Source organism: Porites lutea, chromosome 9 (assembly GCF_958299795.1).
Source record: "Porites lutea chromosome 9, jaPorLute2.1, whole genome shotgun sequence".
Taxonomy (NCBI): Eukaryota; Metazoa; Cnidaria; class Anthozoa; order Scleractinia; family Poritidae; genus Porites; species Porites lutea.
Window position 1 is genome coordinate 30347315 of NC_133209.1, and position 141846 is coordinate 30489160.

A 141846-nucleotide genomic window follows, 5' to 3' on the forward strand; every position below is an offset into this window, starting at 1 on the left:
AAGGATTTTTCTTGCTAGCTAAAAACACCCATGACAAATATCGCAAAAATCGCAGAAATAACAAATGTAACAAAATTGCTGACTTAGAAAGCAAAGAAGCCAAGAGGGGCCCCGAAATGTCCGCAAATATCGCAAAACTCGCAAATATAACAAGGATTTTTCTTGCTAGCTACAAACGCCCATGACCGAATATCGCAAAAATCGCAAAAATAACAAATCTAACAAGAATCAAGACTTAGAAAAAGAAGAAGCCAAGGAGGGCCCCGAAATGTCCGCAAATATCGCAAAAATCGCAAATATAACAAGGATTTTTCTTGCTAGCTAAAAACACCCATGACAAATATCGCAAAAATCGCAAAAGTAACAAATCTAACAAGATTCTAGACTTAGAAAAAGAAGAAGCCAAGAAGGGCCCCGAAATGTCCGCAAATATCGCAAAAATCGCAAATATAACAAGGATTTTTCTTGCTAGCTAAAAACACCCATGACAAATATCGCAAAAATCGCAGAAATAACAAATGTAACAAAATTGCTGACTTAGAAAGCAAAGAAGCCAAGAGGGGCCCCGAAATGTCCGCAAATATCGCAAAACTCGCAAATATAACAAGGATTTTTCTTGCTAGCTACAAACGCCCATGACCGAATATCGCAAAAATCGCAAAAATAACAAATCTAACAAGAATCAAGACTTAGAAAAAGAAGAAGCCAAGGAGGGCCCCGAAATGTCCGCAAATATCGCAAAAATCGCAAATATAACAAGGATTTTTCTTGCTAGCTAAAAACACCCATGACAAATATCGCAAAAATCGCAGAAATAACAAATGTAACAAAATTGCTGACTTAGAAAGCAAAGAAGCCAAGAGGGGCCCCGAAATGTCCGCAAATATCGCAAAACTCGCAAATATAACAAGGATTTTTCTTGCTAGCTACAAACGCCCATGACCGAATATCGCAAAAATCGCAAAAATAACAAATCTAACAAGAATCAAGACTTAGAAAAAGAAGAAGCCAAGGAGGGCCCCGAAATGTCCGCAAATATCGCAAAAATCGCAAATATAACAAGGATTTTTCTTGCTAGCTAAAAACACCCATAACAAATATCGCAGAAATCGCAAAAGTAACAAATCTAACAAGATTCTAAACTTAGAAAAAGAAGAAGCCAAGGAAGGCCCCGAAATGTCCGCAAATATCGCAAAAATCGCAAATATAACAAGGATTTTTCTTGCTAGGTAAAAACACCCATGACAAATATCGCAAAAATCGCAGAAATAACAAATGTAACAAAATTGCTGACTTAGAAAGCAAACAAGCCAAGAGGGGCCCCGAAATCTCCGCAAATATCGCAAAAATCGCAAATATAACAAGGATTTTTCTTGCTAGCTACAAACGCCCATGACCGAATATCGCAAAAATCGCAAAAATAACAAATCTAACAAGAATCAAGACTTAGAAAAAGAAGAAGCCAAGGAGGGCCCCGAAATGTCCGCAAATATCGCAAAAATCGCAAATATAACAAGGATTTTTCTTGCTAGCTAAAAACACCCATAACAAATATCGCAGAAATCGCAAAAGTAACAAATCTAACAAGATTCTAAACTTAGAAAAAGAAGAAGCCAAGGAAGGCCCCGAAATGTCCGCAAATATCGCAAAAATCGCAAATATAACAAGGATTTTTCTTGCTAGGTAAAAACACCCATGACAAATATCGCAAAAATCGCAGAAATAACAAATGTAACAAAATTGCTGACTTAGAAAGCAAACAAGCCAAGAGGGGCCCCGAAATCTCCGCAAATATCGCAAAAATCGCAAATATAACAAGGATTTTTCTTGCTAGCTACAAACGCCCATGACCGAATATCGCAAAAATCGCAAAAATAACAAATCTAACAAGAATCAAGACTTAGAAAAAGAAGAAGCCAAGGAGGGCCCCGAAATGTCCGCAAATATCGCAAAAATCGCAAATATAACAAGGATTTTTCTTGCTAGCTAAAAACACCCATAACAAATATCGCAGAAATCGCAAAAGTAACAAATCTAACAAGATTCTAAACTTAGAAAAAGAAGAAGCCAAGGAAGGCCCCGAAATGTCCGCAAATATCGCAAAAATCGCAAATATAACAAGGATTTTTCTTGCTAGGTAAAAACACCCATGACAAATATCGCAAAAATCGCAGAAATAACAAATGTAACAAAATTGCTGACTTAGAAAGCAAACAAGCCAAGAGGGGCCCCGAAATGTCCGCAAATATCGCAAAACTCGCAAATATAACAAGGATTTTTCTTGCTAGCTACAAACGCCCATGACCGAATATCGCAAAAATCGCAAAAATAACAAATCTAACAAGAATCAAGACTTAGAAAAAGAAGAAGCCAAGGAGGGCCCCGAAATGTCCGCAAATATCGCAAAAATCGCAAATATAACAAGGATTTTTCTTGCTAGCTAAAAACACCCATGACAAATATCGCAAAAATCGCAAAAGTAACAAATCTAACAAGATTCTAGACTTAGAAAAAGAAGAAGCCAAGAAGGGCCCCGAAATGTCCGCAAATATCGCAAAAATCGCAAATATAACAAGGATTTTTCTTGCTAGCTAAAAACACCCATGACAAATATCGCAAATATCGCAAAAGTAACAAATCTAACAAGATTCTAGAGTTAGAAAAAGAAGAAGCCAAGGAAGGCCCCGAAATGTCCGCAAATATCGCAAAAATCGCAAATATAACAAGGATTTTTCTTGCTAGGTAAAAACACCCATGACAAATATCGCAAAAATCGCAGAAATAACAAATGTAACAAAATTGCTGACTTAGAAAGCAAAGAAGCCAAGAGGGGCCCCGAAATCTCCGCAAAAATCGCAAATATAACAAGGATTTTTCTTGCTAGCTACAAACGCCCATGACCGAATATCGCAAAAATAACAAATCTAACAAGAATCAAGACTTAGAAAAAGAAGAAGCCAAGAAGGGCCCCGAAATGTCCGCAAATATCGCAAAAATCGCAAATATAACAAGGATTTTTCTTGCTAGCTAAAAACACCCATGACAAATATCGCAAAAATCGCAAAAGTAACAAATCTAACAAGAATCAAGACTTAGAAAAAGAAGAAGCCAAGGAAGGCCCCGAAATGTCCGCAAATATCGCAAAAATCGCAAATATAACAAGGATTTTTCTTGCTAGCTAAAAACACCCATGACAAATATCGCAAAAATAACAAATCTAACAAGAATCAAGACTTAGAAAAAGAAGAAGCCAAGAAGGGCCCCGAAATGTCCGCAAATATCGCAAAACTCGCAAATATAACAAGGATTTTTCTTGCTAGCTAAAAACACCCATGACAAATATCGCAAAAATCGCAAAAGTAACAAATCTAACAAGAATCAAGACTTAGAAAAAGAAGAAGCCAAGGAAGGCCCCGAAATGTCCGCAAATATCGCAAATATAACAAGGATTTTTCTTGCTAGCTAAAAACACCCATGACAAATATCGCAAAAATCGCAGAAATAACAAATGTAACAAAATTCCTGACTTAGAAAGCAACGAAGTCAAGAGGGGCCCCGAAATGTCCGCAGATATCGCAAAAATCGCAAATATAACAAGGATTTTTCTTGCTAGCTAAACACACCCATGACAAATATCGCAAAAATCGCAGAAATAACAAATGTAACAAAATTGCTGACTTAGAAAGCAAAGAAGCCAAGAGGGGCCCCGAAATGTCCGCAAATATCGCAAAAATCGCAAATATAACAAGGATTTTTCTTGCTAGCTAAACACACCCATGACAAATATCGCAAAAATCGCAAAAATAACAAATGTAACAAAATTCCTGACTTAGAAAGAAAAGAAGCCACCCCCTTTTATTGCTTAAAATTTGCCCCCTTCTGTGCGCGGCACTCCTTTTTATGCGTTATAGCTGTATGTTGATGGAAGAACGAAGCATACACAGATTGATATGACAGTATTTTGCTACTGTCAGTAATTTCGGGGTCCTTCTTGCCTTCCTTTTTTTTCTAAGTCTGGAATTTTATTACATTTGTTATTTTTGCGATATTTGTCACGGGTGTGTTAAGCTAGCGGGAAAAATCCTTGTTACTTTTGCGATTTTTGCGATATTTGCGGACATTTCAGGGCCCTTCTTGGCTTCTTCTGTTTCCAAGTCTTGATTCTTGTTAGATTTGTTATTTTTGCGATATTTGTCACGGGTGTTTTTACCTAGCAAAAAAAAAAAATCCTTGTTACTTTTGCGATTTTTGCGATATTTGCGGACATTTCGGGGCCCTTCATGGGTGTTTTTAGGGAACATGAAAAATCCTTGTTACTTTTGCGATTTTTGCGATATTTGCGGACATTTCGGGGTCCTTCTTGGCTTCTTCTGTTTCCAAGTCTTGATTCTTGTTAGATTTGTTATTTTTGCGATATTTGTCACGGGTGTTTTTGGCACATTTCGGGGCCCTTCTTGGGTGTTTTTAGGTAACATGAAAAATCCTTGTTACTTTTGCGATTTTTGCGATATTTGCGGACATTACAGGGCCCTTCTTGGCTTCTTCTGTTTCCAAGTCTTGATTTCTTGTTAGATTTGTTATTTTTGCGACTTTTGCGATGTTTGTCACCGGTGTTTTCACCTAGCAAGAAAGATCCTTGTTACTTTTGTTTGTCACCGGTGTTTTCACCTAGCAAGAAAGATCCTTGTTACTTTTGCGATATTTGCGGACATTTCGGGGCCCTTCTTGGGTGTTTTTAGGTAACATGAAAAATCCTTGTTACTTTTGCGATTTTTGCGATATTTGCGGACATTACAGGGCCCTTCTTGGCTTCTTCTGTTTCCAAGTCTTGATTTCTTGTTAGATTTGTTATTTTTGCGACTTTTGCGATGTTTGTCACCGGTGTTTTCACCTAGCAAGAAAGATCCTTGTTACTTTTGCGATATTTGCGGACATTTCGGGGTCCTTCTTGGCTTCTTTTTTTTCTTAGTCTTGATTTTTGTTAGATTTGTTATTTTTGCGATTTTTGCGATATTTGTAAGTCATTTTCTGACATAATATTTTCTCAATTATTTCTTTTGCGACAATTGCGAAAGCAATTTGCTAGCAAATTTTTGCTAACAAGATCGATCCTGGACATAAGTGAATTCAACACCGAAAACTCAGCCTCCCTCTACGCCCGTGGGAAATTGTCACCCGAGCAGGGCTACGGCCAACAGTGTAGTGTGTCTTGCTACTTGAAAAGCTGTGGTCGCGCGTTGTTTGATGTTGACAGTTCGGTGTCTCGATTCAAATGAGTGGCGGCTCGCCCAGGGCAAAGGTCCTTTTATACGCAGGGGGCGCGATTCGGGATATGTATGGAATGCGGGATGTCGAAAATATCTATCGGGATCAGTACGGGACTGCCCCAAAATTTGGGTCGGGATGCGGGATTGAAGAACCCTATTGGGAATCCGCGAAACAAGCACTAATCTAGTCATTAATTTTCTTAACAAAACAGACGACAGACCTAAATTCAAGAAAGGTTTATTAGTGAAAGAGATCAATGGCACTATTTGAACGTACCGGCCAGAAGGGAGATTTCATTTGTTATATTTATTTGAACGGTGCGAATAATATTAGGGTGTATTCTCTTCGCGAAGTGAATTTAATTTCTGCTGCGAGCATACACTGGTCAAGCGAGTCATACTGACTTATAGTCAAAACAGACTTGAGGAAACCAGAAAAAAAATCCAGGTTATAAAGATTAAACCTGATTACAAATTTCTGAACGTTTGGGTTTTGAAAATGCGTGGGCCCAAACGAACCGCTAACCGAACAATGGTTTGCATTAATTCAGTCCTTTTAATTTGGTATCCGTTATTGTCTCTAATCGTTTAGGAAAAGTGAACATTTTCGCGAACATCGCATCGTTTTCTCCACCAAACCTGAAAGTGAAGTACAGTTCAGTGTTATGAATCTGATAAATTACTGACTAGCGTAATCAATGAAATCGATACTCTTAAAACTGACCTTGCCGAATCATTTCTCAATTCTCTCATCATAATGAGCTTTCAGCACATGATCGAAGTGTAACTTCAATTAAACCCGGTACTTAATCCTGCAATTGTCCTCGTGAACGGGCCAATATACAGTGGAAATTACATCCACATGTAGAAGTTCCAAATCTCCAAACGCACCCTTCGCTTAACTTATCGCTCGAGACTCGTAAGCAACATTATCTGCAATATTTCCAAAACATAACGGGCAAAATTCCACCCAGGATAATTATACCACTTACACATTTTTGTCAGCCTTAAACTTGTCCGTGAAACGTTTTAATTTAATAGAATTGATTTGAAGAAAAGCCTCTCCTGTTATGATGAGCATTATTTTAGTCGGAGGCGACCGTGCATTTTAGTGGGAAAAATGGAGAATTTAGGAGGAGCATTTTGTGGGGAAACAAAAGCATAATAATTAAGTCGGTCTACCACTAGAAGTTGTCTGCAAATTAAAGAAATTATAATTAGTTCATTTGATGAAGCAATAATCCACTTATTATAGTTTCTTACCAAACCAGCCAATAGCGACGTTCTTACCAGAAAAATAACAGTGAACTAAAAGGATTTTAGCATTCTTATACATAAAAGAGCCAAATACATACGCGCGTATCTTCTGAAAGATGTTTATTTGCAAGTAGGCGCTGGCCGTGAGTCTGATCTGATTTGCAGCTGAAGAGATTTTCCTGTCTTACTCAATTCGTAAGTTTTCTGTTTGTTTATTCACTTAATTGTCAGTAGTCTTTATCCCGGTCGCTCAATCTTTTAATCCATTTGGAATGTTGCTACCAACAGAAATTCACGGATGTACTTTCCGATCAAGATCTAGGGCAGATACAATAACACGATTTTCTCAAAAGATGAATTATTCGCTTAACTCAGAAAGGGGCACTTTCATTGGAAATTTATCACTAAATCAGTTGTTAAAGGGGTACTTTCGCAGCAATTCTGTTAACATTATCAGAGAATACTTTTTTCACCTGCCGCAAGTCAAAATAACAATCGACTACAGACACACAGATTGTGTGGCCTTAGTTTGCCACCAAAATGTCAAAATCAAAGAGCTAAAAGTTTTTTGCAAACTGAGGGAAGGAAAGTACATATCTCTAGGTCATTTACGTGCATGGTAGAACCCAGCCGAAACAATAAGATCAGTGAAGCACTCAGTAGATTACGCTCTGAATAAATTTAGCCGACATTTCACAGCTACTCTTTTCATGAACTCCAGTTTACTGACAGAAGTTTCTAATAACAATATTTGAAACGGAAAATGAGCTAAACAAACCAAATAATAACCGAATAATAACTCGTGTATAAAATACAAATACAAGAAAGGTAGGTGAAGGTAAAGCGTGAAGAAGTCAAAATTACACATTATATTAGCCCGTTCACGAGGACAATTGCGGGATTAAGTACGGGGATTAATTGAAGTTATTAAACTTCAATTAATCCCAGTACTTAATCTTGCAATTGTCCTCGTGAGCAGGCTAATATACTGTGGCAAGTACATCCACATCTAGAAGTTCCAAATCTCCGAACGCACAGTTTGCTTAACTTATCGAGATTAAGCAACATTATCTGAGTGCATTATTTCCAAAACATAACGGGCAAAATTCCACCCAGGATAATTATACCACTTACAAATTTTTGTCAGCCTTAAACTTGTCTCTAAAACGTTTAAATTTAATAGAATTGATTTGAAGAAAAGCCTCTCCCGTTATGATGAACATTATTTTAGTCAGAGGCCACCGTGCATTTTAGTGGGAAAAATGGAGAATTTAGGAGGAGCATTTTGTGGGGAAACAAAAGCATTTTATATAATGAAGTCGGTCTATCACTAGAAGTTGTTTGCAAAGAAGTTATAATGTTTGTAAAGAAGTTTTAATTAGTTCATTTGATGAAGCAATAATCCACTTATTATAGTTTCTTATCAAACAGCCAATAGCGACGAACGGTGAACTATAAAGGATTAGCATTCTTATACATAAAAAAGCCAAATACATACGCGCGTATCTTCTGAAAGATGTTTATTTGCAAGTAGGCGCTGGCCGTGAGTCTGATCTGACTTGCAGCTGAAGAAGTTTTCCTGTCTTACTCAGTTCGTAAGTTTCCTGTTTGTTTATTCAGAAAGGGGCACTTTCATTGGAAATTTATCACTAAATCAGTTGTTAAAGGGGCACTATCGCGGAGATTCTGTTAACATCATCAGAGAATACTTTTTTCACTTGACGCAACTAACACCTGCGATATCCCTGAATGGGGGCCGATATCAGGCCTAGTATTCAAGCCGAAATCAATGGATGAATCTGCTTTTAGCTATTTGTTCGAGACAAAACGTGAAAAAAATCCTCGTCCTCTTTGAGGGCCGGAAACACGAGCGTAAATAGTTTCATCATAATTGCATTTTTTACTTCTGCATTTTTACTCCCTGATTTCTGAGTGATATTTTGCGGCTTGTTGTGTACTAAATACATCAGTGAAGCGTCTTAGTGCACATCTCTTCACAAAGCTCGAAAATCAAAGTTTGAGAGGCTTTTCATTGGCTAATTTACTATGATTTTATTGACTAAACAATCGGCTAAGAACCATTTCTGTTCTTTACAACTCACTGAATACCAATTTTAGTATGCAAGGGATAACTTCATGAACTTCAACTGTGTCACTATCTCATGATTAATCCCTTTAATCCTGACGTTGATTATGCAAGCATGTTTTATTCAGAGTTTCTTTGGAGCTCCAGCAAATAAAAAGCACTGCTTCCAGTTTTTAACTCTTGCAAGTCTACAAACAACTAGTGATCATGAATCGTCAGGATTGTGCAAACCAACTCATTTTTGAACTACTTAAAAGTCAGTAAAAGTTTATCGATAAAAGCCGATCGGAGAATTAGCATCATTTAAAAATACCGGCCAAAAACTTTTATTCGCTAAATAAGTGCGTGCATGTTGCTAGGATACCTTTTCGAAGCCAGGCCTGATAGCCGTGCACATGGTACAGCGGGGTCATGTATCAGATGTTCGCACTCGAAAAACCGGTTTGACGAGAGCAAACAAGATTGCCTAGTCCAGATTTTCGGCTACGGTAACCGTCTAAGGTTTGACGCGATTCAGGCAAAGACTCATTTTCTCCTCCTTGATCAAGAAGAAGACAAAAAGAGGCTCTTTCATGTTCGCATGGTGCTCGCCTGTTGCGTGCTTAACGATTCACTGCTGTCAAACGAGAATAATTTGCAAAAGCTTAGCAAAGTAATTCAAAGCTAAGGTTTTTACTTTCACAGTTGAGGTTTAATTTATTGCCAACAAGCTTATCAACAATAAACAAGTTTACCTTTGCAGTTTGGAGTGACTTTAGAATGACACTCTGATTAATTCATGTTTGAAAACCAAGAGAGAATGAATTCAGTGTGAAAACATAGCTCACCGCGAGGTTGTTTTTCCCCAGGGTTCCCACTACACTCAGTGAAATAATGGCTCAGAGTGGATTGATTCTTGCTCCTCTTCTGCTGTTGTCTTTTGTGACTGTTGGTAAGATTTTGTTATTAATTTTATAAATCTAGGCTAACCAAACGGAGAAGCTCCGTTCACTTTCTTGAACCAATGAACTTGATATACTACAAATTTATCAACAGTTAAGTGCAGAATGAAATTCTTCATAGAAGCACTCTGAAAAACGGTTTGAATTTATTCTTGATTAATTATATTGTATAATATATAAATTAATATTATTAGCCCTCGGACGTACAAGGGGGGTGGATGCCACCGTTCCCCCCACCCCTTAAGGTTTTTCTGAGTTTTTTTTTTCTAGAGGATAAAACATCAGTACCTGACGTTTTCAGTAGCAGTTCGTTCATCCCTTGCGCACATTTTGAGACAAGTTTACTGATGGTCAGTTGCTATGGTTACGAGATATGATGTCATAAGTAGCAGGTGGTTAGGCCAATTTTGGGTGAAAATACAATGTTTTTCAACTTCTTTCAACAATAAAAGTAAACCTTGTAGCTAAAATCATGCAAAGTGCTTATTTAGGGACTGGTCAAAAAGTATAGGGAGGGGGGGGGTGGGCCGGAGCTTTTTGGAAATGTGGTTGATAAAAAACACATGACCCACCCCCTCCCTTCGGCACAAAAATGTTTGACCCACCCCTAAAGCAAGGTTGGAAATTGCATGACCCACCCCCTAGTTAAAACATGGATGTTTGGTTTCCTCTTAATAATCCAATAAAACCTTGTTCTTAGCCTGAAATTCATCCGATTGCTTCGAGTCGTTTTCTCCTCTCAACAACGTCTGAATCGACGGGCCGTTAATGCCGTCCAGTGACGTCACTCACTACCCGAAAACCGGGTAGTGATTTTGATTGGTTGATTGTCTAAACATTCGCATAATTATGTATAATTATGAAAAATTTTAGCGGGATTGTCGCTTGATTTTCAGCGGATCTCATCCCTGGCATTCTTTCGTGTAGTTCAAACATTTCGATAAGCTTAATCTTTATCTTAAACAGCAAAATTGCCCTTGCCTACGAAACTGAAAAGCTAAATTGAACTGCGAATGAAGAATCATTGAGGAGAGTCGGTAGGTTTTTCATTTAGAGCCGCTTTGTCGTTTCGGCGGCCGGTGATTTTGTTTACGCGAAGTTTTCTGAGATCAATGTTATAATCTTCTTGCTATTTTCACCGTCAAGTGCAATGATTCTGTTAGCTTTTCTCTCTTGTTTCCTTGTTTTTTTTCTTCGCTAAGGACCAGATAGCTTCTTTTCAATTATAAAGCAAATCATTGTGTTTTTGAACTAAGTGTTTCGTGTTTGTGTTTATTTCATTGCGTGATTGCGACCGAGTTTGATTATAGAATTCAGTACAACCGGTTCAGAGTTGTACTGCATGCAGTTGGTAGTTTGAACGTTAAACATGAATTACGATCGAAAAAAATAAAGCAATTCTGTATCATGCAGACATTTCCAAACGATATTTCTCTGGTTGCCACTTGAAAATCGAGTTTTACTTTTTGCATGAATTAAAGCAAAGGTCAAGGCGTAGTGACGTCACTGGACGGCATTAACGGCCGGTCGATTCAGACGTTACTGAGGGAGTAATAACGACTCGAAGTAATCGGATGAAATACAGGCTACCTTGTTCTGTGCTTGACAAAATTTGTTAATATACTGCTACAACCAATATCAAAATCACAGAAATCATACATTTCACTGAAAAGACAAATGTGAAAAACCCAACATTCCTTGTTTCGATGGACGTTATGAGTCTTGACACAAATATACAGCAAAACGAGGGTATATTGAAATTGTCTGTCACAAAGCATATGAAAATTTCTACAAAGACAACCCATTCCTACACATTACTTGCTGGAAATGCTTAGATAAATCGATCCTCAAAGAAAATTTCTTCCACTTCAATGGAAAGGACTATCTACAAATCCATGGAACTGCAATGGGCACAAAGACAGCAGATTTGATTCCTTTACCAATATTTTCATGACATACATTGAAACAACAACTCTAAGCAAAACTGTCTTTAGAACAACAGTTTGGAAATGCTACATACACGATATCTTTGCCCTATGGGACATGAGTAAACCAGACATCGAAGCCTTCATTGAACAAGCAAACTGACATCACCCAACTATTGAATTCACGGCCGAAACATTTGACACTGAGACTGCGTTTTTAGACACGGTTGTATACAAAGGCACAAGATTCAAGGAAAAATCTATCCTTGATGCAAAGACACATTTTTAAAAAAGGCAAACCTTCTTGCACACACATTTCACCTCGTGTCACCCTCCAGATGTTAAAAAAGGATTTGTCAAAGGAGAAGCCTTGAGAATCCTACGAAAAAACTCCTCAGAAACAACCTTTGAGAAAAATAATTCAAATTTAAAAAATAACACTTGATGGAGGGGGGCTATCTACAATCTTTGATAGAAAACATACTATCAGAAATAAAATTCACAAAAGGGACTCTAAACTCCTAAAACAAAACAACAACGAGGAAAAAGAAATATTGCCATTCGTGACACAATATTAGCCCTCAGTGTCTACTATAAAGGAAGCTTGAATGAAAAAATGGAATCTTATACAAAACCAACTGTAACCTCAATAAATTTTTAAAGAACCACCAATCATTTCCTTACAAAAAAGGAAAATCATTAAAGGACATGCTCGTAAGAGCCAATAAAAAAAGGTTAAGGGTTCCACGCCAGTATAGATGTACGGCCTGTCACCCTTTTGTACTTTCTCGCACTACAGGTTTGTGAGTATTTTAGCCATAATTCCAGCTGGCTGTGTTTTATATAACAAGTGTAGTCAACTGTCTCGTTAGTAGTTAATGCCCATCTATGTAATAAAATAGGGTGACCCACCCCCTAAGGGTAGCTGAAAATTGCACGACCCGCCCCTTGCACAAGGCTCAAAACCTCATGACCCCCCCCCCCCCCCCCTCTCTGCTCCGGCCCACCCCCCTCTATACTTTTTGACCAGTCCCTTATGTGTTATTTTTCATGAAAAAGCACAAAAAATTACCATTTCTCGCGGTTTTAACCTGGTTTCTAATTCTTGGTAACTGATCCAAGATGGCGGCCATTGTTGATGACGTCACAGGCTTCCAGCAGCGCCACCACCCCTTAAATATACCTTATCCTGTTAAGAAGATCAAAGGCTTTCCACTAAAGGTAAAATGGTTTCAAAATACTGCAACATATAAAAAATTCCGAAGGTAATTTTCAAATTTTCTTTTGATCATAACAGAAACAGAAACTGTCCCTGGCAACTAAAAAAAAAACCGACCAATTTAATAATATAATAATAAGATGGTTTTACCTTTTATCTAAACTAAACCTTAACCTTTTCAGGGCTGAGCAGATCATCGACGCAGTGTCAGCCTGATACAAAGAAGGAAAATATTGTACACATTGACTCCAACGTGAGACCTTCTGGGCACGATTTCTACAGTCTTGAGAGCACGACAACCGATTTTTATACCTCAAAAAGGAAGCGCAACTGTAGATTACGATGCCAAGGAAAATGTTTGAGTGTCAGATGGTCTGGTTGCGTTTCTTTCTCATCTACGATTCCAAACGAGTACGGTAATGAATGCAATTGCTATGGATGGAAAAGTTTTCCCGATTTCGGGCCTGCCGCAGAATCAACTGCGAAAGCTACCCACCTATCCGGATATTGCGTCACTGAGTTTTTCGAAAGCGGAATGATTTCTTAGCTCTCCTGTATTCCCCAGCTTTTGGTGCCGAGTAATCCTGGCAAATATACGGACTACTCTTTTGATGCAGTAACGGCATTGAAACGTGTGTTGCCTTGCAATGTGTGTGTTTTAAGGATTCCAAAGCAGTTTTTAAGTTTTTTTTTCTTTTAAATGGATTCTATTTCTTTTATTTGAGAGACGAACTGGTGATCTCATTTTGCAGAATAGTCTTTAGACTGAACGAACAATGTTTTGTTTAGAACACTCCCTTTTTTAGCGTTTTTATAGTGTTTTATCAGTACAATCTTAGTCAAGTAGTTTATTGTTGCGCTGGAAAAGTGTGATAATTGCGTTTTACTAGCTGCTGGTTAGAGACCCAGATTGTAACTAGTACACTTTAACGCCCAGCACTGTCTTTTCTTGTTGTCAATGACAGATTGCAAAATAATAAAGTTTAATTTAAAGCTATCCTATTTTGCTGGACTTATTGAGTAGATTGAGTGTCAAAACAGAAATGCCAACTTATGAACTGATGTGCAACGGAATTAAGATAACTGAAAACAACTGAAAAATAACGATAAATTTTGAGGTGAGTAGTAAATTCCTATATGTAATAACTTTTTGCCCTAAATGCAATAAACTCTTAAGAGTAATAACATAAGGCCTTCAATATTTTGACATCATTCTACATTGATGTCCCATGAGTCTCGAGGAAACTTGGCTGCAATATTTCTAAACTCTTCATTCAAACGAACTTCTTAACCTAGCCCAGACAAAGAATTTGCAGTGAGATGCAAGAAAATGAACGTCATGGCCAACACTCTGGTCCCTTACATTTCTCGATTACTGAAAACGAAATACATATAAAGCTGGAAATAAGTTAAAAATGATAGATCACCATTTTCGGATAGAATTAGAAATAAAATGATAAAAGCTAGAATTGATACTTTGATACCTGTATATAACAAATTATTTAATTCAATTCTTACTCTAGGTACCATGCCTGACAGACTTGGTGTAAAGAAGTGTTCGATATTAATTTTGTGTCCCTCTCTACTGACAAAACGCCCACCACTGTTCCGGACCCCTTAAAATTCTTAAAGGCGTATGTTTCGAAAACAAAGACTTCTGTAACTTATATTGCTCATCGAAGTGTATTTCCAAATTGTCAGGTCAGTTGCAGTACTTACTCGTCCATGTTGGGAACAGACGGCCGATGAAGTTGCTACCCTAGATACAAATGTGGATACTGCGTGCCTCGTGCATGACAAGACTGGCCAGTAACCAATGGTGTTTGAGAGGGCTAATACCTAGGTGATCCCCTCCCAAAGCTGACGTAATGTCTACGTGTTTTCATTTTTACTCGTAAATGGCGCGTTCGTATCTAGTATGCAACTTTGCTGATAATCAACAGTAGAAAGAAGATATATGGCGTGGTGAAATAAACATATGCCTATTATCCTAAAGGATGGCACTCTTGTAGGCACTCTTAAAATAACGTCGCCTTTGTCACTTCTGAACCAAATCTTAATTTAACCTCTGATAGTGGCGTTCCAAAGAATGACTGAATAATTAATGCCACTTTTGATTTTTTGTACCTTTAGGTTCTCTGTCCAATTCGAGTCACCATTGGGGTTAGCAATTTTTAACACTGAGAACAACATTGCACCTTCAAATTTGTTCAAGATCACGTCGAGTTAAGATCATTCTTTGATGTTTGGTCACACGAAAAAACTAGTGAAAAACTCGCTTTTGCGGTTAAAAAAGTACAGGAAGACAAACGAGGAAACAGAAAGCGCATCAAAAAACCTTTTTATTGAGTTCACCAAAACCCAGATCTTTAGAAAACAAGTACCCCACTATACAACTTTAAAAAATAGAACTTTTTGTAAAGTGACTATATCAGTTGTTTAGAAAATTAACTCGTGACAATGGCAAGGATATACAAGAAAAATGTAGGATCAAAAAACAGTTACTTTTAAGTACGAAGTACAATTGAGGCATGTAAACCTCTGACAACTTTAACCCTTTGATATGATATTTTTTAGCCTGCTAACTAGTTTGTTTCGACATCATATAAAGCTACATCATCAGTTAACTGTGAAGAGCAACATTGACAAAATTCTTTTGAAAACATATTTATTGAAAAATGAAGCAATGTATCCAGAAAAAAAAAAAACTTAAAACCAGCTTAACAGATCGGTTGCTACATTTTTTTATGGTTTGACTAACAAAGTAACGTCAGGGATTCGATTTAAATAAAAGTCAGAATAAATTAATCATTCATATTTCAGTATTAACCATGAACCAATGAAAAGGGTAAGTGAATGTCGTGGTTTGAATTTTATTTTTCTTTGTTCCAAACTCATCATCATACATAACCACGCCCAAAAACATTTGGAAAAAATCTAAACCAAGGATAGAATTTCTCCACAACGTAACATTTAAAGTCCGTGTAAGCCCCAAAATATAATTTATCATTAACATATAATTATCATAATCAATTTGATAGATAGACTATTCCCTCGAAACAGGAACTTGTCATATAAATAGCTCATAGAAAGATAATTTAAAAAAAATTTAATGTTTTAATTTTAACAATAGCTAATTTTGTTTGTACTATGATAAAGAAACAATGTCAATATGATGAGGCCTTATATTATTTTGTATCTGGTTTCCCAAGTATCTTGCACCTTGTTCAGCCAGAACCACTTGTGTAACCATACGACTGATTTGCATCATGTTTGGTCCATTAGCGTCTGTAGCCGGTTACGTGAATCGTTACTCCGACGATAGATATGACAGATACTATGTTGATATTATGGTCACGTGAGGGGGAGGCAGATATGATTGCAGTATTATACTTCTGTAGACTTCAGATAAGGCAGTCGGTCAAATTCGATATCTTCTGTACAGTCATCTTTACTTGTAACTGAAATTTTAAAAAAATGTACACAATAATTGTTACAGTTTGAATGAGGAATCTGTTATATAACGAACGTCATTTCATACATACAAAGACGATAAACCTTTTAAAGCTTCATTGCCATAAAGAAAGGCTGAAATGTGAAATGCTAGGTACTGCATAAACACAAATGGCCCGGGCAATGCACCAGAAGATAAACACGAATTGCATTCAAAGTAAACGTAACAGACTACGGTATTCGAATTTAACTCATTTTGATGGAAATTGTAATGTATGATGGTCGGTTAACATGGGCCATTGTTTTTTTTTTTAACTCGATAAATAAGATATTTGTTTTGCAATTTGTTGCTTACAGCTAGTAATCAACGAAACTATCCAAACTTATTAAAAATAACATAATCAACAACTCAAACAGTTAATTTCACGCAAAAAAAAGTGAACTTCAAAAACATGATTGATAGCCTCGTACCTGTCATTCGTCGTTTAGCATTTTTATTCGAAGCAGGGCGATATAACACCGCAACAACCAAAAATGCAAGTAAAGCCTCGACACCAGGAAAAACGGAGAATGCACCCCTTAGGTACTGGGCACAAGGTTCGCCACATGGTCTGAAACATTAAAAGAGGAATATCATTTCAAGCCCCTCAATGGCAAACAGTGAGCTTTTTGCGTCACAAATACCTTTATCGGTACTTACTTTTTGCGTTTTTCGCGATTGTGAAAAAATTGCGAAATTAAAGACCCGCGAGTAAAAACCCCCGCGAAATTTAAACACGCAAATTTAGAAAATTCAAATTACAGAAAAAAAAACACATGAAATTAAAAACACCATGGTATGTATGGACAAATTCACAAATTATTAAGTGATTTTCCTGGTAAGTTTCATTATGTATCTTCAGTTGTGAAATTATTAAATACCGTTAATTTGTAAACATTTCACATGGAATAGAGAATCTAGCTATAATCTTCATCAATCTGATTCGTTTTGTTTGTTCCGGTTTATCTAGAAAACTTTAAAAGTTCAGACGTTTTGAAAAATAAAGTGAAGTTGAGAACGCCTGAATCGCGAAATTATATGCCTTTTTCATATTTGCCTATTGAAATAGCGAAAGTAAAACCTCGCGAAATATTGCCTCGCCAAAATCGCGAAATTAAGTACTAATAAGGTAGTTAATTTTGTTAACAATGCCAATTACGCGTCCTTATTCGCTATTGACCAGAAGCAGGCAACGTCTAAGATCACACAAAAAACAGCAAGCTTCTTGCACAACCATTTCATTGCGTTATTTCTGTACACCTGGAAGACACGTTTTACTTACCCTGTTGTTGTGTCCTGCTGCGGGTAATTTTCTTGTAACCCTAAAACGATGAAGCCAAGCGACAATTTGTCCATCAAAGAACAAACACCGTAGACAAAACCACTAGATTTCTGCAAAAAGAAATTTAAAAAAATGTTATACCGATAAGAAAAAAAAGTGAGGTGATGATGGTGGTGCTGTTGGCTTTGTAACGACAAGTCGGTTTTCAATTCCAGTGATCAATAAACAGACGGAAGAAACGGAGTCTACTATCTCTCCTTTATAACTGCCGGATTGAAAACATTTCTCATTAGCTGATTCACTACTTGTAAATAATACTTGTTTTTTGCTGCTTTTTGCTCGTTTAATGTGTTTTGTTTTGCTTGCTTTTTATTCCGTCTAAATATATTTCAGCAAGATTTCGCCGCTTAATTATTTATTGTATTCATAATCTTAGGTTAGGGAGAGAACTCATGGTAATAAGCCCCTACAGTTTCAATTTGAGCTTCTTCACCCGAAATAACCTCTAATTCCTCCAATTAAGTAATTTACGTCAATTTTAATCTTAATTATCATTTTTGTAATATTATATTAAATGACTGTTTATTTTTTTCTAGCAATAAATAAACTAAAACTGAAACAGACTGTTCAGAGTCCACTATTTTACTGTAAGATGTCCGGATCTAACGCTTTCTCTTACGGACGGCTATCGTGGTTTCAAGTATACCGTTTGTGCCCAGTCTGGAGATGATTGCGGTTGGGAGAAGGAGCCTCTCTCCCCCGTCCGCACTTAAACCCGACGCCCGCCCCCTTGTTAAATTTGACAAACAAAATGGTCCCCCGTAACGGAAAGCGCGTGCTTCATCTGGACCGTCTTAAGGAAAAATAGGTGACTGTGACCAATCTAAAAGGAAAGCAATAGCTCTATCCATTACGTGTGCTATCTACACTATGGGATACACCTAAGCCTTACAATGCAGTCTAATCATCGCTTGATGCTTGCCTCGGAATTTTTCTGCACTCACTCACTGCTCACTGAAGGTTATTAACCTCACATGCAACCTACCTTGTCATCACCAATCAGGTCTGCTACCATAGCCAATGACGTCACTATCATCATAGAGTTACCACAGCCCATGATGATCGTGGGCGCGTATATGACATCCCTATGGGATTGGGGCGTGAAGTAAAACCACGTTGAACAACCAATAACGATCACATTACCTACACAAAACAATACCTACAAAGAAAACGGCACAAGCGTAAATGCAGGTATTAGCGACCCTCAGTTAAGAGTACTTGTACGAGATTGAGTACGAGTAAGACTTTAGAATTTGAAGCCAGCCGCGTCTCCAGCACTCTTACTCCTTATAAGAGCTTTTAAGCTTTTTAGTTTTCAACCTCTTATCAGTCTATCAGCTGATAAATTTCCCAAATTCGCTGTATATTTTCTACTGCGTTGTAGATGTTGGTTTTGAGTGAAATGAGAATTTTACTTTTGCTGACTTCCCTTAGATTTTCCGAAGTTGTGAATTTCACATTTTTCTCGACAGACTTTGCTAAAATTGTCAGTACCCGTAAAATGCTTGGTTTCAAAAAGTAGTAAAGGAAAAACGGTATCAAACTGAATCTCGCGTTTTCGTAAACCGTTAAAAGAAAAAGGCTATAGTTAGCCTAGGCCTAAGGTGGCTACCCTGAACTCAGAGTGATTATTTTTTTCTTTATCTAAGAAATGGAAAATCAGACGAAGCCTAAAACAGGTTTTTAAAGAATTCGGGAGAATGCAGTGGTTAATTGTCCCTGCCTGATACATACCCTGTTTGAAAAGAATCTGTTAAGTCGTTTTATTCCTGCGCTCATAAGAATTCCACTGATGAGAATCATTAAAGGAAAATATGCAATAGCTTCCTGTAAGAAGAAAAAATGCAAGGTAAACAAATTTGAAAGCAAGGGAAAATACTAGCCTGCAAGTAGACGTCCCCTTGTACAGTCGACTCCCGATAACTCGAACCCTCGCTAACTCGAACCTCGCGCTAACTCGAACCAAAATCGATTTCCCCTGGATTTCCCACGTCATACATTCACTATAATTTTACCCTCGGTAACTCGAACCCTCGATAACTCGAATTCCCGATAACTCGAGCCTCTTTACGATTTCCCTTGAAGGTTCGAGTTATCGGAAGTCGACTGTATTTTTAAATTGTCCCTTTTCTCTGTGCAACAAAAGGAATAAAGGAAATGTCTGCACGCAGGCTAGGGACATATTTTCTCTGCTTGCGTCCAAAGCAATCAGTGCGACGTGATTCAAACGTTTCTTCCTGGATTGTTCAGACAAGCTATAAGTACCGACACTCACGTAAAAGATAGAGTCAGAAATAGTCCGAGCGATGAGACACCAAAGGTGCTTTTCAAAGTAGTAATTATATTTGCTTAAAGTAGTTGTAATTGAGCTGAGCTGCACTTTTGTTGTACCATTTATACACAAGCTACCTCAAATACTATTGTGCATCTCTCCTCCATATGTAATGTTGTTTACTTTGCTTAATGTTTTTTTCGTTTCTCTTTCAGTATAGAAGGTAACTTACAGTGCTCGGTCTTCCGGGGACGCAATTCTAACCCCCACTTGATAGCACTTAACCCTTTAAGCCCCAGTATCCACAAACAAATTCTCCAAACTGATCTCCATACATTTCCTTAAGGAATTAGTTGAAAGAATTTGATGACAGATCAGGGCATTTTCTCTCAGGTGATCATTTTATTAATTCTCATAACTTATCTCTTAACAGTGCACGGATAGTGTTAGGAGAACATTGATCTTGGTCACTATTGGGACTTGAAGGGTTAAAACTTCACCCGATCTTCTTTTGCTTTCCCAATCCAAGAGGACAGTGCAAAGTACAAAAAAAAAAACCGCCTGCTCGCTCGCTGGACACAAAAAAACCCTGACCTTAAGGCTACTAAAATTGAGATATATGTATTTCAAATAATGATATACCTTGTTGAAGTGAAGTGTCTCCGTCAAGTACATTGGAAAATACGACTGGTTTAGGTTTACTACATTTTGCGTCGCCATATAGACAAACACAACCTGAAATTAAAAACAAACATAGGTTTATTTAAAGAGGTTTTTTTTGTCATACCAAATGCGAAAGCATACATTCGGACATGTACTTCAAAATTGAATAAACTCATTTCTTGCTCCAATAAATGACCAAGTTAACGGAGGGCAAAAAGTAATCTTGGGTGCTTACCAGGAAATTCGATGGTTTTCGCCCAAATTCCATTCGGGGCGCTTCAGAAAATGATAGAGGGGCGTTCATAGACAGGAGACGTATAAAAGACAGAGGTGCTTATCCTCATATTCTTAAACTGTAATAAACTCCACTACAAAACTGATCTGCTTTCGGAGAAATAGGCCGTTTAGAGATCCAGATCGTTTTTTTAAAGCTCAACTTCAGTGCCAGAATCCTTAGTTTGAACTAGACATTGAACAAGCTGAAATGGGCAAAGTAGTGTTTTATCAGACAGGAAACTAAATATATTCAATGGTTTTGCTCTATTTCACTATTTCCTAGACAAGTGTTTTGAAGCAACCGCAATGTGGGGTGTCTCTTAGTCAGGGAGGCGTTTATTAGAGATCCGGGGGCGTCTAATACAAACTTAAAATCGTCAGGGGGCGTTTATTTAAGAGAGGATGACTATAAGATCATTTACGATATTTACAAATTGCAACTCGATTAGGGATGGTAGATTAACCGAAACACTTTGTGGATGTGAGAACTCTGAATCATTATTTTACCTTGTAAAAGTCTGGAGTTTTAAACCACTCTTTCCACGTTCTCTTTCGTTCGTCTTGCTGTCGGTGTTTTTCTTGCCTCTGAAGTTCAAGTTCAAGCGCTTGTTTTTCAAGGTCTTTACATTCTGGTCCATTGGGCGACGCTTTCGGCTTCAAATCTTTTTGTTTCTCTAGCTCTGAAGTGAAACAATAAGATACTACGCCAATCAGAGAATTAACGCAATTACGATTTTGACGATGTTTAGATTCGGTTATGTCTTTGTGCAATCAACAGGTTGAAGCAGTTTTGCACGCCGTCAGTGCACTCGGTATAGCTGACGGTCTCACTTACTTGCGACATGAGTTTGACAGAAGTTGCAAGATTAATCAGAGTCGCATCAACAACTCTAAGGTCCGAAATAATTTTACCAGAAACGCAGGCTTCGTAATAAAAGAAGGAAACAGAAACAGAGACCGTATTTTTACAAGTATCAATATCACTGAATCAAATTGAGACAAAAGTTAGGTAGCTCTTTTCCCAAATACCTTTTGAATATACGGAACAAATACGATTCCGTGACCAATCACATAAAACTTCTTCAGAAGCACTTAGTCATAATGGTTGTTTATTTTTCTTATCTGACCAAAGGAAATTTGAGGAATTTTCTAAAATACTGTTTTTATGCTAAGCCAAGAGTAAAAAGCAATGCACGTGATGCGAAGAAGGACAAGATGCATGCGCCCGACACGTGGACTAGATTTTTGCTGAAGGCGGGTAGGGATGGGGTTCTTGGACGAATTTGAACATGATGATAAGATGATTGCATAAAGACGGAAATACCTCACTGCAAAGAGCTACGTGTATAAACACCAATGAAATGCATACCTGAAGAGTCATCTTTGTCCTCAACTCCCAGGTGAAATATGATGGAGAAAAAACTTCCCGTAAGCATCACGATTATTGATTGATACTGCATAAAGGCAATACATAATTATTGGTTAACACTACAATCACAATCCCTTCCTTTTTCTCGCGGTGGGCTTCATTTGCCGGTTTCTTTGACTGACATCAACTGAACATTTTAAATTGAGAACAAAAGAGAATGGGGTCACACCTATTTTTTTCTCATTTAATGGTAATAGGACTGAGTGGAGTCCAACTCGGTCTTTAATCATGCGACAGATTAACAAAATCGGATGACCACATAGCGGGACGTCCGATTTGTTTAATTTTTTAAAATTAGAACTCAACGTTTTTTGAGGTACTGTCCTATAAAAATGATGAAATTAGGGCCGCTGATAGCCGATCAGATTTGATAATTTTTTCACAGTTATAATTTTAATTACAAAAATTAAAATTTTGAAACCGCCGAGGGACGGATCATTAAAAATAACCAGAAAAGCGTAAAAATTTTTCGGTACATGATTTTTTTATATATACCGTATTATTAGTGTACGAGAGTAGTAAAACAAAACAAAACAAAAACAAAAACAACATTACGGTCCTTCCAGTACTTTAATATTGGAGTTTAAGGGGGAAGGCAGTTGTATATCAATACAGTGGAACCTCGATTTAACGAAGGACTAGCCTGTTGCAGGCGTTCAGATAGTGGAGCGCGGCGTTCGAATGACGGGGAGCGAGCTAAATCGTACGCCGGCCTGGAACAGGCTAACGAAGGACCAAGGCATTGGCCAGGTTTCGTTATATCGATGTTCCTTTCCATATATTTTACTCAAACTAGGGCAGAGAATATTGTTCGTTGTGTAGACGTTCGTTATATGAAGGTTTCACTTTAGAATCAACCGACTGGAATTCTCTCGAGTCTCCTACCGTGAATTGTTTCTTGGCGGACTCGTCCACATTTTCTTCGCTATTTTGTCCTAAAAGAATCCATGTCACCACGTACACAAAAACTCCGCTCCCCAACTTCAATGCAGATCTAAGGAAACAAAGAAAAGAAAATTAAGCATAAGTTCAGTTTAACAATACTCGTTTACAAAGTTCGTGTTTTCGACCCGCGCTCAATATTGATTCGTGTCCTCTGCTTTTGGGTGAACTGCTCGAGAAAATATAGTTAACTTATCAGAACTTAACTCGAAGTACTGAGAACGCATTCTTCTTGCCTTCCTACTAAAATTGGAAATAAGTTATGGTATTGGCATAAAGATGGCGATAAACTGTAAGGTAGTCCATGACTTTTCTAGAGGTGAGAACAATTTCCCAACGCGTTAACGACCTGCTATCTGAGCGCTATTTCCAGTTTTTTGTCTAATTATACTTTTCAAGATTCGGTCCACCAATGAATCACATCGCTTCTAAGTATTGGATCCAACATTCGGGTGAGGAAAAAAAGAGAGAAACAAAAAAGAAAAAAGGCCGTCGTTTTAGAAAAAATAGTTCAAAGAAACAGAGTCAACTTAACTGAGACAATTTTTTTATTGTTGGCTTTTTTCATTTTATTTATTTTGTTATTTTTTTCAACTCTCGACCTTTCCAGGTACGCACGTGCAGACACGTGCCGCGCGTGCATGTAGCTACTCCCATGTACTCCCCTGGCTTAGTCAAGAACTAGTAACACAAATAGAAAATGAATTAAACATCCTTTTCCTCTCATAAGGGGCCTAGAACTAAATTTCCACTTAGCAAACCTGAACTATATTTCGAAGGCTACAGTTGAAAACGACGAAAACAAATTTGTTAGGGTAACTGTCCGCAAGACTTCTTACTTTACCTAGGATCTAAGATCAGGTAAGCTTTATTATTACGCATCTGTAAAATAAATTTCCGGGCAGGAAAAGTGTCAGTGTCTTTCATGTTCCATTCCTACATGTTCAGTGATACTGCTGAGCCGGAAATGAACTTCAACTTTGAAAACCTAGAAACCTTCTCGGTATAGTGTTACGTTGCTCTGTTATTTTTTAACACGTATCTAACCAAGCCCCTTAAAAATAATGCCGGGCGATTTGAAGGCATGTGACAAGGATTACAGACAAACCCTACAGCACAAGAAACTTAAAAAGCTTCCCTTTTGCACAATAATAAAAAAACCCGGACTTGTTTTATCCAATTTCGAGTACGGCAAACGTTTCCACCATGGTTTCCGGCAAACTTTTTCTGGGTGCACGTCAAAACACAGTCCAATAATCTTGCTCTCCAACTTGGCCTGGATTAACCTTTGATATGAAAACGATCTCATGCTATCTACCAACACCTTGTGTGGTATTTAATCGATGAAAAGTTTGTCTGATTTCTTTCCGTTTATGTCCCCCCACTAATCTTCGACGGATGTCCGATGATATCTTCCAAGAAAGATGATGTCCTGTAGTTTAGCGGAGCCGAACACGTATCGACTCCCTCCAAATCCAAATTTATTTTTTTGACTACGTAATCAGGTGACAGTGCGCGCAAAATGAACGTGAGAGCAACCCAACCGTGCCAAAGGGTCACCGCAACAACTATCGGTTGGCATTTCCACGGTTCGACAACACCCGGTAAAACTTCCAAATAAAAAGGAAATGTAAACGCCATCTTAACTTTACTGAAAACGTTTAAGTCATGAAGACAACCGAATCAGAATTGGATCCTCGGTTTTTACGTTTCCGATTACTCGCGCTTAGATAGATATGCACCCAAACCTGGTAGGTGAGGGAGCCACAACATACTTAAAACTGCAAACCTTCTTTCTGCCTTAGCCAGTAGAGTACCCTAGCTCCAGAGGTCCGTTCTCAAAATAAACACCCACCCAAACCTTATCACCAAGATCAAACCGAGGTTCCATGGCGTTACGATTATGGTAAGATTTCATTCATTTTTTTTCTCTTCTTTAATTTACCTCTCGAGGTCGAGCTTACTCGAAGAGGTGGAGTATATGTGACGATACATGTTTTAGTCTCCTTTAATTACAGTTTAGTCTAGCGGGAAATCAATAAGAAATACTGAAGATCTCGGGTTGTTTACTATCTCTTTCACTTTTGCTTTACGCGCGAAACACTTCACCTGCTTTCACCTGCTCTTTTAGTCGCCTTCTAGATTAACGGCTAGTAACGCTGGTTGACGCGGCTTCACCGCGAACCACACAGGCTATTCTGCCTTTGATTTGCACCGGTCCGCTTCCGTAGCATATGGTAAGGTAGGGAGGACAGTGATTTAGTATAGCACGCAATATTCCTACAAATTTTCGGGAGGAAACGCCACCCAAAATGAACATGGTTTGGAACGTTTTCGTTGCAGCAATCATTGCGAGAAGTAGAATCAAGTCAAGATCATAGTGTTTGGAGCAACAATATTATTTCAAGAGTCTCAAGTTATTTTTAATACCACAACAGAGCCACAAGATTGGGTGACAAGGTGCAAGCAAAATGGAAAACTGTAAAAAAAAAAAAAACGTTCAGGTGAAAGTTTAGAGGCAGTTCTCACGCGAGGTTTTTCTTCTTTCCTTTATAACTGCCTTTACAGCAAAAGATGTTTACACACAGTCTGGATATTTATTATTGTTAGAAATGTTTCGTGTCTAAACTTACATGTTGCTTCAATTTGTCTGCAATTTATAGTAGCTATATGGTTACCAGATAAGAGCATTGCATGTTTTTAAAACAGTTGGAAGTGCAAGGTTTCACTCTATCATCATCACCGTGGGAAATGACGACTATATTTCAAAATTTCCGGATATCCTGTGGAAAACCGAAAGCGTATGCAAACTACTTACAGTTGGCTTTCTTCACGAATATCTCTCGAAACAAAAATCCATCTTGCTCAAAAATCTCACAGGAAAAAAAGCGGCGACAACTTGGACTGAGACAGCGTTGTCTTGCGAATGCGCCCCAGGGGTAAAGAACTCCGCAAGTTTTTAAGTCCGCGCAAAGCGGACTGCAAGTTATCAAAGAGCAGGATTTTCTCTTACGCTTACAAAAAAATGTGTAAATATTTCCAATATGCTTAACTTGCTGTCGAAAAGGAAATGTTTTATAGAATCACTCACATCAGGCACACGGGAAGAACGAGCAGCAGGGTTACATAACAATATAATAATCCTTCCGTCAAAAAAACAAGGCGGGCACTATTTTTGTAATTTAAAAAAAAATTACACGTAATTACAATAGAAGTGAAATTGAAAAGGCAAGTTCTCCACAAAAGGTTAATTAAGAATTAAGTGTTAAATCATTATAAGTTTTAGACAAAGTCTGCATAAATTTAAAGTCAAACACATTCAGGTACTGGTAGAAACGGGAGGACGAATCGAAGAACTGATTTCCGATTAGGTTACTTCTTGTAAAAAAAAGGTATTTGCCTTAACAAATTGTTGACAACGATGCGATAATCGCCATAATCCTTTCCCAAAGCACCCTTTTTACATCGTAAAAAACAAAAGCTTTCTGACAGAAGAAAAAAAAATTGTTCGCCGTTCATCTTTGGGCCCTAGAAGGGAGGAAAATGTCATAATTGCCCGCAGGGCAGGCTCTCGTCGGGTAAAGGCGACAGGTAACAACATCTTGCTCTTTTAAGTAAGCTCACACCTTTACGAAAACCACATTTTCATTCCAGTAAGATAAATTTCAACTGGCTTTAAACCCAACCAAAGAGACAGCAGATGTCGCAAAGGCTGATCAAAAATCGCAGGTGAAAACTTCCTTTGAACTATAAAAGATGTTAAAGTGCAAGCGAGGAATATTTTTAAGGACTGGAATTTTCAATGATGACATCGTAAAATTTTCCGTAACCTTGATAGCATATTGATGAAGTTTCACTGTAAACAACCACATTTCTCACACTTCGGGTTCACGCGTATCGCTGATCTTCACAATCCTAAGTGTGGTGTTTGCATAATTTTCTCAACTTTCGTAGAAAGATTTCAGAATTTTCTCTCCAAAACTTTTATTTTTGCTAGCCGAAAGCGGAACTGCATGTTTATTAGCTACGTAGTTAAATCAAGCGATGTTTTGTTTTGCTGAATTATCATAAATACTGGCTTCGAGTCCAAGGTTCGTCGCCATTTGCACTTAAACAATTGATCAATTTCTTTGTCAAAGAATTTCAGCGAAGCGTGTCCTTACAATAACGGACTAGATAATTCCATCAATCTATTTTTTTCATATTACAGATCATAAGACATCTGTGCATGTCATATGACTGCATTGTTTCGCTTTCCGGCCTTGTGTCTGACGCCATACGTACAGGGAAACCCAGCTTGTCAAATAAATGATGCAATATGAATTTGACAAAAGCATTTTTTTCTCCCCAAATTTTAACCGGTTAAATTTCAAAGCAGAACTCATAGCGTATTAACTCGACCTTACACAGTACTATTTTGTTGAAATTTTTATTTCGACTTAAAATAGCATGGCTTTCCTTCGAGCGATTAACAATGACATAAGCTCATAAAAAAAAAAAATTATTTTGCGGCGGCAACAAGTAGCACCGCACGAGTAGCGCCCAAAGTTTGCATCGCAAGCTTGGAAATATGCCAACCAAACGCCTTACGATAAATTTTCAAAACAATCTGGTTGTTTTTGCAAGTTCCCTAACATTCTAGTTAGGTTTTCCTACCTTATTGCACTCAACTCCACCGCATCTTTCGGTCTTTTAGCGACATGAGGGATCAATGACAAATGGCTGATTTCCACCATTGGCCAAAAAACACTGAATAGAGCGGCAAGTACACCATAGTATGCTACCGGAACCCACTCCGGACTATCTTCATTGCAAATGAGACACGGGCTAAATACGAACGGCCAAACCAACAAGATACCAACGGTTCCGATGAAATGCCATATCTTTCTATTTCCAAATTTCTTTGTTATTGTCTTTGAGATTGATTTGTCGCATCCATAGCCGATGAACGGGGTGGAAATGGCATCAGCAACTTGTGAAGAGAGAAAAATATATCCAGTACCGGTCGCGGAAATTTTGACGATTTTGTTGAAAAAGATTATAAGATATGTAAACCAAGCTTGAATGCAGAGATCGTTGAATACATGTCCCACACCGTGGCAAACCTTTTGCTTCACTGAAGTTTTTTCTTCTTTATGAACAAGCGGTTTGTTCGATTTTCCGCGACCACAAATCCAGACCATTTTGAACTACGCTGGCGTCCTTCTTAACAAAAAAATTTTGAAGCGAAGCCTAAGCGAGCTCAGCTGGAAAAGAGATCGGATGTTAGTGGAAAGGCCGGCTTGGTAGAAATGTCAAGGAAAGCCCTGCATGTGAACAGGCTATATTTGGAAGCAAACGTCATTAAAGGCATTGTTCTCTTGGCACAAGAGTGACAGGTATGAGACGCCTGCTCTATCTTAGCCAATCAAAAGCTTGGAAGGCCTTGAATACAACAAGGTTCCCCAGATCTGCGAACCGGAGATGAAAGCAATATCCCATGTTCGTCTCACGATCAGTATCAAAAGGTAAAATGAAGAAAAGATTTCTCCTCTTTCTTTATTGGATTCTAAGTATTACACGAAAGTATTCTTTGAACTCTGTTCCGTTTCCCTTGGATTCTTGTTTACGTCGTCAAAAATAACAAAAAATGGAAATATTGTATTTGTTTAGTTCAATAGTAAAGTTCAATGGGTCATGGCGGTGACGAACCTACGATTTGCATATGAGAGGCAAGTGAAGATCAGTTGTCGAGGTCTTCGATCGTTGCATGAAGCAAGCCGAGAAAGCGTTTAACTCGTCAAGTGCAAGAAAGTTAAAAATATGCTTTCCATTAATTTGAATTCAAATAAATGATGAATTTTCGTATTGAAATGAAAAACAAGCGGGAATGACGCTTCTTAGTCACGTGAAGGATTTTTTAGAGATTGTTCGGGTCTTGTGAACATGAGGAAGTGGCATGATGAAGCCACAAAAATAGTACATTGCATGCAGTATTTTTACTCCGCAAACTCTCTTCAAATTGAGTTTCGCACGGCAGAAAAGCGAAATTTGAACTCAAGTCGTCATATTACCTGCGATCAGGTATGTATGCTACCTTTTTTCTCTTTGCCCGTTCGGCGACTTTCGCGCTACATACTGCTCGAGAAAAAAGTATAGCAAGAACCCCTGATCGCCTTTCACTTACGTAATAGAATGAGAGGTCCGTTTGAAACTTCCTCTCCTGCTAATCAGTCTTCGATCACCAGGTAGCATGGTGATCGAAGACTGATTAGCAGGACAGGAAGTTTCAAACGGACCTCACATTCTAGTACGTAAGTGAAACCCGGTATGAGGGTACTCCCTATAGGAGGCGCCGCCCGAAAGGGATTAGGGACCCGGGGTAGGGATTCCACTAGTTAAAAGGAGGCGTGCGTGGCCGAGCGGTTAACTACTTCTGGAGGAAATGTTGCCGGGGGGGGGGGGGGGCGGAGGGGGATAATTAAACGCGATGGGCTAGCATCTCGTCCAGGGGGGAGTAGCAATACTCCTAGGCATACTTGATGTTAAAGGGACACAGTCAGCTAATGCACATGCGCATAGATACCATTTCCGGGATAAGCTCCGGCCGGTTGGGCCTTTGGCTCGTGTACGCCTTTACCTTACCCCTAAAGTATATAAAAGGGTAGGGAAATCTGTTATTTCGGTCTTAAGACCAAAAGGGCCGGCTGCCCGACTTCCAGAGGGATTTTATGGTGGTGAAAAAGTCGAAAAAATTTTCTGGTGTCGCGATTTATTATTATTGTAAAGACAGCGCATTTACAGCTTTTAAAAGTGATTCAAAGCTCTAAAACTAGAAAAAGCTAACTACCCGCCTTGTAAACTGAGCCTAAAACGCTCGGCTAGGGATAACTCGCCTACCCGGGTCAACTTTCCGCCGTTATGCGTGACCAGTAATCGTGCCAATTTGAACAGTATTATCCAATTTCTGAACTTAATTATAAACATCTGAAAAATAAAAAGTTATTTTCTGTCTACGACGATAATATTTTCCCTTTTTTCGTGAATTTAATGTGTTTTCCATAGAGAATTTCAAGATTATTTCAAATTTTGGAATGATCGATGATTTTAGTGGCATTTTTTTTTTAGGAAAATAAACTCTAAATCGCATGCCACCCAGGGACGGGTTGTTCCAAGCTGTGGGTTATTAAGATAACCCAGGGTTAGTACCAAATTTGTTTTCAGATATGAAAGCTTAAAAAGCAAATTCAGTTTAATTCTTCTTGTCTCCAATCTGATGATTAGATGCTCTATAAAGAATAGAATCGTTCGAGAAAGTGCTTTAAAAAAAATAAAAGATAGAAAGAAACACGGAATAAAATTAATTTAACCCCACTGAGCGCTAATCGGTCTAAGAGGCCGTCGCGCAAACAACTGGCCGCAGGAGTCCATATGGGGTACTGTGCCACCATAATACGGGCGTTTAGATGTTAACTTGTACGCGATATTGTTATGCCATCTATACTACTTACTCGTTTTCTCAAGGCATTATCCAAGCATTTTTGTAGCCATTTCTGTTTGTGGGGGTGGGGGGGGGGGGGGGGGTGGGCGAGCTGATGAAGGTGGTGGAGCACAAGGTGGAGCATTTTAGTGGGGAAACGAGCAGGGTGCATTAGAAAAGTGATGCGGGGAGGGGTGGGGGAGTTTTTACTTTGCCTGTGCAGTTTAACCTCTCCACAACGGCCTCCTTGGGGACAGAAGAAAGTGGCCGTTGTAGAGAGGTGGCTGTGAGTCAACCTTCGACTGAAATTTTTTTTTGTGCCTTTTTTTCTTAGCTTGTACGTACTTTTTCCTCCATCCACGTCCCGGCTTTATACATTTTCTCCGCCCACCAGAATTCTTGAATTGAGTTCTTTGTTGTTGTATGTTTTTCCACCAGGACAACTCCCCCGCTGCTACACTTTTCTGACAGTCTGTCCCAAATATTTTTTCGTAGAATTTCAGGACTGAGCAGAAACCCTTTAGGGTGTTACCCTAAGTTTTTCAGTGTCTGCAAAGTAATGTGTTTCGGCTGTCCCAGATAACTGTCCGAACTACTGAAGTTTAATATCCACTCAGAAGGATCACATGAAAAAAATCCGTTCACTGTGAAATTTCTCGCATAGACACAATCGGGAGAAGAAAACGTTTGTTGGCGCACAGGAGAAACTTGAATGGGCTCGTGGTGACACGGGTGTACTAAAGTTAGTAATATTCTTACACCGTCATGGGCTCCTGACACCGTACAAAATCTACATAATGTTTTGCGATAGATTTATATAATCACATGTTAACTCTGTGAAAATCAATAGTAAATGCAGCTTCAGTTTATTTTCATTCTGAGTGAGTTTTTAAAGTTTGGACAATCTAATCGATCCCCAAGGGGTACCTTAGGCAACTACATTCTTTTGTAGAAAAGAAAGTAGTGTACTTGTCACCCCCTGCGTGTACATTTCATAGAATAGTCAAGTCATAGACACTGACTGCAATCACGTAACGCCGTGGAGCAAACATTTGTAAACAGTTATGGAAAACGTTAGGCCGAAAACTGCAGGTCACGTGCATAGCGCGAAAGCGGGAGTTCCTGGAATCCTGACGAACAGGGAAAAGTCCGACAAGACAGTGAATATAGTGCTTTCACCGATTTAGTTTAGTTATACTGAAGGAAATCATTGATAATGGTCGCCATTAGCAGCACAATAATACACTTATAGCAACATGTCTTGGCAAGAAAAAAGCTTTAAGTTCCTAATCACGTGCGCATCATCACGTGCAGCTTCTTTTAGTTCTTTCTCAGATCGAGCACGCAGTCTCACGCAGATCTGTTAGCCGCGGAAAAACGTGCATCTTAACATCTTTTTATCAGGTAGCATCGTCCCTCGAAAATCCTAGAGTTAAAGGAGAGCAGACCTTGAAGGGGAAAAGATTTTGTTAAACACAAGGACAGGTGTACTTTCTTGTGAAAAGATCCGAACAACTAACTTACGATTTGCACTCTTATTAGTATCAGTTAAAACACTAGAGAGCGATTTATCGGGTTGCAGGACGGGTAAACAAAGCTACCCAGCTTTTGAACCACCGGAATTGGGTCAAAAGTTGAAATCTCTCGGGGTCAGGGTTGTCCTGGTGGTTAGCGGGGAATCGGTAGCAACTGGACCACGTAATCGAAATAAACTTTCTGGCAAAACTAACTTAATTCGATATAACATTCAATTGACATTGTGTCCCATCTTCGGTCACCTCTCAGCCCACCAGCAGGCAAAATTTTTGTTTTAGTCTGAAAAGAAAGCCAGGCATCCAAAACCGTCCTGTAACCAAGTAACCCGTCCCGGCCGACCAAGCTGAGGTGGCATGCGGGGGGAACTGGGAAGAATGGTTGTAAGCACACAGTGTCGGTGTCGTAAATCCTAGCATTTAATGACTCAAAACAACATATTCCCTTAACTCTTGCACTAAACACATAAGCAGTTTTAATCTTGACTATTGTATGCTTTTAAACAATTATTTAGTAGCTTTTTAACGAAGTCTGTAGCTTCACAAAATGTAATGAAGTATGCCTTTCGCATCAACATGTGCTTTCCGCACAATATAAATACGCAACTTATTAAAACGCAAACCCATGATAACCAAGCTAAATTTGTGATAATCTCACTTAAATATCCCACAGATAAATAAAGGAATTTAAGGAGATATCAGAGCCAGTGGATTAGTATAAGAATGGATGGGTCCAAGTACACCCGGCTCTGTGGAAATGATCTATCACAAATGCGGCCACCATGAACAGTCCCAGTGCTAGACGCAATTTTAATTCCAGGATAATCATATTCAAAAATTAACTAATGTTTTTCAGCAATTGCGATTACGCCGTGGAGGTCTTGATGGCATCTCAGGAGTTCGTTTTCTAGTCTTGCCAGGTAAATCTTATTTTTTGTTTCACCAAGCCTCTTCTCTGTCTCAAGCTACAAAATAAATAAATAAATAAAACTACATATTTCACCATTTCTTGTCGCTCGTTTGTGTTCAGTCAGTCGCGTGCTAAGGTTCTACCGGTTTTCGCCAATGTAAGTGGCCTTGCAGTCGCAGCATTTGATCTTGTATACTGCTCCTAGTCTGGCCACTTACATTAGTGAAACCAGCAGAGACCTTAGACAGTCAACAACAGTCCTATTCAGGACACCAGAACGACCATGCTCAACCCATTTATATAAACACATTGCTACGATTCTCAAAGAAGAAGCGTGGTTGACATTTAGAGTCATTACAAACCTCTTTCTTTAGTTGCTGATCAAAAGCAGCTTCGAGTTTCTCTCTCTCATATAGAATCTCTTGTTCAGCTTTTCTGTAGAAAGAGGAAACAAAACGGTATAGCCCATTTAACTAATTTATGTTTGTCTTTGTGATTAGTTTTCGAACCGTAAAACGTTACTACAGTAAAAACGTTGGATTAAAACAGCTACTCGTATGAAGGTAGACTAAGGGTGCTTTCCAAAAGTCAGAGCTGGCCGGCCGGACCATAGCCGGACCGGTCATTTTGACACTAAAATAGGCTTTTACCAAGAGTTTTTGGTTAAAAAACCCCTGTCCTTCGTGCATTCTATGAAGGATTTGACTAATCTGGCTAGATAGCTTTGATTACAAGTGAAATTCTCATTACAACGGGAATGATCTGGCCGGTCAGTTCTGACAAATGGAAAGCACCCTAAGAGTCATGGAAAACGGGACAACAGGAGTTGCCTTCTTTACACTTGCTGCTGGGTTTATAATTTGTAATTTTTACAAACGACTTATCAAAAACGAGTTTATTTCTTCGACCTCTTGACAAGTTCTCTTTTTCTTACTATCTAATTCAAATTCCGCTAAAAAGATTGGACATTAATAACAACTTGGCTCTTATGAACTTTACGGAATAAGTGCACAACTGAAAGAGGAACAATATTTAGGCTTGACATTGGGCGATTTCTACAGTATGTTAGAGTAGAAGACAAAACGAAACAAAACATCAATGGACAGTTTAAAAAGTGTCTATCACACCTAGCAATGATAATTTCTTTCTCCCTCTGAAGCTGCACTTCTTTATTGTGAATCTCGGCCCTCAAGGAGTCCCTGGAAAACACAGACAAAAACAAACTTAGCATGCACACACATGTAACAATTACCGACAGATGTAAAGGTGATGTGGCACGGGACGATTCGCAACGACGATTTTTAGTGTAACACAGCGTTGCAATGTTGGAACAATGTCGCAACAATGCTGCAGATTTTTGCTGAGCTAAAAACCGTTGTTGCGAATCGTCTCTGTAACATTACCTTTAGTTATCAGTGATGAAGTAAGGTGAGTTCTGACTTCTTTTTATCAACTCAGAGGTTTCACTTTCGGGCTGACTGAGTCTAACGCCAAGGATTGCGAATGTTTAAGCTATCATCCACAAATTCTTAACTCAAATACTGGTTGTTGCAAAAAAGACTTAACAAAAGCTCAGACTTTTAGACATAGAGTCCAATCTTTAACATACTAGTTTTAGCTAGAAAACAAGAAGTTTATCTCAAACAGCTCCTTGCATGTAACAATAAAAGCAGGCGTGAAAACAATATAGTGATTCAAGAGGTAATTCGAGTTTACCCAACCACGACGACGATGGCAACAAGAACGTCAAAAAACAATTTATATAAAACGTGAAAAAATAAATAAATTTGGGTGCTTACGCAACGACGACGGCGACACAAAACGCGAAGTAAGGCACCTTCACGCCGTAGTCGTGCAACGACGGCTAAGAAACGTCCAAAAAAGCGCGATGCAAGTGCAAGAGTTGTTGTTCTGCCAATCATGATCTAAACCTATTGCATTTTTGCTGTTGTCGTTGCTGTCGCCGTCGTCGTTGCTTAAGGTTCCTATAAACAAAAGGAAGGGGGCAATCACCTTTTCTCTTTAGCAATATCAGAGGAAATCCCTCCTGAGTTATTCCAGTCTATACATTGCCTCAGCCTTTCATTTTCTTTGCCAATTCGTTTCAATTCTGCTTTTTCCTCCTTGAGATGTATCTCACTCTGGGTCATCTTTGAAGGCGACGTGTTAGTCCCCGGACTCTCCAAATCTCCAGCAACTTTGGGTAAAATGGAGCCTGGAGGTGAGTTGGCAGTATCTGACATTGGAGAAATTGCTTTAAATTTTTCGGCACTTTGACTTTTTTCTTGATATTGTCTTGGAGCCACCAGTGTTTGTCCTGCTGACTCCATATGGGCTTTGGTATTGTATGGTGTGGTTGGCTGCTTTTCTTGTCTACCACTGTCTTTTGGTGAATCACTTGCCGCATTTTGCTCCTTCTTACAGCCGTCTACGTCAAATTCACTTTTGACTTCAATCAAATTAGGGTCTACGCTTGCAAGTTTGGACATCTCAGAAACGCTCTTCTCTGGTTCCGCAGCAGCCTTAACATTGGCTGTAACAGGATTTCGAAACCTTGGAGCAAAGTTTGATCCTCTGCCAACAGGAACCTGATGTCTTTGCCCTTGTCGTGACACTGGATTCCTTACTCCAAAGCCAAACCTGGGCCTTACTTGACGCTCTTCTCCTTGGAAGGGTGATCCAAATGGCATCCTTGAAGCTGCAAACTGTTGCTGCAAAAAAGGATTCGGATTCCACCCTTGCAAGTTCCCTGGGTTAAATGTACCAGGAGTGAAAAATGGCTGCCTTGGAAACCCAGGCTGATGCCATCCAGATGCCATCAAGTTTGCCAACTGCATGACCTGAAGTTGTTGGCTCTGCCCTAGCAATTTAGCCAGAGGTGGAAAACCAAATAGTGAATGCTGGGCAAAGGGTTGGTTGACGTGTTGTTTAGGAACGTAGCTCTGTTGTGGCTCAGGTTTGTCAGGGGAATACTGTTCGTGTCTTGTTTGCCCTTTGTTACGTACGTCGTCGTTTTTAGCAGAAGGTTTACCTGATAATGATAGGCAAACAAAGGGTTTCTTTTTTTCATTAACAACTTGCGCTTTCTCTTGATTTGGACGATGACTAGGCACAGGAGCTTGCTGAGGCTGAGGAACCACTGCTACATTGGTACTCATTGGACCAACTGGGCATCTCATGTGTCCCTGCTGGGCAGAGGGTTTATTTACGTCGTTAACAACTCGTACTTGCTCCTGACTTGGATGATGACTAGGCAAAGAAGCATGTTGTGACTGAGTGACAGCTGAGGAATATTGCATCCTTCTCTGAATCTCTTTGGAAACACTAGTGTTTTCATGACCCTGGACAACTCTCAGTTGTTCCTGTTGGGCAAACGGTGTATTTCCATTATTAACAACTTGCGCTTTATTCTGAGTTAGGAGATGACTAGGCACACCTGCTTGCTGTTGCTCAGTCATTGCTGAGAAAACGTATGTCCTTCTGGAACCTTCCCTGTCAACACCAGTGTTCCCAGTCGGTGGACCCTTTTGAGTAATGGGTTTAATTGCTTCACTAACAACTTGCACTTTTTCCTGATTTAGGTGATGCCTAGGCACAGAGGCTTGTTGTGGCTGGATGACTGCTGAGGAATACTGTGTCCTCCTTTGACCTTCCTTACGAGCAGAAGCATTCTCAGGGCAAAAAGGGGCACGTGGTAAACCATGTTGGACAACGGGTGGCCCTCTTATCTGCTCTGGACTGGGGTGTTGAGTTGGTACCAATGGCGGTTTAGGGTCAACGATTTCTGATGAATTTGGTGCTAGTTCTTGGTTTACTACGTCTAAATTAGTGACCACAGAATAAGGAGGGCCGGTCAGTATTCCCTGGTGAACAGGAGATGAATTAGCGTGTCTGCCTTTAGTCACTGGATCCTCAAGACTGCCTTGTTGTGATTGCCTCTCCTGAGAGGTTACTGGTGAAAATTGTGCTTGTTTCTGTCCTATAAAAAAACCGCTATTCACAGCAGCTTTAGGTTGCTGGTGTGCATGGTGATTGCCAAGTTGACTAGTTATACCGCTTGGCTTGGTACTACAATCTCTAGCGGAGTCAAAGGAACACAAGCCCATGTCACTGTAATGATTTCTGCTGGGTGGACCATGGCATCTGCTATCAGGGTTATTTGTATATCCAGCACAAGTTTCCAGCCCATACTGACTATTATCCGTGCCTTGTTCAGCCAGTGAGGGACAGTCATCTCGTTTTTTGGAGATTTCCTCTTCTTCACGATAAATTGTACCAGGGGATAATGACAATTGCCGAGAGGGTGAAGAACTTGTGCTTTCTGACTGACTTGACTCGGAGGCATGTCCATGAGAGAGGCTCCCACTGTGACGAAACTGACAGTGCTGCCCGATAGGTCTTTCTGGTGAAGTTGAACCAACACTGACAGAGTCGCTCAGTGAGCTGTTACATGCATCCTTTGGTGGAGAACCCGGGGAACCAGAGGTTAAGGAATCATTATCTGGGCCCAATCCAATGCTTCTGGCAAGGTCAGGAGGAGAAAAAGGCTTAGAACTTGCTTCTGGAGAGCGTTCATGTCTTTGTGGAGTTTCTAAAAGCTCTTTCTTGTTAACTACATCTATTGCATCTGAGCCAGTCACTTGAGGTTGAATCCTGCCAACCCCTCTGTACTGCTCTTGGCAATTGTCTGTGAGATTGGATTGTGCTTTTTGTTCAGGCCCAGAATTTCTAGAAAAGTAAACAAGAACAGTCGTCTTACTGACATTAGATTCGTTTACTTTCCTTCATTGGCAGAGCTGTAATTAAGGGCCATAACCCGTTATACCTGTTACGGCTGAGCTCACCTGATATTAAGGGTGATCACAGTGGAAAGCAAAAGGTGGCACTATAAATTCTTGTGAGATGTTACGGGTGAATCTTCTTTTGCTACGGCTCCTTCAAAACTTAATGACAGCCCTGATCGGCACATCCTTTTGCAAGCTTGTTAGCCTGTCACCCTGTCCGCAGCAAATCAACCTAGCTGTCTGCTTGTCATCATGTCAGTCTATCAAAAAGTCAGTATGTCAGCCTGACATTAATTTGTCTTCTGCATGCACATGGCGTTATTAGGCCAAATTCGATTTTGCATTTTTATGGACTTGAACAGAGTTGCCGAGTTCATTTTGTGGCCAAGAAAAAACCTTTTTCTTGCCTTTCTAGACCTTGAGCCGGAAATCCTTAGCAAGCCCGTCTTTCCCACTCAGGGAACCAATCAGAACACATAGGATTCCTTCTTTCTTACCCACTTGGAGCGACAACCATTTAATAAGCACAGGGTGTTACCAGTCGAGGGAGGGGGGAACAAATCAAGAAAACTTTAAAAGACAACCAACATTACTTATCATTACAGCGGTAGCTCTCCTAGCAGACACTCTCGAAAGCGGACAGCTCTACTTACGTTCGCCTTCACAAAACCGAGTTTTTCTCAACTCCCACAAAAACTCTATATTTTTACATCCCCGGAAGCGGCCAGCGTTAGTAACAGACACCTTTTTCGTGTTCTGAGGATGTCCGCTCATGACAGCTTCCACTGTAATAAAATGATGAAGAGATGTACAAAACGAAACTCCTGGAAAATGTAATACCAAATGTTTAATAGACAGTACTAGAAAAGCAAGAAGAAACTAGAATAAACATCTCATTACCCATTTAACTCTCTGAGAATCCAAGGTGAGCATGGAGATCCCTCTGAACCAGATGGCAGTGTCTGTGTGTCTGCAGAAAGACTGGCTACTTTCCTGACTACTTCCTGAATTTTATTCATAAACTCTTCTTTGTTTTCTAGGAAAAAAACTTGAGAATTAGATAAAATACAATGAAAAAAAAAACCTTCACAAAGAAGTTACGGATGACACTTACTGAGGCAAACTCGTTCTTAGCTAAAGTTTAAAAGGCAAAGAAACAGTCTTAGGGAAGGGACTGCAACGAAACTTTTTCCCATCATACAATACTGATCACAATCTAAGGGTCACAATACAATACAACATATGATACATTCCAGTGCGTGACAAGACTAGTTACCAACATGATTCGTTAGGAAGCTGTGCTGACAAATTAAGTGTTTTTGCATGTGATGGGTGCAGCTGACAAGGTGCAAATACATGCATGGATTTGTGCACCATGAAAAACATGCAAAGCAGGGCTGGTTACTACAAAAGCTAAAATGCAGGGCATGAGCAAGGAATAATTTAAGGCACTGATTTCACAATTTTTTCAATGTAGCATATTTCCCTTGCATCATACAGGGCTGTCATTAAGAGCCCAAGGCCAGGGATTTCCCCTGCCTAAACTATGAACATGGTCCCCTGCTACTTTCATGGGAAAATAAAAAAAGAGAAAAATAAAACTAAAAGAAATCCCTAGCTCTTTGATTCCCCGCCTACTTGTTGTACTTTAACCCACCAACTTGAAATCTTAGTGACATCCTTCATCATAACATGGGTGTGATAACTTGCTGAAATATCCATATTTGTATCTCAGGAAAAATGTGGCAGGTCATGGATACATTGGTGTACTGTTGCAGCTCTACTTATGGAGTTCTTGAGGAATATAAATTTAAATTATTAAAGCGCTCTAGTTTCTGTTGATAACTTTTAGAAGAAAACAATTACACAACATCAAACCATAACTTAGGCTACTCGGCTCTATCAGGAGGAGTACTTGCCAAAGTTGACCAATACAACAGTAAAAAGATTACTGGAAAAGTTTAAACTAAAGATGCATGCACTGTTTGAATTTCCTTGTACCTTGTCCACTTATAGTTGTAAAGGATTTCAGTCTTGTTGCAGAGCAACGTAGCTTCCAAAGGATCATTTTCTCCTGGGACTCCTCAGTAGACATGGGCCGATATAAATGCTCAACCCTTGGATAATCATTCCTCAAAAGTTTGTCCTTCTCTGTAGAAAGAGCAACACATGCAGTCAGGTCAACAACAGAGTTAAGTGACTATTGCTTGGTAAAATTCATAGCTCATCCTCAAACAAGTTAGCAATTTCATGTTACAGCTGTAAAAATCAATAGAAACAATGAAACTCAGATGCCTCAAATTGAGACATTATTTTTTTTGTGCCATGTCAACCATTTAACAGAACGTGGTTATATGCATATCTTAAGAATGAACAAATTAATTTGTTGTTGTTTTTCTATGAAACATCAAATTCAAAGCTACAGCTAGTTAGTTAAAATTTAATTATAGTGTGCGCTTAAGGCTCAAAGCAGTAAGTATCATCTTCAAGGAAAGAGTTATTTTCACCCTTTTCAAAGGTCTTAATTTCGATACCATGAGAGATTTTTAAAAAGTCTTTAAAGATGAGATAAAAACGGGTTTATAACTTATATTGAGACGAAAACTTCAAAGGTGAAAATATTTTGAACAGAACTAGTGAAGACTTTGCAAAGAATGAATTGCACAGGAGCAGTAGAATAGGAGACAACACTCACGTTATTCACTTACAGTCTAGCCAATCATAAAAAGTAAATTTTTTTACTTGACTCAGCTTTGTAAACAAGAGATCTGGGTACGAGATTATCAAAGCATGTCAATTGGTTGCTATGTTATGCCAACAGGTCACTCAAAAACAGAGAAAAGAATACTACCTACATTTTTTTCAGAACTATGGTTTTTATGCTTACAAACCAACATATTACATTATTTCACAAACATTCAGAACACTTATGAGAAAAATTCAGGGAGGCCAAAAGCTACAAGAACTCATGGAATACAGGGTACCCAGCATTTAAGAGTCTGAGCTAGTGAGTGGAACAACTACGAATGGTTGGCCACACTCAGAAAATTGCCAATTCTGATTACCAGGAAAAACCCTATTAGGTAACTATGTTTGAAAAAAATATTTTAACTTTCTAAAAATTTACAGTTCTCAAGATAACAAGGAAAAAGAAAAAAGCGGTCTTTACCTATTTGAATGTGCAAAAATCACAGCAAAACAACATGAAATAAAAAAAAAAACTAGGTAGTCCTTATTTGCATTTACTAAGTAAATAGTTTCATGCTCTGGTCAAGCTATTAAAATAACATCTCTGCATAGAGAGGATAAGCATCGTGTTTACGTCAAATGACAAACACGCATTTGTACCACGTGACCAAGTTTCCCTTTTGCCTGTCGCCCATTGTTCATTATTTCTACACATAAATTAGCTCCATAACAATTTTCTGGGCTGTTTATAACTTTGAGAAATTCTCGACTTGAAACTGACGTTTGCTGTTTGCCATATATGTGAAGCTTAAACTCTTTAATATTAAAGGAGCATAGCCACACTGGCTCAAAATTTGGACAAATTCTCTTTCAAGACCTAAAAAATTTTACTCACAATGTATGGCTCATTAAGGTTTTGCCATCCAGCAATTTTGCAGATTTTTATGGTTTATACAGGAAGGAAAGGAAAGGGTAGCCTGTGTACAAATGTCCCCCCTCCCTCAGGAAAAATCAGGAGAGGAGACGTCTGTGAATAGCTGACGATAATCATGTTCCAGTTTCCCCGGAACTTTGGGGACAGCCTCTGATTGGTTGTAATGTTAATGCCATGACGCAAATAATTTACGGTGTTGTGATTGGTGAATGAATCTCAGAATAGATTCCCCAGGGAAAAGCTCAGCCTTTAAGGACTTTCATATTTGTTTACCGGTATTTGTATTTCGGCTGTCTGGAATAGGCATGAGAAGTTACCGATGTTTGCTGCACCACTTGCGGGTGCATCTGTCTGTACCGGTCAGTATTGTAAATAAAAGAGAAGGACATACAAAATCCAACGTTTACAGCCAAGGCAGGTAAATTTTATCCCAAAAGATTCTATTAATGAATTGATTATTTGAAAAAATAAATCCGTTAGTCGTTCCCGTAACTGGTGTCAAATTTGAATTGGCATTCCTTCATGCGTAATGAGCAGTGAATATTTTACGAGAACTTCTCTGCATTTGGTCAGATTTAAAATCTTTGAATAGATTAAATGACTTGGAAGACATTTACATCAAATTCAGGGAAACTGAGCAGGTAGAAATTTCGTAACTGAATTGCATGTGAATTCACGGCTCATTACGCATGCAAGAACGCACATTGAGACAAATCTGAAATCTACAACTACCAATGTATTCAACTTTCAAATAATAAATACATTAATGGGATCCTGGGAGGTACGCTTGACCTGGCTTGACTCTAATCTGAGATCTTATATCTGGAGTTTTGGGTGGACATTTCGTGATGATGTTCGGCTAGCCTGTGTACAGAGCTATTTTTCGACCTACATGTGCCAGTCATGATTCATAGAATTAGCCAAAAGTAAGGCTATTGTAATTTCTTGTTGAAGAGATGTGAACGATCCTTTACGTGAAACCTACTTGAAATCATTGAATGGATCAACTACTGCAAAAAACGTTTGACTTCAAATGTAAACGGTGCTTCCGAGATCAAAATTCTGTCAAACCAAAAACTACAGGAAATCGATGCACAGTAACAGACCGACTTCAAGTGCTAAAAAAGACCGAAGAATGTGTAAGAATCTTCCAAAGCATAAAATACTCATTGTGAATGACATTTTAGTTAGATATTCTAGTTAGAGCCTAGCTTAGCTACAAAGGTTGAGAAAAGCCGTGAGAATAACTGCGTACGTGCTCTAAAAGAGTCAGTGTCATGTTGGTCTGTCAACACCTTTTCAACTGTCAGAGAAAAAAAAAAAAAATTTGCACAAATGTATACCGGAACACAATTAACGGCAGCGATTCACAGACATCTCCTCTCCCGATTTTTCCTGAGGGAAGTTGGGTGTCTGTACACAGGTTAGGAAAGAGCTGCAAATTACAAAAATTGCTCAAGTCAACCAGTTCTTTCAATTTCTTAGCTTTATCTGTTTAGATGGTGATGCCCTCTACGTGTAAACTTGTAAGTCAATGAGTGAAAATGAAACAACAATGTCAGCAAAGTTTTGCTTTTTTAAATCACCAATATCCACCTGGCACTGGAACATGGATTGGTATATTTTTCCCAGACGAATACAGCCAAAACATCAGAGTTTCCTTTATAGATTTAACCTCTGAAGATCTAAGACCAGCGGACTCTCACTTCTACTTTAACCCCCTCCTTGCAAGATATCAACAACCAACCCCTCCCCCCTGATAAACACAAATCGACCAAATCCTTAAATTGTAACACGGGTGAGGGTAATTAAGTCTTACATCAGGTACAGACCATCAAAAGTCACTTTAAAGAAAATATTATAACTATTTTAACAATAACAAATACATGCAAAAAATTTAATGCCCCAGAAACTGAACTATGAATCTGAAAATGATTTGAATTTTTGGGGGGAATGGGTTAAATTCCAAACTAAAGCACAGAAAAGCCCAAAAGTAGATCTTATCCAGGAGATTTGGTGACCCATAAGAGAGACCAGGAGATTGGTTCCGTATCCAGGAGCCGGGTAAACTAGGAGGGTTGGCATTGAAGATCTCAGTGCAAGAATGACACCTTGATTTTTTGGTCATTTTTGAAAGTGCGTCAAAATTACTGATTTTTTGCATGTCACTTTAGTTTTACTAGACAAACGTGTCTCTGAACTTCTATTTTTTACTTATGTTTTAAGAAATAACATATCATTTATTCATAAGCTGAGAGGGCACAGCCCTGATAGTTGGTGGTTCATGTGTAATTACACATAATTAATGTCCTACAGGTGTACTCACTGTCTTGAGGCAAATCACTTGGATCTTCTCCTTGTAATCTGTCTTTGGTCTCACAGGCATATTCCACAGTTATAGTCCGGTTACCAAGGAGACGGCCATGGAGCAAGGAAACTGCATCATGGCATTCTTCAAGGGTACAAAATCTTATAAATCTGAAGGAAATAATATACAACTTTTATAATCATTTCTCATCAAAGTGGAGTGGAATTGGTGTAAGCAGTCTAGTTATACTAGGTTGTACCATTGCACAAACTGACCAAATGCACAGTCACACTAAAGCAAAGCTACAAAATTAATAAAATTACAAAAACATTTTTTGTTTTTTACTTATGGCGATTCTAAAGACTAGACTAAAAACTCCAAAAGCTAACACAAAGTGCCTTTAGCTAGGACATGAACGGTTGCAAAAGTGGATTAACTTTTTAAGTACTTCATAATATATTAGGAACGTTCCATTTTTTATCCAAACCCCCCACCCCCCACCCCTAAAGATAACTGGAATGCAAGGTCTCAAATTTTTGTCAGTGTACTTTCAAAAGTAAAATCTGAAGGGTTCGTTCCTTTCTCAGCACCTTTGAAAAATTTGTCCTAAGGGACAAAATTTTGTCAGCTTCTTTGAAAAAAATCCAATTAATTTTTTACCTCGGTGAAATTTGAAATTTTGTTTTTTTAGTATGGTAATGTATGCTAATGAATTTAAAAAAAAAGAAAACCACAAATTATTTAAATAAAAAAAAATAATGGCAACATATATATCAATGATGAATTTTGCCAAAGTTGCAACACTTGTGGAAAGTCTACCAGCTTTTGTTAATAAAAATTTAAGACCACTGTAAACAACCATCTACAGTCAATCTTGCTTTGACAATAATTTGCAATACCATACTTTTTAAACTTTGGTTATGTCACCTTATTTCAGAAATTTAAAAGCTTAATGGTATCATATTAATGAGCCTCTAGTACAATAAAGGAAAATAATCAGATCAGCAAACACTTTAAAGAGCTGGGAAATTCTCTCTTCAAATCAATTAACAAGCTGTTTCACGTGACACCCAAGTATTTTCCACCCTCGTTTGTGCGCGTACCACGTGGTCGCGCGGTACCTCAGCATGGTCACGCGGGTTTACTCGCGATTAACTTTTACGTGGACGCCGTCTCACTCGCGTTCCGGAGAAGACACCCGGTTTTAAATATCTTAAAGGAACGCAAATAGTCCTTTAAACCTTTTAAACACAATACAGCTATTGAACCTCCAACTTCAGCAAGCAACAAAGCGTAAAGCATGGCTATGGATCCAAACGACTCCCTGAATCCAGACCGCTTCTCCGCCATATTGGAAAACCAACGCGCCATCATGGTGAATCAAGCGACCATTCTTCATAACCAAAACAAGATCATGCGAGGCATGGAGCAGCTATTCTCATTCTTCCCTACACTGCAAGGCTCTTTTCTAAGCCAAGGCACGACACCTACCTCAGTTAGCGTTACTCCGGTCGTTTCCATTCTTAACAGCAGTGAAAACTCGCGAGGCGAGCAGCCACCCTCCACCGCCACACAACTTCCAGCTGATCCACCTTCTTGCGTTCCGCCTTCCCCGCGCGTGGAAACCACTACTCCCATCAATACTCCGACAAGGCCTCAAGCTCCTTTGAATACCAACACGCCATCGATGGTCACTAATTCGGTGAAAACTCTTGGTTCGAGCGAAGATTCTGACAATGAGAACGAAGGGCCGACTCCACCGCTCGTTACAAGGAAAGTCCTTCCCGAGTACATCACCCCGGAGGAACTAGCTCAAATTAAATGCAAGAGCTGCTCCATCGGAAATTTTGCAGTGCAGCTGCTGCGACATATTTTTGACCAAAGTGAACTGGAAAATAAGAATTGCACCGGTACAAGAGGGAAAGAAGCAGTTGACCCAGATCGACTTCGCTTCGTGAAGGACACGGTGTACGATGTCTACGCGATCTCTTCCGACGAAAAAATTAATACCTGGAAGCACTGCATCAGAGCAATTGATGAATTTCTGAGGCGACCAAAACGAATGTCTAAGGGAACTCCGAAAAAGGCAGCGCTGTTTTAGAGTGAATGAACAGTGGCCCTGGATTTAACATTCTTTGGGTTTGTACTCGTCTTAGATCCTATTGTAGGCCAATCCACAAATTGAAGGGAGGGGTGCGAGCGGAACGTTGTTGGCACCGCATCTCAAATGCTGGATTCCTTCATTAATTTTTGTGTGCGTTTATATCCTCTTTATATAACAGTTAACAGATTAAGTGTGCCCGGAATTTTGAAAAGTGTTTTTATGATGTTTGGAATAGTTATTGGTTTAATCCCCCACAATAAATTTTCATATTTTAAAAAGTTGTCCTAAAATAAGATAAGTTAATTAACGGTACTATTATTGCAGGCCACCTATAATTTTTACTTGAAGAATGATTGGACCTACAGTATTTATCCTTCATCAGTGTCAGATCTAGGTGAAGGGTTGTACCCCAAGGCGAGAAAATTTTTGAGTCCCCCCTTCCCCTATAACTGTAACTGGGCATGAAGCGGACTGCGGTCTTTATTCATGTTTTTTATTATTTCTAATGTCATGATTTTTGCATGTATGTGTGAAATGTACTGTAGTTTTCACATTATTACTGATTTTGCAGAAGTGCAGGGTACCCTATGGTTTACCTGGAATTCAACCATTTGTTTTGAAAATTTGAAAGGCTTGTTTATCTTCGTCTCATGATGGTCACTTTGTTATTGATCATGATGTTGAGACTGCATACTGCTGGTCTGTTCTTCAGGAGATGGTATCAGTTATTTATGGGGGGGAGTTAATAGCTTTACTGTTGTTGACACCAGTGCCTTACAAAGGCCAGTAACCCACGGTTGAAATGATGCAATTAATAACACCGCGACTGTCATGTGAAAAGCAATCAATGGTCCTGTCATTGACATAACATGATGAATAATATTGTTTCTTGTATTGGAATTTTTTGACATAAATTAATGAAATTAGAATAAATTATTGCAGTTGATACATTCTATAATCTGATTGGCTATCAGCAGCCCTGATTTCAGCATTGTTAAGGCACCACGTTGAGTGTATGACGCCAATTATTATTATTAGTATTTTGAAAATATGTGCCATCAAGCACATGCCCTTCAATGTTTTTTTTAATGTTTTGCAAAAACTCATGGAAGATCTTAATAATTTTATTGATTAATATTTTTATTAGTAACTGAACTTGATCCAATTCAGTTTGTTATCATACTCATGATTAAATAAACACCAAGTAACTTGATCCCAGTAAGTGTTTCCAATTTTCCTTTGAGCCTCAAGGAAAGACTTTGCTAAGAGGCTAAACATCAACAAATAATTATTAGTAGGATACTGTCTTTTCTGATATTGCCTTGGTAAGGATTTTCTGTTTGGCTCTGTGCCAAGAATATTGTAATTTTGAATAAATTTTCTATTATTGTTATGATTTGATTAATGATAAAGTAAAAAATGTGAGTAGTGTAAAATGTTGTACTTCGCTTCACCCTTTGAATAATCTGGCCCCTGTAACAGTGAGAGTTCATCACATCATATGTCAACAGAGAAAAGAAAAATCTAATGGAGATTGTCTTTCAACACACTATCTTATCTAGGCAATTTTACAAAACTAGTTTTGGTGTATGACCTCTTCAGTTGTATGCCACACAATATTTGAAATAACAGGCATGTCACATATCAATGCAGGAAGAATAACAAAAGATAACAAAAACATAAACAATCCTCCCTAATCACGTTATAGGGTTACAACAAAAATTTGGCAGAATTGTTCATAATATCAGGATCAGATCAACATTGTCCTAGCATGCTGTATAGGTGTCATGAGGGGGTGATGGAGATCAGTCCTCCCCTCCCACGGTTCTTAATAACAGCCGGCTATCTCTCATGAACTTGCCGCCTACTTTTCTTTGGAAATGACCCCCAAAAAAGCCAAAATTTAATGATGTCTGTGTTCCGTTCAAACACTCTAAGTTTTGCTCCAGAGTGTCAGAAATACATTCTTAGAGGCCCAGATTTCAAAACTTTTGCCAGGGGGCATGCCCCCAGACCCCCTAGAAACTTGCACTTTCGACACTTGCAAGTTGCACCCGTGGTGCAAGTTTTTTTTTTCATTCTTTGCCTACTCCAAAGCTTTTGCCACCTACTTAAAACCTTATTGACGACCAAGATTTCAAAACTTTTGCCAGAGGGCATGCCCCCAGACCCCCCTAGTAACTTGCACTTTGGGCGCTTGCAAGTTGCGCGAACGGTGCAAGTTTATTTTCCTTCTCTGCCTACTCCAAAGGTTTTGCCACCTACTTAAGACCTTATTGACAACCCCAGATTTCAAAACTTTTGCCAGAGGGCATGCCCCCAGACCCCCCTAGTAACTTGCACTTTGGGCGCTTGCAAGTTGCCCGAACGGTGCAAGTTTATTTTCCTTCTCTGCCTACTCCAAAGGTTTTGCCACCTACTTAAGACCTTATTGACAACCCAGATTTCAAAACTTTTGCCAGAGGGCATGCCCCCAGATCCCCCTTGTAACTTGCACTTTAGGCGCTTGCAAGTTGCGCGAATGGTGCAAGTTTTTTTTCCTTCTCTGCCGACTCCAAAGCTTTTGCCACCTACTTAAAACCTTATTGACAACCCTGCCCGTCCTTTTTAATACATCATTTCTTTGCCTTATGCCTGTCCTACTTACTGCAGTTTGTACATTCCCCACCTTCTTCTGCTTTCAAAATCAAAGATGAATACTTAAAAGGTTTTCAAGAAGCTTAAGCAGCTAGAAGCATTATCCGTCTTTCGAACAACTGGGCCCAGGTGTGTTACACTTGCAAGCTTAGAAACAAAGGAAGGGCACAAACGTTCTTGATTTCTCTCAGATAATGACAAATTGGACTACTTTTGGGCTTAAGGCTTGTTCTAACTAGTTTCTTTACGCTTTTGTTTGATAACCAAACAAGCATATGATAAAAACAACAATAAAGGAAAGTTGGTTAAGTAAACAGTACACCATCCTCCTGTTTAAAATTCTCTCCTAGATAGTCACTCAAAATTCAATGAAATAAGTTCAAATTTCAGGACCCCTTCAATACCTAACCCTACAATGCTCAAAATATAATTTACTGCATGTAAGGTGTTATGTACCTTTCGAGCTTATAATTTGCTCCTTCCTCTTTAAACACTGTCGAAAACTCTGAACTGAGTGAGGTCAAAACCCTATTAGAGGAGGATAACAAATCCGATGTACAGTATTTGTTTCTAAAAACACTTAGTTGGATCAACGCCAACATAAGACTTATGCAACAAAATAAAGCAAATGCCGGTATACAAGGGTGCTGTCATCTGGGTTAAACTTCCTTGCCTGGTCACTCAAGATGAACTGGATGCACTTTTCAGGGACCCCAAATTAACAATAAAATAATTTTGTCAGGGTCAACCCCAGACAGCTAAAATGGAGAGGGAGCGATCATCCCCTTCCAAACCTAAACCCAATGCATGAACACTTTTCCAGCTGTATCTACTGCCACCTACTTGACTTGGAAAAAAATGTCCCAGTTAACAATAATACCAATCTTTTCTCATTTCAATAGGGTAACTTGCTTACAGGTATTTATATTTTTATTTATATTGATGCACTTGATGACACCTTCACCACTAACCTGTCAGTTTGTAAATTTTGTTCCAACTTCTAACACCGAACTGTCAAAAATTGCTAACAATATCATCATGAAATCCTGTATTTTGGATCCCCTTCCCCCCACCCTACTGAAGCAGCACTTCTATTTACTTTTACCAATTATTATCCTGAAGATTGTCAACTTGTCACTGGAATCCGGTCATTTTCCATCTTCTTTGAACACTGCAGTTCTATCTCCACTACTTAAGAAAGCCAACTGAGATAATGAAGTTCTTGCAAACTACAGACCTATTTCAAACCTCAAGGTAATCTCAAAAGTTATTGAAAAGGTCGTTGCAGTATGTCTGTAAAAATATTTAGAAGCTAACAACTTAAATGAGCCACTACAATCTGCCTACAAACCTTTCCACAGTTGTGAGACTGCCCTTGTGTGCATTCATAATGACATTTTGATTGCTATTGATAAACTTCACTGTGTCATGCATGCCTCTACTGTTAGACCTGTCTGCTGCCTTCGACACTGTGCATCACGATATCCTCCTTACAAGATTGCACTCTAAATACTCTATCTCTTGCACGGCTCTTGAATGGTTTCACTCCTACCTTACTAACGCTCGCAATTTGCATTAATCAAAGGATGTAGATCATAGTCTCACGAGCTCAAGTGTGGTGTACCTCAAGGTTCTGTCCTTGGACCAGTTCTGTATTTACTCTACAAAGCACCACCTGCCGATATTCTACGATTCCGTGAAATGCAATTTCACTTTTACACCGATGACACTCAATTATATATTTCTTTCTCTACAAACAAAGATATGGAATTAACCAACAGTATCACTAAGATTGAGGACTACTTCAATATTACAATAAGGCACTGGACCTGTACGATGTTGAGGACATCAGAACCTGGAGAACAATCTGTCCCAGGTGCAACATAGCGAGGACTCTCCTGTGCCTGCTGACTTGCTGCTTCTAGCAATTTGAACTTCTGTTTTGTTTCCTTTTGATTTTCTTGTTTATATATCAGTAGCTCTAGTTTTTTTTTTTAATTAACAAGGGATCCACTGTAATTATTGGTTATGCTGTAGTGGTCTCCCTGCCTCATAATTTTTATGTATTCATGAATAAAGATTGTATTCTAGTTACGCGAAGCTAAATAAATATATGAATAAACGCCTTTCCAACATTGATAAGTGGATGTCCATCAACAGACTAAAACTAAACAAAGACAAGACCGAGCTTGTCTACTTATTCTCAAAGTATAATCCACAACAATCTCTACCACTGCTTTGCTTTGTAACTGACGTAATCAAGCCCTCTTCAAATGCAAGAAATATTGGCGTTATCTTCGATATCACTATGTCAATGCTTCCCCATATCAACAATGTTTGTAAATCTGCCTTTTACCATCGTTGCACCATTTCCCGCATAAGGAAATACTTATTAACGCAAACTACTGATATTCTTATTCACACCTTTGTAACTTCCAAACTCGATCACTGAAATTCTCTACTGTATAATGTCCCTAAAAACGTCATCAAAAAGCTTCAATCGATTCAGAATGCAGCTGGCAGACTCCCATCCTCTTCGATCTTCATTGGCTACTTGTTTCTGAACAAATTAATTTCAAGATTCTACTACTTACCTTCAAGGCTCTGCATCAGCAATCTCCAACCTACATTCAAGACCTTATCACCAGGTACTTACTGTCTAGATCGCTTCAGTCATCTTTTATGCTCAGTCTGAATCCTGTTAGCTTTAACCTTAAGACCTATGGATCTAGAGCATTCGTTGTCTCAGCCCCCAAACTTTAGAACAAACTACCTGATGACATACGCTCATGCAAGAATCTAAGTCTTTTTAAGCATAAACTTAAAACGTACCCATTTAAGAACTATTATTTTAGTCATTAGGGAGATTTATTTTATTTTATATGTGTTTTATTTAAATTTAAATTTGTTTAAATCAATTTTTTTTCAATTCTAATTTTTTCACTTTGTTAAGCGCCTAGATCATTACTGGATAGGCACTATAAAAATGTTATTATTATTATTATTATTACCTTTTTTCTTGTTTATTACTGAAACCAGCTCTCCACTCAAAAGTCAAATAATCGTCCCCATTGCAGGGGGAGGGGACACACAACCCTTATGCGTAATGCATCCCCAACTTTGTCTTTTTTGTCCACTTTCCACTAACAATTTGATTGGCTCTGCCACAGGCAGCCCAACAAAAACTTTATTCAAAAAGGAAAAGCAACTAATACAGCTGAAGGTAAAAAAATAATATTATCAAAATTATCAAACATTGCAGTGTCCCTCAATACTGACCCATATGTATAGCCACGATCTTTCCCTGGTTGTAAATGGGCATCTTGAACACTTCCAACTTCACTGAAAAGCTGCACAAGCTCTTTCTGTCAAAAACCAACAACAAAACAAACAACAAGAAAAGAACATGACTCTTAAAAAAGGGAAGAAATGTTTTTTCTTACTAATATTCTTACCAAAGGTTGTACAATTTTTTTACCACAGAATTCTTGAGATTCTAGGTTTAGAAAAAAAGGATTTTTACAGCAACTCTGCCATTGAATAAAATTTTTAATTGTTTTACATCAACCCTATCAATCAACAACTACATTGTGATTGACTGGTAATATTGATCTTTATTTATTACCGTCAATCATGTATGGAGAGTCATACAAAACAAAAGTAGTAATAAGAGAGAACCATTCATGTTTTGTTCACAAATCATTAATAGGTAGTAATAGCAGAAATACCTTTGTAATGTCATAAGGTAAATGTCCTACATAAATAGAGTAAAGGCTCTTTCGCCAGTTGTGAAGCTCACGGGGTGACATGTTTCTAGTCGTCGTAGTCCAAGCAGAGTCTATACCATCATCTTCAATTAGAAAGATTATTTAAGTTAGATCAATTTCAACTGAAAAATCAGAACTGCAATTTGCCTCATAGAATGGTTGTCACACCAGAAGCTGTGGGTGCTTGGTCAGAACTGACTGGCCAGACCAGTCATCTTGAAGGCTTTTTAAGAGTTTTTTAAGAAACCCATCGCTGCTGTACATATATTATTTGTGCCATGATGACAAAAACATATGAAATGTATCAGAGAAGGTTGGTTTTCAGTGGATTATAGCTGAATTATAAGTAAACAGACTCTTCCACTTGGTTTTTTCAACTTTTGATGTGTACCAGTTAAGGAAAATCTGTCAACACCACTTGAAAGAGCGCCTTAATATTAGTAATCTTGCTAAGTTTGAAAGTGATATGTCTTACAAGAGAGAATTAAGATACAGCTCTGCAAAGTTGCGAAAATTTACAGACGTTTGTATTGTGAAGGGCAAGTTTGTATCCCCCCACCATACAAAATACTGTCTCATGTAAAATTGCGTGATGTTGGGGAGATATATCATTGTAAATTTTCAACAAATCACTTTCAAACTTGACAATGTTACTAATTTAAGGGAACTCTTTCCAGCGGAGTTGACAGATTTTCCCTAACTTGTCGATGAAAAAAGTTGAAAAAACCAGGGTTGCAAGGTCTATTTAAAAGATAACATACAAGTTCCAATTTTTTTTCTCACTGATGAGTTCTTAAATTTCTCTCTGTCTGTGCAAGAGGAGGTGAAAAACCTTTGGTAATGACACCCACTGGTTCTATTTGGGTTTCACTCTTCATTTTATTCTATTTTTTTTTGGAGAGAGAGGAAGGGCTCATATCCACAGATATTCATTCTTTTACCAGAAAAATTTCCATTCTCACCACTGTCTGACAGTTGCCACTGATAACTTGCTCTTCCTGGTTGGTTCAGGTTATTTTCTTCTTCAGGGAAGCTAGACATCTTTGGGCTTCTCTGATCTCTCCTGCCACCTTCATCACCACTTCTTGGTGACTATAAGAAAGTATTCCTTATAAAATGTCTTTTATTAGCAAAAGATAAGGGCAAGACAACAGAGATCTTTGTAAACTAAAGTTCGTTGTTATTATAAAGTAATTTTTAAACAATATTTTTAGGACAATGTAGCTTTCCACTAGAATACACTTCAAATAAGATACTTACAGCTTCATTTGCATAACCTCCATGTTGAGAAGCAGCTTGTGTCACTGAATTTAGAATATCCGCGTTCCCCTTCAGCAAGTTTAGCAACACCTGCTGCAGCTCCTGCTTGGTTTTCTCGGTGGCCCCAGCCATGTCCTCAGTCACAGGCATCGTCGGTTTTTAATTCATTGATTAAGTTATGAAAACATAATAATCCTGAAAGATATTAAAAAACAGGTGTGGGGGTTTTTAGAATTGACTGTTATTCAACACCTTCATCACAAGCAAGATACCAAGAGAATGAAAGAGAGCTTATGCTTGAGCTAGTCCTTTACTGGAGTTGTGTGTCAAAACACCCTTAAAAATCAACTAGAAACTGACGTGCTGGTTCTTCATTATAGAATCTCATCCGTAGACTTTGTTAGCAATTGAACAGTCCTATAAAGGTTTCTTTTGAACACCAGCCCACATCTAAGCACAAATATATCCAAAGTTTCAGTGCTAGCACATTTTTCAGGACCAATTGGGGGCTCGTTTCCAAGACAAACTTTCATCAGTTTGGTCATACATTTTCCTTATAAGATAGCCCAAACAAGAAACCAGGCCCCAGGTGTTCAAAAGCTGGATACTGTTATCTGCCGGATAGTTAATCACCAAACAGTGGATGAGCATTAGGGAAACCAATTGCACTGTCCACTGGATAGAGATTTATTTATTAGACAGAATTGGATGACACAAAGTTCTGTTACCAATATTATTAATCATAACCATAACACACTTTGTGATGTTTTAGCCCTCTTGAAAATAAAAAACACAAGAAATTCCAGGTGTTTTCTTGCAAGCAGGGAAAAAAAGCCATTTAAGTGTACATGATGGCACATACTGTCCAATTACATAGGCTTGACGCGTACTGTCCTATTAGAGCTGAAATCAGGACAGTTGATAGCTAATCAGATTTGAGAATTTTTTTATAGTTATGATTAATAATATTGTAATAATAAATGTAGTAATTTCATTAATTTTATCAGATCAGCTTGAAAAACAGTTTTTGATAAACAGGAATTTCAAAAAAAATTTGCCATACAATGCTTCTTAAATAAGAAGCGAACTGTACCAATATTTTTATACGAGCATGTCTTATCTAAGACGAGAACAGCTCGCATAAATGGTCCACGCGTCCCTTTTGATTGCAAACAGCAAATCATTACTAAACATTAAAAGCAGAAGACATCCCACGTAACTGTATTTAAAAAGAAGTCCGTACAAAGTTATTTTAGGTGGAATCCGTGCTAAACACTCTGGAAGTTCACTGAAAGTCTTCATTTGAAATTTTTGTTTATCCTCCAACGCCTCGCTTTCATGACTAGGCACCAGTTTTTTCCCGCGTGTCCGCCATTTGTGAATACGGTGTATTGCGGTTAGAACATTGGCTACACACTCCATGCAGCTTTCACAATGAAGCTTAGTGCGTGTTTTGCCTAATAAACCCAAATAAACATTTTTCATTACCAGTACTGGGAGTTATCCATTCAAGGCACGCTTGAATTAGTAGCTAACCTTTTTAAAACAACGTGTTAGCCCGTTTGCTTTAAAAAATAGCGCATCGCTGATCCCAAGGAGGCGCATGGGGTGATTAACAAGTTGAATAGCTTTCAATAATTGCGACGCCATTTACTTAGCGACAAGCAAAAAATACAAAAACTATGTTAAGCATAAGGTAGCGTAAATGACATTACTATAAGTAAGTCTTAGCAGTGGACGATTAACTAATAACTGCGTTGAATGAATATAGTTTGACGACTCGGTCAGAAGCCTGCACGCGCACATGGCTGCAAAACATACAGCTGCTTTTTAATAACGTTAGTCAGCCCTAAATTACAAGACGCCGTTTTCGAGAAAATTCTTTCTTTTTTAACTTACCTAGCCTGAATAAGTGCTAAGATACATCTTTCTCCCTGAGGCCAACACTCACACAGTTGCCTTTTCGCTTCGGTGCTGAAATCTGCAGCACGAGTGTCATATGTCAAGTGATGGCGCGCGCGCGAGAGTGGCATGGACTGGACTTGGGTGAGTGGAAAAAGAATCGAAACTAGTGTCGTCACTCAATACTCTTACCCATTTGTGGGGAGTAGGCTTTTGTACATTATGCTAGCATTTTTTCGAGTATTTTAGTGAAGCAAAAGCATTGAGCATTATTCGAGCATTTTAGTGGCATTTTCCCCGGAAAATTAATTTTTCCGAGAAAATAAAATAGAAATTAACTTTTTTCAGTAGCCCATGCCCCATGAGCTCCTGCTTTTTTAAACAAAATGAAGACTTAAATTCAAAATTCACAAAAAACCTAATACAACTGGTTTTTTGGCTGTATTTATGAACTTGTACACGTTGTCGTTGTTACTTGCAACACTTGCACGTTTTTGTAAGTGTAAACTTTGAAATTAATTAAAAAAAACCGTTTGTATAATGAGCATTATCCGAGCATTTTAGTGACTTTTTTTGGGGAGACCGAGCATTTTAGTGGGAAAAATGGAGCATTAAGGTGGAGCATTTTAGTAGGGAAGCAAAAGCATAATGTACAAAAGCCTAGTGGGGAGGAGGGTTGCGTGACCACACTAAAAACGGCTGTGTAGCAGACTAATCTTCACACGCATGTCACCAATTTTCGAAATAATTTGAAAATAATGTATAGAACATCATTTCTTGTGGTCCGTTTCTTACAATTTAAACATCATTTTCCTCGAGTCGCTTTGACGTGTCGGACCACAATCTCATTGCCCCACACCACATTTTGCACTGGTAGGACTGGACTCACTTCCTATCAAAAGGCTATCATAACAGCATAACATGCCCCGTGATTGATCTCGGAACGTTAGACTGCTTGCAGTCCACCTTTCCTCTTAAAATCCGTCTAGTTCTTAGCTAGTGCGATGCTAGCGCGATTGCAAACCACGACGTTATGTTACAGTAAGGGATTAGGACCAGACGAGAAAAGACTTACGCTTACGCCCTCGTTTATCGCGGCTCGCGCCCGGGGGGCTCGCGTGCTTGTGTTTCTCTTGCAGTAACTTTGCAAAGAAAAATAAAAGACTGTTCGCAGTCTACGGAACGTAGAACTTGATAATTGTAAGAATTCGAAACTACAACAAACGGTTGACTAAGTACCGGATGGATAGTGGGGTTCCATTTTCAATAGAGGGACTAGAAAGGGGTCGCACGTTTTCGGATTTTTGGGGTAAGAAAGTTCTTCACATTTATTTAAGGTCAGTAAACGTACCGGAATGTATGTACTGTACGTGAAAATTAAAGTGTTCTTCATTCAATTTAAAAAATGGGTCAATTCATTTTAGGATCTATACCGTGTGGCACGAAATTTTTGCGGGAGCTTATTTTTGCGGATTGACTTTTTTTGGATTTTGCGGGAATTAAGTTTTGCGATTAGGACAAATCGTTTTTTTCTTGCTGGGAATTAATCAGTTGCGATTTTCTGAAAGTTCCCATTACTACGGTGTGCGTACCCTACCTAAAACCAGTATTTCATTGTACAGTCAACTCCCTTTAAGACGGACACCTTTTGCGAAGTAAGTGTCCGTCTTAGAGAGATGTCCGTCTTATCGAGAGTCAAACTGAAAGGAAGTAAAGAAGGCAGGGACCAACTCTAGGTGTCCGTTTTACAGAGGTGTCCGTCTTATAGAGGTGTCCGTTAAGAGAGAGTCGACTGTATACCGCTTTGTTTCTGAACGAAAGACACAAGTTGTAATTGAACAGACACGATTTCTTAATACTGTATTTTTGTATAGTGAATTTAATGCATCACCAGGGCTACTGCGGGCTACTGCAGGGCACTTGCCCGGCGCACTCACAGGAAATGACGTAAGAGAATTTCGAAATCGATTTTTAATATACGCGCGAAACGAGCGCTCGACTGCTGGAAATTGGAAGACGTCAAAGGGCGTCAAGAATGTTTTCAGGTGAGTCTATTTTCGCCTTGCTTAATACTATGACCGTTGCAGCTGAGCTTCTATTGGTTTTCTACTGATCTACGCCGGGTTAATAAAGCAAAAACTAAAAGGGCTTGCAAAGGTCTGTCAAAGGCCTCCTCCAAATAACGGCAGAGACATGGAACACTTAATAGTTATTTCACGCTGCATTAAAAACGAAATCATACTCTAACTTTGCCTTTGAAAAAGAAAGTACGGTAGAAATATTAACATTTTTGATGAGGTTTGAGTAGTGAGACGAGACTGGACTCACCGATAAGTGATTTGTGCTTCACAGCGCACGCATGGCGCGTTCTTCTCCGCATGGTCGATCGATACAAGCAAGAGAACGCAAAAATTTTGTTTCAAATCCTACCCTGATCCGTTTGGACCACTGGAATGCTACTTGCATCTTGATATTATATTTCCGACATTTCAGATTTCTTGATACACTATTTCTGGCCATTTATTCTATCGAACACGACCGCCAAGGGAACTGGAATTATTACAGACCTCTGACATTTCCTAAGCTCCTCGCTTTATGCAACATGCATGTGTCTAATTGGGAAAAAGTATTGTCGCTGCATTTAAAACCTAAACTTTCGTGCATCTTTATTATATCAGTTAAATGATATTAAATGTTTATTCTTCAAATGTTTCATAAGCAGTTCCAATCAACACAGCTCAGTTCAAGCGCTGTAAACACCCGGGTGTAAACACCACTATTATGCTTCCATGTAAAATTGAAGAGAAAACGTTTGGATTTTTATACCTCGACTCTCACAACACAGTGTTTTGGTTGCCTGTCCGCCACATTTCAAAACATAGTCGGGGCTGTGACGTTGCGTGACACAGGTCCAACACGGGGGTAACTTAAAAAAAGGCCAAAATCATGGCGTTTCATATTGGCCAAGCATTTCAACTCAATTATCATGACTATTCAGGCAATATGTGACTGTTGCAGACGAGTTCAAGAGCTCTGTTCGAGGGCAGTGGGATATATAAATAATTTATTGGTGGAATGGTTTGTTTGATGGAATAGCCAGCGGGGCTCAGGCTAGCCTCATGTACCATATTCCTTGGAATAATAGCCGTCCCTCGATTAATCGCCTTCCTCGAATAATCGCCCCCCCGGCCCCTCTCGGCGTTTTCTCTTCCTTTCATCCCCTCCCTGTCAAGTTGAAGTGCAATGTGATCCAGCAAAACTGATCAGTGACGATTCATCAAATTAATCAAGGAACTAAATTTGGAGCACTTAAAAAGCCCATGTTCAGTTTATTTGATGTGATTACTTTTTGATTTCATGGGAAAATAAAACAAAATATTTAGGGCACGACTTCCAGTGAGCAATGTTTAAAATAATCGCCTCCCTGTAGAGGTCTGTACAGCCCCCGAAATGATCTCCAACCCAGAATTGGGGATCATTTCGGGGGCTGTACATCCTTCGAATAATCGCCCCGTTTTTGTACGAAAAAAGAAGTCATTGCCCCCGGCTATTATTCGAGGAAATACGGTAATCATGAAGTTGATTCCGCCATTTCAACAGTTCGTTTGTATTGCAGGCCTTTTTCCGGTATTCAATAACTCATGATAACTGATTACTTTTAGGGCTGGGTTGGTGTTGCTTGTGATCTGAAAGAAAAGATATTTAAGTTGTGTTACATTTTCGTTAGAAGTTGAGAACAGTCACTGTCAGTTTGAATATTTTAAGGGTTAAAACTCTTTTGCTGACAGCCGGCGAGTAGCGAAAAAGCCCCATTTTTCACCAATCCCTCTTCTTTGGACTATTTTTCGGCTAATTAGCATAAGGATGGCTTAAAGTGAGTTTTGCAACATAAAAGGTATATTTTCCGACTAATAGGACGTAATTAAACAGCTTTTTGTTTTTCACGCATGCGCACAGGCCAAAATTTGGACTTCCGTTGCGAACCTATTTTTATCTATCTCTCTCGCTCCTCTTTTGTCCTTTGCCTTTCTTCATTATTAGCAGTTTCGTTGCCTACCTTATCTTTTTCTTTTGCATGGAATTGTGGCTGGCCAACTTTTTCGGGAAAGAGACAAATATAATCTTCAAAGAGTAGTAGGTAAACAGCGAATGGTGGTGGATTTTTCCCCAAAAAGTTACCTTTTTTGTGAGTCTAACTCTGCTAGGATTGGTCAGAATATCCAAAAGAAGATATCGCTGGAAAGTTATATCTTTAGTGACGTTGTTGCTTACCAATTTGTTAAATTACACTGTAAGCGTAATGGGTCCAGGAAGGAAGATATGCATCGTTCCACGTGGAAAGAAAACGACCAAGGCAGTCGTCGAAGGGTTAAAAGGTTTAGAGATTTCTTGTTCAGGATTTAACTGCAGTAAACGTAGCCTATGTCCCATTCACATAACTAGACATGTTAATTAAACTTGCAGGTTTAAAAATATGAAAAAAGTAACAGAAAACTAGAAGACAGGCTTTTACACAGAATTTAAAGGAACTTCAACACGTTACGTTAATGTACCAAATTTGCAATTGATAAAAGTACAATAAGCTTATAAGATCTTATAAGCTCCAGTCTCCCTCGCAATCGTCGCGCACGCGCGCATGTGTATAAAGGAGAGTCGGGCGACGACACCAAATTCTATAGCTAGCGCGTGTATTGACTGAGTTGCTGATAAAGCACTCAAATCAATCCCTAACTCTAAATTAAACCAACTTTAGTTTATACATAGATAGATTAATAGATGACTGAATTTTCTTGCTTTTCGCCCCTACATCTTCTATCTCTGGTTAAATTTGATTGTGCGAAGATCGTTTGGAAATTACTGCATTGCAGCAAATGAAGTAATCTTTTTCACAGCAAATATTATTATTCAATACGTCTAGGAGCAAATTGGCTTCAAGCGTCATTTTTTGGTTATGACTTAGTGATGAGGCTGACAAATATAAGCAGTATATATTATTTCAAGCACTTAACTTGATTTTCGCTAAACAAAGCCAAGAAAAAGGTTTCAAAGATGTGACTTCTCGCCGAAAAAACTGTTCTGTGATTGTTTTGCGTATACTGGAATATGTAATGAGTTGAACTCATTGAACAATTGGTAGACAAACAATGCAATTGTCCTTCGACAATATTTCCCGAACAGGTGTTGGGTTATAAGTGATCCTTGAATATTTTAAAAACATACAAAACGATTTGTCATTCTGCTTTGCTGAAGCAATCGCCAGGGTGATCTATTGAGCTAAAATTCCACTTTGAAGACTTGTTGAGAAGTTGTAGAAAATTTATGATCTTTATGTTTTCCCTTTTTAATGCGTAGGGCCCGGCTGAGAAAATCACGAGAAGGAGAGAACGGGTAGACATTTTTTCGTAGCTTGAACCGCATGTTTCACCAAGGAATTCTTGGAATATTCTCAAGTCTTGAAGCATTTCAAACACACCGAAAGTGCGAGGTTCTGCGAAAGCATGGAGTTTTTACAGAAGTTAAAGATATCCGGTGGTGTAAATTTAAGCAACCTACGCCCTTCTCGCGATAATGAGCGAACAACGAGCTTTAGTTCAACGGCGAGCTCAAAAACCGATTCCAAAGGAGACGTTAGTTTGCCTCCAAGAGGATCTCCAGCCGCCAAAAAGATGAAAATTCTTCTAGTAATTGATTCACCAGATACTGACTGGTAAGCATACTTTCAAAAATATTCGAAGTACCGTCACTTGAATTTCGCTTTATTTTACGTTTGGCATAAATTAGTAGTAGATGTTGGCAGCATCGATCAGTCAATCGTAAATCAAAGATTACATCTTTGATCCTACTTGTTTCAATTTAGCGGCCGTTTTTGTTGCAATTTTTTTTTTCAGCCTTACTGAGATATTTTTATTGAATCGACATTTTATCCTTTAAAGCTTTTCCTGTAGATATACCAGCGTGATTAAAACAAATTCGATAATATTTTCCCGCGCGTAAATTCTTGCAATAATAGTCATAATTTTATCCAAACCCATTTTTTGTCACAAAATTTAGTCTTCCGTCAACAAAACAATTATCTACAGCGCATAGATTCATAACCCTTTGCTTCTCTTAAAAATGATTAAAAGCATGTATCTTGCGGAAGATTTCTGAAGATTTTTGTTTGACTGTGATCATACATCCCTCGCCCTTAAAATTTAGACAGCTATTTAGCTAATAGCTTTTTTGTTTTCATATAGGGCCAAGATTTTCAAGGGACGGCAGTTACACGGAGGCACTTATGACATACGAGTCGAGCAGGTATATGATCAGTTTGGTTCCGGTTGCCTCTGTATATTTATAAGAATATTTCCTCCCAGTATAGGCCAATATTTTTCAAGTTTCACACGTTGACATGCGGAGAAAATATTAAAGCAAACATGACAGAACATTGTTTTGTTTACCTTAGATATTTATGAATTGTGCCCTCACAAAATTTCTGATTTTATTTGTTATTAGTGACACTGACTCGCGTCTACATTTCTCGTTAATGATGATAAATCTTATTTACGTTTTAAGCTCTACATCCACGATTATTCGCTTCCTTGCGGTTTTAATATTTTTTATTAGTTGAATTAGCCGTGCATGTGGTTTTGACGGTTCAACATCCCCATGAAGGAAATAAAAATAAGAGGTACTTAGGTCAGCGTATAAAAACGATTTATGTCAACGATTTATTACGGTGAGGGGAAAAACAGTGCATGTAGGAATTTAATAAAGAAAGTTTACCCCAAGAATGTTTAACGAAGGAGAGAAGAGATTTTCGCTCTGACTGCCCTTTTCTGAAAAAAATGGAGAAGATAAAATGGACTTTACCCATGTGCAAAACGTTTCTTCTAATCGCGTAAAAAGCACGAATGCGGGAGTAAACGTATTTCATCCCGTAAAAAATTTATAAGAAACGCAATTTGTGTCTATTTGCATTTTTCATCTAATAGGCAAATGTAGACAATACACGATTGAGTCAGCTAGGGAAAATGAAAATGTCAAGTCATTTCGAAGTATAATTAGTTTTCTTATTATATGCTTCTGAAAATTGTTTTTCATTAAAGGTGCCATAGGCGCCATAGGGACATCGTTTAGAATAAACTCGTCCGAACTAACTCCAAGCTACTCAAATGTATTCGTCACTGTGTTTCTATATCATGTATTTTTGAACTTTCCATCGCTACTTGTGTCTAATTTATAGAACGTGCGCCTGCATGATTTTCGCATTCGCAGAAAAGTAACTTGATTATTACTCACTGATTAGTATTAGGTATTCTGTGTTGAAAAAAAAAATAACAATAAATATTCAATCCCAACTGGAATATTTGCTGCTAAACGAGAGGGACAACAAAGTTATATTATGACTGGACGTTTGGGCTTTGGTTTAATAAACTCAGCCAATCCGAAACCCTTTCACACCCTACTGCTCCACTATACATTACGTGCCTTGTTTCCCGCAATAATGACCAACCGGGTGACACGTTTCCCGCCAAAACACGGACTGCCCAATGTATTAACTCAATTACGTAACAAACATATTTCCCCTGGACATCTGTATTTGCAAGGCTGGAAAGCTGGGGTTGGACTTCCTGTGCAATCATATGGCTTACTTTCTAATTGACCAGTGAGTCTCGTATCAATCGATATAATTACGACTCCCAATCCACCGTATTTTTATATACCTTACTGGTTTTTGCGGATCCTTGAAATTCGCGCTTTTGGAGATTGTAAAAAAATCGCGAAATTTAATACCCATATAGAAAATTCAAATAATAATTAACATTGTAAAATAGCAACGATATGTATTGAAAACACACATTGCTAACTGGTTTTTTCTGGATAAAGAGGGGCGAAAAGCGAAGTGGAGAACGGGGCGAAATAAAATTAAAAAATATGAATAAATAAAAAGGAAAAAAAAAGGAATAATAAAATTTCAAAAATAACTGAAGAAAGGGAGAGAAATTAAAAATGAACCTTCGTCTTTTTTTCTTTGTTCCCTCGCCTTCTCTCTTTAGTTTCTTTGCTTTTTTTTCTTGACCAGTTTTCATCTCTTTCTTCGCTCTGTTTTCTTCTTCGTGCCATTTGAACGCCTCGAACCGATGTGGTTTTCCATAAGGAAAGGCGCATTTAAATTCTTCCATTTTTGTGTGTTTACAGGCCGAGTTTGGAGACTTGAATCTAGCTTCGTATTCGGATAGTGGAACAATGGTGGATATTCAGGTTTATCGCGAAGGGACTGTTGTAGTCAGGTAAGCATTTTCGCCCAACCATGAGTTCAGCAGCACGGGAGCCTTGTATTTGAAGGATGGAAGTAGTTTTGTTTAAACTGCATTACATTAAAACCGAACACTGCTTAAGCGGACTACTTCAGTCCTAATAAAATTTACCTTGTCAACCTGAAATTAAACTCACTAAAGCACAAGTTGAGGTCTTTCCTTGTTTGTTGCGCGTATAACCACCTTCACGCGAACAAAACTTCGTGTTGCCACAATAGAAGCGTCGTCCTTTTGTTCTAAGTACTTAGGCCGAACATGCAAACAATCCTCACTTTTAAACTAACATTGTTGCGGACACGTCAGTAGCACGAGAAATGTTACTAATGATTACTCTTCCTTACACGTAACCCATGTCTATACTCGGGAAAACAGCAGTGGAAACAAGTCAAAGAGAGAGCCGCTCTCCTTTATCTTATGGTTCTGTGCACACGTCAGGGGCGGATCCAGGTTTTTTTTTTAGGAGCGGATGCACTCGTCTCCTGCTCTACTTCAACACCAATAAACCACATAGTTTTTTTTTTGCAGAATACCAGTTGTATTAGAAAACCGCAGGTCATCTCAGGGGGCGGGGGGGGGGGGGTGCGCACCCCCTGCACCCTCCCCCTAGATCCGCCCCTGCACGTCCACGGAAAAAAATGTTTGCGGGACATTATGGTTCTAAAAGTAGAGAGATTTAGACTCACGGTAAAGGTGAATTTGTACCACTAGACTAAGCCTTCCCTTAACTGGTGCCTTACTGTTCATTACTTTTATCCCCAAATTTTTAGCTTCACGTTAGTTTTGTCTATAACAATTGTTTTGGACTGTTTTTAGCTCCAGTTCTATTTTTGAGAAATTCTCAACTTGAATCTGACGTTTGCCGTTTGCCGTAAACGTCACTTTAATTTTTATAAAATAACTAAGCTAGTACGCGCGCTCTGATTGGCCGAGAGAAGTGTTTTGTATTTTGTGGCGTCAAGATGTTTTGCTTTTCGCGCGCTAACCACTCAAGCACGAATTTGAAAAAAGTTTTCGAGTTCAAAACTCGACAAGTTTACTTTATTTACCAATTCCTCCGTCGGCTGAAACTTGGAAAATCGTTGGGAAGAAGGTGTGTCATTTTTTTTTTTCGCTTAAGCGAGAAAAATCCGTATTTTGAATAGCATCTTTTTGCAAAACAAGAACTGATTACACGTGCAAGACGTCGTGTACAAGACTGCGACTGGTAAGAATTTCTCTTTTAATCAGTGCCATAACAAAGAGTTTTGCGTTTTTTCTCTGGAAAATTATTTTATAAAAGCAATAGAAAACTTTTTTCCTCTGTTTGCATAGCCTGATATAAACACGAGAGGGGTTGGGAGAATTCGAGACAGTTATGCAAACCCGAGACGAAGTCGAGGGTTTGCACAACTGTCTCGAATTCTGCCAACCCCTCTCGTGTTTTTATCAAGCTATGCAAACATTAGATATTAACCGAGTATACGGGAAAAGGTTAACTCAAGGGTATAGCACATACGGGAGGCCCTGACTTTCATATTTTAAATACACTACGAAATCAACGATACGATTTTCGTGCGCGCTCGCTTGATCGTCGTTTTGACTTGTTAGTCTCCGTCTGAAATTCTTTATTGTCGATCGCTTTCCAGGTCATTTCGCCCCGACTTCGTTCTTATTCGACAGAGTGTGCGAGGGATTGGACCAAAAGAAGACTACCGTAACATTCTGCTTGGTTTGCAGTTTGGAAATGTGCCTTGCGTGAACTCCCTTACCTCCATTTACAATTTCGCCGAGAAACCGTGGGTGGTAAGTTATAAGTAGAAAGTAATCCGAAATGTTTATTTTAGGATAGTGTCTGGTGCGTGCTTGTTAACCCGAAACCGTTGACGTGAACAACGAAAGTAGTAACTGAAGTCTGGTTAACAAATAGAATCCATGTTGCCATGCGTCTGTTCAGTAATAGATCACAGATGACGTGAAAATGTTGTAAGCCGCCGACGAGTGTGTCACTGATGTTCTTACCGCATTTTACTGTCCCCTTTGATCCATTAAGTTATCTGACTAATCGTTCTTGTTGCGCTTAAATGAGCGGAGGCGTATTACACCTCAACCCCCTTCTGAACCACGCCCGAATGTGCGAGATTTGGTCAAACAGGCCATGGACACACACAAGAGATCCCGTAACTTCGGCAGGTAAATTTGCGCAAAGTTGTCCTGGTACGCAATGAAGCCTAGTTAACGCCTCGCTTACTTGAAACTGCTTAGAAGGCGTTTATTTAAAACGGAGTTTCAAGTGGGTGAGGGGGGAGGGGGGGGGACAAGTTAACATTGCCCCTTTTCCAGCTCTTTGACTTTGCTTCCATTTCCCTAGTCTGAGACCAAATGCATGTTTTCTCGTGTTCTCGATGGTGGTGGGCTCACTCCGCTGATCGATTGTCTTGACACCTCTTGTTTGACCTCTAACAGTTCGCTCAACTGATTCAGCTCCAGAAAAGACTGGGAAAGGATGCATTTCCATTAGTTGAACAGGCGTACTATCCGAATTATAAGGAAATGGTGAGTGTTTAAAATGCTCTAAATATAAATCTAAAGAAAAAATACACGTTTTGAGAATAAAGGCGTTCTTCTATTTTATCATTATTATTATTATTTGGTCTACAATTATAAAAATATAAAAAGATTAGATGGTTGAGATGTACAGTTTAAAAAAGGATGAAGTTGATGATAAAGAGAATCAGACGTACAAGAGACCGATCTAATCCTCGTTTGTTCCCAGGACATCTCTTCTTTAAGGGACGGAAGGAATAGAGGCCCTGGGAACAAGAGTTACCTGAACTGTGCTATCTCAGTACCTGAAAGCTTTACCCTTAAGACCGCTGACTCGCTTTAGGTATCTCGTCAATCACCTTCTTCAACGAAACAGCTACGTTAATAAGAATTGTAATATACAAACACCAAAAGTAATACTGTTTATTTTCACACGCTGATTGAGCGCGAAAGTTATGAAAGAAGTCTATAACACACAACGTAAAAGCAAAAAAAAATGCTTTTCACAGTGAACTTAAAAAAAACTTGAAATAATAAAAAAAGCTTAAATATAACGTACACATAAATTTTTTTTTTTTTTAAGAAAATGCTATTTTGTTTTTGTTTCTTTGTGGTTGAAAAGCGAGAGCTTATCAACATTTTCGCTTAAAGTCACTCCTAAGTTCGTAAGATAATGAAAGTCGCATTTATGAAATGCCTAGTTTTTGGACAAGCATTTTTTGAAAGTAGGCGATTTCTTCACCCAGCGGCAAGAATTGCCGCTCTTATTTTTCACACAAAAGGAGTATTTTTTCTTGCAAATGGTCACCTTCCAATCAGAATCCGGCACATTGCACCCGTCAATCATATCATCACATGTCTCGGGTTCCGGTTTCAAGCAGAATTTTTCAATTCGACAGTCGCAGTTTCGCCCGTACAGCCTCTTGAGCCCTCGGCGCTGTTGACGAGTGATCTGTTCCCACAGCTGGTACCACTGGCAGCGCCTTAAGCTTAACTTGTTTTCCCGGAGGTAACCAAGCAAAAGATAGGTTTTTGAGCGTTCGAGTTGTATACCACAAGCCGGGCCCTCCAGAGGAGTGTAGGCACGAACCATCCGTTTCCTAGACGCCCTTCGAGTTCCTTTAGTGCGGCTTATTTCAGAAGCTCCCTTGAAAAATTTTAGGATTTTCAATTTGTAAACTCTGCTGCCAAATCGAGTGCTGTTATCCACGGTCTCTTTCAAAACCTCTGCTTTGATGGCTGTTCAGGGAAAACAGAAAATAGATTACGTCACAAAAATTCTACTAATATTTTGAGCGGGAAGCTCGCGATCAGTGTCCCACTCGTTTAGCCAATCAGAACGCAGGATTCGCTTGCTGGCTCCCTTTGCTGAGCCAGCCATGTTGTAAGTCTTGCCAAGTCACTTTGGCTGGCGAGAATGTTTGCTTGTGGTTTTTACCGATTCAGTGTAACATAGCAACAAGAGATAAACTTCCTCTTTCCGCGCTGTAAAAGTAGAGCGCAAGACTTCTTGGAAAGGATGCACAATACAGCCATCCTAATTCACTCCGCGCACCTTGTAAAAGGGCGGAAGCTGAACGTCTGGGAACCATGCAAACACCAGAATTTAACATTCCCAGCTGTCAGCACGCACGCTTGAGAGCTTTTTCACGCCGTTGTAGAATTATACTAAAAACTGTGACATTTTCCCTTATGTTTACCTTCGCTGCCCATAAGAAATTAAAGGCGTCTGTTATTGCTGGCACCTATCATCGACAACACGCAGCAAGTAATACTTTTGTCATCACGAGACAGTGCATAGCACCAGCAAAAATGGCGACATTGTGTGTTTGCGACCATTTCTTTGCAACAAAGTCTCTTAGTAACTGAAAAAAAACTTATAATAAAATAAATCTGATATGCGGAATCAATATTTGATAATCTCCGTTCTGATTACCTCTTTCCTGCCTTTTGTGGCTCTTGTTTCACCCACTGGTCACTGATCAGTGTAATTTTTACCTAATTATCCAGTAGTTACGTAGTTTTCTCTTGATTTTTGCGCATATTTCCGCTACAGCTCATAAAGCTTTCCTACAATGATGATGGTATTTGAAAGCGACTCCTGCATGCTGACTTGTATAAATCAAACTTAACCCGGTCATCTTTTGATCATTAGCCGGGTTTTTGCATACAGTCCACTTTTTCAGCAGGCAAACTGTTGATTTTTAAACTGTTTTTCGCTACATTAAACAATTTGAAACCATTTCGTGGATCCGCTAAAGAATGCACCCTAGCAGTATGATTGCTAGGGAAATGGAGAACACACTTTTTCTGCTGAATACTGTGTGGCTTTTAATCGCCTCTCTATTCGCATACAACTGTGCTCAAAAACGCATCAAAATAGGACAAATTCCACTTAACTTGAAGGTATTTCCTGTGGTGCTGTTTCTGGCTGTAAAAGGTTTTTCTTTCTCGCTCTTTTTTCCTGAATGAAAGCTGCTGAGCATTAATTTCCTAATGTGGCTTACTCTTTATTATGCTGTGAAAGGTGGTTCTAATTCAGAGTTTGAGAATAAAGGTCCCTAAAAAAACTGAGGATTCAAATTCAAGGTGATGTTAATTATCTGTTCTGCTCTACAAGGTAGTCATTTTGAAACATTTGGCGGTTGCCCAAATTAAGCAACTTATTATATTAAAGTAGTGCTCAGTTTCTCATCCCGGAAAGTAGAACTTTAGTATTCTGTTGCTTCCTTTCATTAGATAAGTACTCTTGGGTAAGCGACAAAGTAAATAAAACCGCGACGGAACTGATCAATCTGAGGACCGGAAAAATAATGTTTCCCTCTTGAAGACTGTTGACAGAGGAAATTTTAACCCTTTTAGAGCTAATTACGAAATTATAATTAAGAAAAATACTATGCCAATTCTGTAGGGTACAATGCAGGCACTCAACAGTTTTCTTTAACCTCATCATAAAGATTGTAATAGACAAGTGTAAAATACTGCACCGAGCATTCTGAAAAGGCTTGGAAAAGTTTTTACATCATAGAATATTTTTCCGTAGGCTCCAACGAGGCTGCCATACGTGTCTCCAAAGCTGACTCTGATCTTAAAGTGAAAGATATTAGGCTAGAATAAATGAAGTACATCCGTTCGGAAGAATTGTGCCAGTTTCCTCATTTATGCAGTGCATGATGTCACGCGCCTTGGGAAACGGTTAGCATCGCCCGAAATGTTAGAAGAGGACAGCTTGTTCATACAAATCGGCGAAGTTGTTATGGGTTTTTTTCGTAATTCGTCATTGAAGGAAACAAACCATTCGTGCCAAACAATGTACCGACAAGACAGGAGACAGATTTCCTTGTTTGATGCTCATACTAGCTGCGTCTTTTTTCATGCGCTTGAGTGTATAGTTCGCATTCCTACCTTGAAACATCTGGTGCCTCAATTGCACAATGCAGTCACAGTCAATTTCATACAACACAGTATTTCATTTACATTTCCAAACATGCTAAAAAGTTACTTTAAAATATACTTCGTTACAGAATTCAGTAATGTACTTATAGAGTTTCAGACAAAATCAGACTGCTTAGAAGGAATTAAGAAATGCCTAGTGTCTAAAATAACTACAGGGTTTTTGAGTTAAAGACCTTACACCCGCCCCTCGATATCAGTTCAATGCCGCCTTTTACAAATTATTCGACCTCATTGGTAAAGTTTTCTCGTTATTTTGTTCACGGAGTCTTTCTAAAGCGGATCTTTTAATCACAGATGATCATGATAGTAGCGAACTTTGGAATGTATCCATTCCAGGTTAACTCATGATGGAAAACTGACTGATACGATCGCGCGCTCTCGAGTCAGCATGATGAAACTGCAGATTATACTCACCAAAGTCTGCTATGCAGAAGCTCGTCTGTGGGTGGACCACGGCACATTTGCACGCCTCGCTTACGGTAATCACAAAAAACATGCCTGCGATATAGGACAGAACCCCAGCCATCTCGAACACTAGCTTTCCTCAGCTGCGGACAAAGACTGAGACAAGAGTTGTAAAGCGGAGCTTTTATTTGGTTCGAACCTACCGAACGAGTAAAACCGGAAAAACTGGTTTGTTAGCTTACGTATATGACCACGTTCGGTAACTTCAGTCTTTACTGACAAACAAATGTTGGAATTATCGATAGGTCATCAAAAATTGACCCAAGTATCATCAATTAGAATTGTTCGGTATGTTTTGACTTCAGTACCTGCTTGAACCAGTCACGTGACCGAACAACTGTTGTTGTATTTGGGAGAATACAGTCGAATCCGGCACTCTCGAGAAAGCTAGGGACAAGTGGCGGTGATGTTAAGTAAATAATAAAGGTTGGCCGTAAATAGAATTTCGACTGATATTTCAGCAATGAAGTTTTACTAGTCCTTCTTAGAGTGCGTCCGTGGAACATATAGAACAGATTAATCACATAAATCTCTTTTACTCACGCTGTTATCCAGAATGGTCACGTATTTTCATATTCTTTATGACCACCGATCGAAGAGGCGTCAATTAAACAGCGACAATTGCGAAATATGTAAAATACTGTATAGCAGAGATTTCGGTTTACACGTTACCCTTTATGGGATCACGTGTGAAGGGAACGAAGAGGAGGTGACCACGTGAATTGTGGAAAACAACAGCAAAAGACCTAAAGCTGAAAGAGGCGGTGACAAATGGGGGTTTTGAAACGAGTATTATTGAAAAACAGCGAGTTTGCAGCCCAGGTCTAGCTAATTTTCCACCGGGACAGATGGAAGATAAAATTAAAAATTTTACCGCAACCGCCTTTGGTTGTTTACGTTTTATTCTTTGTTCGTATCCACAATAAATAAGTAACGCATATGAAACTTAACTGATCTATGTTATACAATGCAGTTCGTGGGAGGGTGAACTGCTCATGAAACTACAGATCAAGTGGAAATTTCGCGAATTTTAGGTAACGAGTATTATATTTGGAAAATTTATTAAAAAACCTGAGCTTTCAAAAACGTTTTAATTCTATTACCGCTGATCATCTTGACGCTTCAGTGTAATCAGCGGATTCTGCTTCACCGGAAAGCAAGAATTGAATTCATATCTACAAGCTTACAGTCCAGTTAGAGAAGAAAGGAACAGTTCCTCTCGTTACTGGAACGTTTGACACTGCCTGAAACAAGCTGATACCAATGATCTGTCGAAAATTTTCGTGAGTTCTGGAAAACTGATTTCAAGATTTAGCCTTATACTAACTACGGTTTTGAAGGGTCCTTTTCTCGAACGTCCGGTGACTTGTCGGGTCCGAAGCCAAGTATTAAAATCAAAATCTAACGAAAAAAGGGCGAGTCCTCGCGCTAGTCTACAACTCAGTCCATTTTGTTTCACTGTTAACTGATGGGTTTATCATTAAAACCTCGATATTGTATGTGAACAAAACAGCTTTCAAGGTCCTGCAATTCCTGGAACTTTCGAGAAACAGGCCCCTGGTCACGCGCTTAGTCTACTTTCGACATATTAAGGGCCTATTTAAATGGAGGTGCGGGGAACCCAGCTAGCTGAGGTAACCCGCCTATTCGTATAATCTCTCTTATTGTCACCCCACCTATCATGTAAACGTGATCAAATTTAAATAAGAGACTATATGTATGGACAGGCGGGCTACCTCACCTCTTGGGGTCCCCCACCTGTCAACAGGCCCTAAGATTCAGCGCCATTGCCGAATCCCCAGAGTAGAACCTTGACCACGTGCTCGTATGGTGGATTCCTAGTTCCCCTGCATCACGCTGCGGGTGTCGTTAATTGGTCAGGGAAAGTTGTTATATTTAAAGCATTTTTCCGTCCAATTCTCCTGGCATTTGGGGAAAATCAGCTCGATCGCGTATTTCAGAGCTTTTCTACAGTTTGCAGACTGCACCTCTAAGTAACGCACTTGAAATAAAAGAAAGACGAGTCAGCAAGTCTTACAAAAAGGACAGCTTCAGATTTATTGAAAGATCTAAACAAAAAACACATTTTTACGTTAACTTTAACCTTTTTAGGACAGTTAACTAGTTATATTTCACCAAATCCACTTCGATTTTAAAATCATGCACAGGGTGTGTGGGTATTTTCCTATGAAACTAGCAGTCCTAACGACTGAATTTCATCTCGTCAAACTAGTTAAATTGAAAAACTATTACGTCGAGCAACCAAACAAAAGCAGCTAACATCATGTATAGCTAATATTACATGTACTGTCCTTAACTCTTTTTGCGTCGTCATGAACGTACGGTAAGTTTAAACTCTTGAAATATTGGAAGTAAAACCACTCATTGATGTAATATAGTACGACCATTCCTAAACTCAAAGACTTTCTAGATGTACTAAGAAAGTAATTTATGATTCTTTCCCAGCATGAAATCCAGCCCTGCTCCACATAGTGTTCCACTGTTAATACTCAGTTTAATAGAAATTACCTCCGCGGTGTCGTCTGTGTATGTAGAAGACTCTAATCCGTTTTGAAATTTTTTGTCCCTTGAAAAGTCATACTTTAGTAGCAAGTTCCTGGACATAGTTTTATAAATGCTTAAAACTACTTTTTTTCAAGTGTTTCGTCATATATAAACAAAAAACAAAAAAGCTCGTGCAAAGTAAAATCAGTGAAGATATATTTTTAGTCTCTGTGGGTCGCTATCTAATCTACACACTTTGTAAACAGAATAATTCAGTGCAATCTAATTTTTCTGTCAACAAAATATGTTTCGTTTCAAGGTAGAACATACTCGTTCTCATCTTTTGTCTAAAAGGTCAGATACGTATACTGGTTTCTTTTTGAAGGTTCGATCCATGTCTTATTCCTAAGGGATAACTAATTTATTCATGCATTTGTTGTACTCTTCTGTTTCATGCCATGCGCATGCGCTTTTGTCGGCGTTTACTAGACAATAGGAATGTCTCCATTCACAGTCACTGTCATAGAAATTGCCTGACTTGCGACATCCCTGTAGCTTCTTACAGCTTTCTGCGTAACACGGTGAGATCTGACAGTCGCAATTATCACCATAAAAGCGTCGTATTCCCATACACTGCCGAGGGGTGACATCAGCCCAGATCAAAAAGAGTATTGTAGTTCTCCAATTTAACTGTTATTGCGGGAAGCTATTACTTATTAAGTTGTGGTGCGAGCTATGACTTTGATAACGAAGAATAGTAATGCCATTGTAATTTCTAACTTTTAAAAATGATGGACCCGTTGAAGTTCCTGTTGTGACCCGGCCCGGCACACTCTATAGGGAAGGAGTCTGGGGATTAAAATTAGATGAGTCCGGAGAGAGCGAAGTTCCTGAGAAGACAATTCCCACTCCCCGTTTCTAAGAGAGTCAGAAGGCCTTGCTGTAGCGTGCTTTTCAAAGGTATTCTGGACATTATAACGGTACACAAGTAACGTAGTCACATTTCAGGGAGAAATCAGCACGGCTCAGGGACGTTTCTAAAAATAAGACTTTAATATTTCCGAGGCATGATATACCGACCGACACGTGCAAAAATGAACGATTTCCTTTCAGCTTTCATCCCGATTTCCCGGGCGTTTTTCCAATGACTTTTGCATGCTTAAAGACTTTCAAATTATGGAGATCAGAAGAAATATAGAGAGGTCACCAGCGGCAATATAAAACTGAACTTATATGGGGAGGAGCGTTGCGTGACGACACTAAAAACGGCTGTGTAGCAGACTAATAAACTGTATAAAGGTACATAAAAATGTTGAAGGTAGGCAGTGCACATTAAAAAGCTGGCTATTTTCTTCTTCCTAGTCCTCTTGCGACTCTGCTCGCTCATTTTTGTGGCTTCCCGCGCTCAAACGGAACTGCCATGTTCTTAAAAGGCATAGAGGACTTGCGGTTAGAAAACTCTTTGACTGGAAGGCAACAAGGCTCCGAAACGGACGAAGGAAATTAAAAACGGTAAATCAAAAACATGGCCCACATATTTGAGTCAAGCGGTAGATAAAGAAAACAAAACTATAACAGTTTCAAAACGTGTTTTAAACTGCCAAGCTGGATGAAAAAGGAAAAGCGTTTATAAGAGCTTGTTTCCGGGACGTAAATGCCGTTATTGCGACATCAAGATAACAGCTGTTTTTTCAATGAACGAGCTTCAACAGCGTTATTAAGCTTAAGTGGCCGACAAATTGTGTAAACAAACAAACGATATATCTGGAACATTTCCGTGGTTTTCCGTGACTGAAAAATGAGAAAATCTCACCTTTTGATAACATTTAAGATACAGGCTTCGATCAAAATCTAACCCCTAAGACTTGCTTGATAAAATAATGGACTCAGTATTGAAAAATATGTTGAACTGACACGTTTTGACCTGGAAACCAAGCAGAGGTGAAAATAAAGAATGTGTTTACGATGACAAATTGTTTGTTTTGTGTTATCTTTGGCTGGCAGCCCTTCCACACAGCACACTCACACACATGTGGTCTTGACATATCACGAAGGGCGCATAAAAACTAAGGAAGACCAATAAATTTTACTAACCGCAGTGAAAACCTTATAAGTAACGGCAAAACCTTATTAACTATTTGCCTACAATAGGATAAGTTTAAATTTTTCTTCAGTTGTAAACATCCTCAATTCTGGGTACCCCTAAGACCCTGTCTTAGATGATCGGAGATACCTGTACTACTACAGAATCATTATAAACTTTTAAATTAAAGTGGCCCGGAGGTTAAAAAAAAAAGATTTTTTGGCAAGAATTTTTCATTTTAACTTATCACTTGTTCTGGGTTTGTGAGGTAATCTCTTGCCTTGTCTTCTTCTAATCCTGCTATTAAAAGCTGCTGCGGTTCATTTCCAGCTTATATATTAGCTCCCTACTGTGTCGCAATAAATAATAGAAATCCTCAGTGAATCCTGTCGATTTGCAGGGAATATAATGCAATAGGTCTATCTAAATCTGGAGAAAACTGCATGGGAAATTATCATCTATGACACCATTTGGTTTTCCTGGCAGTGATTTAAATCATCGGCACTGAGTCATACACTACCGTAAATCCTCTATTAAGCCCCCCGGGGGGCTTATTTTTTTCAAGCACTTTTGAGGGGGGGCTTATTTAATTTAGCGAAACGCATCACCTGTAGCAAAAATACCGTGGTATGAGACAGAGTAGACTTATAACACATTGTACAATTAAAGTCACTGTCAAAAGTATTTAATTCACTTGTGGGAGCCTAAAAGCAACAAAAAAAATTCTTATTCTTCAAAAATGTGCTTCCGACCTCATGTTCTTCGGTAACTTTTATGAATAAACCATAACTGATCAGTCCACGTTTGGAAGAGGGGGAGGGGGGGGCTTAATAGAGAGGGGGTGCTTATTAACTTTCCTTCTCTGAAAAGGGGGGGCTTAATAGAGGATTTATGAATATATAGCTATCACGTGAGTTTGTTGAGAAGACGCAAGCTGATATCTTCGCTGTAATGCTTTCTTCATTTCTTTTTTCTTGACAGCGGATAAATTCTCCTAAATACACGGCATAACCTATTTGCTATTCATGGCCACTTTCATCGGTCATCCTCACGCACTTTGATTTCACGATAATCTTAAATAGTTTCCTATATATTTAAACTGCAATTGGTGATGTTATGTTCAACTGAATTTTAAACATATCAATGTTTTAAAACAGGAGATGAGAGGTTAATATTGACAATGTGATATCCTAATACTACAAGGCACTGTTAAAAGTCTGGATAGTTTTCACGTAAAATTTCCAATAACCGTTGCTTCATACCCTTTTTCGATTAACCTAAATTAAAATTTTGCAGCTGAAAGTGAACGATAGGAATGATGCCTCAGCTAAATTTCACAAAAGCTCCGCTCTGCACTGTACTGCAATGGGTAAAACTTGGGTGTTCTAGGTCTTCCAGAGGTCTTTCGCGTTTCTTTCTACAAAGGGCGTCTTTTAAGTACGTGCACTTGCCAATCGGTGAGAATACTTATAATAGCACTTCAATTTTGGTAGCTTGTTTTAAAGATGACCATTTGCTGAAACGTGATAAGTATCAGAATATAACTTAATAGTGAATGAACTTACCAAAATGTAGTCTGCTAGACAGCCGTTTTTAGTGTCGTCACGAGCAGACTAACCAAAATGCGCGTCACAAAAATTTTCTTGGGGATGACCTGGCTAGCATGAACACGCGTTGCAAGAAGCCAAAGTACTCAGGATCAGCGTGGCGTACATTAGTAGCGGCATCTTGGTTTGCTGACTGTGTACGGAAGAATAAACTGAAAACTACTGAGCTAAGAGAGTTCGATTCTTCCTTTTGTAGGAACTGATGAAACGTGATATCAGAATTTTTTAAAGGCGTCATGATATTCTTTACGTAATATTTCCATTAGTTGAATAGGCGTACCATCCGAATTATAAGGAAATGGTGAGTGTTTATAATACTCTTAATATACATCTAAAGAAAAAATACACGTTTTGAGAATAAAGGCGATCTTCTATTTTATCATTATTATTATTTGGTCTACAATTGTAAAAGTATAGAAAGATTAGATGGTTGAGATGTACAGTTTAAAAAAGGATGACGTTGATGATAAAGAGACTCAGACGTACAAGAGACCGATCTAATCCTCGTTTGGTCCCAGGACATCTCTTCTTTAAGGGACGGAAGGAATAGAGGCCCTGGGAACAAGAGTTACCTGAACTGTGCTATCTTAGCACCTGAAAGCTTTACCCTTAAGACCACTGGCTCGCTTTAGGTATCTCGTCAGTCACTTTCTTCAACCAAACAGCTACGTTAATAAGAACTGTAATATACAAACACCAAAAGTTACTCTTTATTTTCACACGCTGATTGAGCGCGCAGGTTATGAAAGAAGTCTATAACACACAACGTAAAAGCGAAAAAGATGCTTTTCACAGTGAACTAAAAAATCTTGAAAGAATAAAAAAGATTAAATATAAGAAAACGTACACAAAAATGTTTTTTTTTTGTTTTTTTTTCTTAAGAAAATGCTGTTTTGTTTTTGTTTCTTTGTGGTCGAAAGCGAGAGCTTATCAACATTTTCGCTTAAAATCACTCCTAAGTTGGTAAGATTAACTCAGCGACAATGAAAGTCACATTTATAAAATGCTTAGTTTTGGGACAAGCATTTTTTGAAAGCAGGCGATTTCTTCACCCAGCGGCAAGAATTGCCGCTCTTATTTTTCTCACAAAAGGAGTGTTTTTTCTTGCAAAAGGTCATATTCCAATCAGAATCCGGCACATTGCACCCGTCAATAATCATATCATCACATGTCTCGGGTCCCAAGCATTTGTCGACTCGACAGTCGCAGTTTCGCCCGTACAGCCTCTTGAGCCCGCGGCGCTGTTGACGAGTGATATCTTCCCACAGCTGGTGCCAATGGCAGAGACCAAATCTTAACTTGTTTTCCCTGTCCAGGTAACCAAGCAGAAGATAGGTTTTTGAGCGTCGGAGATATGTACCACAAAACACCGGGCTGTTCAGACCAGTGTAGGCAAGAACCATTCGAGTTCCATTAGAGCGGCTTATTTCAGAAGCTCCCTTGAAAAATTTTAGTATTTTCAGTTTGTAAATTCTGCTGTTGTCATCCACGGTCTCATTCAAAACCTTGGCTTTGATGGCTGTTCAGGGAAAACAGAGAATATATTAAGTCACAAAATTTGATCTGATATTTTGAGCGGGAAATCGGGATCAGTGTCCCACTCGTTAAGCCAATCAGAACGCAGGATTCGCTTGCTGGCTTCCTTTGCGGAGTCAGCCATGTTGTAAGTCTTGCCAAGTTACTTTGGCTGGCGAGAATGTTTGCTTGTGGTTTTTGCCGATTCACTGTAACATCCCTAACATAGCAAAAAGAGATAAGCTTCCTTTTTCCTCGCCGTAAAAGTAGAGCGCAAGACGTCTTGGAAAGGACGCGTAACATCCTAATTCACTCCGCGCACCTCGTAAAAGGGAGAAAGCTAAAAGTCTGGGAAACATGCAAACACCAGAATATAAAATTCCCAGCTGTCAGCACGCACGCTTGAGAGCTTTTTCACGCCATTATAGAATTATACTAATAACCGTGACATTTTCCCTTATGTTCGTGACCTTGGCTGCCTATAAGAAATTAAAGGCCTCTGTTATTGCTGGCAACTATCATCGATAACACGCAGCAAGTAATACTTTTGTCAACAAAAGACAGTGCATAGTAGCAGCAAAAGTGGCGACAGTGCCTGTTTGAGACTATTTCTTTGGAACAAAATCTCTGAGCAACTGAAAAAACCCGGGGGGGGGGGTACTCCCTTATATAAGCTATATAGGCATGTCCCGCCCCACCGGGTAGTGTTTTTGCGCCGTTTTGGTCTGAAAACGGGTATACACTTTGCCCATTTTGGTTTGGAAGCGGGTGATAGTGTTCGGGGGAACTATGGGAGTGCATGAAGGTGTTTATCGTTTCAATTCCAAATGAGTAAGAAAGAAAGAAAAATATGCGAATTCGAAGTGGATCTGATGAATTTGTTTGTTTGCGCTCTAATCTAAGTAATGAGAACATAATTTCTGCCTAAAGGCCAGGTCTGAAAAACGGGTACGGATTTCAGAGGACTGGTCTGAAAACGGGTACGGAAGATTACATTTTTTTGGAGGACCCGGCGGCACACCCCCACCAAGAAATCCCAGGAGTTCCCCCCCGCCCCGGGAAAAAAAACTAATAATAATACAATCTATGTGCGGAAACAATATTTGATAATCTCGGTTCTGATTACCTCTTTCCTGCCTTTTGTGGCTCTTGTTTCACCCACTGGTCACTGATAAGAAGCGCATTTGTTAATGTAATTTTTACCCAATTTCTCTATCTCTCCGAATTTAAACCAGTAGTTGCGTAGTTTTCAGAGTTTTCTCTTGACTTTTGCGCATATTTCCGCTACAGCTCATAAAGCTTTCTTACAATGATGATGGTATTTGAAAGCGACTCCTGCATGCTGACTTGTATAAATCAAACTTAACCCGGTCATCTCTTGATTATTAGCCGGGTTTTTGCATACAGTCCACTTTTTCAGCAGGCAAACTGTTGATTTTTAAACTGTTTTTCGTTACATTAAAAAATTTGAAACCATGTCGCGGATCCGCTAAAGAATGCACCCTAGCTGTATGATTGCTAGGGAAATGGAGAACACACTTTTTCCTCTGAATCCTGTGTGGCTTTTAATCGCCTTCCTTTTCGCATACAACCTTGCTCAAAAAACGCATCAAAAATAGGACAAATTCCACGTAACCGAAGTTATTTCTTGTGGTGCTGTTTCTGGCTGTAAAAGGTGATTCTTTCTCGCTCTTTTTTTCCCCGAATGAAAGCTACTGAGCATTAATTTCCCCATCTGGCTTACTCTTTATTATCCTCTGAAAGGTGGTTCTAATTCAGAGTTTGATAATGAAGGTCTATAAAAACTGATCCGAAGATTCAAATTCAAGGTGATGTTGATTATCTGTTCTGCTCTACAAGGCCAGTCAATTGAAACATTTGGCGGTTGCCCAACTTAAGCAACTTCATCATATTAAAGTAGTGCTCAGTTTCTCATACCGGAAAGCAACAGTTTAGTATTTAGTTGCTTTCTTTCTTCGGATAAGTAACTTTTGGGTAAGCGACAAAGTAAATAAAACCGCGACGGAACTGATCAATCTGGGGACCGGAAAAAAATGTTTCCCTCGTGAAGACCGACTGTTGAAAGAGGAAATTTTAACCCTTTTGGAGCTAATTACGAAATTAAGAAAATACCATGCCAATTCTGTAGCGTACCTAGCCTGCGAGCAGCAGACGCATTTCCTGTCGTCGCTTCTCTCCCTCCGAAAAATAGGGTCTGCGAATCCCGAGCGGCAAAACGATTTCCGTGACGTAAAACCTTTTGTTTTGATGCTATTTTCGGCGGGAGAGAAGCGACGACCGGAAATGCGTCTGCTGTTCGCAGGCTGTAGGGTACCATGAGGGAACTCAACCGTTTTCTTTGACCTACGATTTCATCATAAAGATTGTAATTGTGTAAAATACTGTACAAGGAGCGAAAGGCAAAAATGTTTCTGAAAAGGCTTGCGGAAACGTTTTTACATCATAGAATATTTTCCGTAGGCTCGAACAAGGCTGTTACGTGTCTCCAAAGCCGACTCTGATCTTACAGTGAAAGACGAAATTTTAGAAGAAGACCGTTTGTTCATACAAATCGGCAAAGTTGTTATGGGATTTTTTCGGAATTCGTTGTTGAAGGAAACAAAACATTCGTGCCAAACAATGTACCGACAAGACAGGAGACAGATTTCCTCGTTTGATGCTCATACTACTGTAGCTGCGTCTTTTTCCATGCGCCTGAGTGTATAGTTGGCATTCCTACCTTGAAACATCTGGTGCCTCAATTGTACACTGCAGTCACAGTCCAATTTCATACAATACAGTATTTCATTCACATTTCCAAACATGCTAAAAAGTTACTTTAACATATACTTCGTTACAGAATTCAGAAAGTTGCAGACAAAATCATGTCAGACTGCTAGGAAGGAAATGCCTAGTGTCTAAAATACCCGCCCCTCGATATTAGTTCAATGACGCCTTTTACAAATTGTTCGACCTCATTACTAAAGTTGTTTCTCGTTATTTTGTTCACCGAATCTTTCTAAAGCGGACCATTTTACAGATGGTCATGATAGTAGCGAACGTTGGAATGTATCCATTCCAGATTAACTTGATGCCGGGAAACCTGACTGATACGATCGCGCGCTCTCTATTCAGCATGATGAAACTGAACCCCAGCCATCTCGAACACTAGCCTTCCTCAACTGCGGACAAAGACTGAGACAAGAAGGAGAACTTTTATCGGGTTCGAACCTACCGACCGAGTAAAACCGGAAAAACTGGTTTGTTAGCTTACGTATATGACTATGTTCGGTAACCTCAGTCTTAAATGACAAACAAATGTTGGAATTATCAATAGGTCATCAAAATTGACCCAAGTATTATCAATTAGAATTGTTCGGTATGTTTTGACTTCCCTAGCTGCTTGAACAAGTCACGTGACCGAACAACTGTTGTTGTATTTGGGACCATCTGAGATCCTTACTATCCTACATTCCCTGGGACTGCGTTTTCTTCGATGATAACAGTAATCAAAACTGGGCTTGTTGGAAAGACCTACTATCCTAGACCCCCTACACCACGCTACTTGTCGTTAATTGGTCAGGGAAAGTTGTTATATTTAAAGCATTTTTCCGTCAAATTCTCCCGGCAGACGCTGTTTGAAGCTAGGGAACTGTATTCATCATGAATTCAAAGATAAATGTGAGAAAAATCAGCTCGATCGCGTATATCAGAGCTTTTCTGCAGTTTGCAGATTGCACCTCTAAGTAATGCTCTTGAAATAAAAGAAAGACGAGTCAGCAAGTCTTACAAGAAAGAAAGCTTCAGATTTATTGAAAGACCTGAACGAAAAACACATTTTTACGTTAACTTTAACCTTTTTAGGACAGTTAACTGGTTATGTTTCACCAAATCCACTTCGATTTTAAAATTATGCAAAGGGTGTGTGGTTTTTTTCCTATGAAACTAGCAGTCCTAATGACTGAATTTCATCTCGTCAAACTAGTTAAATTGAAAAACTATTACCTCGAGCAACCAAACAAAAGCAGCTAATATCATGTATAGCTAATATTACATGTACTGTCCTTAACTCTTTTTACGTCGTCATAAACGTACGATAAGTATAAACTCTTGAAATATTGGCAGTAAAACCACTCATTGATGTAATATAATACGACCATTCCTAAACTCAAAGACTTTCTAGATGTACTAAGAAAGTAATTCATGATTCTTTCCCAGCATGAAATCCAGCCCTGCTCCACATAGTGTTCCACTGTTAATACTCAGTGTTATCATGAGAAATTGCCTCCGCGGTGTCGTCTGTGTATGTAGAAGACTCTAATCTGTTTTGAAATTTTTTGTCCCTTGAAAAGTCATACTTTAGTAGGAAGTTCCTGGACATAGTTTTATAAATGCTTAAAACTACTTTTTTTCAAGTGCTTCGTCATATATAAACAAAAACAAAAAAGCTCGTGCAAAGTAAAAGTAGTGAAGAGATATTTTTAGTCTCTGTGGGTCGCTATCTAATCTACACACTTTGTAAACAGAATAATTCAGTGCAATCTAATTTTTCTGTCAGTAAAATATGTTTCGTTCCAAGGTAGAACATACTCGTTCTCATCTTTTGTCTAAAAGGTCAGATACGTATACTGGTTTCTTTTTGAAGGTTCGATCCATGTCTTATTCCTAAGGGATAACTAATTCATTCATGCATTTGTTGTACTCTTCTGTTTCACGCCATGCGCATGCGCTTTTTTCGGCGTTTACTAGACAATAGGAATGTCTCCATTCACAGTCACTGCAATAGAAATTGCCTGACTTGCGACATCCCTGTAGCTTCTTACAGCTTTCTGCGTAACACGGTGAGATCTGACAGTCGCAATTATCACCATAAAAGCGTCGTATTCCCATACGCTGCCGAGGGGTGACATCAGCCCATCTTTGGACCCACTTGCACTTACCAATCCGGAGTTTTTGTCCCGAAATGGTACCGGTCAACAGGTAGACAGTGTCGTTTGCCAGCTTAATCCCACACTCTTTTTCGCCAACAGAAGTGTAAGCCTTGGTAAACAAGCTACGTTGCTTGGATCCATGAGGGCGAATGTCCTTTGTTTGATTCAGGCCAACTGCTCCTTTATACGTTTTTAGGATCCTTAGATTGTAGACACGTTTGTCATAGTACTCCCCTGGTACCACTTCCTGGGACAATACTTTGGCGCGAATCACTAAACATGAGAAAAAGGAGACAAAAGCAAGAGTCTTTTAATCTTGAAACTGCAGTTAAATACTAGTAGGGCCTCAAACGTGATCAAAAAGAGTATTGTAGTTCTCCAATGTAACTGTTATTGCGGGAAGCTATTGCTTATTGTGTTTTTTTGCGAGCTATGACTTTAATAACGAACAATACTAATGCCATTGTACTTTCTAACTTTTAAAAATGATGGACCCGTTAAAGTTCCTGTTGTGACCCGGCCCGGCACACTCTAGAGGGAAGGAGTCTGGGGACTAAAATTAGATGAGTCCGGAGAGAGCGAAGTTCCTGAGAAGACAATTCCCACTCCCCGTTTCTAAGAGAGAAAGATAATAATAGTCAGAAGGCCTTGCTGTAGCGTGCTTTTCAAAGGTATTCTGGACATTATAACGGTACACAAATAACGTACTCACATTTCAGGGAGAAATCAGCACGGCTCAGGGACGTTTCTAAAAATAAGACTTTAATATTTCCGAGGCATGATATACCGACCGACACGTGCAAAAATGAACGATTTCCTTTCAGCTTTCATCCCGATTTCCCGGGCGTTTTTCCAATGACTTTTGCATGCTTAAAGACTTTCAAATTATGGAGATCAGAAGAAATATAGAGAGGTCACCAGCGGCAATATAAAACTGAACTTATGTGGGGAGGAGCGTTGCGTGACGACACTTAAAACGGCTGTGTAGCAGACTAATCAACTGTATAAAGCTACATAAAAATGTTGAAGGTAGGCAGTGTACATTAAAAAGCTGGCGATTTTCTTCTCCCCAGTTCTCTTGCGACTCTGCTCGCTCGTTTTTGTGGCTTCCCGCGCTCAAACGGAACTGCCATGTTCTTAAAAGGCATAGGGCCGAATCGCACTAGAGCCAGACAAATCAAAAATTGTTTATTTTATGTCAAAAATCTGTCAACGCTTGACTTGTCCTAATGCGATCGCGTATTTTCGAGTTAGCCAAATATTCCGAAGGACAGCCAAACTTCAAAGGCTGCGATGTCCTGCTCCGAGGCAGGACAAATGGATCAAACAACCGAGAATACAATAGCTGGTGTTTGTTTTTTAATTAAGACGTCAAAAATGATGAGTACAACGTGATCTTTGGTTTTCGCGCGTTCTTCACTTTGCAAGATGTCGGACCAAAACAGCCCGCCAAACAGCTTTCCATTTTGCTATCCTCCGGGTTATTTCTTCCAAAACTTTTATGATTCGTATCCATATCGGAATTCCACGACCTCGATGCCCCATGCTACTACCAGTAGTTCTCCGCCAGGACAGAGGAGTAGCAGTCCTCAGTCGGGAAGTAGTGCTAGTGGAACTAGCACTCCGACATGCGAGATTGCCAGCACTTCCACTGAAGGAAACACGAAGCAGGACAAGAGACAGGGCAAGACAACGCAAGACCGATGGACAGAGAACCAGGTGAAATACCTTGTGGATCTGTGGGAGGCGAATATATCAAGGTTGGAGAGCCAACAGTCGAGGAAAGTGTGGGGTGAAATCGCCACTAAAATAAACGAGCAATTCGACCTAGCGCGCCTTCCAAGTCAGTGCGAGAGAAAAATTAAGCACTTAAAAAAGAAGTACAAAGAGGCCAAGGACTGGAATCGATCGCAGACGGGAGGAAATAATGAAACCTGCGAACATTTTGATGTCTTTGACCGCGTGCTCGGAGGCAGGGATGTTGTTACTCTGAAGCACGTGCGGGAAACTGCAAATGCAGCAGCGAAAAATAAGGAGAAATTGCCTGACTCGCCTGCTGGTGACGAGGAGGAGGGATATACCTCGGATCAGGCAGAGGAAGCCCTTCAAGCAATGGGAATCAAAGTCAAAAGCAGGAGCGAGAGGAAGAAGGGAAAAGGAAAGGGAAAAGGGCGCAAGAGAAGCCTGGAGAACGACGATTCTGAGGATTTTGCTAGATTTACCGAGAGAGTGGAGCGCCAGGGTGATAGATTGGCAAATGCTGTAGAGCAAATGCAAGAAATGCAACGAGAGCAAACTCAGGCCATGACTGGTTTCCTCGCTGCTCTGACCAAGGCTATAGAAAAAAATTAAAGGCAACAGTTTTCGTTTATCCTTATTCACTTATCCTGCTTTGTAAACAATTACTCTGAAACTGCAAAGAGACAGTAGTTCAAAGCAATGCTATATTCTAGCGTTTATAAGTTTTCGTTCCAGTTTTTTTACAAAGTCTATATGATCAAGAAAACACGAACAGAACGAAAATAGCTCAAAACAATATGTTATTGTTAAGAGATCAATGATAAATAAAATCACATGGCAATGTACTCTTTTAGTAGTTCTCTGATATCGTCGCCATCCCTCAAAACATTTACATCATTATCATTTCCTCCGTCGTCGTCGCCATCATCCCATTCCCATTCATCGCCGGCATTAATGCAGAAATTGTGTAAAACAGCACATGCTACAACTGTATCACTCACAGAACTAACCCCGCTTTCGATTTGCTTTGTCAAAATACGCCAACGACTTTTCAGAATTCCAAAGGCGCACTCCACGGAAACTCTGGCCGAGGAAAGTTCCTCATTAAATGCAATTTCGTCGGGATCTTGCGTTCCTTCAGGGTAAACTTTTTGTAACCAGGGAGCCAAAAAATAAGCGCTATCGGCCACCAAATATGGACCAATCTCTCGGCCGAGAACATTCATAGTAGGACCAGTCAATAATTCTTGGTTCTCGCATCGTCTGTAAAGGCGACTGTTCCGTAACACGCGTGCATCGTGCAGGGATCCTGGAAAGCCAGCTGCTACATCTAGGAATCTTTTCTTGCCATCAGCCACGGCTTGGACGATTATATCGTAGCGCTGGAATCGACTGAAGTAGTCGACTCTGCTGTCAGTAGGGGCTTTGATCGTGACATGTGTGCAATCAATTGCACCAGCCACATTTGGAAGATCAGAAAGCTCTTCGAAAGTTTCCCTCGTTTCAACAACTTGAGCTTCAGTTTCAGGGAATTTGATATAATCATGTTTTATAGAAACCAGTCCTGTAACGACGTCTTCGACGGCCTCGATTACTGTCGTTGTCCCAACGTTAAAACCAGGCCCAATCGAAACGTATGTTCCTCCATGAGCTAAGCGCGTGAGCCCAATTGCCAATACCTTTTCTGGCTCAATACACCTTCTAAAACGAGTGTTTTGTCTTGTGATGTATGGGCGAAGGACATCCAAAAGCAAACGAAAAGTAGCTCTTCTCATTCGAAGCTGTTTCCTGAAATATTCGTCTGGGATTCTTGGGTCATTATAATGAATATCAAACCATGAATCGGCGGGTCGAGGGAGAACCCAAAAGTACGGATGTCCACGCCGATTTCGTCTTCGCCTTCGAATCTCGAACAATCTCAGAAAAGCTCTCCCCTCTAGTTGAAATTGAGCAAGAGACAAAATTATCAGCATCATCCTCAGCTGAGCGTACATCTGAAATTGTAGGACAAATGCTGCAGCTACAAAAAGCAGAAAACGTCTTGGGATCATGTTGTTATGAAATATGATTTCCCGCCAAGTATTGGATAATGGAAAGGTCACAAGTGTGACGAAATGTAAACATTTCGGATTTGTCCAACGTAAACAAAACGTTAGTGCGATGGAGCGTGGACAACAGACAAATTGTCAGCGGACAAACTTAAAGCCAAATCCTGTGGAGTTTGCCCCGGGACATTCGAAATGTCTGGCTCTAGTGCGATTCGGCCCATAGAGGACTTGCGGTTAGAAAAGTCTTTGACTGGAAGGCAACAAGGCTCCGCGACGGACGAAGGAAATTAAAAACGGTAAATCAAAAACATGGCCCACATATTTGAGTCAAGCGGTAGATAAAGAAAACAAAACTATAACAGTTTCAGAACGTGTTTTACAGTGCCAAGCAGGATTAAAAAGGAAAAACGTTTATAAGAGCTTGTTTCCGGGGCGTAATTGCCGTAATTGCGACATCAAGATAACAGCTGTTTTTTCAATGAACGAGCTTCAACAGCGTTATTAAGCTTAAATGGCCGATAAATTGTGTAAACAAACAAACGATATATCTGGAATATTTCCGTGGTTTTCCGTTACTGAAAAATGAGATAATCTCACCTTTTGATAACATTTAAGATACAGGCTTCGATCAAAATCTAACCCCTAAGACTTGCTTGATAAAATAATGGACTCAGTATTGAAAAATGTGTTGAACTGACACGTTTTGACCTGGAAACCAAGCAGAGGTGAAAATAAAGAATGTGTTTACGATGACAAATTGTTTGTTTTGTGTTATCTTTGGCTGGCAGCCCTTCCACACAGCACACTCACACACATGTGGTCATGACATATCACGAAGGGCGCATAAAAGCTAAGGAAGACCAATAAATTTTACTAACCGCAGTGAAAACCTTATAAGTAACGGCAAAAACTTATTAACTATTTGCCTACAATGTGATAAGTTTCAATTTTTCTTCAGTTGTAAACATCCTCAATTCTGGGTACCCCTAAGACCCTGGCTTAGATGATCGGAGATACCTTTACTACTACAGAATCATTATAAACTTTTAAAGTAAAGTGGCCCGGAGGTTAAAAAAAAGATTTCTTGGCAAGAATTTTTCATTTTAACTTATCACTTGCTCTGGGTTTGTGAGGTAATCTCTTGCCTTGTCTTCTTCTAATCCTGCTATTAAAAGCTGCTGCGGTTCATTTCCAGCTTATATATTAGCTCCCTACTGTGTCGCAATAAATAAAGGAAATCCTCAGTGAATCCTGTCGATTTGCGGCGAATATAATGCAATAGGTCTACCTAAATCTGGAGAAACTGCACGGGAAACTATCATCTATGACACCGTTTGGTTTTCCTGGCAGTGATTTAGATCATCGGCACTGAGTCATACACTATGAATATATAGCTATCACGTGAGTTTGTTGAGAAGAAGCAAACGGATATCTTCGCCGTAATGCTTTCTTCATTTTTTTCCTCGACAGCGGATAAATTCTCCTAAATACACGGCATAACCTATTTGTAATTCATGGCCACTTTCATCGGTCATCTTCACGCACTTTGATTTCACGATAATCATATATTTAAATTGCAATTGGTGATGTTATGTTCAACTGAATTTTAAACATATCAATGTTTTAAAACAGGAGATGAGAGGTTAATATTGACAATGTGATATCCTAATACTACAAGGCACTGTTAAAAGTCTGGTTAGTTTTGACATAAAATTTCCAAAGAAGTTGCTTCATACCCTCTTTCGATGAACCTAAATTAAAATTTTGCTACTGAAAGTGAACTATAGGAATGATATTGTCTCAGCTAAATTTCACAAAAGCTCCTCTCTGCACTGGACTGCAATGGGCAAAACTTGGGTGCTGGAGGTCTTCCAGAGGTCTTTCGCGTTTCTTTCTACAAAGGGCGTCTTTTAAGTACGTGCACTTGCCAATCGGTGAGAATACTTATAATAGCACTTCAATTTTGGTAGCTTGCTTCAAAGATGACCATTTGCTGCAACGTGATAAGTATCAGAACTTAATAGTGAATGAACTCACCAAAATGCGCATCACAAAAATTTTCTTGGGGATGACCTGGCTGGCATGAACACGCGTTGCAAGTAGCCAAAGTACTCAGGATCAGCGTGGCGTACATTAGTAGCGGCATCTTGGTTTGCTGACAGTGTACGAAACTGAAAACTACTGAACTAAGAGAGTTCGCTTCTTCCTTTTGTAGGAACTTATGAAACGTGATATCAGAATTTTTTAAAGGCGTCATGATATTCTTGACGTAATCTTTCCGAGAGTGATAAACGATCATGCAGAGGATAGCTCATGATCATTGGGGGCGTTACGGCGCGGTGCGGCGCGGCGTGCGTATCATAACCAATTATCATATCTATCCGTTGAGAAACAATTTCTAAGTCAACATTGCGCACTTAACTGCTGAAGATTCAATGCTAAATTCTTCTTTGATAAGAAGTTGTACGTGCAGGCGGGAAAAATTGTTTGCTATAAATATCTATTTTTCTGGCTGGGATATGTTTAACTCTACGTTTGTCGAGCTTTATCTTATCTTTTACGGTCTTTTAATTTGGGTTTACTTATCGGCCCTTTGGGTGTCTTTGTTTTTAATACCAGCTTTTTCTACATTTTGGAAAATACCACGAGGAAAAACGATAAGGCACAGGCACGTTTTGCATGCAGATCAGAAAAATATCTGCTCCTGATTACAGTTTAGACGACGGCATTTAAAACGAAATACGCCAGTTTCCATAAACAATTGAAATGTTTTTAATTGCCAGAAATATCAAAAGGTAACATTGGGTGTTGCAGGGTCAATTTTCAGTGTACGCTTATATGACGCGTTTTGCTTGATTAAAAATGAATAGCTTGAGAATTTTGATGAGGTGTTTCGATACAATTTCTCGGAGACCTTACCGATGTTTTTCAATCGCCTTAAAAGTGATTTTATCCTTGTCCGATCGCCACAAAATTTTCAACAGTGATTGACTATGAATTGAAGTTTGTCAAAATGAAGTTTTTAGTAAAATCGATCTATGACAACAATAAACAAAAAACTTTGAAGCCGATTTAATCCGAATTTCGCTCGATCTAGACCTGCTACTGATAATCCGACACCAGGAACTTAAAATGTGGTGTTAGCAAATAACCTCTGTGAGAAGTAAAAAATCCTGTGTGTTTGAATCCAAATAAAACATAAATATATTTCAAACCTTATATTTTCGATAGCCGTGATGAATTGTTCAATGAAAACGTTCTAAATAACTCAAATTAATCTCAAGTAGTATCAGAAGGCTGCTTAATGTCACATTCGTTGCATGGAAATTTTGGTGTATTTTCTTTATTATGATCCTGAAAACTAACATGTTTTCCCACCTTCTGTTTGAATGCAACTTTATTCTAAATTTTGACTTTTAGCGCTTTATTGTATATTTCTAAAACGGCTCGAAAGAATTCTTTTTAAACCTTATCACTGGGAATATTTTGGTGTTTTTTATAAGTGGTTGCTTAGTAGAGGTGGTAGCACGAAGAGATTCGATTACACTAGGAGTATAAATACCACTGCACTGTATTGATTTTGCTTATTTTACGACAAAACATCACAAGTTAGCTTTTACTAGTCACAGTCAAAATGAGTATACAATTAATAAAATAGCAGACATAGAGTCACAATTTTTGATCGCCTACATCAAATACGCATCCAATAATCAACTGCATACTTGGTGGAACTTGAAAACCATGACAATATGACAAAAACTGTGTTGTTCACGTAGATTTTTAAATTATGACAACCTTGAGTCACTTCTCTGTTATAACTAGGATGAAAAAATAATAATTACACATGATGTAAATGATATCAACCTCGTCCCCAGGGCTTTTTTTTGTTAATGTATAATGTATTTGGCATAAATACCACGAGTGATATTTCAAATTTGTTAGACGAAATTTGAGAGAATTTTGAAATATCATGAGTGTTATTTATGCCAAATATCACGTACAAATCATGCTATAATTTGTTTATACTACTACCCGCAAGAGGTTTGTAATTTTCACATCTAGGTATTTCAAATTAAGCTGAAATACCACTGCTCTAAGCCAATCAAATTGCAGAAATTTCTCATGTAGTAGTATAAAAGGGGGAAAATTGGAAAATATTGGATGTGGGGGTTGTTAAAGATTGAATAATAAGAGCGGTTTTCATTTGAGTGTCGAAAAGTAATTGGTTTTGCACTTTCTACACGATGCGATTGGCTTAAAAGATTCGCGCCACCTTTTCATCCAATCAGAAGTAAAACCAAAGCCAATTGTGACGCGCTCGCATGCATTTTCCCGCGCTTTGCGTCAGCCACATGTAATTACTTCGAGTTTTGATTGGTTCAATGTATTGTCTGTGTCCTATGTGATTGGCCAGAGTAATTACTTTGGTTTTGGTTTTACGACACTCAAACGAAAACCACTCTAGTAGACAAATACCAGATAGTCCACCACCACAACAAGGTGCCTCTGATCCCATTAGCAGACTAACTGGTTTATATGTATACCTTTTCTACCCTAATTTATTTGTCCCAAATCAACATCATTTCCCTCAAAAAACAACCAGAATGCCCACTAAGGCAGCTGGTCAATGCAGTCAATATAATCAGCGGTTTTACTCCAGTAACATTCGTTTCTTTCTCTATTCTTCAAACATTGAGAATGGAGCCATTCACAGCCCCTATAAAAATACCCCAGCCATTGTGGCGTAACATCACATCCTTTAAGGGGCCTGTTGCATCCTGGTCTTCCAAAGCACGGAGTAATATGACACTCGCAGTTTTGCCCATAGATTCCGCTGATTCCTAGTTTGTACGCGGGCGTAACATTGGTCCATTCTTCAATCCAGCTACCTTCGTTCATGTGAAATTTTCCATTTTTGATTAGTCCTGACAGGAGGTATTCCGTCTTGGCGTCGCTTCTTAACACTTTCCTATCAACGTAAACTTCCACGGTCAAATTGGTTTTCCCAGAACTGTTGCCTTCAACATTTTTCGTCTGGTTTTCGAGCAGGTCTTCTCCTTTGTAAATTTCTAGGATTTTAAGATCATAAACGCGAATCTTATGTTTTCCGCCGTCTTCTGAGTGGTTTTTGGGTAACACCTTGGCGTGGACAACTGAATAAAGGAAAAGAAGAGTGAATTGTGGTAATAAGATAAAGTTACAATATATTGTATAAATATAACATAAATCAAGAGACGTCTTTTCTTTGTAGCCTGCGAAAGCCTCGTTTCTCTCCAGCCGTAAACAGACGTCGCTCTTTAATTTTCTCGGCGTGTGGAAAAAACGCCGAAAACGGCGTCTGCTGACGCAGTCTATTTTCTTTGGTGATCAAATCTTTTCTTCTTATAACCTTATTGTATGATTGAGAAGTGATATTTTAAGGAGAAATGAGAGGCTGGCCAGATAAATTTTCACTTTTTGATATGCCTGGAGTTGAAGAAGAATATTTGCAAAATAGAACGTATCCATATAAGGAAATACGGTTGACGCCTGATATTTCATCAAATTTCTGATGGTTCTTCCGTTCAGCGAAGTCTCACACCACCAACACAAATTTAGTTCGCTGTAGGGGGTGCCAAACGTCATATTGTCATATTAGTACGTGATTCACCAACAAGCCGCCCCATCACACTGGACACGATTTAGTACAAACTGGTTAAGGTACATTTGATAGGGCATTGCTTTTCAACTTTCACACAGCTCAAATGGAGAGGTTCATCACCATAGTGTGTTTGTTCTGCCATGGGCAAGTACAATTATAAAAATACGGGGAAAGAGGGTGGTACTTCCAGTGGTCGGGATGCTCGTCAACTCGCTTTATACGAGGGGTGGAAATTGCAGAATTTGGTCTCACTTAGGATCTGAAGCCAACATTTTTTGCCGTAAAGGTATCGCTTAGGGTGGTGCGTAAGGAAATATCCATACTTAAAAGGGCAAATGTCGTCAAAGTTTTGTAGATCATGACTTCCTTTAGGGTCAAATAAAACCTAAGCCACACCAGATTGGTCACCTTTAGGAGCATCCCCCCGTTACTCTTATATGGGAGGTTTTCCCGGGGAGTAAGCTACACCCTAGAGATACAAAGAAGCAGTCGGAGTAGGCGCCAAGATTGCCAGCCTTTCGAGTCGTCAGGTGAAAAAAAATGTTTTACTAGAATTAGTTGTTTTCCTGGTTGTTTTACATTATGTTTTTTAAAGATTCGTTGAAATTTCATGAAACGTTGTCTTCCTTTTCTAAGCTTGATGAAAAATTGTCCCGAAAACTTTGGACGACAGTGGGGTTCGAGGCACGAGTTAGTCCAGCGTGTTTATCACAGACTAGCATTTTTTCTCCTTGTTTCCGGTGCCCGGGGGGGGGGGGGGGAGGGACGGGGGGCGTGTGTGATTCAGCTTCCGCTAGGACGAGATCACGAGATATCCTTTTTGAACTCACGTTGTGAAGGAATACGTGTTCCGCAGGAACTTCTCGTGTATTCTTTTTTACGTTTTCTTTCGTTTTTTACCTAATAGAAAATAATGGCTCGCTGTTACTGGGCTCCGGAAAAAGAAACTCTTCGGTTCCAGGCCGAGAAAAGGGACGAGCAACAAAAATCTTCCAATAGTTCTCCGATCCTAAATAAAAGGATTATTATCCAGGTTATGACCTGTTATTGCGCGCAAGAGAAAAAAAAACTTAATCCATTTTAATGCTTACAAGAGAAAAAACAGTCGGCAAACTATCCGGGAATTTTTCTTATTAACGGTACAAAGACGATGCTTTCAGTGTATTATCCGCATCAGTCATTCGTGCCCATTTGCTTTATTTCTCATTTCCTGACATTTGTGACATTTTTTCTTTGATTTTCTCCGTCTTTCGAGTCCTTGACCATTGACCCTGTCATGGGTATTTTAAAATAACGTGACAAGCCGCTTACTTCAGTTCAAAACATTGCCTCGGACAACAAGAAGGTTAACAAAGACACTCACCAAAATCTGCCGAACAGAACTGTTCTTGAGGATGCTTCATGTAACGAGTGACTGGTTGGCTTTTACCGTACACACAATCTCCAACGCTCATCAGCAGTAGAGCCAAAAGAATCAAAGACATTCTTTCTTCCTCTGCAATTCCCACAACAACGTTGAACTGGCTTGGCTAACTTTTAACTAATCTACGGTCTCGTCGGTTGCTTTTATTTTAAAGCACTGGTGATTTGCGTACTTCCTGTACACAGCAAGGCCACAATCCTGCTATCGAAACATTTGCGCAACAGCCTCGCCTCAAGGCACTAGGTGGAGTAATTATCTAATGACGTGACATGACGTCATAAGAACGATTAACCTACGATAGGAGCATGTACCTAGCCATTTCTCGAATATCTAACATCTGATTTTTTCCTTTCATTTTCGAGCCCAAGAACAATCATTCAAATCAAGAGCTAAACAATATAAGCTAATAAACCAGTCCATTTTATTTTGTCAACATTAATTCTTGAAATCCCGATCTTGAATTTTAAACAACAGCTTTCCGGGCCCTTTAGTTATCAGGAATTTGGCGAGAAACGAGCGCGGGCTGCTGGATCTTTTATGAGAACGGTATTTTATTAAACCCAAATAAAGCAGTTTTAGAAAGCACGAGTGGCCAGACTGCTGTGCAGAAAATAGAAAAAAATTGATACTATAAAGGAAAAAACAAAACGAAGCCCAAAAATATCGGAACAAAATGAAAATCTCCATAGGTCTATTAATTACCGGGCTCCTGAGTAGAGTGGGTAGTAGCTTGTAGAATTAAAGGGCCGGGGAAAGATGAAAATTGCCGTGGAGAGAGGGGAAGGTCACTGTTTTTACTCCATTCCCTCCCTCCTCGCCCACCCTACGTGTTTTTCACCTTTCCCCTCCCGTGACGGGAGCCCACAATACAGGCCAGCTCTCTATACAGCGGTCTATTTACTGCGTTGTACCTTACAGTTCATCGTAGTTATTAATGCCTGGAGGCTCAAGATTCTTAGCCTTCTGAATAAGGTGTGCTTCGCACCTAGTTTCAATTAAGATTAGTAGTATGTATGGTTTTATAGGGGGGAGGAGAGGAGGCGAAGGACTCCATAAAAAATGCTGTGTTAAAAAATTGCAGTATTTCACAAAGAGGGAGACTAATAACCTCGTGCCACCCTTGCTTATTGAGTGCTTAACAGTCCTCTCAAATGCAACCATACCTCAGTAGGCAATATAATTAAGATAATTTAGATGCAGTGTGACTAATCCATACTCGCCTTCCATTGTTCCTTTTGACATTTAGTCGTACGTTTTTATTCCAACTACTTACATTTGCTACAACAATGACAAATGTTATAAAATAACAATTTGACTACACATGTACAGTTACTTATTTGGTGTTCGTGAACTGAACACATAGTCTCAACTATGTATAACATGTTGTTTAAAGCACATACCATAACTATTTTTACTTAAACACCTCATTCTCGATCTTGGTTTGGTGGACTCGGCGTTTATTGCAAGAAGCAGTTTATTTGAAAATCAATCGAGAATATATTTTTCAATGTAAGGACTTAAAAAGATGTAGGGACACATAAACGTTAAAAAGCATCCTGACTTCTCACGCCACTTATCGGGCAATGATGTCACGCTTGAGGTTAAGATTGTTTGATACGCGTATTATAACCTACTCGTCCAGCAAATGTTACTCTTACTGTCATCTGGTTACTATGTATACAGCTTTTTTCTGAAAGCGCGCGCTCTAATTGGCTTTTTCGAGGTCACATGACAATAAACAAAGTTTTTTTTTCCATCAAAAATATCTAAGCGCCCCCTCAAGCTTGCAAATTTTAGCTAGACGGGTTGTTATTGAGATACCACAGGAGTCCATAAGTAGCAGCGAGCAACTTCCATGCGCTTGTGTCAGGGCGTTTGTACGGACCAGTTTATTTTTAGAACGGTTTGGGCGCGAATTTTGAATATCTTCTAAACTCCACAAACCAGTCAGCAAATTCAACAGACCTAAAAATGATATTTTTTGCCTTTTAATAACGTTTAGGTTTCCCTTTTGATATCTAATACTTTGAATACGCTAATAGACATGGTGGAGATTCTATTTTTCCGGGAAAAAGTGCCCTAAAATGCGATTAAAAATAAACTGGTCTGTAAAAACGCCGTGACATAGGCCTAGTATGGGAGTTGTTCGCTCCGGGTTGTTGGCTCCTGGATACCAGCAATAAGGTGACCCTTAGAAGTCCTTTCATGTGTGCTTTTACTATTGCTTTCATGAGATTTAGACATTCGATTTCGCGGTAGAGTTCTTTAACCTATACTGTTGAATTACTCTCATCACTTACAATTACCAAGCGTACTACTGTAGCTAGCTTTTTGTCTCGAAAACATCTTTGTTTATTACAAGTGGATTTAAAACCTTTTCGCAAGAATATTATGTGAAAAAGCATGTCCTACTGCGTGTTTTGTACAGTGAAAAAACGCAGTGTTAATGCAAGTTAAAAAATCAATACAATCTCAGTAGCTCACGGGATTCTTTTCAAACACTTCTTGTACTCGCTGGTTATCCGCCAAGCGCATGAGTTTCCTCGCCAGTCCCTAACGCAGTAGGAGTTCTTGCTCTTACAAGTTTCCTTCATGGGCGCGCCCCAATCCACCTTGTGACAGCCCTGTAGCATTTGGCTGCAGTTACTACCAAAACACAAACCGACCTGGCACATGCAGTTTTCACCGTAAAAACGTCGGATTCCAGCACGTTGCTTGCGTGTGATTTCTGACCATTCTGTCCGCCAATTACAACTGCCAGTCCTCAGCTTTTTGTTGAGTATTTGACCCGTCAGAAGGTACACGGTGTTGTTACGCAGGGGAACGTTGCATGAAGAAGCGTTTGGCGTGGTGTAGAGCTTAGCAAGCCACGTCCGTCTTCTTGATCCGTAAACTTGAGCACCGTTCGTCTCTTTGACGTCCATGGCTCCTTTGTAAATTTTGAGTATTCTTAATGTGTATACTTGTTCTTGAATAAACTCAGCTGGGATTTTTTCTAAGACGGCTGTCTCTGGTGACTCTGTGAGTAATGGCTCCTCAGTTGACTTAGACAGAACTTTGGCCCGTATGACTGTTAAAACAATGGTAAAATCGCTATTAACCTTTCAAATCCCAGGAGGTGCCAACATAGATTTTCTCCTAACAACATCAGTACATTATAATGTTAAAAGGTTTAAGAATTAATAAAATGATCACTAAAGAGAACAGTTCTCTCAGCTAATGTTGTAATGGTAGGCATGGAGATCATGGGAATCTGCCCATCTAACACCCAACATTAGCACTAGGCTGCAAAACAGTTTTTTTTTTCAAAATCAGTAACGAAATCGGAAAAGCGCGGCGTAAGAGTCTTACGCGCGCGAAACGCGCGAGCCTCACGCGCCCGTGAGAGAAAAAAATATTTTTAGCGTCTCTTCCCGTTCTCGCTCTTTGTTTTCTGCCTCGTTCCAGACCTTTTGTTTGACTGCTCGCGCGTACTTGAATACGCAAAAATACTGACTGCCGTCTACATTAGCACTTACTTCTCACTTAGGGCAAAATGTTGGCTTAGGGGAGGGTTAGGTGGGTAGGTTCCCAGAAACATATAATGACCCGAGATGATCAGGGTTAATGAAAGGGAAGTAAGCTAGACAAAATAAGGACTCCTTTAGCTAAGGAAGGACAAAAATCGTTTCCTTAATTTTCAGCATGTGTAGATATCATCTTACTAAATGTCGTATTTACTAACACCTATCGAAGTTTGCAGAAAGGTCTCTTGGTTAGCATACTATGTTTCTCTCTCCTAAAGAACTTTGATCTATTTTAAGGACATCAAACGCTGCGCCGTGTGTTTGTTTACTTAATAACATTCAAAAACTCATTAATAATTCATAAAGCAAAACAAAATAATTTAAGTTTATTGAGTGTCTTTATATCTGATAAAGACATGGTTAAACTTTACGTCCAATTCTTTGGACCAAAATAACCCAAAATCTTAATATTAGTGCAAGATAACAGAGATTCTGAAGCCGTTCAAAAAACTCGTAGTCTTGTATTATCGGGTTTAAAAACTCCGACTTCGCCTCGAGTTTTCGGCTCGTTTTTTAAACAGTACATATTAACTCCGGGGCAAAGATCCATTATTTGTGCATCCTGGAAACAAGTTTCATCTTGATTGTCGATTTCCAATTTTATCATCCTTCTTAATTACAATTCTCTGTTGATAGCCTCCGCTGGGTTTTTCCTGCCCTTTCTGTTTTGGAGTCTGAAAGTCGATAAATTGTTTACTAAATTGATAATCTAAGCCTTAAAAAATTGAAAATCTAGCCTTAAAATCTTTAGTATCAAAGTAAAAAAATGTTACGTTGTGATTTATGTTAAGCCGTCTGAAATTGCAGTTATTTTGAATCCTCTCTGTTAAAAGATGTCTTCTTTAAAAAAGGAAACTTCAGTCCTCTTTGTTTTTAATTGCGGCCTGATTTTGTTTGCTTAATCGTCTGATCCCATAGACTGTTTGGAAATTCAATGCTTTGCCAGTGTACATTTCAATTTGAAATAAAAGGATATAGGAAACAGTTTTAATACTGGATGACATCTTTCATGGCGATCAAGGCTGTGACTAATGCCATTCGTGAAACTTTCAAGCGTAACTTATACTACGCTGAAATTCTGAAAGGGACCACAGAATAAAGAATAATAATGAACAGAAAGAATGACATGAGTAATAAATTTTCCACCAACTTTTAACTTTGAACTTCTAAAATTGCCGATCAAATGATTCGATCGCGAAGCCGGTATATCAAACACGAGAATGGATGTTTTACCTGATTTCCAGATACCTTGTACGCGGTTAACTTTCAACTTATGACTCAGTCCTTCGCTCGATGTGCGAACACCAGATGAGAATTTCCCATGACTCGCACTTAGACTGCCGTTTACATTCCCCTATTTTTCCGTAACATCGTCGAGATCGAGCGCTTTGCCCAAACCTGGACGACCACCCTTTTGGTGCATAAGAAAAACAGATCCTGACGCTCTTACGAAAAACTAGGGGACTGTGAACAGCCTGTGAACAGCCTGTGAACCTTGACCAAATTTTGCACAAAGTTGTTCTTTCAAAAAATATCTTGGAGATAGTTAATCCTTTCTACTCGATTCCTTGTTCGATAAGTATCTGTTAGTTACAGTCAGATCACGTTAGACTGGCACACTCAATTTGCCTGTGACTCTCACTGAGTGCTGGTTATACCACGATAGCTCATAACGGCCTGTATGCTGTAGCCATGCGTACTTTGTTTTATTACGAGGAGACTTATAAGACCGATTGGAGTCTAATTCGGTCTGTAGTCATAAGAGTGATTAACAAAATCGGACGACCAGGTTGCGGGAGTCCGATTTGTTTTATCACGAGTAGGGTTAAAGATCGAAACAGATGATACGAAATGATGTTACCAATCAATCATATCCTCAACAAAATTTGTAATAATGTTAGATTGTCTTTTAAATTAAATCACGTGGTCTTACAAGAGTTGTTTGCTAGAAGTGACGAAAACAAACAACGTTCAAGTGGGCGTGCGATGGCGCGTACTGTCAAATAACTCCATGTCGCTAACTGTTCTATACATCACGCTGTCTTAATACCACTGAAATCATGCGGGGCTACTAACAGCCAATCAGATTAGAGAATTTTGTTATAGTTATGATTTTTTTTTAAATTCTGAGACAATAATAGTAATAATACCAAATTATATAGAGCTCAAGTCATGTCGCATTAGCTTAAAGCGCTTTATCACTGTCAAAAATGGTAAAATTTACAAAACATACCAAAAATAGAAATAACTTCATTAAATAAAAAAAGACTTGCTGCCTGTCCGGTTGGTCGATACAGAGGCGTATTTACGACTACAAAAGGCAAGTACACTTCATACTGAGTTTAGTCGCGATTGGGCCGAGGTAAATAACGAAGGCTCATGTCTGGTGAAAACAATATTTCTAGGATCAACGCCTCTTAGACTTCCTGTGAGATCATTAATTAGGCGATTCTATATTTGCCGCTTTTTATCTGTTACTTAGACGGTATGGACACCAAAATAAACTGCAGAATTATTTTTATTATTAATATTTTTCCAAAAAAAAAACAATCACAATTTTCTGACTGCGAGATTCTTTAAATATTTCCCTCATACTGAAAAGCCCCAGGAACTGGGACTACGCAATAGTCACTCTTAGAATCTAATCTTATCTACATACACTCTCAAACGAAGGACTACCTCCCGTAATAATCAGAGCCACTGACTGACGTCTCAGTGGTTATCAATGAATTGGTAGTATTCGTGGATTAACTACAATGGCTAGAGCCTAGAGCCAAACGTTAGATCCTCTTCAGTTAATCCTTCTACAACAGGAAGCAGAGCGAATCTGTACAATTGTTTGATGAAATAAGTTAGGATTTCCCTGGATTTCCACCTCATCAATAATTGCTTACATTGAATTTACGTGCCGAGGTAAACGCCTACCCTAACTGCCCTGCGATAGTATTTAAAAGTTGAGCCATAAATAATAACTGAATATCCCTTGAGACGGAAAGGATGAAGATATGTCTTCCAAAGCTGAATCGTATCTGCTTGGTGTGACTTATTCGCTTCGCGTGACTAATGGGACAAATGGTGACAAGAAAATTGTTTCAAGTGGCGAAATGTTACTGATCACGTTTGTTTCTATCTCTCACGCAAAAATCACGAACGTTTTACTCCACTTGTGATGAAGAGACCCACCAAGAAAAAGCCCTTCAAAAAGATAAAAAAATCATCGGAGTGATCTGTATAGACGCGATTTCAATACCCAACTAGCGAAGAATTTCCGCTGAGTTTCTAGAGAGTGGCGCTTATGCAATGAGGGCAAAAGGTCTCTTGTCATGCTGATATATTTATCGTCACAATAAACCATGATCTTCAAGATTGTTATGTCTAACGTCTAGGATTATCCGTTCAAAGAAACATCTCATCTAGCTACCATCTCCATTCCTTGTGTGATAAATGCCAAAGAAGTTATTCCACCTTGTCGGATTAGTTTGTCACTTCACATATTTTGGTCTTTTGCTATTATCTTGGGATTTAATCCAGCTTTAAGTAAGGAACTTATTTGTTATCGTTTATTTGAGAATCGCAAATACAACTGCTCGATAAATGTCTCCGTGTGTTGTGAAACGTTACCGTTGATCAGCGAATCATACCGCGCAAGTACAGGGAAAAACATCGGTAGAATCAGACACCGGTAGAATCAACCAAAAAGATGTCTAGCGTGTAAATTCTTTAACTTTCTCATCAAATCGTCTTAAGAATATTAGACAACTTAAAACGGCTAATAAAATTACCAAATCTTGTTTCTAACCGATTGCCTTGCCTAATACCCCCGCCGGAGAAAAACAGCTTTATAGTATGTCTATGAAATGCGTACAACCCAAGGGCCAAAAGCCATACGTTCGTTTTCCGCACGCAATCAAATGCATAGGTTTCAAATATAGAAAACGATAAACACCTTTGAGTGATATAGTGACACTTTTCAGCAGATTGATCTTTCAGTTGTCTTTCCTCTCGGGTTTCATTGGTGAAATAAATTTGGATTTTCTGATAAAATCTGGGTGGTTGACTTGTCGAAGGGACAAGTCAAACGATTTGTCAAATTCACGGACATAAAATGGCGATGAGCATGTTTCAATGAAAACTTGGCACGTTGGGTTAAATTTAACATGGGTAATCGAATAGAAAAACAAAATTGATGTTTTGTTTTGAGATTGAATGCAAATATTCTGTTTTATATATTGAATGAATAATCGCAATGTGTGGGATGGGCTATCAAGTCAACATCAGTAGATCGAGAGCCGTCTTTATTTTTGTCTACATTTGTACGCTCCTGTTACTGCTGCTGTTCATAATGCCAGATTACATTATTACTGAGAGAGAACATTGTCCAAAGACACGGTCTCCCTTTTTCGTGTTCATTTGTTCGTATTCGTTGTGAATGGAAAAAGTTAAAAAGAAAACGACAACATTTACAGTAATTATTCAGATTGGGTAGAAATTCTTAGCTGTCATTTTCGATTCCATAGCCATGATGCAATAATATGTACCTGTTGAAGACAAAATATAAAACAAAACCTTTTACTTACCAAATGCCGAATTGCAATAGTCATTTTGAGGGTGCCTTGGAAGACATGAACACGTACGGCAAAACCCCGTTGTGAAAAGAGCATTGCCGAGGAGAAACGCAAAAATGTAACTTTCCATCTTAGCTTACACCGAAATCTTGCCCTTTGCAGTGGAAAGAACTCCAGTGTCAGTTACCGCGTTAGCTGAATCAGTGTTTTCTTGTTTCCGCCAGCGGCCAAACCAGTCCAAGTGAAAAGGCGTTTTAGTTTACAGTTTTTCACCTTGTAATCGGATACGTGGGCGTCTTCTTTCGGGAAAAATGCGACCCTTATTTTTCATGCCCTCGTGATGACACCAGGTTTAAAAAAATTAGCAGCGAATTCAAAGAGGGTATAGTCACGCTTCAGGGACCACACAGGGCCTCTTATATAGGGTTGACAACTTTAACAGAATGTTCGTTTTCCGGCCAACTGAATCATCCAGACTTCAAAATCACGCCGAGTTGTACAATATAAAAGCAGTTATTTAAAAATCTTTTGGAATAGAATATTTGTCGCGACAATGTGTTTATTTTAGATTTAAGTGATTCACATTAAGAGAAAAAATCAAGTCTTGGATGTCTTATTTTAAAGGTAGAAAAATGTTCTTATCTACTTGATGCTTTGCTCATGGAATTTTAAGGAAGTTAACGCTGGCTTCTCAGTGAAGTAAGGATGTCTTTAGCTATAATCACCCCAGAGAATTGAAAGAATTTATCCCTTCACAACAGATATCATTTCTTCCAGGCGGTTTCTATCGAGTCACGTGAGTCGCTTTCTAGTACTCAGTTTTAGACAAACACTACGTCTTGTAACGTTTTGTCAATCCTTTTTTAAAGAGTACAAGAATGCATCAATTGTTATTTTGCATATTTAAATTATTTACCTTATCGGAACTTTCAGGAAGTTATTAATGACCAATTTACCGCCAACAAATTTCTCACTTACAAAACACGTGCCTTTTTTGTGTTACTTAACAATATTTCGTTCTGTCATCAGCAAAAAAAATGTTTTCCATATAACTCATTCTCTCTTGGTATAAAGCGGTGACCATTTTTCTCTGTTTCAATATAAGGCCGGATGGTTACGGGATTTTGCTGCAGTACTAAAACCAAGTTAAATCTGACCCTTGGAGAAAGTTTCTTGCCTTTGCGTGTGGTAGATTATATCCTTAAAGGTGGGGTGATCTCTAGTAAGATATTTTTTATGGCTTCAAAAGTGATTCCTTGGAATGTTTTTGTATGAACTGTTAGCTGTTATTTGATATAAGGAGACAGCGGAAATCTCAAGAAACTTAGGCGGGAAAATACTTTGAATATTAAACTCTTACTAACCATTTTTCCAAATATTTTTCTATTATTGAAATTGTCAATGAGTACTGGTCTTCTGTAAACACAATTACATCGCTGCCACTTATCGGACCACTAAACATACCAACTGCATTGTCACCGTCGCTGACAATCTTTGGTCACCGAGTCACTTTAACTGCAAAGATTGAGACAACGTGAACTTCACCGAGGGCTACGGTTCTCGCTTAAATTGTTTTTTTGCCTTTAGACATTCTTGTGGTTCCGCTGGTTCGGGAATATTGGCTTGAAAAGGTGATCGGCTTGCTGCCAAACTATCATAGTTCTATTTTATTCGCGGTAAACTCTACTTGATGGAATTAAGAGGGATAAGAGGGTATTAAAACGAACCGTTGTCAGGTTTCGAAGATAACCGAAAAGACGTCGAAACTATGGCCAGGAAAAACAACGGATCGTCGGATCGTGACTTCTCGTATTTTGTTCGCAATAGTCTCTATTTGTGTCTTTGTGTCGCAAGAGCCGATATTGAACAGATCTTTCTCGCGGTACAAAATCAAATATCGACATCTACTATTTTTAAATATATATTTTAGACTAAATTCTCTGAAAAAGAAAAGGAGAAAATGCTTTAAAATAAATGAAGATAGAGGGATATTTTTGAGGTTGTTCAACACACAAATTTACAGCAAGAGATAATGAGCTCATTCAACCTTTGTTAGCTTGTGTACAGTTGTTGAACCTGCTCGTCACTTTAAAACTTAGTTATAAAACAGTTCTTAAGTCGTAAACATTACAAAACTAAACTGACGTCACGTGTTAGCGAAATGAAAATGCATTTTTGAGTATATCTGTAAAAGCTTTGCAAATGCTCACAGATTAAAGATTTAAATTAAGCTGTGCAAATTTAAAAGTTCCGGTGTGTTTTCCTCCTCAATTATGTATCCGGCCCACAACCTGGCTTGAAAACACTGAACAGTTTAAATGTCTTTATTTGTATTTTATTTGTAATATTCGCGATTTTAGGGGGAAAAATCTGTTGTCGATGTATGTTGTAATGTATGCTGTCAATGCATTACAGCACATCTCTTAATTCAGTTGATTACAGGCAGTTGAATATATCGTTGTAGGATTTTATCCAGTTGGGAAGATTAAACCCTCCCTTTTAAAAGTCCGCAACCTCGCATTTTTCGGTGCTTGCGTTCATTGCCGCGTGTAAGGTGTTTGCGGTAACGTTCCGCTTATTCCGACATATTTCATACGCTGTTTTTAGTTTTAGAGGTGTTTAAATTACAGCAAGCCGTAATAAACAACTTTCTTTCAGCCTGATATCACTTCTGCTAACTAAGACCATCTTGTTCGGCAGTCGTACGCTGCACTCGGTTCAAAAATTGGCCTATTTAACATGATGGGCCCAGTAAGACCCATTTCGTATGTCGTGCTTCTTCCCGGTCCAGAAGCACGGAACCAAGAGCACGGCAGAACACGACGTCTGAATCAGAGTTTTGAACGACAAGGTCTGCCGTTACGACTCTGGCACGGCAGTGATTCAAACGTTGTGCTTATGCCGTGTCGAACTAAATTCATAAATTTCTGAGATGTGTTTTCCGAAATGCATATATATATATTTTGTTTCATTGACTGCTGACTTGAAATGGGGTGTTAGCATTGAATTTTTAACAATCGATATAATTATGTCTATCATTCTTTAGACTTAAACCAAACGCTTGTGCAAAGTAGCGTGTCTTTGTTTTATTCCCCACGTGCAGCATTGAACCCAAGTATGACTGATTTTGATAATTCAAAACTAGCCCATTGGTATGGGATTCCAGTACTAGAATTAGAGGCCAAACCACAGTATTTAGAATTGCAGGCGTTTAGGTGTCCGACTGTTGACCAGTTACAACAGTTAGATATATCTAGGCGGATCTCTTGAAAACGTTACCACCAAATGTAGCCATTATAAAAACTAAGAGTGCAACCACTGTTTTTTTCTCTTCTCCTCCTTTCTTCCTTCTCGCTCTTTCTTTTTCTTCTTTCTTTTTCCTTCGTTAGTGTGATTTGGGAGCTTATGGGGCCCAAAAAGCCTGCCTTTTGACGCCTTTTCTCTCAAATGACTGCAAATTTCGTTAGGTTGGTTTTCAAAAAATCGGCTAGATATAAATAGTGATATTTGCAGGAGCACCAATTATTTAGAGTCTTTCAGTCATTAAGTATGATACAGGTGACTTTGCTTTCAGCACTCTAATTTCGCTTTACAGAGTGTAATCCCTGGGATATAATTTGAAACCAAACGAGGCTAATCATGGCTCTTGGTTATACAGGGGATGTTTTTGCTAGTTTTATCGCTCTACATTCTCAGAGCAGCACTGATTTACCCTACACTACAAACATCTCACTGCCAACTAAAGATTACATTATGTCCGAAATAAACTGACAAGTTCTTGTAAAAGAATGATGTTTTTTTTTTCCAAGTTGCGCGATGGGTTCTAGCTTATCACACTGAGTGCGCAGAGTCAGTTGATTTAATGAATCTAAAAAAAATGTTCGCGTACCTTTATGAGGAGTTGTTCTACTTATAGGTATGGGGTCCTGGAATGAAGCCCTCAGGGATCATGTCCCTGTTTGAGTTGATAGAAGTTCCTATAGAAACCTGATGCGTTGAAACGATCAATTTGAAGATAAAGTTTTTACAAGCGTCAAAGTAAATGCTAATTGTTTTTCTTGATTTAGACCCTTGGTATGGTCCTTTCTGTACTCTAACAATGAAACAATTCTTAGAAAGGGTTCACCTAATCTTTAAATCAAGAAAACTTTAAATTCTGGACACCCCCTTGAACCTTATGACTTTATATAAAACTGTGTAAATGCTTAGTTCATAGTGGGCTAGTAAAGATGCTGTTGGTCGCTCAGTAAAGCTATCGTTTACAGGCACCGCATATCAACCCATCCAAATCAAGAACTTATTTATCTATGTACAAAGGATTAAAAAACCAAACTGGCCTGAGCAACCAGTTGGCTCCATATTTAAAATCGTGGTGTGGGACGACCCGAGAAGCAAATAAGAGCGGGATTTAAACCTGGGTTGTGGTCCACATTTCGAGACTGGCATTCTCAGTCCCCTGATCAAATGGTCCCGTTCCCTTCTTACAGGATGTGAATTGTGATATTGGACGCCTTTTCTTACGTAAGAACTTGCTATTGAATATTTGCGTCATTTCACAGCTACAGGCTTGTTTTCGCAGTGTGTAATAACTACGACACATTATTGCGAGGAGATATATCCAACCAGATTTTTGAAAACGTTACCACCGAACTGACCTCTTCCGTCAAGAAGTCTTTTTTTATCAAAAACTATCTCTAAAGTAGCCAATATAAAACCTAAAAGTGCAGCCATTGCTTTTTTCTTTTCTTCCTCCATTCTTCCTCCTTTCTGTTTCTTTTTCTCTTTTCCTTTTCCTTCGCTAAGTGTGATTTTCGAACTTATTGAGCGCAAAAAACCTGCCTTATAGCCCTTTGTTATTCAAATCGCCGCACATTTCGTTAGGTTCGTTTTCAAAAAATCGGCTAGGTATAAATTGTTAGCTTACAGTTCTGTTTACACTCATGAATTCAGTACATATTTTGAAGAATTTTCTTCATGCCTTCCAAAATCTCCACTGCTGTTAAAACGCACCTTTGGCGCCAGCACTTTGTCATCAATTCCCAGCAGGCATCGCTGGAGTCTTTAGGACGTTCGGGATATATTTCCTTTTCAGCTGCCACCTTCATTGCCGCGATAGTGTTGTATCTCTCATAGGCCTTGGGACGATGGTTCCCAGACCCCTCGCAAAGCACCCACAGCAAGGTTCCAAAGGCATAGATGTCGTACGAGCGATCGCTTTCCAAGCTTTTACTATGGTTTCTGTACATCTCTAAGGAGATGTGAAAGGGCGTTCCCTGCTGTGTTTGCTCGAAAGGCTTCTTAGTTTTGGCCATGTTAATCTTAGCTGTGCCATTTCGGTTTAACTGCCGAAATCAACAGGATAATAAATATCAGTTGGCGTTAATTATTAGCAATTCTTTTCTTTTTGTAGTACAGCAGTATTACCTTGAAATTCCAGCATTCGTTTTATTGATTTCATCGCAAATGTCAATGCGTGTATGCATAAAAGAATGCCTCGTCACACTGGTGGTATAAAATTCTGTACAATTAAGCTTAAGTGCAGTATTTTCTTGTGGTTGCGTGCCTTGTCTCATTCTAGGTTTTGGCCAGTGGGTAAATTGTTAACGTAGCGTCATTCGAAAGAGTTCGTCCGCCTGTCCGTGTATAGTTCCATAGCTGATAATCCTCGCTACATTTGAATTTAGCAGTCTTTTACTATATATCTTTGCTTTCATTTCTGCAGTTCGAAAATGATACTTTAGGATGTTGTCTAATTTAGTCTTCCGCTAATTTTCAGAGGCTCGCTTTCTTCAGCCGTGATTGTACATGACTTTCAATTGTTGTCGCTTTCTCTCTTTCTTCGTTTTGTCTGTTGTTTACACATGCAAGTTCTCAGGTTATATGGAGAGGCAGTGCCAAACTCCTTTACCGTTGTAAGCTACCAAAGGATTATAAAGTAATATACTGGAATTGTTTTATTCTTTCTTGAATGTCTATCATTCGTTAGTAGCCCGTGAAATGCTTCCGATGCCCTGGATACTTACCAGGATGGAATCGACTTTAATGTCTTGATGGACATAGCTCACTCCGTGAAGAGCCACCAATCCGTTTGCCACGTCCTCTGCAATCTTTAGGCGTGCCTTCAAAGAAAGCCCCTGTTTAAGGGCGGTGGTCACATCTGAATCCGCCCTTTCCATTATTACGTTAATAACTCCAGGTTCAGGGAAGAGCCAACCATGCAGATAGAGAAGGTTACTGTGAGGTTCTTCTAACCTTGCCTGGACTTCCCTACATCGCGAAATAAACAGAACGAAAGGTTGTCAGTATCATTTTTGTGGAGCGTTCAGTTGTACAGATTATATGTCGCTTTACTTGAAAAGAAAACTGGCAAAAGTATTAAAGAAAGCTTGCTTTGCAGTCATAATCGCACTAGGGATTAACCGGCCGTTGTTCGTCACTTCACGACCTCCTACACCTACCTATAGCTTTTGTTTGCGACTAAAACTGCGTAGGTTCGGTAGCAAATTTGCCACTTTTTTGTTGTGAGAATGCCTCTCAAAAAGAAGTTTATGACTAGCCTAAAAGATTGATCAGGGCTGGGTTTGTGGCTGGAACGTAATTCTCAGATCGGAGCTGAAGGATCAGCTCCAGCCTGAGCCAAACTGAACGAGGAACGTACACTGCACCACACCAAGCTTGTGCCAACCCTACTTACATGGTGTCGAAAAGGTCCACTGAGGTCTGAGACCAGATCTCCGGCTTCACCTTTCCGCGTTCGATAACCTTCGCAACGCTTGCTTCTGGATGTGTCATATTCGCCCAGCCACAGCAGTCATGAAGTTGGCCGTGTTTTGTGGGTTTTAGAACCGGACCAAGTGTAATTGGACCTATGGCTACCCGAAAGTTAAGGGCGAAGGTTTGAACTGTTAGGAGACTCATTTTGGGAATGTACAGAGCCGCTATTTCCTCCAGTTTTTGGGAGACGTCGGCTAAAAAAACATCGTTTGTGACGCGGTTGTTCTTGATGACCTTAAGCAAGTCACTATGAATCATTTCGAGGCAATCTGCACAGGCTTTGCATAGTGACTCAGTAATTAGCTGGCGATTGAATTTGGAAAGAATTAGCTCGATGATTTTTCTTCTGGTTTGCTCATCCCCTAATATGAAGTTGGCTTCGGAGGATTTCCATTTCATTGCGTGAAATAATCCTTCAATGAGAAGCTTTGTGACGGCCTCTCTTAACTTCTTGCTGGCAAACGTGTAGATGAAATCAACCCCACTGAGTAAACTGTTCCTTTTTGGCCAATGCCCATAATGTAAATGAAATGCTTGGCGAATGACCAGATTATCGATCATTTTTGTGTGCATCTCAACAGGGACCTTTGCCTTCCTCATGAACTTGTTAAGAGAGCATCGTAAAACATTGAAAGTCCAGTCCTGTATCCCTCCATAAATGGTTATTAAGAATCGAAGAAAAGGAATGTCCTCCTTTTTTGGACTGAATGGGAGCTGGTGCTTGCAGTGATTCATCTTGACCAGATTTTTGAAGAAGAAAGTGCGTGCCTTTAATTCCTTTTCTGTGTTCTGCATCTTAGAACAAAGCTGATACTGATCTGCAACTGACATAAATCTTTCACGAAGACTCTGTAGGCTGCCATTTACAAGCTTTCCCATCGGGTCTTTGTTTGCAATAGTTGACATCAGTTTGTCATGCAAAGATTTTCCTATACTTGTGGCCTTGTCTAATTCCAAAGAGATTGCAGATAAGGTTCCTGGAAGATTGTTGCTTGTTCTTCTCCTCATAGCCTGGAAAATGCTTATCTGTAAGACAAGGAGCTTCTCCACGGCATGTATACTCCGGCTCCTGATATTTTCGCTTAGAAAAGCCAACAGCCCGTCTTCAAATTCTGCAAAGGCCTCTCTCGCCTTGCTGTTATTCCTATGTTCTCTTCTGTCTCTTCGAGTGTCTTTCGCTGAAATTCCGAAAAAGCGGGATCCCTTGTCACTGTCAACTAGGAGACCGTGTTCCTTCAGCTGGGAAAAGACAGTGGTTCCCTTGGTTTCGCTAGTTTCCTCATCCGGTCTCATTCGTGTTTCTTCGTCGTCGGAATCGAGGTCGTCCCCGCTTCCGCTGTCGAACGTTTTTGTCTCGGCAGACGTGTCTACCTTGTTGCAGACGAACATAAATGACAAATGCGGATATTTATCTTGCAAGAAACGGATTGTGTCAAGATCCTGAAAGAAATAAATTGTGTAGACCCGTTTAGTCGTAAACTTGGAAAAAGGTATGAAAAAGAGATATTATACCGGGGGCTAGTACAACGATTGTATCAGGGGTACCCACAAGTCGAACTCCTATCCCCGAGTAAGGGATGCAAGGAAGTCTTCGTGTCGTTCAGGTGTGTATATTGGTATCGCTTAGTATTTTTAGAACAAAACATTAATAGTACTACCTAGGGCACGGGCTGTGCGTTAAGAAATAAAAGAAGCGAAGCAGAAAAAAGCATTCGATGACAACTTCATCATTGTAACTAAAACTACTATAAATGTTCTTTATTAGCTGTTTGATGATTACGATGGCATTTTTCAGGGGTCAGACAAAGCTTGAGCCAGGACCAGATTGGTTTCCTCTATGGGTTTGATTCAATTCCAATTATCCGAATTGCATCCTGCGTTCTTGGAGTAATATCCAGGGCTTAAACCCTTCTCCATTTTCAAATTATCAAGCATTAGTTATAAGTAAAATTTTGCCAGCCCCATAACGAACGCAAGTTTCATCTTAAACATTTCTAACCCTGGCTGCCTGGCTCCTCAGGGAGCACCTAAATCTTGTTAAATACTCCCTTTATGACTGTCAATATATACCACAGTGGTCACAGCTTCGAGGCATTTTTCATTACTGAATAATGTCTATGAGAAGAATGGGTCACAGATGAGAACGTCAACTGTGGTAAGAACATCGCCACGTATTTTTTTCTTCAGTATCCAGATGTGACCAGGCAAGTACCATGAAGCACCCGGAAGTCACGATTTTTTTTAAGTTTGCTTTTTGAGATAACCGCGTTCCTTAGCCGTGTTATTGATGATTTAATTTCTTGTTTTTTCGACAACTCAGATCAGTTGTTTTAAACAACCTAAAAAACAGAATTGACAGCTTCTCGCCCATCTTATTGTACATTCCGCCTGGGTCTTTAAACAATCCGAAAATATGATAATTACTTAGACCTCGACATATCGTCATTTGCATACTTACTTCACTCGAGATAAACGGGCATATAAATTGGATTTATTGACTCAACAGTGAAGCTTATACTTACTGATGACCTCAAATGCTCGTTTCCATCGATGATATACACCACAAAAGGAGTGGTTTCTTTCTCAAAGAAGTCATCTATCACTTCATCTAGAGCGTCATTTTCATTCCTGCCCGGTGAGTCGATTAATTCTATGCCACTTTCTAGAAATGGATGATTCAAGGCAATTTCGACACTGCACTTTAGCTGATCTGACTTCTCCCTGCCCTCATCGCAAACCACTACATAACCTTGAGGAACTCTCTTGCCGATCGTAATCGACGATTTAGCTACTTGCCCACTTTTGTCGACAACTCTGACTGTGTTTTTACCCGGGGTGTAGCTGATCTTGACAATACGCGAAGTGCACGGTGTTTCGTGCACGGGAAGGTAAGATCCACCCAAAATCTCGTTCAAAACAGCACTTTTTCCGCAGTTTCGATTTCCAATAAAAACTACGGTTGGTCTTTTGTTCAAGGCGCGTTTTATCTCTTCCGCAGTCGTTGACGTATTTATACTTGCAATTGCTTCGTCACTCATTATTTCTTGATCTTTCATTTCTTCTAAGTACTGTTTGGTCTCGTTGAGTGCTGTGGTTGCTTTTTCAGAACACAGTTTTAACTCCTCGATGGTCTCCAATTTTTTCTGCATTTTATGTCTTTTTGTGAAAGAAGGAAGCTCGCCTCTCACATACCGACAATCTGTTAAGTTTGATAGAGTGAGTGTAATTGAAAGCGCATCTGACCGTGGAAACATTCACGATAAAAGGTACTTAAAATTGAATAGAAAGGAGTCATGACTATTCATTTCCGTGAAAGCCTGAAATAGAAAATTAACAGTCTAGTGATTATCATCTCGCTGGCAGGTTTTTGCTCTTTGCATTTATAATTCAAGAAAGCCAAAAGTCAAGAATGAATGCAAATCAGTATAACTACCCATACACTCCACGCAAAATTTTGGATTTTGAAAGCAACAGTATACTCCAGCCGTGCACAGACAGCATACAGTACGCTCACGAGTATATGAACATTAAGGACTGGTGGGGTAGTTGCTTCCTAGTACATTTTCAAGACTGGATTGACTATAATGGGGTTGCATTTTCAATAGAATTACTAGAATAGGATCGCACATTTTCGGGACTTTGGGGGTGTGAAAATTCAGCTAGGTAGGGATTCAAAAATGGGAAGATTTTTACTACATTAAGTTTAACAAATTTCAATTCATTTCAGGGTGACCTAGTTTAAATGCTTTAGAAGGTAAATGCCTAAACAAAAAGTGGCTATTATGAGTTGGGATCGCGAAAATTACATTTTCCCAAGAGTGAGTAATATGGGGTCTATAATTGGCCACAGAAAAGGGTTTGTTGTGTCGTTCTTCGCATGAAGTGCTGACAAAAATAGCGGCTCGGTTGCTCGAGGTAAGACGTCGTCTTCCTGTATCATTCTTTTTCCTGTTTACTTGAAACGTACAATTTCTGCAAACATTTCCTTTTAAATTTGTTTGTCATAAATAAACTTTGATTTTTGAGCCAAAATTTTCTTGTTAGAAAACGCTGAGTTCACGAAACGGCTTCTTCTACGCGAATACACGGGAGTTGTAAACAATCCACTGAGCACAAAACTCAGCTACAGTAAATCGAAAAACGCCGTATTGAATGTTTCCAAGTCTTTTCTTGCCTTAAAAAAGTCAGCCTTAGGATTTTGTGGACTTTTAAAAGATCGTTCTCTAAAAAAAGTGGGAAAAACACCGAGCTCACACATGCATTATCCACTCGCTAGGAGGTGAATATTGTTGAATAGTTCGAGATAGCGAACCAATCAGATTGCTAAATCACCAAGATCACTGAGTGTGTATATACTAAAATGGGATAGGGGTGCTAAGTAAGCCAGCGGCACATACCCAGCAAAAATCAACCCAAGTAGCCCCCTGGGATTAAGGATATGCTTATCAATATGAGACAAATATTGTAAACAAGGACTCGCTGATAAGCTTTCTCTTAAGGCTAAGGCAAGACTATACTACATACCCTCGTGGGTAATTGTCTGGTTTTCGGCCAGATAAGCTTGCTATTTTAGTAAAGACTGTCATTGCTCAAACGGTATACCGAGGGGCAAATTCCGCGCTCACTGAGTCGTTGTATTTGATCCTCTGAAAGTTGTTCCTCAAGTAAACAGAATGTTTTGACTGTCTAACCATTATCTAGGTAAACTAAAAAACTTGACTAACTTCTTCGGTTCTTGACGCATTTTCTTTGAGCTCCCGCACTCAGTTGCTACTAGTTCAAAGTTTTCTGATCCAGGTTTTTTTCCTCATAAAACCTCTGTTGACACATATCTAATGTAATAAATCCCCAGAACGCCTTCATTTTCAGAACGCCCTTATTCTCGATGTTTCTTTAACAGGAACGTTGTTACTGGTCGTTCTAAACATTTCTCCGTTTCTGTTTGGTCTACCGGCTGATTCTTTAATGTACTTTAATTTTTAAATAAATCACCGAGAATTGGATTGGGTTGCCGAGGTCGGGGATCTCCTCTTGTCCCGATTCAAGCCAATCGTTTCATGGGGCACTCGGAAATATATCGACAACCTTGAATTAAAGTATAAGAAAATAATACGAGAACGCAAACTATCTGCCTCAGCTGACGGAAAAACAACGTCTCGTATTCAGCGTATTGCATGGTTACGCCGTGCCCCTGGACAGGCTATGGAAAGCCTTTTTTTCAATGGGGAAGTGTTGAGACTAAACAATTACATCTTGCATTACATTTTTTCACTATGATGACGTGAAAATAAATCGTATGCCATGTACTGATGAAACAAATAAATGTTGATGTGACCTTGGCGGTTTAATAGTCGAACTAAGTGGCTGAAAAATTACACGAAAAAGTTTTTTTCGTTCATCAATTTTCGCCTTGTTTTTCAGTCTCCTAGGGTGATAGTAAAACTGCAAAGATCACACTCAAATTCATTGAGGTATCTTTTTTAACCACTCTTTTGTGTAATTTCTCTCAGTTAATCACACCGAAGTTTCCTGTCGTTGTTAAAGTCGGACATGCAAATGGAGGCTACGGAAAGGTATGAAATTAATGTGGTTTAAATTCGAATTTGATTAAAGGTCTTTGAAATAGTTGAATATCTAATCTTATTATAATATTGATTAAATAAATATTCAACAAATCTGAGACATTGCGCTCAAATCTTCAAACCCTGCAGCCATATTCACTGGTGATGCGTCGGAATGGAAATTGTACGTACAGTAACTAGCCCGCGACTGAATACCGACAGCCGCCTCTCCTCTTCCCTCGCCGGTAGGGACGTTTCACGGGAGAGACTCATGAATAGCGGCATGCAACTGTACCGTTCATGGGTTCGATTTTTTTAATGCAAAACTATTTCAGAAGCAAGCTTATGTTTATTTTCCGTATTCTTAATCAAGAGAGATCTCGTCTCAAAACCACAATTGCATGCTATGGCCTGCCATAGCCTGCGGTGCAGCCGGCCCACGTATCGCATATAGCGTGGATATAGTCCGTCTATAAACAAGGTTTAAAGTGTCTGCGCGCAGGCTAGCCCTGCCAATCTTTTTACCATGTTATTTTGCATTATAGGGAAATTCACTAATTTACTAATAATTACGACATCTCTTAGAGAATTCTCGAGTCCATAGACAAGACCTCATTTTCATTCCATAACAATATGTTTGCCGTTTTTGTGTTTATATTCACTGAATATTTCAAGACAAAACATTTGAGCTTCCTGTTAAGAATTGCCTGCTACTTAGAGGCGGAAAGACCCCTAAGCAAGTTTTAATTTATACTTTCCGAAAATGTGATAATTCAGTGGTACGCCATGGTTATATTTACTAGATTTACGGAATTAAGGTTCCTTCCTGTTTCCAACTTACAAGATAAATATAACCAATTGAATTAACAATTTCACAACTTCCCGAAAATGTGATAATTCATTAAGTATGTCTGGAATTCCACTTTCAGAAGTCTGCCACAAAAATGTTCTTTCCTGTTACCTAGCTTAGAGGCACAGTAATTCAAGTTCCTTTCTAAAAAGCAGATAGAGTATTTTTCGCCCCTTTTAGTTTAAATAGCTTTCAGACCTACTGTAGATAGTAGACAACACATCCACTCTATAACATAAAACGTACAACGCATCGCATAAGCCCTGTTTGAATGTTTGTATAGTATATGACCACGCAATCAGACCCTGACTAGCTGTCCTTGACGAATTTCACGAATCGGAAATAAACCCACTCAATTAAAACACTTTTACGAGTGTCTAAAGAATGTGTCTGAAAATGCATCTCTGCGACGAATAGTCTTACTTTTTTAGGTACTCCTATGTGGGTTTACCGCTAAGGCAAGACAAAGAATAATACTAAGACCTAAAATCGTCATTCCTCTTGCCGTTGTTTTTGTTGTTGTTGTTGTTGCTGCTGTTGTTGTGTTCGTTTTTAGCGCAATTGACTTGTCATTCAGACCAGTAAAGCCGGGGATCACGAACGTATTCTACATAGTATGGGTAAAACAAAAATGGTAATCGTTTTGCTAATCACGGTAGCCAATCCGGAGGCGCAGAGCTTTACTGTCTGTCATTATTCTTCACGGTTGTCTTTTTAGGTTTGTGTCCACAATCATCGCAGTTTCCAGGATATCGCGAGTATTGTTGCTCTGTCAGATACTTACGCCACGACGGAGCCCTTCATTCCTGGCAAATGTGATGTAAGGATTCAAAAGATTGGCACTCATTATAGGGCCTTCAAGTAAGTTCTTGATCGGTTAGAGTAGGATGTGGTTGTGCCTGGTAAGGGTCTGGGAACGGGCGAGGGACCACATGTGATGTGAACCAAACACTAAAATGAAGCTTTCCCTTCCCCATCCCCTGCACGCAATATTGTGCCACTCACAATTCGACTGAGCTACCTGTGGGAAACAACAAACACCCCAAATTTGAATTGAGGGGTGGGGAGGGGTGTAGATTGTTTTGTTCTTCGAAGTTACTCCATTTGATGACAGTGTCTCAACAATTTTGTAGCCGATTCGTGAACGATTCTTAGTAATCACCCAACAGTTTTTCAAACCCTGTGACGATGCATTTTTTGTAAAAAAAAAAAAATAAATACTTTCACCTCTGTTTTAAGTTGGTTTTATCAACTACATTGAGATACTCTGCCAATCAAACTTGTAAAATGCACGTATGATACATTTACTAATCAATGTGTATATTTTCTATTGTATGCGTAGGAGAACTTCAATTTCCGACAACTGGAAAACAAATACTGGGTCAGCGGTATTGGAGGAAATTGAAATTACAGATAGGTAGCGATAAAATCCATTTTTTTAAGCTGTTTCTTAGTCGTTTTTTATCTTAATGTTTACTCATTTAAAGAAGCCTTCCGTTATTCTCACGTTTTCTTTACCCCTGTTATACTTCACTTATACCCAAGTGTTTTATTTCCATTGCAACGTCAACTTATTTTCCCGCGCCTTTGGCACTGGCCACGTTTTGCTAGTTTTTCTCCGTCTGCAACAATTTTTCCATGCAAACTGTACATTCAAGTGACCAGTTTCTCCAAGCACGCAGCCATCAACAATATTGCTTTCCCGAACCTGGGAACTCGTAGATGTCAGTGGACAAGAGAGAATAAATTAGAATTATTGTCTTCTCTTCAGAAAAGTAGTGATGCTGATTGCAGCTAGAATTGCTTAATATTTCTTAGCAGTTTGGTCACTTTTATAACCGCTGCTTTTTAATATTTTTTTTTACCAAATTCCGTTGCAGGTATAAAATGTGGGTTGATGAATGCAGTCAGTTATTTGGAGGTGGTCTTGATATTATGTGTGTAGAGGCCATCGTAGGAAAAGATAACAAAGAATACATCATCGAGGTAAAATGTTCATAACATTCCGTTGGTTTCACCAGAATCCCTAAAGAACTTGTCACAAGAAACGAAAAATGCTTGACAAAGGAACTGCTTTTTTCGATTTCGTACCTATACTTAAGCGCGGATAATGAATTTAGATTTCAATGTATGACATGAAGAATTCATTTGGGGTGTCAAAAATCTGGGACAGCAGAATGGTAATTGTTCTATTTTCTTGGGCCCATGCGCCTTTACGATTGCGTCTTTCTGTCGTAGGTGTAAAACGTGGATAACGCAAACGCAGACACAGCTGCTTGACATAAGCTTGTTGGCTCTGGTCAGGAAACCCCTCTTTTCCCGTTTTCTTGGGTCATGCATGTAAAGCTGTGTAACCTTCACGCCTTCACCTGGATGGATGCACAACATAACCTTATCTAAAAATTATCGAGACTTATTAACGTTCTTCCTTATTTTGCATCTAGGTGAACGACACCGCCATGCGTCTTTTCAGTGACACACAGGATGAAGATCAAAGGAGAATTGCTGACCTGATAGTGGAAAAAATGGAAAAGCAGTATCCCCCAAAACTTGAGCCTAGCACTGCCACAGGAGCTGCACTCACGGGTAACTGTTATAAATCACTTCAGAGTTTCCAATGTCGATGTCCAGAACAAAAATTGACACTCTGAAATCAGCAAGCCTAAAAAAGGAAACCCTTCTGAAAACACTACGTATAAATAGTTGGGAATTTAAGGTTTCAAGACAGATGAACATGTCTGGAACATGGAAAAGTTAACCGTGAAGGGAGGGTTTCAGAGTGTGGCCAGAGGTATACTACCAACTTTTCCCTAGCAGAGGGTTGAATTATCTTTATCAACCTGTTTTTTACTAAGCCAGCAAGAGACGAGGTCTAAACTTTACTTCTTCAACCTTTCCTACGTATGGTGCTCCCAGCCGGTGTAACTTTACTCGACTGAATGAAGCTTTGTGGATCCTTGATTTTAAGTTTTATAAATTAGGCGTTTATTTTGATTTCTTTCCACAGTAGCAGTCTTTTTATGCGAAGAGATAAAAAACCTCCGAGTAAGGATTATGGCTTCCTCGTTGAGGGTTTCTTTATCACGCGGAAAACAGAGAACGCAGGGTGTTATGGGAACGATAACGACGTGAATTGTTGCTATGCATCGTTCCCGCGATAAAACGCGCGATGCGTAAGTAGGGGAAATCTTGGAATGAGGCAGTTTCTTAGTAATCTCCTCAGTTTATTAAAACTAAAAATCCTCCTGTGTTTTCTTAAAAGCTTGTTAAAATAATCTTATCTATCTGATTATTAAAATGTCTATTTCTTCCTTTTTCTGGTGTTTCTTCCACTGTACTGCTCTGTGCGGCAGATAATCAGTCCAGTGAGGTTAGCGGTAAGTGTTGTGAACTTTGTCTTCTTCTTTCACTTCACGCACTTGCACAGAGGTGGCTAATTACTCATTCGCACATCATGGGTGCTCTTTATATTGATGTTGGCAAGATAGTTGCATACTGTTGTGTTTTGTCTGGGTTGATTTCAAAGGGGATGAATGGTCATGTATCCGGAAGGGACATATTGATCTGTTTTATCCTCATTTCATGTTATATGACTGTACTCCGTATACTCAAAGTCTTTTCATCTCTAAGAAACTCAGAAACTCATATTTCGAACTCCCAACTGAGGTTCATACCATTGGGCTTGATTAGCTCAATTGGGGCCGTAGTGCGTTGCGTTGCAGAGGGCTGGAATCGGGAAGGTTCTTTGTCACTGATCGCGTTAGGTTGGTCATACAACTGCGAGGATCGTTTCCTGGCCACATTTCATCTGTTTTTCTTTATCTGTTTCACCTGCAGTGCACATTATATAATTTACTTTGATGTACTTAAAGATATTCTGTATCCCGATTTATCTTAGTGATAATGTTTACTTAGGAACGTAAACGAAATATTTGATGTTGCGTCAGTGCTTTATACGATGCGATCCTGTTCAAGGGTATTGTAATTTCGTTCAGTAAAAAGGATTAGCCAAATGAATCGACAAATTTTCTTTGAGCGGTTAAACACAAGAATAAACGAACGGATATGATATTGCGTCAAACGACACCAGCGTTAGAGAAGCCTATTACACAAAGACTCTGACAAGATCTCAAATTTGGGAAGGAGGAGGACTTATGTAAGTCTCTGAAGAAAAGGTCGTTTGCAGTCTGTTTGCTGAAATTCGGTGTGCAAACACCTTTGTTTGGCTTTTGTAATAGTTTTCCAATACTAATAGGCGCTTTACTTTAAAAAGTATGGTCACTAACTTTGGATATTTCCATCAATTTGCAGGTGCTTTCAAAGTCCTTGGCGGGTCCAGCACACCATCTGCATCAGAGGGAGCAACCAAGACAGAAAAGAAGAAAAATGGCGGACTATTCAGTGGACTTATTGAATAAACGCGAGACATTCCATGTCGATAGGAGTGTGTGTTCATGTGAATTAGATCCACTAGCTATGACAGTGCTTCAAATTTAACAGGTCTTGTTCTATTTATAATAGCTTGTACCAAGTGCACTACTCTTGAGTAATGAAAGCCGGTATAATTTCAAGGTATATTTATTCAACGCTTTGAACGCTGGACGTTTTAACTTGCGATTCAGATTGAATTTCGATGTTACATAAGTTATTTTAATTTGTTTTAAAATAGTTTTCAAAGGAAATTTTTGTATCACAGTCAAGCTGACATTTTTTAATCTTGTAGCTTGTTTTGTTCATCTTAGCTAAGTGTTGTGCACTAATTCTGATTCAGTTTTAAAAAAACCGATCTGTATACGGTACGAGAGAAACTGAGTGGTAATTGACAGGTGAAGTCAATCTTTTCCAAGTTAAAAAACAAAACCATACAACCATTCTGCCAAGCGCGGAAAATATGTAAACAGTACTAAGCGCGGGAAAAAATAAAGCCCCCCGATCGTGCAAACTCGGGTAACACGCAGTCGCTACAAGTGTAATTGAACATTCAGTTGGCACTCAGCGGGAAACCGTAGGGTACCAAACGTGGAGTGGAGGACGCCGTGTAAGAGTCGGACTGACTGTTGAATTTGCTTTTGTATGGCTGACGAAAAACCTGAGGAGCTGTGCGCGTTTGATAGGCTTATACTGGAAACTTTTCAATTGATTGGTGCCAGACTAAGGCATTCTAGGCTTCTGTTGCTTGGTGAAAAATATTAAGAGTAACTCACAAGTAAACATATCAAATAGTAGGGGAATGTCGTGACTGTTTTCATCTCAGATGCGCGTTATGGCTTGCGCAAATAATTCTTTGCATAGTCTTTTTCCTTTTTAAACAATTTTTTTCACCGAATAAGTAGTTTTCCGTCTCAATCTGGATTACTTGATATTGCGCAAATTAACATATAAATACATGTTAAAATGTGCATTGCAATAAAACTTTAACTACAAAAGCTAACAAAAAAATATATGAATACATTATATCTAATGATATATCTAATAATTGCATGAAATAAATAAAAAGTGAAAAGTGAACCCCTTGTTTACTTTTTTACACCAGGTCAGTTGAAAAAAATAGATCGAAAAAAAAATGCGCAGTCAATTCACATTTTCCAGTTGTCCAAAATCTGTTTCCCTTAAGGGTAAGTTCCCGTGTGCGAAAATTCTTTTAGGCTGAATAAAATTGAATTTTATTTTATAGACACCGATGAAATACCAGGATTTTTCCAGTGACGAAAATTTGTTATCCAGTGAAGATACAATTTGTATCCTTCACATGGGAAGATATCTCGGTTATCATGGGTACTTCAGTCTCATCCAACAGGAAAAGAGCCGTCACAGCATCTCGCCATCAGTGTCTATATATGAACAGAATATTACATGCCGGCGCGTGGATACGAATTTTATCCTAGAGTGTTCAATTCGATATCCCACGAGTGAGCGCAGAGAACGCGAGTGAGATATCGAGTTGAACACTCGAAGATAAAATTTGTAGCCACGCGCGGGCATGTAATATCCTCTATATCATTTCATTTTCTCCCAAAAATTCATGCGGGTCTATTGTATTAAAAAGTCAGCCCTAACGGGAGCGTGCATTAAATATTCTTCCAGTTAGCATGACATAAAAGTGGTCCCTGCAAAGCGATTTTAGAACTGTAGGGAAACCCAATTTCTTTTAATACGCGGAACTTCAATCTATGAGTTTTCCTTTGCTCTACTGTTCAACAATATCAGCAATTGGATAGGTCCCATGTATTTACACTTTTAGTGATATTTCACTATATATCTTCTTCGTAGGTATTTATAACATAAGGAAAAAACTTCAAAATCTCGAACATATCCGACACATGTCCGACACAGTTATAAGTATAAAGATAGATCTAACCACGAAAAAACACTGACAAGCTGGCAGAAACACTGTACCCAATTTTTAAGTAAGTTTCTTGAATTTATTAAGACAGACTGTGCATAAGTATAAAGTTAACATCGTTTTTAGCAGTCGCCTAAGAATGCTTTCGTGCTTGAGTTGTGTGAACGGATTTACAAGCAACTGTAACAGCACGAGGCTTCGAGAATCAAGAATATTGACGGATTATAGAAATAAAAATAAATAAATAAAATAATTATTAGGTTCCCCTTCTTTGGCACGTAAGTAACGGAATATTTTATGCCTTTGCCAGATATTTCGAACTTAAAGTATTCGATATAGAGTCGATTATCACTTAGGAAGACTATTTTTTTGCATTAAGCAATTTATCATAGTTTTAAATAACAAAGGTGTTTCCGAGAAGACAGGTGTGTAAAAACGTACTTAAGGCAACAAAATGATTAAACAGTATTGGCGCCTCGGCAGAATCATGGCGTTGTGATTGTTCTGAACTACATACCGCAAACACCGTTCAAGAGACGAATTTAACCAAACGTCCACCCTTTAATGTTTCTGGTAATGGACTAAAGGTAAGACTTTTTCAAAAGAAATATTTTATTTGATCTAGCAGAGAACGAGGAACAAAGGTTATAGTAGTTCTTGTCTTAAACTACTCTAAAGCAGAAAAGAGCTATAGAACGGATGTTTATAGAATGAGCTATGTAATTTTTCATGATGTTGTGATGATGTTGGTAATATGATGATATTTAATGTAACAAATTATCGCAATAGTAGATGGTATCTTTATAAAAAGTTATAAAATGAAATTCACCGCCTCCCTCGTAGTATAACAAGTAAACACAGATCTCATGTATCAAACATAATTGGATGTTGATGAAAATAATACAGTTTGAAATGAAGCTTCCGACAGCAAAAATATGCAGCATTTTACAGTACAGTTCATGTGACAGCCCTGACTGTCACTTTTATGATAAGCTCCTCTCAAACTGTTTTCTTTTACTATGTGTGGTACAATTGCGAAGGTCGCATTTTGGGATGGGATCGCTAACAAACCTTACGGTATTGAGATTAAATGAAAATAACCGGCCACAGTCAGTGTTTTATGTTATTACGATAATGTTTTAGATACACTAGGTAAGGACAGCAAATTAAGGGAAAATTACCCTTGATCTAATACGGTAAGTTTCGATATTTATGTTTGCGATAATTCTAATACGTGAGACCGGATCAGAGGCGTGAATGATGGTAACTTTTTACACCATGGCAACAAATAAGAGATCATAAAAAAAACTGATACAAAAAACTGTTTGTTTGAAGTATTTTTTCCCAATGTGTATTTTGAATCTAGCTTTGGAACGGATGCCATGTTACTGCAAACTAAAGCCACTCGTAACGGAATATAAATCTGATTCGATAAGCTAATAAACTGTGCCTTTCGAAAATCTTTTCTTCCCCTCTGATCTTGAACAAAAAATCTAAGTAACAGATCCACAACATCTCAAAGTCCTTCATTACAATACATCAGCCCAAAACGATGTTTTATTATGCAAACGTTTTTTGTTGCGCTACAACCACGAAATGCAAATTTGGAAATGATAAACTCATTTCAAATTCGTTGACATGAGAAAGGAAGTTTTACCTTTGAAGGTCAAAAACATAATTCGAGCGTTGCTAAAGTGGTTTCGTTCATAAGTTAAGTGCCACAAAGTTTTAATCGAGCAGAAAATTTAATTGGAAGTGATTTGTTAGGGAGCAAGAAGGAAGAAACATTTTGCAGCTAGTATCGTTCATCTTTGGGAGCAGGTACTAAACATGACAAACATTTGAGACATTTCTGCTGAATAAACGTTTCAAACATACTGCTAACAGTAGGTTAGTAAGATTGTGGTACAGAATTTTCAAGCTCTGTTTATCTTTTTTTTTTACCCAAATTAAATTTGTAAGCTAAATAGAGCGTAGGAGAAACCTGAATAGGATAAGGGAAATTTTGATATTTTAAGTGAAAGACCTAACAAAGCTTTCAAGGTAACCTGAGAAAGCAGCCGTACTTAAGAGGCGCCACTACCGATTCATTCAGTCTACCTCGGTGAATTACACCAGAAGTATAACAGCCGCCGCCCCGAAACTTCAGCTGCTTTCTCAGGCTACTTTCAACGACGTTTGCAACTTTTATATATTCCTTTTTCCCAGATGCCTCGACAGGAGGTAATGACCTCTCAGTCAAACCCTATTGTGAGTATAAGTAATTAGAAATTTTTATTTTCCCGCCAGCGTCAAATGAATTTTAGTTAATGGCCCTCATGTTGTTTTTCAACATGCAAAATGCCGTGTGTAACTAAAACAGTTGGTTGGGTAGGCTTGGAAGTTAGATTTTCCATAAAAAAAAAGTTTCAGAGTCCAGAGATTTGCCGCTAAATACGACATTTCTTTATTTTTCAGACAGAAAGTTTACATAGCTGCCATTCATTCATTTTTACGGATGTTTATCCTGTTCTGGAGTAGGATTTTGTTGAATTAATTAATTTGTTGAAAGCATGCCGGATCAAACATTCTTGCCTTCTTTAACGGATGACAAAGCACCAGATGATAAACAAAGCGCAAAAATGGGCGCTAAAAAGAAGAGTTTGCGTCAAAGAAAGGTGAACGGCGATCGTATGTTTGTAAGCTTTCCTGAAGTCGCGAAGACCATCCGAGTGGCAAAAAAAACCGCGAAATCGTTCGCTGTGAATTCTTCTTCGTCGAAAACATCGTCCTTAAAAACCGAAGACATGTCGAAGAGGAAGAAAACTGGCGAAAATGTTTCGGATCTGAATAAAGACCAACTCAGGAAACAGTTGCGACTGCCTTCACTTGTGTTGACGCCAACTTCGGAAAGAAGAATGTCCGAAGAGCGATGGAGCAACGCATTGGGTTTAAGAGATCGCTACGAAATACCACGCGGTGTTTTAAACAAATTAACAGACGAAATCTTCAAAATTGACCAGCAATTAAGAGAAGAGGCAAAAATACGTCAAATTAGAGAACAACGAATGGCTTTTGACGTTAAAAAGCCGAAACTTTTATCATCTGAATTCAGGAATGATTTCGTACGGACTTCTCGTCCAGGATTTTCGTACTTTCCATGTATCACTAAGTCTGTAGTGGACCTTCCAGCGCCCAATGAACTTTTTTGGATAGAAGACGGAGAACAAGAGAGATTGTTAAGGGAGGAAAAGATGATCCAAAGAAAAATGAGAGAATTTAAAAATCGTCATTCGCATTTTAAGCCCAGCGTCTAACTCTAATATGCAAGGTTATACAGGTGTTTTGTGAATCATGATTTCTAAAATATTGCATCGCGTAATCTCCATTGTCACAGCAGTAACTAATATAGGTAAAAAAAGCTAGAGGAAGTTCTCATAAAAAGGAACAGAAAGTAACTGTCAAGTTGATGAGGAGATTGTTACATATGACAAGCTTTGGTTGTGAGAATGGAATGAAAGTCATAGTCAGGTCAGGGGGTTTACGAAGAAAGGATATCACCCGTAATTCCAAACTCCGTAATAAAATGACGACCCTGCTAACCAATGAGATTGTGCATACATGTTGCTTGGCAATATCGTGTTCAATTTGGGGAGGGGACGGTGGTGAGGGGGGCGGGGGCGTTGAAGAGAGGGAACGGAATCCAGGGCCAGGGAATAATTTAACCAAAAAAAGGTCTGAATGGCGTTTTTTTTTTCATGTCATTTCCAGTGCCAGATTTTAGTGTTGAAGTCGCTGAGAACTTGAATTTTAGTGGAGAGAAATGCGTCAAAATAAGTATTACAGACACAAATTAAAATGTTTGTTTTAAGTAAATAAGTTTTATGCAAGTAACTCAATCTAAAACCCCCAATATAAAAGACAAATGAAGTTCAAAAGAGAAAAAAATGATTAACATCAAGAAAAAAATGGCGAATCGGAGCCAGTGCGGCAGGAGAGTTTATGCTTCTTCACAAAATTTCTCTCGGCAGTTTTTAGCGAAAGAAATATCTTTAAGTATTCTTCCTTCGTCCTTAGACTTCCTGGATGAAGTGGTTCGTCGCGCTTCTTGGGTTTTCTCTCCTCCATCTCCTTCTTGAGTTTTTCTCTCTTGTTCAAGGGCTTTGGAGAAGGAAATCGCGGAAAATAAGTATATTTTGCCCTCGAGATTTTTTGAGTGCACCTTGTATACCTCATCTCACGTTGGTATTGGTAGTTTTTCAACAACAGAGGGCAAGTTTCCTCCCTGTGACCGACACCATTGTGGTTTATACCTTCAAGGCCTTTATCAAGCTCAGAATTATTACTGTAAATTTTCCCATTCTCCTCAATACGTTTTTCTTCCAAAGACTCGCGGCCATACGGTTTCTGGATGTCTGGTAGCCTTAGAATGCAGGCTTTTTCGTTGTCCGCGTCTAATGTCTTGTCGTTTTCAAATCTCACCATCTTTTCTCGTCGTTGAGGACCAACAGAACCAATTTCTGGAAGACTTTCTTCATAACTCTGGGCTTCAAATTGATTTGAAGTTACAAAACAACCTTCTAGTAACCCATTCTTACGTGTTCCACTCGTAGACTTTTGTTGGGTTAATGTTGGAAGTTGGAGCGCAACGGTGCTTTCCTCAAACTCTTGTACTTCATCGGCACTAACGTGACTTTCTCCATACATGATTTTCGAGTAATTCAACAACTTCTAACTATCTTTTCCAAAGACTTGGTTGACCTTACCGCGGGTAGAGCGTGGCAAACAATCTCATTAGTGATACCAGATTTTTGACGTTAATTCTTAAATGCCTCACACTTCAGTTTTATTCGACATTTCAGATACTTAGTTGAATGACCAATTATGTGCAGTCATCTGAAAAAAGTACACGAAAGTGTTAATGTATTTGCGCGTTTACATAATTTGTCAGTGCTGACGATCAACACCATAACGACTGTAAACTAAACAACAAAATCATCGGCAAAACTATTGTAGCCGCAGAAACGGATTTCAAGTGCCGCGAGAAGTTAAAGGCCGGTTCTTGCATCACGGAATAACTTCTTTGAATATTGTACTTAGGTTCCTTACGAGTTGTTATAAATTCAACCTCCAACTAGAGAGACGCTAGTTACGAGCTCCCCGCGATCTATTGAGACGTTTTGTCACCAGCTCCATCACTTGAATTGATAAAGATTCCGCGATGGAATCGAAAGTTTGTGTGTAAAAAGTTTTTTCCTATCCTGTAAATTGAATAGTCGTTTATTATAAACCTTAAATTAGTTTTACAAGCTCAGAAACGGGTTTTGTGTGACCCGGTAAAAGCGTTTCAGAAACTTGGCATCCTGGACAGTAACTGGACAACTTTCATGTAAACAAAACGCACCTGCTGCCATTAAAACTTTCTAATTATCACCTGTAATCAGACTAAATTGTTAGACTTAAAAGACCAATTTATAACTATTACAGGAGAGAAATTGTTGATGAGAACCATCATAAATATGGTATGTATTTGTAACTCTTATAATTTTAATTTATAAATCTTCGATCTGAAACCGTTTTTCGTTCAAAAAGTGCTTGTCTGATACAATGGGTGGAAAGTTTTATGGCTTTTTGGGTTTAAAAGGGAATGCTTAGGTAAGCTTCCATTCAAGTTAATTTGCTGTCGGTAGAATTGTGTCACCTTAGTGACAAGTTTTTCTCAATTTTCAGTTTCTCCCAGATGATGGCCATTGACTGTAATTCGAAAGAGCTCCCTGACACGAACAGAAAATCTCTAGTTTTGTATCAAAATAATCCGAAAAATTGACCATCGTCCAGGTTTCGAACCTTTCTGTTTCCAAACGGGAATAATAAAGGCAAAAAATATCTATTCTTGACAGCGCATTCACGTACCAGGCCAACTGGTCAAATTCTCTCTTTCAGCTACCAATAAAGGCCGGTTCTTGCATCACGGAATAACTTCTTTGAATATTGTACTTAGGCTCCTTACGAGTTGTTATAAATTCAACCTCCAACTAGAGAGACGCTAGTTACGAGCTACGAGCACGTGCACGTGCACAAGTCAAACGACTTTTCACAAACTTTAACAGTGCTGATTTACCTGAATTTTTACAGGGCGTCAATCGATAGGCTAATTTGGTGCTGTTTCAATATTTATGGGTTCTGTTACTATGGCATTGGCCAAAATGGCCGCGGTCACGAGTGGGTACGGAAGGTATGCATTTTGTGCCAGGTTTGTCAAAAAGGCTGTTTTTTTTTTTTTTGCGCCCGCTTTCTAGTAATTTTCACAACACACGTTAAACAAAAATAATTTAAAAAAAACGGTATGTCTTTCTGCCTATTTGGTATATGATGATCTCTGTATATCTGTCAACACTAGCCCGGGGAACTTGGCGACAAAGGCGGTGAAGGCAGTTGAATCTTCACTTATGAATTGTATTAAATCGCGTTCTTTGTGGCGATGATTTCAACAAACTTACAATTTGGCAAATTTTAGACTGAAAAACAGTCGGGTTTTTTTTTTCTTAAAATCGGTTTAGTGTAGCGTAACCGTAGCCTCGCTCCAGACCTTTTGTTTGAATGTTCTCCCGTACATGAATACGCAAAAATACGGTCGGACTTTTAGGCAGTCTTGTCAAATTCAGGCCAGTCTATCAAATTGACTTCTTAAAGGCCGTATCGACCTTGATTCAGAAAAAGAAAGAAAGAATAAATTGTTGTCTGTTTATGTCCTCCCTGAAAAGTCACAGGGGCAATGTCGCGGTCATGCAGTGAGAGGATCGAAATGTACAAAAATACACGTGTTTTCCTGATTAAACCTTTTGCGGTTTTAATCCCTCTCTACTCAAATACATAAAAAAGACACAGTTGAAGAGAAACAAGACCGTGGAATCGGGCGTCCAACTAATATAGCTTCTCAAATCGCCATTTCCTGAAGCGAACTCTCTATTTTCACAATTTATACTCCCGTCAGGTAATTCACACGTCAAGCCGAATTTGTTCAGTCCTCTCTCAGTGTGCCACATAAATGGGTAGCCTGTGCACAGCCCAACCTCGTCTTCAGTAGTCTCCCTCGCAGCCGTTTTTTGGATGCCATCCAAAAAACGGCTGCGAGGGAGACTACGTCTCCAGGGCCCGGTTGCATAAAACGCCCGTAACATCTACGGGTATACGCGCGTGTACTTGTAACTTAAGTGATTTGCATTAACTCACCAAAGTGACCCACTTACTGATTTCACTTAAGTGGTTGCACTTACGATTTTCGTAAGTGTTTACTTAAGTGTCGTTTATTTAACAGAAATTGCGGGTGTTGCGTAAAACTTTTCTCTTAAGGGAAAAATAGCACGTAAATTTACGGGACCTGTGAAGGTCCCGTATCCTTACTATTTGAACTAGTTAAGGCGATATTTACTGAGAAGTGAAAAAAAAAATCCTTTACGTAATTCGTTCTAAAGCGCTTTGCTAACCTCTGATGTACACTTTAAAGTCGATGTTGACAAAAAAGAAGAACGACTATCATGGGGTATTGAAGTAAAATAACAATTGCATGCAAATTTTGTTTCAATGAGAGGCTTAAAGTGCTCGAAAAAACTAGACACTTTCTTTACGATCCCCGATGGTTAGTTTAAAAAAATAGAGTGAATCATTAATAATGTACAATATTAACTTACTTGTGTTCTTAAGTGAGCCCGTAAGTTACCACGTAAAACAGAAACTTATAATTACGAGAGTGCTAAGTGCGTTCCACGTAACACCCGTAAGTGTACCCATAACGGATTCGTAAGTGACCTACTTAAGTGCAGGTTTTATGCAACCGGGAGCGCCCAGGGCTTTTCTTTCTTCCTATTTTCTTAGGGGAAAGCCCTGGGGACGTGGTTGCGTACAGCCGCCCCCTCCCCCCTCCCCTCAACCAAAGCAAACTGTATACAGGCTATAAGTTGGAGAATAGAGAGGAAGCTATTGGACAGAAAGAATGAAATGAAGCCGTGGAAGAAAGAATTAAAATGAAGTGAACATTCATTACTGCTATATAACTATTCTTTACTTCTTAATGGACTTACCTGGGGCCGAAGTAAGAGCCGTATACTGCCTACATTAATCGTGAAAAGAACAATGGATTTATATGATATTTAATTCTACGCCTTGATGATGTTTAAGCTGAATAAAATGTTCTAGTGATAAAATGTGATGTTCTTAATAATTATACAACAATTCAGAGGGAAAAAACACGTACGTACGATGGTTTTATTTCAAATTCCTCACTCGTGTTCACTTCATAGGTGATTGACTGTGGCGCCGGACGGGCGCCGGACACAATAGGGCCATTTATACGAGGAAAAATAAGACGCGTCTTAATTAAGACGCGAACTGTACCATTTATACGAGCATGTCTTATCTAACAAGGCGCGTCTTAGCTAAGCCGCGTCTTATTTTAGACGAAATGTGCCGTTTATAAGGAAAGTTCGCGTCTTATTTAAGACGCGTCTTATGTAAGATGCGTCTTATTTTTTTTCCTCGTATAAATGGCCCTAATGAGATAATTTTCTTTCCGTCAACTTGACTGCTCAAATTAGTGCTGACTGAACCTGTTGCTAGTACAGACATGAAAAGAACAATAAAAAAAATATCGTGAAAAGAATACATCTATAAAAGTCAATGAATGACGCTTTTACATTAGAAGGTAGTCGTTAAACGACACGCTTAGATTGAAAAATAAACATACAGTTTTTGACAGTTGAGTTTGATTTTTGAATGTTTATCGTGCAGCTAAAAACATATATGCCCGGGATAGGCGCAGATCTAAAATTTTGATGTGGGAGTTGGCGTTCCTATGTCGACAAGATTGGCTTCTTTGGATAAATCAGGAGTTCCTGGCCCATGGGTACCCCGGGAAAGTCCCTGGATTGTCCCCCTCGGACTAGGAACGGACTTGGTGGTCCATGATAAGACAATACATAGCTCATTTAAATATTACGTTTTTTAAAAAAAGGGAGATGCGAATATTATACGCACGCCTATGCACGTTTTTATAAAGCCAAGAATTGAAGTGAATAACTGAATAAGCAAGTGAATAAGCATTGATATATACATGTATGCGCGTACTCGCTTAGCAGCAGGTATTGAATGGGGATCTTTCATTAACATTTGAATGACAGGTACCTGTTAAAAAGTTAAACCGCAAAAAAAAAAAAATAGAAGAGAGAAAGCCGAAGTTGTATTTTATTAAATAATAAATAACTTAATACCTTAAAGCAAATAGAATTTTTTGAAAGCACCCCATCTTGTTATACAGGGAGGTCTGAGGAAATTTTCTTTGCTAATAAGACGTATATGTATAATCGGGCTTCCAAAAAACAAGCTTACCAAACAAGTTGTAAGATGAAACATGGCCTCGACTGAGAATCTTCTTCAATATTCTGACATAACTACAAATACGTTAGAATCTGGCTATCATTCAGACAGCCACGAACTAGACAACGGATCTTCGAAGAAACGAGCCAACAAGAAAAAGAATTATCAACGACGTTTAGGCTTGGAAAACGAAGGTTTCGAGCCTGACAGGGAGCATGTTGATACAGGCGCAAAACACCGGGTGCAAGTTCATCGGCGAGCTCTGAGCGAAAAAGCAAGTACAGTGCCAGAGGCTAAAACAAATACAGTGCAAAGAAAAGATAAACGTAGGCATAGTTATGCAGAAGGGACAACTGTCGATAGAGCGAATATAACCGATGGTGTAATACAGCGTGTAAGAACTCCAAGACGCCGTACAAGTAGCACGGAGATTGATTTAAGGCGAAGAGCTTGTTTAAACAGCATGCGCCTTCGTCGAGTTTCAAGTTCGAGTCAGCAGCCTCTTTCAGAAATCGACAATAGTGCTGACGATGATGTCTTTTATATCGATGATTTCAGGCAAGAGACTCGAAATACATCGAGAGAAGCATTTAGCTTCGATGGCGATGGGAGAGACAAAACCAGAGAGGAACGTAAGGAAATTGCTATGGATAGAGTTTGCAGTGCTTTGGAATTAGAAAACGTGACATTGGACAAGTATTCGAGGCGTTTATCCTCCGCTTTGGAAGAAAGAGCTGCGCTGAAGGAAGAACTTAATGTCTTGCGAAGAGCTGTCACAGTTCCTAGTTTGACTGCCGAAGAAAAATTGAAAAAGGGACCAAAAATCCACTTTCAAAGCGAAAAACTGAATTCTCTAAGGAGACAAAACATTGAGAAAGGTAATAAAAACTATTTGTTTGAACACCTGAGGAGATCGCAAATGGAGGAACGTAGGAAACTGCCCGACGTTCCGCGAACTTCTCGCGTTGATAACAATGAAATTTTCGACGAATCACCAGATGGAACTGCAGGGAAAGAAGGAAAATTGCATCAATGCAGAGATACTGAAGACTCGCTGTCTTTAAGCAGTGATGAGTATGAATTGTTTGACGAAACCGCCAACGTGATATCCGAAGGATTGCCTCAGCGAATGGTTAATGAAGCCGATCCGCTGGCTTTCAGCAGTGGCGAATATGAAATGCTAAACGACACGCCCAATGTTACCGGCAAGACGACCGCGGTCGAAAGGTTGACTCAGCAAAAAGTTACCGAAGAACCGCTACCTTTTAGCAGAAGCGAGTATGAAGGATTGCCTCCACGAAAAGTAATTCCTCAGCATTTGGAACAAACGGGCGGAATTGATAGACCTCACAGAGAAACATCGTTAAAAGCTAAAAAGAAAGGTAAAAGTTCGTTTGGCCGCAGTTTCAGTAAAGAATCCCCTCTTTATTTAACAGGGAAAGATGGAAATGATAATTATTTTCTCAGTGAAGTTGAAAAGAAGAGAAGGGAAAAGAACATCGCTGATTTGGCCGCTGATTTATGTCAGAAACTTCTGCTAGGAGAAAAATTTCACGGTGACGAAAATACAACCCGTGAAACATCATTACCAGATGAAATAGTTAAAAATAAAGCAACTGAAGAAGGAGAAAATTCGAGTAAAAGTAAGGAGGATCCATTGTATGCAAAACCAAGAATAAGGGAAAGGACAGAGAAAGATCACATGGGAGACTTAGTCCACGACTCAAGCCACTCAATAGCGCACCGGAATCAGGAATCACGGACAATGGCCACAAGTGAAGGGACAGCTCATGCGCGATCAGAATCTGCATCAGATTTTGTAGGTACGAGTACATTCAAGAGAAATCAGAGGCGCCCGATTCGTTACAGACGCAGCTCTAGCACTACAGAATCATCGAGTGCGAGCAAAAAGGCAAGCTTTTCACGACCAAGATTGAGTTGTGCCGAGCAGGAGGGGACGCCGCAAGTTCAACAAGGAGAAAGTGACACGTCTACTACAATGAACCCGCAGGAGAAATCAGAAAGGCTACCACCAGCGCGAGTGAGAAACTTTATATTTCAGGGTTCTACTGAGGCTGTGAGTCAAAACCATAGTAAATGGTTTGATTACATGTTGCCACCTGGAAAGCGGGGATTTAAAAAAGAATGTTCTGGCTCTTTACCTGATCATTCCGCAGACTCCTTGCCATATTCACCATCAACTTCATTGTGTTTGACAGAAAAGCTGCGTTATTATCAAGATCTGCAAGAAAAGAGAACTCGAGAAGAGGATTCGTTTGGTTTGGCTGACGCATATATGGCTTCCCAAGACCCCGAAGGACAGAAAGAATTGCGCAGTCAAGCCGCAGGTAGAGCAGCCATTTTAAGACGAGAAGCTTCGCACCTGCTGTGGGAAGCGATGAATTTGGAGCAAATTTGTGATCCTAATGCGAGAGTGAGGCACATTTTCACGCCATACTGATAAAAATGGTCTCTCTTTCAAGTTACTTGTAATTAACCCATGAAAGCTTCAGTCTCTGATACAAATTTTTGCCATTTCGAAAAACTGTAATAATCAGAATGATGTTGTACATCGAATATTTAAGTAACACGTTACGGTAACCAAATGGAATCTTACCACGTTGTTGTAATTACAAAAGATTGCTTAATCTTTCCCAGCAAATAAGACTTTTCTTTGAAACAGGGCTTCTTAGCCGTTTTTAGATTCGCAGAAAGTTTCGACGTAAAAAAATGGAAACCTTGGTGCAAATTAAAAATGTAGCTGAAATGATTTAAATATACGATAAAAAGAGTGTTTTAAGTTGAATAAACTTGGAGTCTGTCTTGTTCTTCAGGCAAACACACAACTGGCCTAAAGATGAATTTTCCGATCATCATGTCTTTATCGAGGGGAAGGAGTATAATTTTTTGAAATACAAATTACGATGGGTTAGCAGTTGCTGTTAATTACAGGCTTTTCATTCCCTCGTTCTCTCCTTAGTCATTTTCTATGTTTTTTCAATTTCCCTTAAGGAACCTGCTGTTCAAGCTAACAAATAAGAAAATCGTCAGTGATTAAGAGTAAGTTAAAAAATATCGATGCAAGTACAAGTCTGCGAATATCCTATCCTGTATTCTCTTGCCTGCCAATATGTTGAAAGCGTTATGTAATCTCTCTTCTTTGACGCTTTGATTTATACAACTTATACACGTATCGGCGGTAAGCTGGCGGTAAACGAAGTAATCTTCTTTGTCAGTGGCAATTTTTACTCTGGAGATTCTATATCAAAATTTTGAGAATCCTAAAAAAGTCAGGACTCTTTTAGCGAACACGTCGGTAAATTTCCACTATCGCGTAAATTTTCATGTGGACCGAACACCAAGTCAGTCTTTCTTAGGAAGATGTCTGAGTTAAAGATTTTTCGCGTTTTTTTTTTTCGATCCGTTGTCCCCACTATCTTGGAGCCTGGAACAGGTTAAACTGACGAATGAAAAAGTTGTAATTTTAAATTGTAAAATTGTACATTTGTTTACCCACGGAGCACTTAGGAGCCTTCATAAGAACTCGTTGAAACGTGTCCGTGCGTTCCAGATCGAATTGAATTTGAAAGTGTTGGTTTTTAAGGAGAAGAGAAAACCGGAGTACCAGGAGAAAAACCTCTCGGAGCAAGGAAGAGAACCAACAACAAACTCAATCCACATATGGCGTCGACGCCAGGATTCGAAACCGGGCCACATTGGTGGGAGGCGAGTGCTCTCACCACAGTGCCATCCCTTGCTCCCCTCGCCCCCTAAGGGATCAACTCTAGTAATTGACCAGGTTAGGGGCTCCGTGTCTGTTTTTAAAGTCATAATTAAAAGGGAGAAGAAGGACCAAAAGTGTGATGACCTCAACATTGTCTGGCGAACGGACGGTCGTCAGAGAAGGGCAACCAAACAATTGAAAAAAGGGAGCTTGCTCAACGCAGCACAACGTAAGGACTTTGAGTAATGGAATAACCACTGAAAAAGGTCTTTTTTCCTTCTTCTTGTAAAACCTTCGTCAATCTTTTGACGTCTTTGGACCTCTGTAAGTCTGTTGGACTAAGCTGGAGGAAAAAATAAATAAATAAAAAATATAAACAAAAAATAAAAAAATTGAGGCACCACTGGATAATACAGTTGGCCAGCGGGATCTCTTATTACAAATCAGATCACGTGCCTGGAGCGAGTTTTTTCCAAGATGGCGGCTTCGTCCTCCTTCTTTTTGTGGGTCAGTTTTATTTCTCTTTTAGTGTGTTGCTGTTCAGATAAAGCCTTTCCAGTTCCTGTTTTTATATGGTCTAAAGATAGGTAAGTATTATTATCGCCCTTTCGTTGAAATAAATCATCATTTTACGGTAAATTCGTTCGATGGAATTTGTTGCGGGTTCTGATTCTCTTCTGTAAGTTTATAAATCTTGACAAGACAGCTGTTTTTCACGCAAGACAGGTGATTCTGAAACATTTTCTGAAAAAACTAGTTATAAGATACTGCTATTCATTGTCGTATTGTTTGATCAGCTATTAAAGTTACCACGTATTTGTTAAGTCTTTACTTTTGATAGCGGACGTCTAGAGCTAAATCGTGTATAAAAATTCAATCAATGTTTATGTTTACCTTTTGTTTAATATTAGCAGAACTCTGTGAAACAGAAAGTGATCATCAATTCGTTTAGTTTCTCTTAATATTTTTGCTCTCTTTTTCCTAGTGAATTGAGCAGTTCTACTCCAGTATTGGCAGGACATACATTAAAAGAATGGGATTTCCGAGAGAAATATCTAAATAAATTATTCCAAACTCCTCAAGTCATTAGTGTTTTTCTGCAAGACAGGGTAAGTAAGAGAATTAAAGGCTTTGAGTGCAGACTGTAAAAATGTCTGTGTAATCCTTTCTCAAAGTGGGGTAATGCTTGATATACCAAGGGGTTGACATTAACATTTTAAGTTGGTTGCCCTTCAGGCAACAAAGCCTCACAATCCAGTTTCCCGAGGAAGAATGTTAGCTGCCCAGAATATTTGGTGTAGACAAATTAATTAATGCTATATCTGCAATACAGGAACCTTTTTATTAACTTTATTATACCAGCTCCCCCTAAGACAGATACCTTTGGGACCGGTACTATGTGTTCGTCTTAGAGAGATGTCCGTCTTATAGAGAGTCAAATAAGGGGAGTAAAGAAAAGCAGGGACCAACTCTAGGTGTCCGTTTTACAGCGGTGTCCATCTTATAGAGGTGTCCATTAAGAGACAGTTGACATTCGTGTTCCAAGTTATAAGGATAATACTTTCTCCTTGTAAAGCCAAATTGCAGTAGGTTTGAACGGTTTTGGTTGGCTACTGGCCCTTTTGAGAGCCCTGCTTATTTTGCCTATAATTATTATTCTTCTTTTTTTGCAGCTCAGTATTGATGATATAACTCATTATGGCGATGCATACAGTGCTGGAAACCATGGGGCTGCTTTCTCCAACCTTAAGGTTGCTATGGAAACTGCCAATTCCTCTGCTGTTCTCCCTTCAGTAGAACTGTCATCTTCTGGAGGAAATTCTGATGAGTTAGTTTACTTGATCAGAAAAATGGCTACTGGCAATGTCCAGGAGTTTACACAAGAAGGTAACTTAGTATGTATGTGCCATCAGAAGGGGAGGAATTAGACAGCTAGAAAGTTCTTTTGGTTCTATTTTTCTTTTGTTTTTATGTAAGTAGCCTGGTGTTATGCCTATGTTCGCCAGGGAAAATACCTGACCCCAGCCTCTTAGTGACACCCTCGTATGTGCTTGTATATATTCTGTTGACTGGTTACTGTGTTTTCCTTAATTTTAGAGGCTGGAAACTTTAATATTGGAGATTTTTCTTTGGATCATGAAAAGACCAATGTTTTTATCTTCCATTTACATCCTGCTTCATTGAGGTTTGTGTGTGTTGAAAACTAGCAAGAATATTTAAAGCATAAATAGACAAAAGTTCAATTTCTTACAAAAGCTGCTTGAGTTTAACTGACAATCGGTTATATTTTTTTCCAATCTTGTAGTGTACCAGAGGAAATTTTTGCCCTGAACGGTAAGTTACTTGGGGAAGGGGGATTCTAAAAGCATAGATCATTCTTTATTGCTGATCACCTATGTGCATGAAATAGCCTTATTTCAAAAAAGAAAATAATAGACAAGGAAAGCAGAAATGTACAGAAATATAATGACAGGCGAGTTGAAAGCTACTTGTGTACAGCAAACAATAATTTATTAACATGAAGAAATACAAAATTATTGGTCACAGGCATTTACAGCCGAGTGCAAACTGTATTTAGTTTACGCTTCGGTTTATTCATGTATTACAGTCTGCAACTCTACAGCATTGGTAACCAACTTTTTTTTCACAGTTAATATTATTAACTTTAAATGTGCTCATACATGTACATCTGCCTATATTCCTACTTTTTCCTGGTCTCTTCCTCATTTTACTTTTTTTAAGAACTATTAAGCCTCAATTACATTCAACTTATTTTTTTTTCTGAAATTGGTGTATTCTTGTAGGCATAAATACTGAAACAGAACTTGAAACAACCCTAAATTAAAAACAGTGCATCCATTTGAATGGCTTTGGCCATCTGTTGAGAATACAGTGTACTGCATATTATCTGTTCCAACAACAGCGGAAACCATAAAAAAAACACTTAACCTGTTTTCTACTTCAACCACCACAAAGTGAACTACAACAACAACATTTCTACATGTAAATCTATCCGTATGATGCAATAAGTATTACAATGTTAGAAGTGTAAACGGATTCTAAAAACTGTGTACCTTATATGAACATGTTGTATCTAATTCAAAATTTTTCATCAGATAAACTCATTGGGTCAGTTACCAAGGAGCTCTCTTCTTCTGGTTTGCCATATTCATGCATTTTGACAGCAGCAGCCCCAAGTCAGGTGAGAATATATGTATAAATAAATAATAAAAAATATAAAACTTATATTGCGCATATACAATAGAAATATTTTCATATGTGCATAACAAACGATAAGATAAAAATAAGTCGAATTAAAAGCTATAATAAAAATGTAAGTCGATTAAATTCTATGTTAAAACATAATTATAATAATTTAATAAAATAAAATAAAAACAGATAAAAACTAAAAACTTAATAATAAAGGAATAAGTCAGTGAAAAAGCTATCTTAAAAAAGTACGTTTTGAGACCTCGCTTAAAAGATGTGAGGCTCTGGATGTTTCTGATCTCTGCTGGAAGACTGTTCCACAGTTTGGGAGCAACCAACTGAAAGGCTCGGTCACCAAGTGTAGGTAGGCACCGTGCGCTGGTTTGTACCAACAAAGTTGCATTAAATAATATGTATAATACTTAAACATTCTCAAACTACATTCCTTCCTGTTCCTTCTGTCTATGGTAGTGTGAGTTAAAGTCTTGGAAAGCCAAAAATGAAAATATCAAGTGTTTACATGTATGAGTGCATGTATGTCCAATATACTGTATATTGGACATGCATATCATTATAATACAGCACTTCACTACATGTAGTTTTGTTTGGACTGAGTTAAAATTATTCAGTTTAAGTAATGGTCCAGCTAGGAAGGAAAGAGCCAAATGCAATGAACACTTTGGAATGCGAAAAAGGTGACAACCTTAGTATTGTCTCTACTACACTCCTGATTGGTTAAAACATCAAATTTTACGAAATCTCCGCAAAACTGCATGTACATTAATGCCTTGCTTTCCAACCAACTTCGTTATGACAAAATCTCGTCTGAGTTTAAGTAACACAGAAATCCTATGTAAGGAAAATTTAAAATTGTAAACTTTTCTTGGCTATTATTTGCAAGTCTTATGATTGGTTGAAATCTTGTGGTCTTGTCCTCCATGAAAATAATGTCAAAGGATTTTTAAATGGCCCTTAGTAGAACTTACACTAATTAAATCTGTAAAAAGTTACATCAAGCAGTTATTGATGTTTTGTTATCTTTTTAGGCTGTTCAGCAAAGGCAGCTGTTAGAGGAGAGGTCTACTATTGCCCATGATCGACTACGGAGGGCAGCAGAGTCTGTAACTGATGAAACATCAAAGCTCGTAAATGGAAGCCTGTTTGTTAACGCGGATTGTATTCTATTGTACTCAAAAGGACTTACGTTTAAACATGCAAATGGAACGTATGATATCTTCAACATGACAAAAAATTTGCCGTATACCACATCTTCAAATTGCAAAGCAAAAAATTCTACTGATAGGTAGGATTAATAATAATAATTATTAATATTGATAATCATTGGGTACTAATACTTCAGATGCTGGGCCTTTCTATGGGTAATTCCAACAAAATCAAAGTCGCAATATTGCTGTTGAATGACGATGACCTTAGAGACATTTATACAATGATTAACTTGTGAACAAACTATGATAACGGTGGATCTAGTGGTGGTTCTTTAAATTTGTGTTGAAGTAGATTTTAGTTTCATTTTAGAAGCACAGATTTTTATATTTTTTAAAACAGACAGCAGTTTGAACATTTTAATTTTTTAATTACTTTATACTTATTCGATCCGGCGCGTGTAAATTAGCACCGGGGAGATAAGTAAGGCTTTATGGTCACGCTATGGAAGTCATCCACCACGCCGATCGCGGAGCGGTGTTCCCCCCATTTCGCCATCTATTTGTTGTCTTATTTTTACACTTTATTGTAAAGCCTAGCTAAAGGAACTACGACATTAATTATAGTAAATTGTCTGGTGATAGTGTCAGGCTTGTCTTTTTTCCCCCCTTCTCTTTCTGGTACTTTTTTTCTTGTTTAAGGTAAAGTGATTAGAGCCAGTAGATTTCAAAAAATGGTACTTTAATAAAACAAAATTACTGTTAGTCTAAGCTCCCTTTGAAACAAAGATCAAGTCTTTGAGCAAGAAATGGTATCAGGTAGAGAAATGCTCAAAACAGAAGTTATGGAGAGAAATATTATTGCTCCAGCTGAAGGAGTGATCTACAAATAATGAAAGAGAATTTAAAATTTTATGTAATATAATAAAATTAATGCATGTCCATTCTTTGCAGCATTAAAGTGAAATTTACACTGAAAGAAGGCACTTTTGACCTGAGGTAAGAACCTTTCCTTTTTGGATACCATAAAGTTGCCTCAGCAGTTCTAAATTTCTAGAGTGAACATTGTTGACTTATTGTTCATGTTTTCTCCTAATTTTTTAGGTTTGCTTTCTTCACTAATGGATCAAGCGGACAATGGGCATGCTCTGATGCCACTTTAGATGTGAATGGTAAATTTGGTGGTGATGATGTGAAAGAAACATTGTCATTCAACTGTAGTGACATTCTGATGGGTCCAACTATATATTCCTATAGTTGTGTGAACGTTACATTAAGCTCAGGGACCAGTTCACTAACTTTCAGTCAATTTCAGGTAAGGCTAATCGGTGTGATTCTCTTAGATTCTTGCTTAATAAGATTTGTAGGAGCTCAAATCTTATGATTAATATAATTATTCACCGAAGTGGAGGTGGCTAGTGGTGGATATATGTACCAAAGCCACGAAGCGGCAAGATAAATATCAACCGCTTGCCACCGACACTTCGGTGAATAATTTTAGTATATACTAAAATAGTGAGATAACTGAGCACAAAAATGATGATTTTTAACTCATTTACTGTTGCCAATGATTACAAGTTTGGTGCGCAATGACCGAACGGCCGCGGTTGTAGCTTTTTCTTGCCGACAAATAAAACTTTTGAAGGCATTTGTTTAGCTCTTGCAAGCAGGGAAATTTCTTCAAAAGGAGTTGTGAATTTTTTTTGTATTTAAAATCATTCTGTACAAAAGATCATTAAATTTAGTTTTAAGCTTATTTATGAACAAGTAAACTAAGTAAAGTAACGCAAGACTTAAGCTTAATTTGCGTTTGTAAACAGGAAACTTTTTCACCGGTTTTATCGATAAATTCAAGTCCAAAAGACAAAGCTTTACCTGTTAAAACTTCCAAACCAGACTTCATCACCTTCTTCATGTACTTTGGGAACAGCTTGCCTGACTAGTTGTAAAATTTCTTTGTTTGTTACCGCAGCAAAGCGGGAAGGCATTTTGCTCGCAAGTTACGTGAGTTTGGCATTGCTCGCTCACAGGAACTGGAGGTGAATCAGTGAATAGTGTAGGATATTCACTGATTGAGTAGCCAATCAGAGCGTGCGAAAAACACAATCCACTGTTTTAGTATATACTAAATAGCTTCAGCCAGGGCTAAAAGCGAAGCTTTTGTTAATATACTTATAGTAAATATTCACACAAAAACTAAAATTGTGTAATGCTGAATGGCAACGGCAATGAGTCAATGGCAAAAAAATCAATAGGTCTAAATAGCCAAAAAAAAAAAAAAAAACACTTTTGTGAAACAACTGCTATGTGAAACTTCCTAGTTACATGTTTTATGGAGGAAATGCCATATGTGTTCCTGTTGGCTCTTTTTCACTGCCCCTCATTTTCACCTTGGTGGCCGCTAGCATTTCTCATTTTCTCAGTAGCGCTAGAAAATTTCATGTTTTTATTTCATCAAAATTCATCTCTTTTGTTTCCAATCTCTTGCTTAGAGTAGCTCTTTCTCTGCTATCCTCGCCAGTTTAGACACAGTTTAGTCAGAAAAAAGACCTGATTAAAATGTGATGCTCTTAACATTACTACTGTGAAATTTTGAAATTAAGGCCCACAACCTTAGATCTAAAGTTCCCTTGGTATTAAAAATTGGAATAAAGAACAAATAATTTACTTTCCAAGGGCAGTACTGACCAGATGTCTTGTGATAGTTGAGTTTCCAAATACATGTGGTGGAACAATTTTAGGTCAAGCAAAATGCACACTTTTCTTAAATGCTGTCATTGTTTTAAGATAGGAGAATCACCTGGACTGACTAAGTTTTTGGCCTTCAACATTAAAAGTCCTTCATCATTGTTGTTTGGAATAAACAAGCTTGATAATTTATGTCCATTTTTGTCAGTTGCTCTCCCCTTATGGTAATTCTCTTATCCCGTCAGTTTTCATTCATGTGTAAAGGTCATGGAATATCATAAAATAAAGCAGTGCTGAATCCAGAACTTGAGAGAAAGTGGACCTGCTCTTGAAAATAATTTTTGTTGGCCAGGTGGCTGAACCCTTCCCCTTCCAGCATACATAGGCAGTCAGGCTTAAGGATTTTGCTGTTGGGCT

The 141846-nt window shown here is 38.9% G+C and overlaps 13 protein-coding genes and 2 pseudogenes across 15 annotated transcripts in view; 5 read left to right on the top strand and 10 right to left on the bottom strand.

The window, feature by feature from the left end:
- Positions 1–9023, bottom strand: part of LOC140949169 (uncharacterized) — a 20958-nt pseudogene extending 11935 nt beyond the window's left edge.
- Positions 9024–15020: 5997 nt separating this feature from the next.
- On the bottom strand, positions 15021–28408 carry LOC140949224 (major facilitator superfamily domain-containing protein 12-like). 2 transcript variants are annotated; one of them, XM_073398451.1, is made up of 10 exons: positions 27769–28407; positions 23056–23164; positions 22111–22195; positions 21249–21421; positions 20445–20537; positions 19265–19357; positions 18516–18689; positions 17471–17580; positions 16620–16759; positions 15021–16156 (listed from the first exon to the last, which is right to left on the bottom strand). In XM_073398451.1, the coding sequence occupies exons 1-10, from the start codon at positions 28293–28295 to the stop codon at positions 16083–16085; spliced, it is 1578 nt and encodes a 525-aa protein (XP_073254552.1). In that variant the 5' UTR covers positions 28296–28407; the 3' UTR covers positions 15021–16082. The 2 variants fall into 2 exon arrangements, with proteins under 2 accessions (XP_073254552.1, XP_073254553.1); XM_073398452.1 differs by lacking the exon at positions 19265–19357 and having other exon boundaries at positions 27769–28408.
- A 4097-nt stretch (positions 28409–32505) lies between these two features.
- LOC140949226 (uncharacterized) lies at positions 32506–53708 on the bottom strand. Its single transcript, XM_073398454.1, has 11 exons — positions 53496–53708; positions 53198–53327; positions 52197–52318; positions 51748–51833; positions 43746–43897; positions 39799–39948; positions 38698–38833; positions 35027–37741; positions 34141–34212; positions 33376–33448; positions 32506–33068 (listed from the first exon to the last, which is right to left on the bottom strand). Exons 1-11 carry the CDS (start codon positions 53643–53645, stop codon positions 32946–32948), a joined length of 3909 nt encoding a protein of 1302 aa, XP_073254555.1. The 5' UTR covers positions 53646–53708; the 3' UTR covers positions 32506–32945.
- Positions 44795–47160, top strand: LOC140949225 (uncharacterized). The gene has a single exon (XM_073398453.1). It carries the CDS (start codon positions 45028–45030, stop codon positions 45826–45828), a length of 801 nt encoding a protein of 266 aa, XP_073254554.1. The 5' UTR covers positions 44795–45027; the 3' UTR covers positions 45829–47160.
- LOC140948063 (uncharacterized) lies at positions 50582–51364 on the top strand (annotated as a pseudogene).
- A 6877-nt stretch (positions 53709–60585) lies between the features above and the next one.
- LOC140948809 (synapsin-2-like) lies at positions 60586–120443 on the top strand. 2 transcript variants are annotated; one of them, XM_073398083.1, is made up of 12 exons: positions 60586–61104; positions 61634–61694; positions 63579–63670; positions 65323–65479; positions 66140–66229; positions 114050–114112; positions 115669–115811; positions 116293–116367; positions 116831–116936; positions 117395–117536; positions 118304–118327; positions 119262–120443. In XM_073398083.1, exons 1-12 carry the CDS (start codon positions 60896–60898, stop codon positions 119366–119368), a joined length of 1269 nt encoding a protein of 422 aa, XP_073254184.1. In that variant the 5' UTR covers positions 60586–60895; the 3' UTR covers positions 119369–120443. The 2 variants fall into 2 exon arrangements, with proteins under 2 accessions (XP_073254184.1, XP_073254185.1); XM_073398084.1 differs by lacking the exon at positions 118304–118327.
- LOC140948810 (metalloproteinase inhibitor 3-like) lies at positions 66630–70261 on the bottom strand. Its single transcript, XM_073398085.1, has 2 exons — positions 70091–70261; positions 66630–67459 (listed from the first exon to the last, which is right to left on the bottom strand). The coding sequence occupies exons 1-2, from the start codon at positions 70200–70202 to the stop codon at positions 66918–66920; spliced, it is 654 nt and encodes a 217-aa protein (XP_073254186.1). The 5' UTR covers positions 70203–70261; the 3' UTR covers positions 66630–66917.
- LOC140948064 (metalloproteinase inhibitor 2-like) lies at positions 72846–80676 on the bottom strand. The gene is made up of 4 exons (XM_073397284.1): positions 80592–80676; positions 77357–77855; positions 76655–76667; positions 72846–73336 (listed from the first exon to the last, which is right to left on the bottom strand). The coding sequence occupies exons 1-4, from the start codon at positions 80674–80676 to the stop codon at positions 73052–73054; spliced, it is 882 nt and encodes a 293-aa protein (XP_073253385.1). The 3' UTR covers positions 72846–73051.
- LOC140947639 (metalloproteinase inhibitor 3-like) lies at positions 81638–88744 on the bottom strand. Its single transcript, XM_073396793.1, has 2 exons — positions 88608–88744; positions 81638–83055 (listed from the first exon to the last, which is right to left on the bottom strand). Exons 1-2 carry the CDS (start codon positions 88714–88716, stop codon positions 82517–82519), a joined length of 648 nt encoding a protein of 215 aa, XP_073252894.1. The 5' UTR covers positions 88717–88744; the 3' UTR covers positions 81638–82516.
- On the bottom strand, positions 85353–86742 carry LOC140947637 (uncharacterized). The gene has a single exon (XM_073396792.1). The coding sequence runs from the start codon at positions 86571–86573 to the stop codon at positions 85353–85355; it is 1221 nt and encodes a 406-aa protein (XP_073252893.1). The 5' UTR covers positions 86574–86742.
- On the bottom strand, positions 90145–93860 carry LOC140947282 (metalloproteinase inhibitor 3-like). The gene is made up of 2 exons (XM_073396341.1): positions 93575–93860; positions 90145–91723 (listed from the first exon to the last, which is right to left on the bottom strand). Exons 1-2 carry the CDS (start codon positions 93693–93695, stop codon positions 91182–91184), a joined length of 663 nt encoding a protein of 220 aa, XP_073252442.1. The 5' UTR covers positions 93696–93860; the 3' UTR covers positions 90145–91181.
- On the bottom strand, positions 94856–102132 carry LOC140947284 (metalloproteinase inhibitor 3-like). Its single transcript, XM_073396342.1, has 2 exons — positions 101778–102132; positions 94856–96704 (listed from the first exon to the last, which is right to left on the bottom strand). The coding sequence occupies exons 1-2, from the start codon at positions 101893–101895 to the stop codon at positions 96115–96117; spliced, it is 708 nt and encodes a 235-aa protein (XP_073252443.1). The 5' UTR covers positions 101896–102132; the 3' UTR covers positions 94856–96114.
- Positions 106020–111777, bottom strand: LOC140948067 (uncharacterized). Its single transcript, XM_073397287.1, has 4 exons — positions 111003–111777; positions 108460–110028; positions 107789–108032; positions 106020–107107 (listed from the first exon to the last, which is right to left on the bottom strand). The coding sequence occupies exons 1-4, from the start codon at positions 111686–111688 to the stop codon at positions 106712–106714; spliced, it is 2895 nt and encodes a 964-aa protein (XP_073253388.1). The 5' UTR covers positions 111689–111777; the 3' UTR covers positions 106020–106711.
- Positions 120444–130671: 10228 nt separating the features above from the next.
- Positions 130672–133490, top strand: LOC140947897 (uncharacterized). Its single transcript, XM_073397114.1, has one exon. The coding sequence runs from the start codon at positions 130679–130681 to the stop codon at positions 133103–133105; it is 2427 nt and encodes an 808-aa protein (XP_073253215.1). The 5' UTR covers positions 130672–130678; the 3' UTR covers positions 133106–133490.
- Positions 133491–134821: 1331 nt separating this feature from the next.
- LOC140947697 (V-type proton ATPase subunit S1-like) overlaps positions 134822–141846 on the top strand; it is an 8300-nt gene continuing 1275 nt past the window's right edge. The window contains exons 1-9 of the mRNA XM_073396873.1: positions 134822–134955; positions 135354–135477; positions 136042–136255; positions 136466–136553; positions 136674–136702; positions 137485–137570; positions 138625–138881; positions 139696–139740; positions 139846–140056. Of these exons, the coding sequence (XP_073252974.1) occupies positions 134846–134955; positions 135354–135477; positions 136042–136255; positions 136466–136553; positions 136674–136702; positions 137485–137570; positions 138625–138881; positions 139696–139740; positions 139846–140056 (1164 nt within the window). The 5' untranslated portion in view covers positions 134822–134845. The remainder of the gene's footprint in view (positions 134956–135353; positions 135478–136041; positions 136256–136465; positions 136554–136673; positions 136703–137484; positions 137571–138624; positions 138882–139695; positions 139741–139845; positions 140057–141846) is intronic.

Excerpts from the sequence above, each read along its gene's own strand:
- LOC140949224 (XM_073398451.1), bottom strand. The coding sequence starts at position 28,295 with ATGGTCTGGATTTGTGGTCGCGGAAAATCGAACAAACCGCTTGTTCAT. Across the intron at positions 21,422-22,110 it reads GGACAAAGATGACTCTTCAG|AGCTAGAGAAACAAAAAGAT; the intron begins GTATGCATTTCA and ends GTTTCACTTCAG. Across the intron at positions 17,581-18,515 it reads ACCTGATTGGTGATGACAAG|AAATCTAGTGGTTTTGTCTA; the intron begins GTAGGTTGCATG and ends TTCTTTTTGCAG.
- LOC140949225 (XM_073398453.1), top strand. The coding sequence starts at position 45,028 with ATGGCTATGGATCCAAACGACTCCCTGAATCCAGACCGCTTCTCCGCC.
- LOC140949226 (XM_073398454.1), bottom strand. The coding sequence starts at position 53,645 with ATGCCTGTGACTGAGGACATGGCTGGGGCCACCGAGAAAACCAAGCAG. Across the intron at positions 51,834-52,196 it reads TACCTTATGACATTACAAAG|AAAGAGCTTGTGCAGCTTTT; the intron begins GTATTTCTGCTA and ends GGTTTTTGACAG. Across the intron at positions 34,213-35,026 it reads GATATTGCTAAAGAGAAAAG|GGACTCCTTGAGGGCCGAGA; the intron begins GTGATTGCCCCC and ends TGTGTTTTCCAG.
- LOC140948809 (XM_073398083.1), top strand. The coding sequence starts at position 60,896 with ATGGAGTTTTTACAGAAGTTAAAGATATCCGGTGGTGTAAATTTAAGC. Across the intron at positions 61,695-63,578 it reads ATGACATACGAGTCGAGCAG|GCCGAGTTTGGAGACTTGAA; the intron begins GTATATGATCAG and ends GTGTGTTTACAG. Across the intron at positions 116,937-117,394 it reads ACAAAGAATACATCATCGAG|GTGAACGACACCGCCATGCG; the intron begins GTAAAATGTTCA and ends TTTTGCATCTAG.
- LOC140948810 (XM_073398085.1), bottom strand. The coding sequence starts at position 70,202 with ATGGCTGGGGTTCTGTCCTATATCGCAGGCATGTTTTTTGTGATTACC. Across the intron at positions 67,460-70,090 it reads CTTCTGCATAGCAGACTTTG|CCATCAAAGCAGAGGTTTTG; the intron begins GTGAGTATAATC and ends TTCCCTGAACAG.
- LOC140948064 (XM_073397284.1), bottom strand. The coding sequence starts at position 80,676 with ATGTTTGGAAATGTGAATGAAATACTGTATTGTATGAAATTGGACTGT. Across the intron at positions 77,856-80,591 it reads GAGGCACCAGATGTTTCAAG|CCATCAAAGCCAAGGTTTTG; the intron begins GTAGGAATGCCA and ends TTCCCTGAACAG.
- LOC140947637 (XM_073396792.1), bottom strand. The coding sequence starts at position 86,573 with ATGATCCCAAGACGTTTTCTGCTTTTTGTAGCTGCAGCATTTGTCCTA.
- LOC140947639 (XM_073396793.1), bottom strand. The coding sequence starts at position 88,716 with ATGCCGCTACTAATGTACGCCACGCTGATCCTGAGTACTTTGGCTACT. Across the intron at positions 83,056-88,607 it reads TTTTTGTGATGCGCATTTTG|TGATTCGCGCCAAAGTATTG; the intron begins GTGAGTTCATTC and ends TCTCATGTTTAG.
- LOC140947282 (XM_073396341.1), bottom strand. The coding sequence starts at position 93,695 with ATGTCTTTGATTCTTTTGGCTCTACTGCTGATGAGCGTTGGAGATTGT. Across the intron at positions 91,724-93,574 it reads GTTCTGTTCGGCAGATTTTG|TTGTCCACGCCAAGGTGTTA; the intron begins GTGAGTGTCTTT and ends TCCTTTATTCAG.
- LOC140947284 (XM_073396342.1), bottom strand. The coding sequence starts at position 101,895 with ATGGAAAGTTACATTTTTGCGTTTCTCCTCGGCAATGCTCTTTTCACA. Across the intron at positions 96,705-101,777 it reads CTATTGCAATTCGGCATTTG|TCATACGGGCCAAAGTTCTG; the intron begins GTAAGTAAAAGG and ends TTGTTTTAACAG.
- LOC140948067 (XM_073397287.1), bottom strand. The coding sequence starts at position 111,688 with ATGCAGAAAAAATTGGAGACCATCGAGGAGTTAAAACTGTGTTCTGAA. Across the intron at positions 108,033-108,459 it reads GTGGACCTTTTCGACACCAT|GGAAGTCCAGGCAAGGTTAG; the intron begins GTAAGTAGGGTT and ends TTCGCGATGTAG. Across the intron at positions 107,108-107,788 it reads TTAAAGTCGATTCCATCCTG|TTAAACCGAAATGGCACAGC; the intron begins GTAAGTATCCAG and ends TGATTTCGGCAG.
- LOC140947897 (XM_073397114.1), top strand. The coding sequence starts at position 130,679 with ATGGCCTCGACTGAGAATCTTCTTCAATATTCTGACATAACTACAAAT.